Source organism: Sphaerodactylus townsendi, linkage group LG03 (assembly GCF_021028975.2).
Source record: "Sphaerodactylus townsendi isolate TG3544 linkage group LG03, MPM_Stown_v2.3, whole genome shotgun sequence".
NCBI lineage: Eukaryota > Metazoa > Chordata > Lepidosauria > Squamata > Sphaerodactylidae > Sphaerodactylus > Sphaerodactylus townsendi.
This window is the reverse complement of record NC_059427.1, coordinates 163,165,188-163,308,170: the sequence shown is the minus strand read 5'-3', so window position 1 is coordinate 163,308,170 and position 142,983 is coordinate 163,165,188. Positions and strand designations below refer to the sequence as shown.

Sequence of the window (142,983 nt, the reverse complement as noted above, 5' to 3'; positions counted from 1 at the left end):
GGCATGGTGGTAAAATGGTACCTGGGATGTTCAGAAGGGCTCTGAGGGCAGTGTTCCAGGGCTGGAACATCAGTGGAAGCCAACTCCAGTCAGCTCCAACTCCAGGAATGCCCAAGCACACCCGCCCCTGTGCCGGCATCTTCTCGGATGCCATTCAGCTCCTCTGCAGCACTTAATTCCAGGTTTTGCCACTGTGGGACAGCTAGATTCCAACAGGTTTGTTCCCTCTTCCTGTGTGGGTGCCTCTTATACCAATGGAGGAGGGAAATGCCTCGGGGCAGCCCCCCACCACTCCCAAAGGATAGTTCCCCCCCATCTGGATTGGGCTGCCCAAAGAGGAGTTTGGATTTATACCCCATTTTTCTCAACTGTAAGGAGTCTCCAAGCGGCTTACAAACTCCTTTCCCTTTCTCTCCCCACAACCAACACCTTGTGAGATAGGTGGGACTGAGAGAGTTCTGAAAGAACTGCAACTGGCCAAAAGTCACCCAGGAGGCTTCATGTAGAGGAACGGAGAAACAAACCCAGTTCACCAGATTGGAGTCCGCTTCTCATATGGAGGAGTGGGGAATCAAACCCGGTTCTCCAGATTACAGCCCACCTCTCTTATCCACTATACCACATTGGCACTTATGAGGGTGTGACTGTTTAGGACTGCTTCCAGTGGTGGTGAACCTATGGCACTCCAGATGTTCATGGACTACAATTCCCATCAGCCCCTGCCAGCATGGCCAATTGGTGGGAATTGGCCATGCTGGCAGGGGCTGATGGGGATTGTAGTTAAGAACATAAGAACAAGCCTGCTGGATCAGACCAGAGTCCATCTAATCCAGCTCTCTGCTACTCGCAGTGGCCCACCAGGTGCCATTGGGAGCTCACATGCAGGATGTGAAAGCAAGGGCCTTCCCATGCTGAAGTTGCTCCCGGCAAAGCACCTGGTCTGTTACGGGCATTTGCAATCTCAGATCAAAGTAGGGATCAAGAGGGTGGTAGCCATAGACTCCACTTCTCCCTCCATAAATCTATTATCCAAGCCCTTTTTAAAGCTGCTATCCAGGTTAGTGGCCACTCACCACCCTCCTGGTGGCAGCATAATTCCAAACACCAAATCACACGTTGCGTGAAGAAGTGTTTCCTTTTATTAGTCCTAATTCTTCCCCCCCCCACGCATTTTCAATGGATGCCCCCCCTGGTTCTAGTATTGTGAGAAAGAGAGAAAAATTTCTCTCTGTCAACATTTTCTACCCCATGCATAATTGTATAGACTTCAATCATATCCCCCCTCAGACGTCTCCTCTCCAAACTAAAGAGTCCCAAACGCTGCAGCCTCTCCTCATAAGGAAGGTGCTCCAGTCCCTCAATCATCCTCGTTGCCCTTCTCTGCACTTTTTCTATCTCTTCGATATCCTTTTTGAGATGTGGCGACCAAAACTGAACACAGTACTCCAAGTGCGGTCGCACCACTGCTTTATATAAAGGCATGACAATCTTATGTTCTTATATAAGGGCATGACAATCCAGATGTTCATGAAAGATTCATGAACATCTGGAATGCCATAGGTTCACCACCACGGGCATAGGCAGTTCTGGTCCAGAGATGTTGCAGAGAGGACAATTCATTGAGCCAGTGTAAAGGCTCTCCATTGTTTAGGCACTTCAAGGTTAGTTCAGTAAACCATGGTAGAGATAAGGGGAGGTGTGACAATCTGCCACAGACCATGAGGATGTCTGCCTCTCATTGTGCATCACTGAACCTCAGAGCAACCCAGCTGAAGCTCTCTGGCACTCTGCCATCCTGGGGGTGCAGCATTAAATTGCATTTTGAACAATCTCAGGGTTTTCTTTGGTTTACCAAAAAAAAGAGAAAGAAAATATCTCATTCTTCAGATTGCAAAGCAAGGCTGACCAGTGTATGATTGTCAGAATCCCAAAAACTGAAACAAACTCATGTATAAGAACAGTAGTTTATTGAGTATTGAGGATCTTCTCTGGTCATGCCAGAACTGAGGTTTGCCTGCGCAAAACCCAGTAGTTAAAGCAGACTGCATCCCCCATCCTGGGAAAGTGTGCCCAAAAGGAACTGTGAAAGAGATAACAGTAGAGATGACCAGGCACTGACTTTGAGCAGCGCCTGGTACAGTATAACATCATACAGAAGACAGTTGAAAGTCAGTTAGAAATGCAATTAACCTATTCCACCACCCCCAGCATACAGAAAGCAGCAATAGCAAATGCCCCATAATAACAGGCCTCCTGACAATGATCAATACCAGATAGAAGCCATGAGGACTGGTAGCCAAGCAGGGTTTTTAGTGGCCAGTGGCGCGGACTTTCAGTGCTCTGGTCCATGGAATGCCTATGGCTGTGGTGGCAAACCTTTGGCACTCCAGACGTTATGGACTACAATTCCCATCAGCCCCTGCCAGAATGGCCAGTTGGAAGTGACTTGGCCATGCTGGCAGGGGCTGATGGGAATTGTAGTCCATAACATCTGGAGTGCTAAAGGTTCGCCACCACTGGCTATGGAGACTCCCAAATTAATTTAGGCTTCTTGTGTGATTTTCATGGTGGTCAGATTGTCTTATTATACAAAGAACTGATAGAATAGACAAGGCTAAGGCAAGGCTGGTACAAAATGCAGCTGTTAGATTGCTGACAGGAGCCAGTTGTAGGGACCATGTGACCCCTTTACTACAAGTACACTGGCTACCAGGAGGCTTCCAAGGCCGGTTCCAAGAAGAGGATTAGTAGTTTGGATTTATACCCCGTCTTTCTCTCCTGCAAGGTGACCTACAGACTCCTTTCCTTTCCTCTCCCCACAACAGACACCTGGTGAGGTAGGTGGGGCTGAGAGAGTTCAGACAGAACTGTGACTGGCCCAAGATCATATGGAGGAGTGGGGAATGAAACCTGGTTCTGTAGATCAGAGTCCACCGCTCTTAAATACTACACCACACTGGAGGACCACTTATTTCCATATAAACGTGCCTGTTTGCTAAGATCACAGGAGTCAAACTCGCGGCCCTTCAGATGTTATGGACTACAGTTCCCATCATCCCCTGCCAGCATAATGCTGACTGGGAACTGTAGTCCATAACATCTGGAGGGGCGCAAGTTTGACACCTATGGCTAAGATCATCTGGGGAAGGCGATCTCTCCATCCCCTCTGGTAGGGACCTGGCAGAGAACCTTCTTGATGGTAGCACCCAGGCTGTGTAAACCTCTTCTGACCTAAGCCCGGTGTGCTCTTTCTTTGCTCTCTTTCCACCAGCAGGTGAAGCCATTTTTATTTCAAACAACTTTTAACAACTAGATTTTAGCAAGTGGCATTTTAGGTTTTATAGTTGTATTTTAGTGATTTTTAAAAAATGGGTGATTTTATTGTACTGGGTTTATTGTTGTTGTATTTTGTAAGTCAACTTTAATTTGGCAGGACATAAATATTTTAAATAACAACATAAATATTGGTCTTTTTAGTCCAGGGGAAAAAGGTGACTGAAGGATAACATGATAGAGGTTAACAAAATCATGCAGAAAGCTGCTGGATAGATTCATGGAGTTTAGCCATGGTGAATAAAAGGAACCTCCATATCCAAAGGCAGTTAAACCTCTGAGATGCTGTGCTGGGAGGCAATATTAGGGGCTGACCTTGGTGACTTTGTCCAGTTTGTTGCCCCTCAGCTGTGTAAAAAGATGATGAACTAGATGAGCCAGGGCTGTGATCCAGCAAAGCTTTTCTTATGTCCTTAAGGGGATAGAGAGATTTTTAAAATTAGGGGCACCCTATGAAACTGGTTGGCTGTAGATTCAAAATAAACCAAAGCGGTTGCTACAGAGCAGAAGTACTTGTGTGGCAGGCCTCCCACTCGGCTTAGATCTAAAAAGAGTGTTGTCAGACTTCTGGGATACCATTGACAGAACTAGGGGAGGCAGAAGGGGCAGGCGCCATTACCTGGGTCATGTGGGGGTGTATTTTGGGCCCCTGCCCCCTCTATCCCCCCTCCCTGCACCTAGCCCTCCTTCCCCACCTCCAAACTCCCTCTAGTGCAGTGTTTCCCAACCTTTTCGAGGTCAGGGTACCCTTGACCTCACTCTTCATATCTCACGGTTCCCCTGCCGCCACCCTCCACCTTCCCCTCCCATTGCCCTTGCTTGCCACACACTCCACCTTTCCCTCCCAGGGTGAAGGGAAGCACTGGGGGTGGTGGTGGCTGCTGACCTTGTGGCAGGTCCTGCCCCATGGGCCAGCTCCATGTCCTTACTGGCGCCAGTGGGAGACACCACAAAAATGAGGGGGGGTGGTAGTGTTGCCACGGTCCCCCTGGGACATGCTCACGGCACCCCAGGGTACCACGGAACCCTGGTTGAGAATGGCTGCTCTAGTGTGTTGTTGGCCAGCACTGCTTGGAAGAAGGAAAGATTTGTTGGGGAGTTTTTTTGCATGGAGGGGGGCAGGGGGGAGTTTAGTGGTGGGGGGAGTTCGGGGGGGGGAGTTCGGCCGGGGCAAGCCCTGGGCATCATTTTGTGGCAGTACGCCACTGTGGAAAACAGGTCAACCACTGGCCTGTAGTCATAGGCACAGCACAAAACCTCTGGGGTCTAAATCAGGAAGTCTTTTGAATGTCAGGTGGAAGGGAGACAGTCAGAAGAGGAGGGCCTGGAGCCAGAGGGCCTTACTTATGCGCCTCCCTGTGGCATTTGACTGACCACACGGGGAACAAAGTGCTGGTTTAGGTGACCCCTTGGTCTGGTCCAGCGTTGCTGTTAAGAGAGCTTCCCCTCCTGACCCTGTCTTTTTGTTCCCTGAACTTGCCCTGCTGTGACCTGGATGGCCAAGGCTGCTCAGATCTGGGAAGCTAAGCGGGGTCAGTCCTGGTTAATATTGGGATGGGAGACCACCCGGGAAGTCCGGGGTTGCTACGCAGAGGCGGGCAACGACAAACCGCCGTTTGCCTTGAAACCTTTGCCATAAATTGGCTGAGATTTGACAGCACTTTCCACTACATAAGAATAAACCAGCTGGATCAGACCAGAGTCCATCTAGTCCAGCTCTCTGCTACTCACAGTGGCCCACCATACTTGCCTGTCCCCCCGACATAGTCCAGTGTTCTCTGACATGTGCTTCCTATGCAGAATCCTCCTGATCCTTCCTGATCCTCCACCGCCTCTTCCTGTGAGCAGACTTTGTGATCTTTCAACAGTATGGCTTTTGCCAAAGCTCTGCGTCGGAAAAAGCTCACCTGAACCCCTGGGTTGGTTTCAGCATCTGCGCCGTGTCTGCTTTCATATCCCGCTTGGCCACTTGGTGGCACTGTGGATCCATATCTGCATACAGACTGCCAGGCTGTCTCCCTTGATGTGGCCTTCCTTTATCGCTGGCCCCGGCCCCTTCCCATCTGTCCTGCCTAGGGGAGTTGTTAAATATCACAGCAACAGAGCTGGTGCTATTCACATTTACCCTGAACTTTACTGAAGTATTCAGTACCGCTTCATTGTCTGGCTAAGTGGGGCCAAAGCTGTTAGGATTCCCTTTATGCCTGTTGTGACTGGTAGGACAGCTGCCATTTGCGACTGAGAAAGGAAAACATCCCACTTTATCGGAGAGGTCTGGAAGGCGGTGAATGCTGTGTTCGCATTTTTACTACCCCGCAGTGTTCACAGCGTTATCTGTGCACATGTAGCAGCCTCTCTCATACAGTTCTGTTGGGATTTAACTATTCCTAGTGTTGTTGTTTTTCTGGTGGGGCTGAGTGAAGTCTCGCCATTCTTGTTCCTAGGGCCAAAGTGTGGCACCTACAAGCTCAATTGACTTCTGTTCTTCCCAAAGTGGAAATTATTATCCTCGCTCCCTGGCAAAATCACTTTAAAGAAGGGCCCTATTTTTAATCTTGAGGGACACCCACCCTGCCCGCTCAGACAACATGGGTCCTTAAGAGCAGCAGTAGAGTAGGAGGTTAAGAGCTCGTGTATCTAATCTGGAGGAACCGGGTTTGATTCCCAGCTCTGCCGCCTGAGCTGTGGAGGCTTATCTGGGGAATTCAGATTAGCCTGTACACTCCCACACACGCCAGCTGGGTGACCTTGGGCTAGTCACAGCTTCTCGGAGCTCTCTCAGCCCCACCTACCTCACAGGGTGTTTGTTGTGAGGGGGGAAGGGCAAGGAGATTGTCAGCCCCTTTGAGTCTCCTGCAGGAGAGAAAGGGGGGATATAAATCCAAACTCTTCTTCTTCTTCTTAGTCCCTCCCTACCTTATCCCTGTGGCGCTGATACAGTTTGCTTTCTTAACCTCTTCCTCTGCACAAGCTGAGGTGTGAGCGAATGGCCAATCATTTCTCAGGTACATCACTAGAGGCTTTAGTTTACAGCACGAGGGGTAGGTATAAGTGTCTTTTGCTTGTCTCTTGCAGAGTGCAGCTGAAAGATGCCATCATCCAGAAAGTTCTGCTGAAGTTTCAGCTGCTGTTCTCATTGGAGGCAATAGGGTATAACAGTGGTGACGAACCTTTGGCACTCCAGATGTTATGGACTACAATTCCCATCAGCCCCTGCCAGCATGGCCAATATAAGAACCCTTCCTACTCCCCTACACCCCCCCCCCCCCCCCCAAATGCCTTGGCTTGAACAGAGGAAAGCAGCTCAGGGGGCCAGGTATATAGTTCTCTGCTGCCAGTAGCATGTCCCTGTGCCAAATGCCAGGAAAAAAAATGGGAGGAGGGATTTATACCCTGCCTTTCTCTCTTGTAAGGAGTCTCAAAGCTGCCTCCAAACTCCTTTTCCTTCCTCTCCACACAACAGACACCTTGTGAGGCAGGTGGGGCTGAGAGAGTTCTGGGAGAACTGACTGGCCAAGGTCACCCACCAGGCTGCATGCAGAGGAGTGGAGAATCAAACCCGGTTCACCATTTTAGAGTTTACCACTCTTAACCACTACTACACCAAGCTGGCTCTTGGCCTTTTAATTGGCCGTGGCTTCTCTGTGGCACGCTGTCTCACACGGTCTTTGAGCTGTCCGTCGGTAACGATCTTATTCTAGCCCAGGGGTCAGCAACCTTTAACACCCAAAGAGCCATTTGGACCCGTTTTCCACAGAAAAGAAAACACTTGGAGCCGCAAATACTTTTTGACAATTAAAATGAAGATGACACTGTATATATTACCTTTACACTTTGTATAAACAATTATAGTGCATGAAGTGCTACATCACCGTCATCAGCCAACCAGGCACCTGGGACGGGAAAGCCAGAAGTGGGATAGCTGTCTAGGGCTGTGCCTCTCTAGGAATGGGAACTCTTTCCCATTAACCCTTAGGGCAACTCTCCAAAGAAGGCTGAGAGGACCCAAGCCATGCGGAGCCGCAGTACAAGGACGAGAGAGCCGCATGTGGCTCCGGAGCCACAGGTTGCAGACCCCTGTTCTAGCCTCTGGCCGGAGCAGCAAAAGAGAGACACTTGAGTACATTTTGGGGCCGGCCTTTCTCATCTGTTGACATGAAGTAGTGTACTTCAGGCACACGCTTACCTCCAGCGTTAGTCTTTCCGCATTATTAATAAAAATAAGGCCCAGAGCGGGAAAGACTTATGTGTGTAGGAAGGATCGTTTTGTGTTTACACTTCAGCCATGATAAATCCCCAAGGATGGCAGTATGGATATTGCAGTCTGTGATGAAGGGCCTGTTCAAACACAAGCAAAATGCAATGCATTTTCTCCCGCCCAGAATCTGGTGAGATAGCTTCTTGTTTTTCTAATGAGTCATTTACTTTTATTTCAGCACAGGTAACCCAGCTGCAAGACAAAAGCGAAGTGGCTGCCTGTAGGTTTTCTACCTTTACTCCTTCGAGGGCTCAGGCAGTTCAACCGGAGATTTCTCGTTTGGGAAAACCAGCCGGGTCGTCAGTCTTGTTTCGCTTCGCCTCTCCCCTGCCCCGCCTTCTGCTGCAATTGCTCCAACCGGATTTTAGTCCCCTGTTTCTGTTTGCAATTTTTTTCCCCCTTTAAACATCGTCGCTAGTTGACAGGAGTCTGCATTTGGCGCTGCAAATTTCATTACGCTGAAATATCTGAAGATAGAGCTGGGTAGACAGGCGAAGGGGAGGAGATCATTCTGTGTGCAAGTTTTGCAGCTCGGTTTTGGTTACTGGTGTCTCTGTGTTTATTGTGCTACACAGGCACAGTGTGCACAGCGTGTGGGGTTTTGGGTTGCAATTTTTGGGCACTCGGTCTCGAAAAGGTTCGCCATCACTGCTCTAGGGCAGGGGTCTGCAGCCTGCGACTCTCCAGATGTCCATGGACGACAATTCCCACCAGGTGTTTGGAAGCCTCATGGGCTCCCTTTAAACAACATTGAAAAAACAGCATTGTTTTATTTGCCTACATTCGGTGCGGATTGAGGGGGTAGGTTTAAAGGGAGCTCTCCCTTTAAATCCCCCCCAATCCATGCCGAATTTAGGCAAAGAACAATGCGGCTGTCAACGCTGCTTTCCCTCCCCTCCCCTCCCCCTGCTTGCCACTCCCTTCACCTACAGGCCAAAAACGGAAAAAACCCTGAAAAAATGCAAAAAAAAAATCAAATGAACCTCAAGGGTACCCTGAGATATGAAGAGCAAGGTCAAGGGTACCATGAGTTGAAAAGGTTGGGAAACTCTGCTCTAGATTGTTTGGAAACAGCCCGCTCCTCAGTTCCTCCCATGCCAGCATGAACTCTCTGGAGACTGCTATATTCTTTAGTTTGAAGAGGAGACTCTTTAGTTTGGAGAGGAGACGTCTGAGGGGGGATATGATCGAAGTCTATACAATTATGCATGGGGTAGAAAATGTTGACAGAGAGAAATTTTTCTCTCTTTCTCACAATACTAGAACCAGGGGGCATCCATTGAAAATGCTGGGGGGGGAGAAGTAGGACTAATAAAAGGAAACACTTCTTCACGCAATGTGTGATTGGTGTTTGGAATATGCTGCCACAGGAGGTGGGGATGGCCACTAACCTGGATAGCTTTAAAAGGGGCTTGGACAGATTTATGGAGGAGAAGTCGATCTATGGCTACCCATCTTGATCCTCTTTGATCTGAGATTGCAAATGCCATAACAGACCAGGTGCTCGGGAGCAACAGCCGCAGAAGGCCATTGCTTTCACATCCTGCACGTGAGCTCCCAAAGGCACCTGGTGGGCCACTGCGAGTAGCAGAGAGCTGGACTAGATGGACTCTGGTCTCATCCAGCTGGCTTGTTCTTATGTTCTTATGAGACTGCTATATTCCTCCCATGGTGCTGATATAAAGGGGAGAACTGGTTTCCTTTTTTAGAACCTATTCCCTAATCTCAGCGCAGCATTTTGCGGGTCAGCGGGAACATGGGGCGGCACAGACGCTTTTTGCCTCATCTGAACCCGGCAGCCCCTTTCCTTGAGTTCGTTGGCAGAAAGGGAATAAATCGAAGTTCTTCTTCTAGCTCTGAGAGGTGAAGCACGAGTATCTGTTTATTTATGCCCATCTTTTTTTTAAGCCCTCTTATTACTTCAAACCTTCACTTTCAAAGGGAGCAGTGCTCAGAAGAGCCTTAGTTGGCACATCAGAGAGCCACGTGTGGCGCTCCGGAGCTACTGAATTATCACTGTTCCAAACAACTAAAGGCCATCCTGTAGGCAGCACAACACAGCACAACTGGACCGTGTGAAAGAAGAAGTAGCCCTCTGGCTCCTTTGTTTGTAGAGCAAGGCATCTAGACTCTCTTGCCTTTCTAAGGAACGAAGATATTAAATAAGTAGGGAACCAGCAGTAAACTCCTAATGGGGGCAGAGAACTGAAGCAGAGCAGAGCGCCCAGGTTTTCTGTCAGCAAGGGTTTCGAGGAGAATTTGAGCTGTGAGTGGCCCTATCATTGTGCCTGCTGGCCCCCTTCCTTTCCCACCTTTCATCCTTTAAATCTGAGCACAGCTGCGTCTGTGATGCCGCTGGTCTGGCCAGCGTGGTGTAATGGTTAAGAGCAGGTGCACTCTAATCTGGAGGAACCGGCCCGCTCTGCCACTTGAGCTGTGGAGGCTTATCTGGTGAACTAGATTAGCTTGTGCACTCCAAACCACACACCAGCTGGGTGACCTGGAGCTAGTCACAGTTTTTCAGAGCTCTCTCAGCCCCACTCACCTCACAGGGTGTTTGTTGTGAGTGGGGAAGGAAAAGGAGTTTGTAAGCCCCTTTGAGTCTCCTTACAGGAGAGAAAGGGGGGGATATAAATCCAACACTACTACTTCTCCTCCTCCTTCTGGACCCCGTTTCCTAATCTCAGTATGGCACTTTGTGGGTCAGCAGGAACATGGTGTGGTGCAGATTCTTTTTTGCCTTAACTGAATCCTGCAGCCTCTTTCCTTGAGTTTGTTGGCAGATGACTTCTCGAGGCATTGTAGGGGTGCCGTGGTGTGCCTGCTGATACGTGTGTTCCCCCCCCCCCCCCCAAATCCTCACTATGGCCAGAGGCTGCGACCTGGATTAATCAAATCCTGGCCTCTGGTTGTGTGGAGCAGCTGCAGTTTTGCAGGGCATAAGAACTTCAATTCTGGCTTTGGCAGATCTCTGTGTGCTCCCTGTTGGGTTGGGCTCAGAGCCAGCAGATGTGGTCGATGGATGGCAGGGATATTAGACTGTCCAGCACCTCCTCCACCAGTGGCATTGCTGGCTGTGCTGCGCCCAGCTGCAGCTGTGTCCTCTCTTGGCTGTCCTCTTTCCGTGGCAGGGAAGGAAGGGGCTGGATGAGGGCTGGTCTTTGTACCCAGATTTCTCGGCGACTTGTCTCCTCTCCTCCTCTCCCCCACCCTCGGTTGTTCCACCCCCGCATTCAATCCAACGGGGCTTGAGCAGGAGAGGGTCCAGTACATAAAGTCTGGTCTTTCCTTCTCTCTGTATAGCACCCAAATCACCATAGTTGGATGTAGGGGTGAGCCAGCGAACCCAGCAGAGCCTCAAACAGAGCACAGGAATGCCTGCGCCATCTGTTGCCTTCTGGGCGCACACGCTCACCTGTCACAAGACCCCCATGACTCACGGGTCACAAGATGCCCTGGACAAAGGGACAAAAGGTGCATACCCCCAGGTATGGATTAGGCCCAGACAGGAACGTTTCCTCCCGCATGTACGCAGCCCCTATGATTCATGTATTGTGCAACATCCTCCCGCTCTCCCGCCTTCCCCAAACCCTTAATAAAAGGTGCCAGGGACCCCAGTTCGGCAGATTAGCCAGATCCATCGATCACGCTATATTGCCACTGGCTTCTCTCCACCGGATGATATCGCTGCGTCTCGCCTATTCCTTGCGTCGACCGTAACAACTTCATGCGGGTTTCGGCTACAGGAGGGAGAATAGCATGTCCATCTTGGGGACGGATCATTTGAGAAGGCGGAGGGCTAGCAAAATGGCAGCCTGATTGTAGAGCTACCTCAGGCGCCGTCTGATAGGTTGAATCCAGTTGGAAGGTACCATTTCAAATGCAGCTGAATGCTTCCTCCAATTCAGAACTCCCTGCATGTGGGGAAAAGGAAGAAGAGTTGGTTTTTTATACTGTCTCTACCGCAAGGAGCCTCACAGCAGCTTACAAATCCCTATCCCTTCCTCTCCCCACGTCAGATGCCTCATCAGGTAGGCGGGGCTGAGAGAGTTCAGAGGGAACTGGACAAGGCCAAAGTCACCCAGCAGGCTTCATGCGTAGGAGCGGGGAAACAAATCCAGCCCTCCAGGTGACAATCCGACACTCCTGTGGAGAAGTGGAGAATCAGACGGCCACTCTTGACCACTACATCACACTGGTATAGGAAGCACATGATAAAAAAACAGATCTAACCTCATAGGTGGCACGGAATCAATGTGGCTTTAGGCATTCACATGAGCGTACATGAAATTGCCACCTGCTGAATCAGACTCTTGGCCCATCAAAGTCAGTATTGTCTACTAATCAGGGGTCTGCAACCTGCGGCTCTCCAGATGTTCATGGACTACAAATCCCATCAGCCCCTGCCAGCATGGCCAATTGGCAAATGTGTTATACTTGGGTATGAAAGGAGGGAGGGGAAAGGAAGAGAGGAGGGAGGGGGAGACCAGTTAGAGGAAATCTGTTGCTGCTGTCAACCACAGAATGTATATTGCAGGCTGTTTTATATTCTTTGATTCTAGGACATCTCAGAGCTGGAGGCCATGTATTTTTGTCCTTGGAGTTCAATGGTGGGGTGCATTTTGGCGTGGGGGTGTGACAGATCAGACCTTTTGAAGTGCAGACTGTCCGTTAGTGGCTTGCTGTGCAACTAGAGCAGTGGTGGCGAACCTATGGCACGGGTGCCAGAGGTGGCACTCAGAGCCCTCCCTGTGGGCACGCACAAACAGACACACACACACACACACACATTTAGGCTGGCCTGGGCCACTGGGCTCAATTATTAGCATAAAACCTAAGACCTAGTTTTGGGCAGGCAGTGTAGGTAACCCTGTTAAGCGCTGTTAGACCCCACTGAATTTCATGCGAAGAACCAAAGTGCAAAATCCTTTACCTGGGAGTAAGCTCTCAGTTGCTGGTAATGAGGTTTGCATTTCTGAGTAAACCCCTCCTTAGGGTTGTTATTCACCTGTTGGAAGAGTTGGACGGTTGCTTTTAAAAGCAAAGCCAACCGCCTTTGGAGCCAACCTTTTTTCTAAAACTAAAAACCTCAGTATTCAGGTTAAATTGCCGTCGGTTGGCACTTCTATGGCTATGATAAATAAGTGGGTTTGGGGGTTGCAATTTGGGCACTTGGTCTCAAAAAAAGGTTCACCATCACTGAACTAGGAGTGAATATAAACCTCTATTGGGGAGGGGGCTGCCTTTCAGGAGATAGTAGCTTCTACTGCTCTGTTCCACTTAGGGACTTGACGCCTAATTTTCCTGAAGTGAAGGACGATAGCTTGTGAGATAGCACCTGCTAGTGGCCTTCTTTTAGAGGGGGGCGTATGCAAAGCAGTTTATTTCTTTACCCCTATTATGTTATAAAATTATGCATGGGGTAGAAAATGTTGACAGAGAGAAATTTTTCTCTCTTTCTCACAATACTAGAACCAGGGGGCATTCATTGAAAATGCTGGGGGGAAGAATTAGGACTAATAAAAGGAAACACTTCTTCACACAACGTGTGATTGGTGTTTGGAATATGCTGCCACAGGAGGTGGGGATGGCCACTAACCTGGATAGCTTTAAAAGGGGCTTGGACAGATTTATGGAGGAGAAGTCGATCTATGGCTACCAATCTTGATCCTCCTTGATCTCAGATTGCAAATGCCTTAGCAGACCAGGTGCTCAGGAGCAGCAGCAGTAGAAGGCCATTGCTTTCACACCCTGCATGTGAGCTCCCAAAGGCACCTGGTGGGCCACTGCGAGTAGCAGAATGCTGGACTAGATGGACTCTGGTCTGATCCAGCAGGTTAGTTCTTATGTTCTTAGTGACCCCCATCCCAATTGTCTTGTCTTTTATGTTGTGTTGGCAGTCTTCACAGTTTAAAAAAGATCTCTCTCCAATGGACTTCATGCATATCCAGTCCACCTTTATCCTTTAAGCAAGCAGCTCGCCAGCTCCTCCTGATTTCTTGGGACGTGGTGGGTTCTGTTTTTGCATAGTCCTGACTGCTTCACAGTCACACAGGAAAATTCAAAAGTTCTTTCCCTCTTACTGCATATAAAGCCTGCTGGTTTGCAGTTGTATTTGCATATATTTGGCACATTTGTTCTAAAACAGAGTGCCATAACCCCAAAAGAAGTGTGTGTGTGTGTGTGTGTGTGTGTGTGTGTGTGTGTGTGTGTGTGTGTGTGTGTGTGTGTGTGTGTGTGTGTGTGTGTGTGTGTGTGTGTGTGTGTGTGTGTGTGTGTGTGTGTGTGTGTGTGTGTGTGTGTGTGTGTGTGTGTGTGCGTGCATGCTAGATATACAGAACAAGAAGGCATTACAAAGGCAATGAGAGACAGACCACAACAGCTTAACCTTGCATTTATAAAGGTTCTCTGGCCTGAACGTACCCTTTTCACCCAGCCTGTAGCAGTAAATGTGTACATATGACAGGGAGCCAAGGACATTTACTTGCATGATAGGGTATTAAGCACATTGCTTGTGCTTATATGCCAAAGTTGCAATGTGTGAACCAACTGAAGAATTGCACATTTATATTGGTTGACATTTTGGTTTTCAATTTACATTTTTTCCCCCTGTCAGATTGAGCTGTAGCCGTCAAGTTTGGGAGTAATGTGGATATTCGTTGATTAAATTAACATTATAAACTCTTCAGAGTATGACATGTTTAGAGTTTTAGTTTGAGTCATTCCAAAGTTCCGTGCACAATAATGCCCTCTGTATCCAGGGAACCGGGACATACAAAGGATTAGTTTCATCAGTGGGTCAGAACTTGGAAGGGCAAAACCTCATGACACCTTTGGGAAGAGGGCATCATTTCAGTCGTGGGCCAGAGGCCCGTCTTAGACATTGTTGGTCTGAGTAGACAGCGCAGATCTTGTCGGACCAATGGTCTGATTCCATGTAAGGCAGCTTCATGTATCCAGAGTATCAGAAGGTCTATGTGTGTCCTTGCCCCAGAAGCCTGCTCTGAACTTTAAGATCTGGGGATGGTGCCATCTTGAAGGAACTGACCTTTCCTGAAATGAAGTTAGTTGCGAGTTACTAGAGAGCCTTCCAGCTGTTACCCCAGTTCTGGAATCTCTCTTCCTCTCAAAGACAAGAACAGCACGATTCCTGCAGACCTTCTAAACCCTAGGTGGCGAACCTTTGGCACTCCAGATGTTATGGACTACAATTCCCATCAGCCCCTGCCAGCATGGCCAATTGTAGTCCATAACATCTGGAGTGCCAAAGGTTCACCACCACTGTTCTAAGCTAACCTGAAAGACCATTGCAACTTACCTATGAAGGGTCTTTTTCTGCTGAGTCAAGGAGGACATCTTCGGGTGATTCCCGCCTTTTGCCAGGGAGGGCAAGATGTCCTCCTTGACTCAATGGAAAAGACCCTTCACGGGAAAGTACCAACGGTTGTTTTCCAGCAGACGATACAACATGAAGATATATGTCATCCAGAAGGCCTTTGAGGTGAACAGGTTGATTTGTGGGGTGGTGCCCGCTGATGTTGTTGTTGTGCTTCATATTTTGTGTTGATGGTTTTTGGGAAATTATTTTTGTATCATATGTCAGAGGCTTATTTCTGGGACTGCCTTGGGGCCCTTTTCAGGCCAAGAAGTAGCGCACAAGGATTTCAAAATAAATAAGCAGGGGAGCTACAAAGACTTGGAGAGGGGGGAGAGATCCCTTTGCCCCACCCTGTTGGCCTCAGTTCCCCCAATCCTGTTCACATTCTTCTTGGTCATTTTTCCACCTTTTAAAAATTATTATGACCCCTTTACTGTGTCTTCCTTGCCTGTGTCCTGGCCCCACTGTCTCTTTCCTTTCCTTTGTAGCCTCAGTTAATTTCTCCCCCTTCCCATCATCTCTGTTTTTTTTCTTACCCTTTATTTCCTGCCTTCTTCTTTGCAGCAGCAGTGGCGTAGTGGTTAAGAGCAGGTGTACTCTAATCCTGAGGAACCGTGTTTGATTCCCCGCTCTGCCGCTTGAGCTGTGGAGGCTTATCTGGGGAATTCAGATTAACCTGTACACTCCAACACATGCCAGCTGGGTGACCTTGGGCTAGTCACAGTTCTTCTGAGCTCTCTCAGCCCCGCCTACCTCACAGGGTGCTTGTTGTGAGGGGCGGAAGGGAAAGGCGTTTGTAAGCCCCTTTGCAAGAGAGAAAGGGGGGGATATAACTCCAACTCTTCTTCTTCTTTGCAGGCGCAAAACAGTTATTTCCATGCTTGAAGACTGCCCATGAGTGCACATGGCTTTTTGCTTTGGGGCTTTCTAAACCCCTTCCCTCTCTTAAAAAAAGATAAAAAATCCCAGGTGTTATTTTTTCCTGAGGTTTGGAGGAGCCTCTACCTTGGTCCCATTGTGTGGAGTTTTTTTTCATTGGCATAGTGAAGGAATTGAATATGTGCTGGTAAATAAGCCATGGTCAGGGAGACGGGCTCTCGGTCTCCAGTGGGTAAGGGAATGCCTCGCTTCACAGAGCTGGTGGTAGGATCACGGTCTGCTTCCCTTCCCAATAAATGAGCGGTTGAGAAACTCTTGCTGCAGGGGAAAAAAAGAATGGCTCCTCAACCTACCGTGCTGTTGCCATAAATCTCTTGCCAGGTTCACTTTCGCAAATGTTCCTTCCTCCCTGAAGTGACATTAAACCAGGAGCTGGAACAGACTTGTCCCCTTCGCACTGGATGGAAATGTGACAAGACGCCCGAGCATCTTGGGAGCAATTTTGAACCTGGCTCCATAATTAGCGCTCAGCACCGGGTGGGCTGGGAGGAGGCGGGGGCGCCTGCGTCTGCCTGTGCGGGAGGAGCATCGATTGCTGCGTCTTTAGGCAGGAGTTGGTTTTTGTCGCTCCAGGCAATGTTTTACACAGGCTCTGCATGTCAGTGTTGATGCTATGGGAAGAAGGCAGCGGCTGTGGAGCCCTGGGGGTAGCCATCTATTAGGCCCAGGGGAAATTAACTTGTGGTGACTGCCATGTTTCTGATGGCTCAGGAGGGGCCACGAGGGAAAGGGAGGAATAAATTTCTGCTTGAGAAATTTTCCACCAAGGAATAGGTAGTCGGTGAGGTGAGAAAAATGCCGCTGCTAGTGGGGTAGTCTTCAGGGTGGATTACCTGTCTGTATCTCTGGAGGGTGATAACTCGCTGTAAACGGCATCTAATCACTGTTGCGGTCATAGTTTTCCTGTTTCAGCTGTGTGAGAGCCATCGTAGCGGTTAGCAGCAGTAGACTTGAGTTTAGAGAATCAGTTTTGATTCCCCTCTCCTTCATATTGACACGAGTTGACAGCGTAGGCACATCTGAGCATACACAGAGTGCGGCAATAACCACTGGAGCCAGGGAGTTCACTCAAAGAAAGGATGTATTGGCATTGGTACACTATATACAGTTTAGACGGACAGAGCCTTCGGCTTAGGTCCTGTCCCCAGCAAGGAACATGCTTAACTGAGTTTGCTTACTTATATACACTATGATAAATTAATTAGCCTATGGCTAGTACAGTCAAAGGTCACATGACTCTTATACAGGTAGCTGATGCAATCATGCTTAGTCACTCCCTTTGGCTGACTGCTAACAGGTCACTGCTGTTAGTCCTTCAGCAGGCAATTAAGGCAATCAAGGGTTTTGCCGTGCAGCTGTTACACTTTAAGCTCCTGACACATATGACTGACAGGCTCTTATCTGGTGAACTGGATTTGTTTCCCTGCTCCTCCACATGAAGCCTGCTGGGTGATTTGGGGACAGTCACGGTTCTCTCTGAACTCTTGTCAACCCCACCTGCCTCACAAGGTGTCTGTTGTGGGGAGAGGAAGGGAAAGGAGTTTGTAGACCATCTTGGGTCTTTGCAGGAGAGAAGAGCAGGGCATGAATCCAAACGACTACCACCACTCCTCGTCTTCGCCATCATCGTCTTCTTTGTTTCTATCCTACTTTTCTCCCCTGATGGGACCCAGAGTGACTTTGCAATGCTCTTTCCTCCATTTTATCTTCGCAGAAACTCTGTGAGGTAAGTCAGGGTAAGAATGTGTGGCTGGTTCCACGTCAGACTGCTTCCATGGCAAAGTGGGGTGCGAAATGTGGTCTCCCCGATTCTAGTCCATCACTCTAACCCAGTGATGGTGAACCTATGGCACGGGTGCCAGAGGTGGCACTCGGAGCCCTCTCTGTGGGCACACGCACACAGAGTTCATCATGTGGGGAGCGGAAAATCACCCCCACACACACGCACCGCTAGGCTGGCCTGGGCCACTGAACACAATGTGCGTGCACCACAGTGAGCAGGGAGGACTCGGCTGGTGGGCCTGGTGCCTGTGCTCCAAGTGGCTGTTGCCCGAGGGGCGGGGGGGGGGGGCGCAGAAGAGGCAGAGATGCTAGAGAAGCACAGAGCAGTATGTGCAGGACTTGCTGGCGGCTAGAGCAGGCTGGCCCCTGCTTGAGCAGGTGGGGCGGAGGAACTTTGCGATAAATAAGTGGGGTTTGGGTTGCAATTTGGGCACTCGGTCTCAAAAAGGTTTGCCATCACTGCTCTAACCGCTGCATCACCCTGGACCTCTTAGTTTGGCTTCTCCTTAACACAAGATACGAAGGAATGAAATATATTTGGTAGGACATGTGAAGACCAAGCCACTGGCTTACCCCTGCCACCACGGGAATTGTAGTCCATGAACATCTGGAGAGCCACAGGTTGCAGACCCCTGGTATAAAAAGAACATCCTAAAATCTTGAGGCCTGTCTCTTCCTGCCATATTGATGGCTGCTTTTTTACCATTCCCTGATGGACTGAGAAAGAATATCCAGCCATTCTCACCCAAGCTGTATCCCCCCCCCCCACACACACACACCCTTGTGTGAGATCTTACAGGTTAGATTGGATCCACTTGGATTTTGTGCTTTTGAGAAAGCCATCTAAGCACCCAAAAGGATCGTGGGACTTGTGTGGACAAAAACCACTCGGGATTGGGACTGTGGATGTGGTCAAAGGAAAAATAGCTGCACAAGGGAACCCAAAGTCTTTTTTTCCCCCTCTTCAAGTATTTGTTTTTCTTTGCTGGACTGTGTTCTACCTTCTTCGATGGTCAGTCCAGATGGCAGCCCCTTGAAACAGCTGGCCATGTCCTTTTCTGCACAGAAGCTCGAGGAGGGGGGCATTATTACTAGGCAGTGGAAGGAACAGTGGAAGCTTCCTCATCTGGTTGCATTAGCGTTAGTCAGTTGTCTTGGAGGAACCGCTTATCCTGTTCTGGTAGCATCGTATGATGGATGTGCAATACAAAAGGATAAAGACGAAAGCTGTTCTTTTTTATTCCCCCAAAGCCCATGCTGTGCGGGAAAGAACAAAGTGTGTCGGCAACAGGGCTGCCAATAATTTAAAGAATTCCATTTGATTCATCGGCCACATTTTAAAACCAGCCATTGATCAGTTGCGTCGCAGATTTCCCGAACCTCTCTAATGGGTGCCGTCTTGAAATCCTGAAGGGAAGGCTCAATTAAGGCAGAATTTACTAAGCAAACTTGTTTCTGCTCAATATTTTACCGAGAAGGCCTGCCTTGAAGGTTTTCTCCCATTCATTCCCTTTTAAAGTAACATGCCGGCATCAAAGTCGTCTTTGGAGCAAACAGTGTGGTGCCGCTCAGTTCACAACCGAGCTGATTTGAAATTGTTTTTCCGCTTATTAAAACTGCAGCATAATTGGCAGGTTGTTCATTCAGTTCTAAGGAGGGATCTCCTACGCCCGAAGCATCCCTGGCAGAAACTTGCTTGACCTCATGGTAACATTTCTTGATCACCTCTGGCAAATTGCTGTTAGAATGTCTTCGATTCAAACATTCTTAGTAATCTGCTGTCTATTCTATTAGCAGTAAAGCCCGTTGTACAAGCAAATACAACGGGGTGTAGAAAACTGCCGGTAGGTTAATGGCAACCACGAAGGTGCCAACCCCTCTTGCCTTGCCTTCCCCCTGGCCCCACATCGCCAACTCCCTCCTCTTCCTAAGTGCTGCATTGGCCTTCTAGGGATCTGGACGCCATGTTGGGAAGCTGAGTCCCTTTGGCAGGAAAATTCTAAGTGCCGATAGAAAAGTCTGAGGGGGAATAGCAAGGCAACAGGGCTAACCAGAGGGTCGGGCGAGAGAAAAGCGAAGAAAAGTAGGAAAAAGGACTAAGAAAAAGCGGATAGGCACAGAAATAGATGCAAGTAGAACAAGAGCCTGATGAATTGGTATGCACTCTGTGTGAGGCAGGAAACATACTGGGGAAGATGGCAGCCAATCAGGGCACAGGAAGTGACTGGAATTGGTTTCCTGCCTCTCAAAGAGTGGGTGGGAGCAACCCACACAAGATGTCCCCCTGGCCGTTCCATGAGAAAGACCCTTCACGGTAAGTATCCAATGGACCTTTCCAGGGTTTATGGTGGCCACTGAGGGGGGTGACCCCTCCTGCCTTCCTCCTCCCTAGACCCTGTGGCATTGACTTTCTTCACTTTCTCTTCTTGGGCGCCTGCTCCTCTTCCCAGATGCCTGTATCACCACAACCCTCCCATGGGGAGCGGCCAACGCCTGCTCCTTCTCATGCAGCTACAGAAGGTATGGTGACTGTAATTATTCAGCATTGGGGGAGAAGGGCAAGTGCACAAGAGAGTGAGTAACCACCACGTTCCGCTGTTTGGTTTGCGTTGTTTTTTCCCCAGTTTTAAGCCCTGCCCCCAAGCTGTGCGTGCACAGCAATTGGCTGAAAGTGAATCATGCTTGGCAATTGGCTGGAAGTGAGTCGTCGCCATCACGGCTAGCTTTTTTATATAATAGGGTTTATATTGTAAGCAGCCTTGAGTTCTGTGAAGATGGAAAGGTGGCCCGAAAATGTTTTAAACAGAAATGTGGTCCTGCTTTTGGGGGCGGAGCTCACCTTAGTCCTTGGCCTCGACTCTCTTTGGAGAATCTGCTTAGGCAGTAAATTGGTTCCCCAGTTTACTGCCTTTCTCTGACTGCGTATGAAACAGTATACTAGGTTGCTGCAGACAGTCCGATTTCCGAGTAGATCTTAAGTGAAAATGGGTGCACTGGCTCCTATGTCTGGGCCAGTTCTTGTATTTAACAGCAAGAGAAACTGCTGGAGGGGCTGCCCCCCCCCCCCCAGGAGATCCCCTGTTGACATCGAGAGGAGTGAAACAGTGGACAAAAGGAAAAGAGACAGGGAGAGAGACCGCTTTAAAAGCACAGAGAGGTGCGCTTAGAATTGCAGGCAGTGTTTCTGAGGGGGAGCAACTGAGCTCTGTCACACCCAGGGGTACTTTATTAAAAAGAAAAATGCTTTAAGTTCAGTGTTGAGAAAATTCAAACTCCATATGCAAATTTTGAAGAACAGCAGAAGACAAGCTGAGGCTCTCTAGGCAAGGTGAGTGCAGATGGCAACAGCAGTTGTTATCGCCGGGTGCCTTGGCACTCTTCAGAGAAACACATTCTACTGTACATGGCTGATTGGAAGTGATTTCTCTAGCCACGCAAGTCTGTCTAGGGGCATTGGGCCCGTTGTCTTGTGGTACAGCATGGCTAGTGCAGGGGGTGGGGGTGGGGAGAAAACCATTATCTTCAGTGGTCTTGACTCTTCCAGCTTGTGCAGCGGAGTTTATTAACAGCCGTGCTGTGCTATGCCATGGTAGGATTTATTGATCAATTGCTAGCTCTATTTCTGACTTGATTGCAGCGTAGATATGTATATTTGCTATCTCTGCCCAATAAGATGACAACTTGTATGTGTGTTTGTGGGGTGGGGGGTGGGTGGGGGTACAATTCCACATACTCAAACGTGAGAAATATGGCATGCACAGTTGAGTTTTCTTTGGGTTTCCTGCATCTTTTTAAATCCTTCAGTATTGTAGTGAGAATATTTGAGAGGTTAACTACATTGGTCTGCAGTCAAAACAGCTAGATTCAAGTCCAGTAGTACCTGGACCCCTGAGCTCTGCCTCTAAAGCAGGACCACATTCCTAATTATTTATTTGAAACTAGTTATTTAAATTATTTATTTCTAATTATTTAAAATGTTTAGTGGCCGCCTTTCTATCTTACGGAACTCAAGGCTGCTTTCAGCCAATTGCCATGCACACACAACTTGGGGGGCAGGACTTGAAATGGATTCAGAAATCTGTTTATTAACAGGTTTAGGTCAAACAGTGATCAAGCTAGCGCTTGCTGGAACTCAGTTCCGGTACAGCAATGCTTGCTTAATATCTCCCCTAAGTACCTTTGAAATCCCAGCCAGGTGAAATCATGAACAGCTATCCCAAGCGGAGCAGAGGCCACACTACCTGATGAGGCAAGGACAAGCTGCCCTTAAGGGTGAGAAACTGTTTGCACATGAAAGTGAAAGGAAAAAAACAAGTCAAGGGTTCCCACATTGCCTCCTGCCCCCCGGTCTGCTCTAAAGTCTCATGGCAAGAACCAGGGAAGACCTGACATGCCAACAGTTCTTTTCATGTTTTGACAGAGACCTATAGGATTTTCTGCATATGAACTTTCAAGAGTCAAATCTCCCTTTGTCGTCGTAATGCTATGTAGGCTGTCCTTACACCTTGTTTTTACGGCTCTCTGGTGAGTTAGGGGGAAAAAAGCAGCAACATGCTTACCGGATCCCCACAGCAGCCCCAGCTCTGGCTGCCATCTTGGAATTACCGTATATACTCAAGTATAAACCGAGAGGAGCTTTTTCAGCATTAAAAATGTGCTGACAAAGTCGGCTTATACTTGAGTATATATGGTATATACTCCACTTGCTCTATTACCATCAGATCCTCTGAAGATGCCAGCCACAGATGCAGGCGAAACGTCAGGAGAAAATGCTACTACAACACAGCCTTACAGCCTGGAAACCACACAAGACCCTAATAATAGGCTTATTGATTGAGTAGTTCTACTATATTTATAATCATTAAATTCCAGTGATAAAAGTGCACTATAAATGAAAATAAAATGAATGGAGAAGCAAGTTTTATTAATTCTTTGGTGTTCTGCCATGACTTTCTATTTAGTCATTCAAGGCAACTGCTCAACACTTTCCAAGGTTTATAGCCCCATTCCAAGATCCCCCCCAAACCAGCATGGCGCTGGTGCCGGTGATCAGTATCTTAGGCTTTCCTAGGATGGGTGTAGGTTGCTGTCCTTTGGCTCGCAAAAGGCGAAATTGTAGCAAACAGAACGGACCATTGGATACTTACTGGGAAGCTGGACTAGATGGACTCTGGTCTGATCCAGCTGGCTTGTTCTTATGTTCTTAACTGGTATGATATGAACATTGAACGTGAGAAATTCCCAGCAGAAGGTTGACCCGCCAAAGAGATAAGAAGGCTAGCTGGTAAGGTCTTTGGGAGCCCCACCCATGCAATTTCCAAATGGGAACAAACCAATCAAGAAAAGCTTTCCCGCCTGGGGCGGGGGGGGGGGTGTCTATTCTTTCTGGCCGAATTATTTTAGCTCAGCTAGTCTGCTTGCGGGCCTGCTGGCTCCTCTACTCGTCCTGAAGTGTTCGTGTGCCGAACAGCTTGGTGGCCTCACTGGAATACCGTTAGACAGTTCAAAGAGCACCATCTTCCCACACAGTCTCCAGCAAGGGCGGGAGGCAGGTTCGTGCTGTCAGACTAGATCCAAGCACAAAGTAGGGATCGCTGCCGCAGCAGCAGCAACATGCTCAGCAGTGGGTGGGGGAGAGCACGCCTCCTCTGAGCAGCGGGGGGGTGGGTGGGTCAGGTGTCACCGGAGATTTTCCCATAATGGAATAATCAGCCTTTACTGACAGCTTGTCATGCCTGACACCTCCGCCTCGTAGCCTGCCAAGTTGATGCCTGCCTGACACAAAGTTGGGCTCAGGGGGGGAGAAGTGGGTCAGAGGAGGAGCCGTGCCTCAGTGGTACGGCATCTGCCGGGGTCCCGGGTTTAGTCCCTGGCTTCTCCACTTGCAGGCGGTATTGTGACAGTCCACTGCTTTAGACCCTGGGGAACTGCTGTCCATCTGAGCAGACAGAACTGACTTTGGCAGGCCAAAGGTCTGATGCAGTGTAAGCAACTCTCCCTGCAAGCCGCACGGTCACTGTATTGGCGCCACACAGATAGGGCGGCCGCTTGCTGGGGGAGCTTTCTCAGGAGGCTCGGTTCTGCTCAGTAGTAGGGAACTTCTGCACTTTGGTGGGGAGTGATTAAAAGAAGAAGAGTTGGATTTATATCCCCCCCCCCAGGGCTGACAATCTCCTTTCCCTTCCCCTCTCCACCACAAACACCCTGTGAGGCAGGTGGGGCTGAGAGAGCGCCGAACAACTGTGACTATCCCAAGGTCACCCAGCTGGCATGTGTTGGAGTGTACAGGCTAATCTGAATTCCCCAGATAAGCCTCCACAGCTCAAGTGGCAGAGCTTGGAATCAAACCTGGTTGCTCCAGATTAGAGTGCACCTGCTCTTAACCACTATGCCACTGCTGCTCTCTAGAGGGTCTACTGCGTGTGAGGCGGCTTCATGTGTCCCTGTGGGTCTGGGTCTAGCTCTGCACGTTTGCCTCTGAGATCTGAAGTCCTCTTTGGTGAGGAACCCTTCGCAACTGACTCCTGAGAGGGCGCTGTTCTTCCTGGCAGAGGCGTGTAGGGGAAAGGGCTCTGTTGCACAGCACCAGAGAGGCCCCCCCTCCCCCGGTAGTACCTTTCAAAATGCAACCCCATTCGGTTTCTTTCCTGCTGTTTATTGCTTGTGGATACCCTGTGCAAACCTACCATGGTTATTGAAGTTGGCACAGGCGGTTGCTATGGGAGAGGTCTGAGCCCTGCAACCTTTCCGTGTTCCTGTTGCTGCATCCGTGTAGGTTTGGCCAGGAGGGCGAGCCTTTCCCTACTTTCCAGCCTGCTTTTTCTGCAAAGCCGCCTGCTTGATAATAGGGAAGCTTTATTTGCTGCTTCCAATTCCTGTTTGATAATAAAAAGTGTGTGTGGAGCTTCAGTCTTTAATATGTCTCTATCCCACCACGATGAGATGACATTTGTAGCTTCATTTCATAGGATTTTAAATCAGCTCAGCCCCAGAGCCCGGAGTGCGTTTTACGGTATTAAGAATGCTCATAAAATATCTCATAAAACCGTGCGAGACACATGAGGAAAAACTTGGACCCACCAAAATCCTAAGCCTTAGTCTTGCTGAAATGGTTCTGAAATCTGTTTTGGGGTGGGGGTAGGGGGAGATTAGTGTCTAGTAAACATTCCTCTACAGCTTTGTATTAGTGTATATCCTGCCTTTCTTTGAAAATGCTCATCAGGGGTCTACAACCTGCGGCTCTCCAGATGTTCATGGACTACAATTCCCATCAGCCCCTGCCAGCATGGCCAATTGGCCTTGCTGGCAGGGGCTGATGGATCTGGAGAGCCACAGGTTGCAGACCCCTGGCTCAGATAGTCATGGGGCTAAAATCTGGGCAAGTAGTTGAGCCAGTGTTGGCCAGCAGACTTCCCTGGATGAGCCAGGAGGTGTTGGAGCGGAAATTCCCCAGCCCAAGTCTGACATTCTGCTGTCTACTTTAGATGGCTCTGAATCCTCAGAGGAAAGGAATTTTAGCACTGTGTGGTCGCTATTGTCATTCCTGCCTAGACATGTTGGGCACATAGGAATGCCTCCAGAACAGGCAAGAGGGCACCCGACAAAGAGCCGGTGTAATTTGGGGCTCAATAAATCTACCACCCTTATATTGTGATCTGGATGGTGTTTGGAACCCACCTTTAGCCAGCGTGGTATAGTGGTGAAGAGTGGTGGACTCTCACCTGGAGAACTAGGTTTGATTCCCCACTCCTCCCCATGAGTGGTTGAATCTTATCTGGTGAACTGGATTGGTTTCCTTTCTCCTACACATGAAGCCTTCTGGGTGACCTTGGGCGAGTCACGTTTTCCCCCGAACCAGAGGCGTATCTAGGCAAATTGGAGCCCAAGGACAAAACCTGAGTTTGGCACCCCCCCCTCCATGGGCAAGGCACACTGGGTCAGAGGGAGGCGGAGCTCCCCTGTCCCCCTGCTCTGGTGGCTTGCTGGGACTGGGAGGCGGGACCAGTGGGCCACCGTCCAGAGTGGGCGGGGCTGAGACATTTTGGCGCCCCCACATGACTGAAATAGTTGCGCCCGTGGGCAAGAGCCTCCCTTGTCCATAGGCAGATACGCCACTGCCCAGAACTCTCTAAGACCTACTTTCCTCGCAAGGTTTCTGTTGCAGGCAGAGGAAGGAGAGGAGCTTGTAAGCCGCTTTTGAGACTCCTTACAGTTGAGAAAAGCAGAGTATAAATCCAGAACTCTTCTCCTTGCTCTCCTAGGCTAGCATCAGAAGCCAAGGGCTTCTGGGTGGCAGCCTTCAGCTCAGCAGGTCACAAACGGTGAGGTTCTCATGCAACATGGATGTCAGTATGCTTTGTGATACTTATCCTGGTGGAGGCCATTCTCTGATAGGAACTGGGCTTGCACACAGCTGATCCAAAAGGACACTGACCTTTGAAGGCCGGAGATACTCTGGATTGTCTGAGAAGAGCTGCAAAAGCTTCTGCTGGGAGCAGCAGCCGGGGGGGGGGGGGGGGCTGCCTGATAGTTGATTTCTCCCTTCCCACCCCGTTATTGATTCCAGTTGAGGGGCCGGGTGAGCCGTGTCTTCTGCAGCCTCTGCTATTTTTCTCTCTCTGCAGGCACACGCATCCTTCTTTTCTCCTTCCTTACGAAGGCTCTTTAAATATTTAAGCAGCAGCAAAGCTGCTTGAGCTCTTTAATAAATCATAGTGACCTGAAACTGCTGCCTTGCCCGAGGGGGACTCCTGAACAGGGTGGCTCGCTAGACCTCTGGGTCAAAGCAGGGAGACGGGTCGGGAAAGAAGAAGAGGAGTTAGTTTTTAGACCCCACTTTTATTTGCCTTTGAGGAGCCTCAAAAGTGGCTTACAATTGCTTTCCCTTCCCCTCCCCATCACAGATAACTGGTGAGGTAGGTGGTGCTGAGAGAGTTCTGAGAGGACTGTGACTGACCCTCAAGGCCACGCATCGGGCTTCATGTGGAAGAGCGGAGAAACAAACCCAGTTCTCCAGATCAGAAGAGCAGTTTGGATTTATACCCCACTTTTCCCAACTGTCAGGAGTCTCAAAGCGGCTTTACAAACACCTTCCCCTCCCCTCCCCACAACAGACACCTTTGTGAGGAAGGTAGGGGTGAGAGAGTTCTGAGAGGACTGGCCCGAGGTCACCCAGCAGGCTTTATGTGGAAGAGTGGGGAATCAAACCCGGTTCACCAGACCAAAGTCCACCGCTCTTGACCGTATGCCGCCTGACTCTCAGGGAGTGGAGGAAGGGTTGCCAGCCTCCAGGGGGGCCCTGGAGACCTCCTGGAATGACTGTGTGTGTGTGTGGATTTTATGGCATTATACCAGAGATCCCTTTAATCTCCCCCCTCCCCCCTCAATTGCCAGGAGTTTCCCAACCTGGTGTTGGTGCTGCAGAAGAAAGTGCAGAGGAAGGAATTAATGAGTCGAGGGCAGTTGGAAGAAGTGCTCTGGAGCAACGGTGCACCTTTTCCCTCTTGCCCCAGCCACCCTTTCCCAAGTCTCACTCGACAGGTCTGGGTGCCCCATCTTTTCCTCCTCAAAGGGTATTGCTTCATCAGCCTGGCGTCTCGAGTCATCGTATGGTGCCATGCCTGTGGCTCAGGAACCTATTGTGGCCCAAAGGGGCTCTGAGTCTGCACCCCGCTTCCCCCCTCTGTACTCTGCTCACACTTTTTTTCACAATCAAAGGAGCAGAGCTTATAAGTCTAGGGCAGTGGCGAAGGGAGGGGGAACTGCGCCTGGGGCATGACCTGCCCACGCGTGCCCTCCCTGCCCCTGACAGGCCCCGCCACGCCCCCACCTCTGCCCCCCACGTGACTGCAGTGGCGGCACCTAGGGCGAGCCGCCCCAAATGTCCCCACTGCAGCTACGCCTCTGGTCTAGGGGGTTCAGGGCTAGCTTGGCTTCCAGTGCCCCGGCAGAGCACCTGAAAAATATTGTCAATGCCATCTAAGGAGCAGCAGTGGCGTAGGAGGTTAAGAGCTCGTGTATCTAATCTGGAGGAACCAGGTTTGATTCCCAGCTCTGCCGCCTGAGCTGTGGAGGCTTATCTGGGGCATTCAGATTAGCCTGTACACTCCCACACACGCCAGCTGGGTGACCTTGGGCTAGTCACAGCTTCTCGGAGCTCTCTCAGCCCCACCTACCTCACAGGGTGTTTGTTATGAGGGGGAAGGGCAAGGAGAATGTCAGCCCCTTTGAGTCTCCTGCAGGAAAGAAAGGGGGGGGATATAAATCCAAACTCTTCTTCTTCTTCTAAGTCAGTGATGATGGCAAGGAGCCGGACTGGCAGCCCAGCAGTCCCATATTCATTGTGGAGGGAGAGAGGAGAAAGCCTGCACGGGGCTCACAGTCCAGCTACATGTTGCAAGCGCTCCTTAGTGGAAAAGCTGTGGTCTTGTTTTCCCCCTCTCCAAAAGCACGGCTTTACTCCTGCAGGAGAATCCGTGCCTATTTGCATACTTGTGAACAAAGGCACTGACTCCCCCCCCCCCCCCCGCTCCCATCCCCTTCTCTTTCCTTCTCTCCTTTCCCCCCAGTTATAACACCTCCACAGCACTGGGCCCAGTGCGGAGTTCTTTCCTCCTTTCTTCCCCTTTTTGTCAAATCACAGCGCCGGGAGAGGTGGCAAAAACTTGTGCCCATGCCACTCTGCCATCGAATAGGAGAGGGCAAGCGCCCGAGCACCATTTGAAAAAGCTGCCACAACCTGAGGCGCTCGGCACCGTCTGTCTCTCTCGTTCTGCTGTGACACAAGGAAGTTGCCCTGCACCTCTTGCCTTGTTATGGACCTGCTCTGACGATAACGTGCATATATTTTAACTAAACAATCCCAGCTCTGCTAGAAGGGTGAAAGAGGTTTGTGTGTCCGTTGCAAATATAGCTCCCTGGATCTGAAAAGAAGGAGGGGCATATGTACTCAGGAGCATACTGTGACTCAGCTGCAACCAGTTAAGTAGGCGAAGGAATAATGAACCCTGCTGTGTATGGAAAGGGAGGGGGGGACGGTGAAGGTGGCAGTGTGGATAGGCAGCCTCGTGCCCTGCAGCCCTGACGTATCCAAACTGGCATTCTGACCCTGCCTCCATCTCTCTTCCCCCTCCCCCCCAACACTAAGTTCTGGACTGGACTGTGGGTTGTGAAGTCAGAAAGGCTGCAGATTTGTGCACAGGGAGGCAATTAAAGGGATGTTTGCATGGGCACGTGTGCACGTGACCACCCTCGGTTTCTGGAGGATCCACTCCTTGAAAGCCACCGTCTCTCCCCCAAGCTGTCCTTCACAACCCCAGTGTTGGCACTGGGCGCAAGGGGTATCCAAGCAACAGCCTAACGAGATCTCATCTCTACTGTTAACTCCCTGAAATTTCTTTACGCTGCAGCTTTCCCTTTTTTTGTGTTGTGTTGTTTGGTGGCGGCGGCGGTGGAGGGAGGCAGGCAGGGCCGAACCCAAAACTTCAGTGCTTGGATTGTTCTACTGGAGGCGGGGAACATCTGCATGGGTGTTTTCCAGCTGCTGCTCAGGGAAGGCAGGATGAAGAATTTCGTCACTTCCTGGGCGGGGCTGGACACCCCTCTCTCCTCCAGTTTAGTTTCCTGCCTTGCCAGGGACAGCAGCGCTTCTGGTAGCTCCATCAGCTACATCTTCCTTTCTTTTTTCTCCTGATTCCAATCCTACCCTTCGACTTTCCCCATCCAACCACTTTCCCTTTCGCCTCCCAAGCTCCCCCTCCCAGGCCCTATGGCAACTTCCTCCTTCTCTCCGGAGCAATGGGGCTTCGCTCACAGAACGCACCAGGGCCGCCTCTAAAGGGGGCAAGGCCGGCGCAAAGACCAGCCGGGCAGAGGAGAACACTCCCAGGCCCCAAGAGCTGCGCGCTAAAAAGCCGTGGCAACCAAAAGGAGCAGAGAAAACCAGCGACGGCCTTGGCAAGGGTGTGACCCGGAAGAAGACGACTTAGTTGCCATGAAAGCGGAGCCTTTCCGGGAAGTGGGGAAAGAAAGATCACGCCGATATGGTCCCCATGACGGAGGGGCGCAAGCCAGAGTCACCCAGCAAGGGAGGCGTGGCAAGGCCCAGGGCGGCCCCCACGGGGGCTCGCCCAGCGCCACTGGCCCGACTCTCCCCTGGCCTCTGCCCGGCCCCCCCTCCCCTCTGGGGGACAGGTTCACCCAGGGATACTGGTCGGCGGAGGAGGCCAACCTACCCATCAACATCCTAGAGACCAAGGCCATCTTTCTAGCCTTACAAGAGTCCCAGAAGGAGATACAGGGCGTGCACGTCCTGGTACGCACGGACAGCATCACACCCAAAGCCTACTTGAACAACCAGGGGGACTCCAGATTCTCCCAGATGCACAGAGAGGCGCTCCGGATCCTGTCCTGGGCGGAAATGCACCTCCTGTCGCTAGAGGCAGAACACATCAGCAGCCAGCTGAACACCACGGCAGACTAGCTGAGCAGACAGACGATCAAGGAGGTGGAATGGAGACTCAATCCATCCATTTTCCGCATCATCACTCGGGAGTTCGGGGAACCACAGGTGGACCTCTTCACGACGGCCGAAAAACCAACAGGTACTGGAATTCATGTCCAGATTCCGGGATCCCAAAGCAGCAGAGACAGACGCTCTGACGGCGCCGTGGCCCCAAACACTCCTGTACGCCTTCCCACCAATCCCTACCCTACCGAGGACACTATGAAAAATAGCGTCAGAAAGGGCCACAGTGATCCTGGTGGCACCACACTGGCCACGAAGGCCCTGGTTCTCAACCATCCTGGAGATGGCCACAGCCCTGGGCATCAGACTGCCCACTCCACCGGACATGCTATCTCAGGGCCCAGTGCACCATCCAAACCCACAGTGGTACCATTTAACTGCATGGCAGACCCGGAGGAGAAAAGGCTACTCGGAACAGGTGACCGAGGTCCTCCTGGCTTCCCGACGACAATCCGCCACGGCAATCTACAACTGTTCCTGGAAAGCATTTGTTCGATGGTGCAGAAGGAAGAAGGTGAACTACCATGCTCCTACCCTCCCACAGATATTGGCCTTCCTCCAGGAGGGGCTCATCATGGGCCTAAGCAGAGCCACCCTCAAACGCCAAGTGGTAGCATTCGCCACGGTTCTGCCATCAGCCGAGGGCCTCCCAATCTCCAGACACCTGGATGTGGTCGGATTCCTAAAAGGGGCAAAACAGTTACAACCACCTACAGTCCATCGTTTCCCTACTTGGCGTCTCCACACGGTACTCTCGGCCCTTACCAAATCCCCATTCGAACTGGTGCAATCCATCCACCTAAAATGGCTCCGCATGAAAGCCCTGTTCCTGCTGGCCATCACCTCGGCCAGAAGGGTTTCCGAAATACAGGCCCTGTCGGTCAGAGCGGATTCTGCATCTTCCACAAGGACAGGGTAGTCCTCAGACCGGACCCGTCCTTCCTGCCCAAGGTCTGTTCAGACTTCCATGTGATGCAGGAAATCATCCTCCCATCCTTCTGCGCATCACCAACTCACCCTACGGAACGGCTGTGGCACAACCTGGATGCCAGAAGAACCATCAAGGCCTTCATCATCAGGACGTAGTCAATCCACTCTTCCCACAGTCTCTTCATCAACATCTCCCCACCAAACTTGGGCGGACAGATGTCAAAGGCGGCCATCAGCCGCACCCTGAAAGCCAGCATCATCGAGGCATACAAAGCCGCTGGCCAACCACCGCTGCAGGGGATCACGGCCCATTCCACCTGCAGCGCAGCAACCAACGCAGCATTCCGCAAACAAGTGCCGCTGAGAGACATATGCCATGCAGCGACATGGTCTACCCCCTCAACCTTCGTTAGACACTGCAAACTCCAATCTCCAGCAGCCTCCGAGGTTACGTTCGGTAGATGGGTGCTGGAGCACATCATCGGAGACTAATCAACCCACCCATAAGGGACTGCTCTGGGAGGTCCCATGCAGATGTTCCCCACCTCCAGTAGAATGGTCCATTGGATGTTTACCATGAAGGGGCCTTCTTCTGGAGTAAAGGGGAACATCTGGGCCCACCCAGAATACACATCAGTCTCCGATCACCATCCAACACAGGGCCAACACTTCTCCACTTCCTACACTTCTCCAACTTCACCAATTCCACTGCTTTGGCATTCGCTTACTGGAGGAGAGAGGGGTGTCCAGCCCCGCCCAGGAAGTGACGAAATTCTTCATCCTGCCTTCCCTGAGCAGCAGCTGGAAAACACCCATGCAGATGTTCCCCTTTACTCCAGTAGAAGGCCCCTTCACGGTAAGCATCCAATGGACCGTTCTGTTGACATACAGGAGAAATCCACATGCTGCCCGAGCAGTGTGAACATGTGGATCTGCCAGTGCCATGGGGCTTCTGCCCTAACCCAGAAAGTTCCCTGATCGTGGGGCTGGGGCCCCCATTTCTGATCACTCGGCATGAAGGATGTGTTGATCAGATGCAATTAAAGAGGGGGAGCACAAGCTTCTCCTTAATTGAAAATGGTGCAGTCTCTGGTTTTGAAGTGTCTTTCTCAAACTTTCCCTGTTTTACATTCCTCCTCTGCTAAGAACTCAGCCAGCGGCCTCAAGCAAGCTGCTAATTTAACATTTGTGTCCCCCACCTTTCACAATATGGGGTAATATTGACCTATTTTACGAAGTTTCTGTGCAGATTACTGAGCTTTATTTAGATGTTAACTTATTGTTATTATCCGCTCATATTTACTGCTCTCTAGCAGGGAGTCAGAGTGGGCTAGGAAGAGTCTATCGCAGTGGTAAATTCTCTGCTGTCCCCATTCTGACTCTCTTTAAAAAATTAATAATGCCGAGGACTTAATTTTAGCCTGAGCTGACCCCAGGACCTGCTTTCAGTGTCTTGGCTTTGCAATCTGTTGCATGAGCTCCAGCAGGAAAGTTCCAAGTGCTCCAAACAGAAATTGTGTGTGTGTGTGTGTGTGTGTGTTAAGTGCCGTCAAGTTGCTTCCGACATGGCAACCCCATCAATGAATGGCCTTTAAAAGTCCTGTCGTTAACAGTCTTGCTCAGGTCTTGAAAACTGAGGTCTGTGGCTTCCTTGAAGGAAGTCAATCCAGCTAATGTTGGGTCTTTCTCTTTCCCAAGCATTATTGTCTTTTCCAGTGACTCCTGTCTTCTCATCGTGTGACCAAAGTAGGACAGCCTCGGTTCTGTCATTTTAGTTTTAGGTACAGTTGATCTGATCTTGATTTGATCTAGAACCCACCGATTGGTCTTTTTGGTGGTCCACAATATCCATAAAACTCTCCTTGAAACACCACTTTTCAAAGGAATCTACTTTCTTCCTATCAGCTTTTTCAACTTTCACCCCCATACATAGTAAAAGGGAATACTGTATCACAGGGATCTGCAACCTGCGGTTCTCCAAATGTGCATGGACTACAAATTCCATCAGCCCCTGCCAGCATGGCCAATCTGGAGAGCCACAGGTTGCAGACCCCTTCTATAGCATGATTGACTTGCTCTTGGTTGCCAGTGGGACGTCCTTTCTCTTGAAAATCTCTTCTAGCTCCTTCACGGTCACCCGTCCCAGTCACAATCTCCTTCTGTATTCTGGGTTGCAGTCTTTCTTTAGAGCTGATGCTAGAGCCGTGGAATAGAAATTCTTGAACAATTTCAATTTCTTCATTTTCCATTTTGAAGTTGAGTAATTCCCCAGTAGTCATTACTTTTGTCTTTTTGATGTTCATCTGTAGTCCTGATTTGGCATTTTCTGCTTCAGCATTCACCAGTAGCTATTTCAAGTCTTTTGGTATTTTTCTGCCAGTAATGTAGTATCATCAGGCATATCTCAAATTGTTAATGCTCTTCTCATTTTTTTTACTCCACCTTCATCTAAATCTAATCCAGCTTTTCTTATAATATGTTCTGCATATAAATTGAAGAGATAGGGAGATAAAATACGTCCTTGTTTGACCCTTTCGCCAATTGGATAGCATTCTGTTTTTCTGTATTCTGGCCTAACAGTAGCCTCTTGTCCAGAGTACAGGCTGCACATCAAAACAATCCAGTGCTGTGGGATGCCCATTTCCTTTTTACCAGCTGCAGCTTTTCATGATCCACACTGTCAGAAAGCTTTGCTGTCATCAATGAGACACAAGTGGATTTTTTTCTGAAATTTTCTCACATGCTCCAGGAAACCAATGTAAATTTGCAATATGATCGCTAGTGCCCCTTCCCTTTTCTAAATCCTGCTTGAACATTTCTCATTCCATATGTGGAATGAATTCCGTATGGAATTCTCATTCCATGCAATCTTTGTTGTATGATTTTGAGTATCGCTTTACACGCATGGGAAATTAATGCGATGGCTCAATAGTTGCTGCAATTTTTGGCAACACCTTTTTTGGGTGTTGCAAATTTGGAATGCAAATTGGAATGTAAATTTACCATTTCCAGTGTGCCTGTGCTTTAAATTTCTCTTCGGTTTTGTAGGATCTTGTGGAACAAATCTCCTGTTCTTTTATGTTGTTTTCTATTTCTTTACACTGATTATATAATAGTTATACAATAGTTGTCATAGTCTCTATGTATATATTGCTGGAATACTGCTTTTAGGTTTTTGATACTGTTTCTGACATCTTTTAGTTTTGCTTCTATTTTTAGCAATTTTAAGAGTTCCTTCCCTCATGTATCAAGAGTTTTCATTTCTTTTAGTTACAGGAATAATCTTTGCGCATTGTTCCTTGATAATATCTCTGGTTTCAACTCATAGTTCTTCTGGTCCACATAGTTCTTCTGGTCCACATCTGTTATTTACATGGTATTTAGACTATTCAGGAATGTTGCTTGGAATTGCATTGTATTTGGTGCTAGGAATGTTTTGGTGTTTTTCTTCAGCTTTATTCTAATGTTTGGCATTAACAGTTTATGGACTGTACCACAATTTGCTCCTGGTTTTGTTTTAGCTGAGAGAATAGAGCTTTCTCCTTCTTCTATTGCCTGAAACATATGTTTTCAGTGAACAAATGATTGTCATCACAGAATTCTGTTAGCCTCTCTCCTGCTTCATTTCATGTCCCTAGCCCAAATCTGTATTTAATCCCTTGGGTGCTGTGTGGTTTCCGGGCTGTATGACCGTGTTCTAGCAGCATTCTCTCCTGGCCCGTTTAAAAGAGATCACTTGCATCCTCCTTGGCTGGCAATGAAGTCGAGTCCTCTGAAGATGCCAGCCACAGATACTGAAGCGAAACATCAGGAAGATATGCTACTAGAAAACCGACCTTAATCGACTCCAACATAGCTATTCGACGCATTGAAAGCCTTAGCCAGTAATTTAATCCGGCTTTGGTTTCCTACTTTTTGTGATTTCCAGTCCGCATGCTTGGTTTTAGAGTCAGTAGTGATCAGTTTCTTTCTGGGCACTTGCTTCCAATTACTTCCAAAAGCTTTCAATTACTTCCTTTTTAGTTGGGATATAAATGGTTATGTTGATAGACTTTCCATGAAGTCTGATTGATATTATTCAGTCCAATTTTGCATTATAGTCCCTGACTGCCTATGCAACATCTTGCCTCATTATTAGAGGAACTCGATTTCTCCTGTTTTTGTCATTGCCCTACTAAAATACTTTGTAATTTTTTGACTGAAAATGTCCTAATCCAGTTAACTTTAGTTCACTGACTTCCAGGATTGAAATGTTTATACGTTCCATTTCCCGTTTTACGATTTCAAGCATATCTTGATTCATTCTTCTCACATTTCATGTTCCTATTATATGTGTCAAACAGGTTTGGACTTTCCTTTTATTTATTATTAAATTTATTTATCATTTTGCATCCATTCACATCAACAACTGATCATCTTTTCAGTCGCGTCATTTAGTCCAGTCGCGTCATTAAGAATAACGCTACTCATACTGGAATTGGCCCCCTCCCCCTTGTAACTAAAAATTCAATGCTGGTCCCCCCCCTGCCCCCCGGATTTGTAATTTTCCCCTTCTGTCTATGTTCCATTTATCTTGTCTTCACACATGCACTTTGGTTGGAAAAGCATTCATCTGAGCATAAGCAGAGTACTTTTCCCTTTCCATGGAGACGCTGCAGTCACCCTCCACACGCTTCGACTAACAAGCCATGGGGATGAGAGGAGAGCTTCTTAAGGGGGAAAAAAGGCAGGGGCACATCTCTCAATAAAACTGAGCCCTGCCATCCACATCTGGGCAAACTCCCCAACTGTTCTCTTTGCAGAGCCTCTTGAATGGGTCTTTGTGCCGTCTGCGTCTGCAAACTGTCGGCTGCCTCCTGCTTTGCTGCTGGAAAAACAGTTGGAGGCAGAAGCATTGTCTTTTGTTTGTGTTTGTGTGGACAAATGCTAGGTGATCTCCCCTGTTTGGCTGGGAGGGCAAGTTCAGACACAAACAGGGCCTGAGTGTTAGAGAACAATGGCCAAATTCATGCCTGTGGCCCAGGGAGGGCACCCTGCGGGCTGACAAGTTCAGAATCAATCACAACAAACAACTGGAAAGCCAGGAGTCCTGCTTTGGGACGGGTTGGTGAGAGAATGTGCCATGCTCCGGGTGGACAAAGGAAGGTGCTGGATTCCTTTTTTTATCCCCCATCCTCTTTGCAGTCGGCCTCCATTATGTATATTTTAAACAAAATCAATGTAATTGTGCTGCCTCTCCAACAGGTTAGGCATTTTGGAAGAGCTGATTATCTCTCTCCCCATTACACTCTTAATTTTTCCAGACTCAGTCAAGCGGGCCAGGAACTTGTTAGATGCAGTCGGGGTGATTGATTCCCCGGAGCCTCTAGCCTGAAACTACCTCATGGACAAGTTAATTTACCAGTTGGTTCTGGTGGAGTTTTTTTCACCAGGCTGTGTGGCCCATGAAGTCCTGAGTGCGAAGTGAAAGTTGCCTCAACCTTCCTAATGCCGCGGCGTTTTATGCAGTTCCACTCATGTTGTGGTAACCCTGGCAACGTAAAATTATTGTGTCGGTTCACTAAGACCATACGAATATGTGTTTTCCGATGGTCTTGAAGCGAAACCTAATAAGAAAGAGTCATTGACCCCGAAGAATCACTACCCACAGGTTGAGAACCGCTGGTCTGGTGGATCTTGTTCCTAACGTTTTGCCTGCATCTGTGGCTGGCATCTTCAGAGGTGTATCACAGAGGGAAGTCTGTTGCACACTTTGTCCGGAGAGAAGGAAATGTTAGGGGCAGTGGTTCTCAACCTGTGGGTCGCAACCCCTTTGGGGGTCAAACAACCCTTTCACTGGGGTCGCCTAAGACTCCCTGCATCAGTGTTCTCCATCTGTAAAATGGATAAATGTTAGGATTGGGGTCACCACAACACTGAGGAACTTCATGTATGTAATTAAAAGGGAATTGGCGGGCATTAGGAAGGTTGAGAACCACTGTGTTAGGGTATATACTGTCCATGTCCCAGGGTGGGGAACCAATTAGTAAGTGTTTGGGTGGAACTTGTTATGCAAAGATGTGGTTGATAGTATTGCTCAATACAATACCATTAACCACATCTTTGCGCTAACATTCCTGCTTCAAACTGTTACTGATTCCCCCACCCTGGGACATGGACATTTCCTTCTCTCTGGACAAACAGACTTCCCTCTGTGATACACCTCTGAAGATGCCAGCCACAGATGCAGGCGAAACGTTAGGAACAAGATCCACCAGACCACGGCCACCCAGCCCGGAAAACCCACCAGAACCAGTTGAATCCAGCCATGACAGCCTTCGACAATACAATTCAACAGTTGACTTCTCCCTCGCCGTATTGCTTGCCTACTTATTTTTGAAGTGGAACAGGTGCTTGGATTAAAGAGCTTTTCTCATACCTAGCATGTCCTTTTAGCAAAGGTGGTGGAAATAATCCAAGAGACAGACAAATGGGGGAAGCATCTTCCACAGCTAACCTCCGTGGCCTTCCTCTTAATCTTGTGACCTGTTGGGCTGCTCAGAGATTTAACATCTGGCCCTCTTACCTTCTTGGCTTTTATTTCCTTCATTTATACCCCACCTTTTTCTCCCTAAGCAGCTTACATTATTCTCCTCTCCTCCATACAAATGGATATTCCAAGGTAAGGGAAAGTTACTGCTGCCGTCTGAATAATCTGCTCTGTGGGGACAAGAAACAATTAGGGTAGAGGGGGCTCGTATGAACAAGTCTCCTTTATGGCTGGGGAACTGCTCTGTCGGGCATCTGTCATCGCTCAAGATGGACATTTTGTGCTTACTACATACATTGACAACAGGGAGTGATGGTGGTTTCCAAAGACAAGAGGATCTGTAATGCTTCAGCCGATGGAGTTCTCAAGGGGTGCTAAGAGCTTGCGTTGCATTCCAGTTTAAGTTTCAAGCTAGAACTTTGGGAGACCTAGTTTTACATGTCTGCGCAGCCAAAAAGCTCCCTAGATTACCTTGATCCAGTCGCTGTCTCTGTCTAATCTACCTGGTTGCGTTATTGGCTAAAATGGGGAAGGAAGTTACTGCTGAGCTCCAGGGAGGAAGGGAGGAATTTTGAAAAGTAACCAAAAAAATGGAATAAAGCAGTGATGGCGAGCCTATGGCACAGGTGCCAGAGGTGGCACTTGGAGCCCTCTCTGTGGGCACGCACAAACACAGTTCGTCATGTGCGGGTGGAAAATCACCCCACACACACACACATCTGGGCTGGGCTGGCCCAGCCTGAAGGCATGATGTAATCTTGCGATGCACCGCATGATGAGCAAGGGGAGGGACTCATCCGGCTGAAGGCGGGGCCCTGGTGCCCTCAGTAGCTCTGGGTGGCTGCCTGCCCGAGGGGCAGAGAGGAGACAGAAGAGATGCTAGAGAGGCACAGAACCGTCGCGGCGCCAGGAAAGGACTTTGCTGGGAGGCTAGAGCAAGGCTGGCCCCTGCTTTCCGAGAATTAAGGTGGGGAGTGCCCGGAGGAAGAGGGAGCCAACCGAGTTTTTTCTAAAAACTATAACACATCCAGCATTCAGGTTAAGAATTGCTTTCGCGTTGGCACTTTGCTTGATAAAATAGAAGTGGGGTTTGCGGTTTGCAATTTGGGCCCAGATTTCGGTCTCAAAAGGTTCGCGATCACTGGAGATCTAAAAAGCAATGGGTCATTAGTGGAAGTTGAACTTGAATTAGGGTCTGAAGCTTTTGGCACATGGCTGGCGTGTCTCAAAAGAAACGGTCTGGTCTTTCATGACCGTAGGCTGACTGTGCCTTTTCCTTCCAGAATCCAGAGTTCCACGGCTTTGACTCCGATCCTGTCGTCGACCTGTGGAACATGCGAGTGGCTTTCTTTTTCTGCATATCCCTCGCCATTGTAGGTGGCGCCAGCTTTGTACATTATCTGCCTGACCGAGGGTAAGATCTGTTTGTGAGACTCTGCTCTCTGTCATGCCATTTTTTTCAAGCTTTCTGTCTCTCAGGTAGCAACCCTTAGCCTGACTGCTGGGGGCCAATCGGTTTCTCCATATCAATAACTCTGTGCTTCCCCACTTGGGACATCACCCCACACTGATTTCCCCCATTTCTCCTTTCTATCTCAAATTCTGATTCCTGCTCCCTCGTTTCCTGCCTCCCGTCTTCTCACTCCTGTTCCGCACCCTTGTGAAATTATAGTCTGTCATTCTCCCATTTTCAGACCTCTGTTCTCTTTTTTAAAGGGTGACTAAACTTATCCCCCACTTCCAAATAATCTGCTTTTTTGAGAGCAGAAAATGACTTTTCTGTAGAGAAGGGATAGGCCCTTCAAGAATCCCCATTTGCCTTTTGCATCGTCAGAGAAGCACTCTTGAGTCTGAAGTAGTCCCTGTCATGCCCCCACAGAGCCTTTGGTTATTTCCCCTTTAAACTGTAGTTTCCCCACAGTCAGTATGGTTTTGCTTTATTGTTAAGTCTTCTATGGGAGGGTATTTTAGTTAGCCCCTGCCCCTTTAAGACTTTTCCCAGTAGGCAATTTCCTTTTCCTTACCCAACAACCCTCTATTTTAGTCTAGTCAGTCAGTCTCAATGAAGCTGGAGTCCGTTAATATTCCTGACGTCCATATGTCCATGTGGTGGTCTAAAGAGAAGTCCATATATCTATATGGTGGTCTAAAGAGAAGTCCATATGACTATATGGTGGTCCAAAGAGAACAAGCCAAGTTTATCAGCAGTTAGAGCAAAGACCAAGACTTCAGAGCTGTAGGAAGCAAGAGACAGTGAACTATCTGAAAGCAGCCAGAAAAGGACAAAGTCTGCAGCTTCTGACATCCTGAAGACAAGCAAGTACTCTGATAGTTAGACCCAACAGAGTCACTTGGGGGACAGAACAGTCCCCTTGCTACCTCCTGCCCATTCATTCTTGGCCAGGACCATGTTTCTTCTTAAAATTTATCAGGACGCACTTTTTGAGAGGTACTCCTGTGGTTTTGCTGATAAAGCTGAGAGTAAAAGCTTAAAGAGGAGCAACCAGTGGCGTAAGGAGGGGTTAAAGAAGCTCCACATGCATGTATCTAATCTGGAGGAACTGGGTTTGATTCCCAGCTCTGCCGCCTGAGCTGTGGAGGCTTATCTGGGGAATTCAGATTAGCCTGGGCACTCCCACACACGCCAGCTGGGTCACAGCTTCTCGGAGCTCTCTCAGCCCCACCTATCTCACAGGGTGTTTGTTGTGAGGGGGGAAGGGCAAGGAGATTGTAAGCCCCTTTGAGTCTCCTGCAGGAGAGAAAGGGGGGATATAAATCCAAACTCTTCTTCTTATTATTGATTGTGTTGAACTTCAAGAGCAGTGCTCCCTTCTCTCCTGTAGGGGGCAGGTGCATCCGGGACATACGGTGTGTAGAAAAGTTTATTGGATAACAAGGACCATAATAATATTCCACTCCCTTGAATGATATGGACTTGCTCCTGATAAGCTTAGAGTATGGGCGCGGGGGGCAGTGGGGATGTATAGACATGTGTTTTTAACCAAAATGCAAAGTAGAGCTTTAAAGGCTCGCAGAAGATTTACTGTCAGTGCTCGTTAGACTATGCAGCCTTTCTTCAAGGGAGTATCTTGTAAGGAAAAAATGAATATCCCAATTAAAGCTATAATGGGAATGTTGCCACATACCCGCTCTTTAGAAAAAAAGGGGGGGGGGAACACTTTCCAATATTCTTTGAGAGCTTGCTCTTTCTCTCTGTAGCAGCTATGATTGCTTTTGTGTTTTTCCTTGTCTGTATATTGTTACCCTTGTCAGGCATTCAGACTTTTGAAAGTTGTCTTCTTAATGTTTTTTTTAGACTCCAGACGCATCAGGAAGCAGGGTTTTTATCACTGCGTGCAAGGCAGAGCTTTATAACTACCGTTGTGCTTTCCAAAACATGCATCTGGCTAGTCTCCTGTAACAACTTGAGTGGGTATTTTAATTTTCCCTGAAGGAAGGCTAAATACCTCACAATGCATTGGGGGTTTGGAGCACTGGTGTGATTCACCAAGTTCCCCCATGCGCAACCAAACCCCAAAGATTGCTTTGTATCAGCGTACGGATGTTTCCTCCTGCTTCCTACTTGAGTTGATCAAGAAGAAAGGCTTGGCAAAGGGAGTAGGTTAGAGGAAAATAATCAAAGGCCCCTGAGGAAAGGCCCCTGCATCACAGCAGGCAGGCTTTAGGAAGGGATGATCGAGTGTTGATCACTGCCTTGTGCTGTACCAATTAGCTTATTCAGCCATGAAAGGCCCAACTAAAGCTTTACAGACTGCTTTTGTCGATTTGGCCTCAGCGTTTGATTTAGTTAGCCGGGAGAGACTTTGGTGGAAATTGGCAAACACAAATATAAACACTTGCTCTTCCTAATTAGGGAACTACATAAGGATTCATATATCAAAGTCAGAGTGAATACATCAGGCTCTTTTAACAGATGAAATTAGAGGAAGGAAAGGAGTTAAGCAGAGCTGTTTACTTGCCCCTACTCTATTTAACCTGTGTATCAGTGATATAGTCCCTAGACTCGCTGGCCCTGAATTTGTTGCTCCCTCTTTAGGAAAGCAGAAAATCTCAACTCTGCTATACGCAGATGACATAGTTCTGGTCTTACTCACAAGGAATGGTTTAAAGAGACTTTTATATAGCCTGGGCGAGTACTGTAGAGAGGAGGCCCTCACTATAAATTATTCTAAAACCAAGGTAATGATGTTCAAGAAAAGACCAGAAAAATATAGATGGAGCATCTATAATATTCCTGTGGAGCAATGCAGTCATTTTAAATATTTAGGTGTAACATTCAGTCCCTCATTAAATTGGAATGCCCATATAGCAGTAATTAAATCTGCAGCTCAAAAATCTATCGGAGCAATTCTGAGATTCTATCATACAATAAGCAGTCATTTAGTTGATCCAGCTCTAAAAAAATGGAAAACTAGGGTTAGATCTATGCTACCAGCGGCTCTTCTCAGGACAGAACTCGGCTTGCCTTCTATTAAAGCCTGTATTCTCAACTGGCAATGTTGGAATTTTTTAAAAATATCTCCTTAAAGTCTACTTCATTTGGTAATCAAAGTTTGCAGATTCTATTAAAGTATTCTAAGTTACACGATACTTTTAAAAATAATATCTTGCACAGTTTTACTGTCCCAGATGAATTAATGCTCTTGCCAAATACTAATCTCGGCCTATGGGACTGGATCTTTAGAGAGGAAGAAGAGGAAGAAGAAGAGGAAGAGGAAGAAGAAGAGGAAGAAGAAGAGGAAGAAGAAGAGGAGTAGTACTTTGGATTTATATCCCCCCTTTCTCTCCTGCAGGGTTTACAATCTCCTTGCCCTTCCCCCCTCACAACAAACACCCTGTGAGGTAGGTGGGGCTGAGAGAGCTCCGAGAAGCTGTGACTAGCCCAAGGTCACCCAGCTGGCGTGTGTGGGAGTGCACAGGCTAATCTGAATTCCCCAGATAAGCCTCCACAGGTCAGGCAGCAGAGTGGGGAATCAAACCCGGTTCCTCCAGATTAGATACATGAGCTCTTAACCTCCTACGCCATAATTCCATGGATAGAGATACAATTCTGCAGTCCAAGTGTTCTCCATGGTATAGCCTGATTTTAAAAGACCATTACAGAGCCTCTTATCTTGTTGGCATAACCCAATATAATATCAAAAAGGCTCTGACGGCGTTATGCTTTCAGTCAATGCCAACAAAGTATCTAGAAGGCAGATATGCTCAAACACCACTGGAGCAGTGAATCTATATTTGCAGGCGTGGAGTAGAGGATCTACCTCACTATGTGCTGAACTGCCCCCTTGTATGACGAGCCTAGGGCCAAGTTCCTTCTCAGCTTTATATCCATGCCCCAGATATATTCTGATGCAGATAAAATATACCTTCTTCTCTCAGATTTGGATCCTTATATATCCTATAGGGTTGGCCTTTTTGCATTGGCAAAGATTCGATCTAAGACTACTATATGGAAGGAAATAGTATGATCAAAATTTGCACAAGATATACTATATTCTAGCTCAGAGGGTGAATTGAGAGGGATTGTTTTCTTAGTTGGCAAAACTTTTATTGTATATTATGTTAATTTATATGTTTTGATATTGCAATGGCCTATGGCTCTACAATAAAGCCTTGTGGTACACTGCTTGCATAGCCACAAGACCTGTGGAGGTGGTGTGCCGGGGTGGGTGGGTGGGTGGGTTTGATCAGCCAGGTTGTCAAAGCCTCCTCTTTCCTACCCAGAGAGGTGCAGAAACCAAGTTTACTGCATTTGATAGGCATCAAATCCAAGTTTACTGTATTTGATAGGCATCAAAATCCAAGTTTACTGCATTTGATAGGCAGATCTGCCACCCAAGGGAATGGCATGCTCTGCCCTGTGCACCTTCTTTTACCATTCCCAAATGGACAACAAGCATCATCCTGGAGAAAAACTGCTCTGCGGAGGTGCCACAACAGCACAGACCATGAATCCCACTGTTGGGATTTAGTCAGGAGGGCTGCAAAGCTCTTGCAGAATTTGCAGCCTTTCATACCTAGTTGCTTACAATCCTCTGCAGGCTTTTGTGGGCTTAACTGATCAAAAAGGGATTTGCATGCTCCTTCCGGTGGGCATTGTGTTCTTGAGTGACCTAGAATTCCCGTCTGTTAATCCTTACATTTTTGACTCTATAACCATTGGGACTCGGGGGGGAGGCGGGGGGGGGTGTCTGGCGAGGCTTGTCGTTGCCCCAGATGGCACAAGCAAGCTTTTGCATGTGGACTTTGGGCTTTGAACCTCAGCTGCCCAAATATGCGAGCAAGGCTGGTAGGGTCTGTTTGCCTGGCTGTTCTTTTAATGGGAACCATGTTGGGTTTCAGACCCGAATTGAGAGCCTTTCAAGGTGCAAGAAGGCAAATGGGAATACAAGATAAACCAAAGATTTGGGAGGGATGTGTGTGTGTCGAACCATAGACATCTTACCCTGGGCCATGCCACAGACTAGCAGGCGGCGAGGTCACTCCTCCGAAGCTAGACAGCAAAGTGCCTCAAAAAACAACTTCCTAGAAGTGGTTTTCAGTTTTGTTTTGCTTTGCAATGGGACTGTTGCTTGCAATTGCTTTTCCCATGCATAAGTTTTCTTTGCTTCTCTGCAAATCAGGCTTGGAGTGTTGCACGACTAAAGGAGGAGAGTATAAGGTGACCTCATCCATCCTAAAGCCCCCATTGCTGCAGAGGTAGTTTCCTCTGCCCCCTTATGTATTGTCTGATACAATCCTTGACTGTAAATGTCCTTCCGGATTAGGGGCAGTGCCATTAATTCAGTCTTTTATTATTTTCTTTACTCTGCATACCTTCTCCGCCTTTGTTAGAGTGAAGCACAAAGAGTCACTAACTTGGCCCCTCTTCGTATCTGTGGCCCAGGAGTTCAGCCTGGCTACTGGGGAATCAGGATTCCTTCTTTGGTAGCCATAATTTTTAGGATAAGGGTACTTCAGGCAGCCATATTCCAGGAGGAAGGGAGATGTGAGGAAATGCTTTCCTCGTCCTTTAGGGCCACAGATAGAGGAAGAAAAAACAATGAGCCAACATGTTCTAGTGGTTAAGAGTACTGGACTCTAATCTGGAGAACCAGGTTTGATTCCCCATTCTCCCACATAAGTGGTGGACTTATCTGGTGAACTGGATTGGTTTCTCTGCTCCTACACATGAAGCCTCCCGGGTGACCTTCGCCAGTCACAGTTCATTCAGAATTCTTTCAGCCCCACCTACCTCACAAGATGTCTGTGTTGAGGAGAGGAAGAGAAAGGAGTCTGTAAGCCGCTTTGAGACTCCTTATAGTATAAATCCAAACTGTTCTTCTTCATTGACTAAGATAGTGATCTAGGGTTACTCACCCCACAACACCAGACCTCAAGCCCTTTGTAGGCTTCAGTCTGACTTCTGGATTAGAGACAGTTAACCATAGTTTTCTTTGGAAACCAGTAAACTCAAGTAGAAACCAATAAACTCAAGGAGCAGCAGTGGCGTAGGAGGTTAAGAGCTCGTGTATCTAATCTGGAGGAACCGGGTTTGATTCCCAGCTCGGCCACCTGAGCTGTGGAGGCTTATCTGGGGAATTCAGATTAGCCTGTACACTCCCACACACGCCAGCTGGGTGACCTTGGGCTAGTCACAGCTTCTCGGAGCTCTCTCAGCCCCACCTACTTCACAGGGTGTTTGATTGTGAGGGGGGAAGGGCAAGGAGATTGTAAGCCCCTTTGAGTCTCCTGCAGGAAAGAAAGGGGGGGATATAAATCCAAACTCCTCCTCTTCTGCTTCTTCTGCGGCTTCTTCTTCTTCTGCTTCTTCTGCTGCTGCTGCTGCTTCTTCTTCTTCTTCTTCCTTCTTCTTCCTTCTTCTTCCTTCTTCTTCCTTCTTCTTCTTCTTCTTCTTCTTCTTCTTCTTCTTCTTCTTCTTCTTCTTCTTCTTCTTCTTCTTCTTCTTCTTCTTCTTCTTCTTCTTCTTCTTCTTCTTGCTCCCTTTACCTAAACAAGTCAGGGTAGATGATGGACAGCATTAGACTTCCTGTGCCTGCTCCTTCCACCACTACCCCACCCCATGTTTGGTGTGTCGCCCCTCGAGCACTGTCCGCAAATTACCCAGAAACCCTATTCTGGGGGTGTTCCTAGTTTGTACAGCCTCTGCCCCATAGCAGGACAAATTCCATGCTGCTCTCCCAAAACCCAGCTGTTCCAGATGCGATGACAGTGCATGAGCTGTGGAGAGAGGAGTCAGGAATATCACTGCTAATTGGCTGCCTATGCAGAACAAAGCAAAGGGATGCCCCTAGCTATGATCATGCCCATGACCCCAAGTGTCCTGCCCCTACATTACCAAGGCAGCAGATGACCTTGGCGGGAGCAATGGGAGCTCCCAGCTTGTGATGGCTCTTGGCCTCTGAGTTTATTTATATCATGCTGGGGGTTCAGGGCGGCTCACTGTCAGGACCACGGCCGTTCAGAGGCAAGGGTGACTCGGGCTTTAATTGCTCTTTGGATGAATAGTTAAACTTATCAGTGCAGACTGACCTTGTCACTTCGAGGAGTCCACGGGTAATGGGAGGGGCAGCATTCAGTAAGTGTTTTCAAGGACGCTAACATCTCATAGCACTCTCCTGTCCTTCCTGGGGGGAGGTGTCTTCTGCATGGAGCCTGCTGGTTTGTGGCTACCAATCTTGATCCTCCTACCAATCTTTATGGCTACCAATCTTGATCCTCCTACCAATCTTTATGGCTACCAATCTTGATCCTCTTTGATCTGAGATTGCAAATGCCTTAACAGTCCGGGTGCTCGGGAGCAATAGCCGCAGAAGGCCATTGCTTTCACATCCTGCATGTGAGCTCCCAATGGCACCTGGTGGGCCACTGCAAGTAGCAGAGAGCTGGACTAGATGGACTCTGGTCTGATCCAGCTGGCTTGATCTTATGTTCTTTTGTTTAGGATGTATCTTAAGTTTTTCAGCATATCGGATGAGCGCATCCTTTCTGCTTGGTATGGCTGATGCAGATGCGACACTCCCAAGGTCTTAACTTTCAAGGGTTCAAGACTGCACGCTCCTTTTCCATCTGGGTGATTTGGTTAAGAGCAGTGGACTGTAATCTGGAGAACCGGGTTTGATTCCCCACTCCTTCACATGAGCAGCAGACTCTTATCTATGAACTGGATTTGTTTTTCCACTCCTACGCATGAAGCCAGCTGAGTGACCTAGGGCTAGCCACAGTTCTCTCCCAACTCTCTCAGCCCCACCTATTTCACAAGGTGTCTATTTGCAGGGATAGGAGTTTGTGAGCCGCCTTGGGTCTCCTTACAGGGGAGAAAGGCGAGGTATAAATCCAAACTCTTCTTCTTCTTCTTCCTCCCTGGCTGGGGTTGCCAGCCTCCACTTGGGGCCGGGAGATCTCCCGGAATTAGGACTAATCTCCAGATTAGGCATCTGCAGCCTGCAGCTCTCCAGATGTTCATGGACTACAATTCCCATGGGAATTGATGATGGGAATTGTAGTCCATGAAGATCTGGTGAGCCACAGGTTGCAGACCCCTGCTCCAGACAGTGGGGCACGTGCAAGAGGACACCAAGCAGAGTTCTGCCTCTGAGTGGGATCTGTCTGTCAGTGAGAGGCTCAGCCGCTTTCAATAGTGGGGTACCCCAATTCCCCAGATAAGCCTCCACAGTTCAAGCAGCAGAGCGGGGAATCAAACCCAGTTCCTCCCGATTAGAATGCACCTGCTCTTAACCACTACGCCACTGCTGAGGACATTAAACCACTGAGGACATTAAACGTCATTACCACCAATTCTGATATCATGCTAGACTAGGGTTAAGGTGGCTTGGAAAGGAGAGAATATGAAGCGGTCCCATGGTCTTCTCCAGCGTTCTTCACTGCGGCCATGGAATCAGGAGTGCTATGAACACACCAGCCCGTAGTCGACCCCCTAACAATAAAATTTGAAGAGAAATTGGATCTGTTAAGATCCAGCTTTTCAAACAGGAATTTTGCTTTGAGCATACAGTTGCAAACCACGCGCTTCTTTTGACAATTCTGGTTTATACGGAAAGAAGGCAAGGGGGGATAGGAACGGATGGCGCTGTGTATGTGTTTATGCATATATGTGCATGGCACAAGCAGAAGAATATCACCCAGCCCCCATGACACTCTGTTCAGCCTTTACCAGGCGGGTGTCCTTCTCTTCACACATTTTCCTCTGTGACCCGAGGGCTATGAAAATGCATTCTCTCTCTCTCTCTGTCTCTCTCTCGTTCTGCCTTTCCTGCTCGTTCTTTTTAAAGGAAGACGGGTTTTTTTCTCCAGACTCCAAATGGGGATGAATAATGAACTCTCCGTTTCGTGGTAGATCTGAGAGTACAGGCAGCCTTGCTTACGGGGTGGGGGCAGGTAGAAAAAGTGTACAGAGACATCTCGACAGTCTGGCCAAAATACCCGGCTGTGTCAAAACAGGGGCAGGCCACCGGCCTTCTCCCTACCCCCCCCCCCTTTTGTCCTATGTTTACAGACAGAGCATTTCTCTGCACAAAGCATCTAGCACCCCACGCGCGCGCACACACACACACACACACACACACTCCATGAGCCCAAAGGGCAGCATTGTTTTGTGAAGCTTATGGAAGGACTCGTTTTTAGAACAAGTCGACTCATTGGGGAAAAGCGGGGGGGGGGGGGGGGAAGACCATGAGTTGTGGAAATTCATTGCAGTTTAGAGCTGCCGAGGGTTATTTTTGGGGTGCGCCAGCTGGTGCTAGGTGTATGTGGCGTGTATATATAGCCGATAGGATATAGATAGACCGAGGCCCATTGCTGAGAACCGTGCTGTTTTGGCTGGCAGGGAGGAGGCAGGTTACAGCTTGGCTTTTCCACTGCTGACGCACACAGAGCCTTCTGATCGGGAGCGGCTTGCGCAGCTCCTGTTCCCGTCCGTTCGGAGCCTGCGATGGATCCCGCGGAGGTGCGTCGCTAATGAAGGAGACTTTGCCGCCTCCTTTTTTTGGGCCAGGAAAAAAAAACCCAGGAGCCCTCGCCTGGCCAGGTGTGAGCGTCTCATCTTGCAGACCTTGGTTCTCACCTGGAGCAAAGGCCATAGATAGAAAAAGTGCAGAGAAGGGCAACGAGGATGATTGAGGGACTGGAGCACCTTCCTTATGAGGAGAGGCTGCAGCGTTTGGGACTCTTTAGTTTGGAAAGGGGACGTCTGAGGGGGGATATGATTGAAGTCTATAAAATTATGCATGGGGTAGAAAATGTTGACAGAGAGAAATTGTTCTCTCTTTCTCACAATACTAGAACCAGGGGGCATACATTGAAAATGCTGGGGGGAAGAATAAGGACTAATAAAAGGAAACACTTCTTCACGCATTGTGTGATTGGTGTTTGGAATATGATGCCACATATCCTCTTTGATCTGAGATTGCAAATGCCTTAACAGTCCAGGTGCTCGGGAGCAACAGCCGCAGAAGGCCATTGCTTTCACATCCTGCATGTGAGCTCCCAAAGGTACCTGGTGGGCCACTGCGAGTAGCAGAGAGCTGGACTAGATGGACTCTGGTCTGATCCAGCTGGCTTGTTCTTATGTTCCCACTCTTTAACCTTTCCTCCTGTATGTTACATGGGAGCAGAGACTTGTGAATGAGTTGAGAGGCAGACTGTGTTTATGAGGAGGTGAGAGCTGTGGATGATCACGAGAGCTTCCAGCCATCCGTGGACCGGGACGTATTCCAGTCATTCATACTTCACAAGGGCAGAAAGCTTGAGTCTGGGTGCTGAATTCTGTGCTTGAGAATCTCTTATCTTTTTGTATTGTCGAAGGCTTTCACGGCTGGATTCAACGGGTTGGTGTGGGTTTTCCGGGCTGTGGTCTGGTAGATCTTGGTGTATCACAGAGAGAAGTCTGTTACACACTGTGTCCACTACACCAAGCTGGAAAAGGAGCAGGAGTGTCACCTCTGCACCAGCCTTACCAAGCAGAAAGAATGCGCTCACCCAATAACCTGAAAAGCTTAAGATACATTCTGTGTGTGTTGCTGGACACAGTGTGTAACAGACCTCTCTCTGTGGTACACCTCTGAAGATGCCAGCCACAGATGCAGGCGAAACGTTAGGAACAAGATCCACCAGACCATGACCACCCAGCCCGGAAAACCTACAACAACCTCTTGGCTTTTTCTTTTTAGAAAATCCAAGTTTCTAGACCAGTGGTTCTCAACCTTCCTAATGCCGCGACCCTTTAATACAGTTCCTCATGTTGTGGTGACCCCCAACCCTAACATTTATCCATTTTACAGATGGACAACACTGATGCAGAGAGTCTTAGACGACCCCTGTGAAAAGGTCATTCGACCCCCAAAGGGGTTGTGACCCACAGGTTGAGACCCGCTGTTCTAGACCAGTGGTGGCAAACCTTTGGCACTCCAGATGTTATGGACTACAATTCCCATCAGCCCCTGCCAGCATGGTCAATTGGCCATGCTGGAAGGCGCTGATGGGAATTATAGTCCATAACATCTGGAGTGCCAAAGGTTCGCCACCACGGTTCTATACCATAAGACCATGATAAAAATAGACTTTGAGGCGGGTTTGCTCAAGATGGAGAAAACAGGCTTGAAGGTGTCTCTGCTCTCAGAAATCTTGGACACCTGAGTGGGAGACCGTAGGCTTCTCAGCAGGCAGAGGAATGGGATTTGGGTGTCCTGCATAGCTCCTTCGACTTCTGTCCTTCAGTGGATTCCAAGAGCGGGATGTGTTACATAGAGTAAGTGATCACAGGTTGCCGAATTGATCTTTTCTCTCTGCACGGTTTGGGCGACCTTGATGCAGAACTCAGATGCATATAGATCATAGGTGTCAAACTTGTGGCCCTCCAGATGTTATGGACTACAGCATTATGCTGGCAGGGGATGATGGGAAGTGTAGTCCATAACATCTGGAGGGCCACAAGTTTGACACCTGTGATATAGATCTTCCATGAGCTCAAGCACGTGGCAACAGAATGGTGGTACTGATCCTGCACAGTTGAATTGACTCTGACGGGCGGGGAGTGGCTCAGAGATAGAGCATCTGTTGGCTTTGCAAGCCAAAAGTGCCGGGTTCAAACCCTGGTATCTCCACTTAAAAAGATGTGGCAGTGGATAGTGGGAAAGATTGAGTCTGAGCCTGAGTCCCTAGACAGCTGCTGCCAGCCAGAGTAGGGAGTAGCAACCTTAATGGAGCAAAGGTCTGACTCAACATAAAGCAGCTTTTGCCTGTTCTTGTCTGCCTTTTTCTCATTTTGGTTGAACCAGGGGTCTGCAACCCACGGCTCTGGAGCCACATGTGGCTCTTTCAGCCTTATACTGCGGCTCCGCATGGCCTGGAGGTCGGAGGGTAACGTGGGCATGTCCCTCTAGCCCTTCCGTGCAGAGCCGCCTCTCCGGCTCGGTAGGTCTTTGGGGCCGTGGAAAACAGGTCCAAGTGGCTCTTTGGGTGGTAAAGGTTGCCGACCCCTGACCTACATCGTGTACAATTTCAGCCATCTCTTCATTTTTCTTACTGTCTCCTGCTACCCAGTTTCCTGTTCTTGAACCTACCACACACCATGTGTCCTTTCTTCCATGGGACTCCCCTCCTTTTAAAAGAGCCTTTCTTGAACCCCGCTTCCTCCCGATCCCTGACTGTCCCTGCTCCCTTTTTCCCAGTCCCTAACTCACTCCCAGTCTCTGTGCGTAGCGTCCATGTCACTTTCTGCCTTCATCTAAGCGGCCAGCATGCAGGTATCGAGGCAGACTGTATTCCATGTCCGCTTTTGTCTCCTTTCAACCATATGGAATGACTGCACTCTCTGGGGGTTGTTGCCCACCACAAAACTGCCCAATGAGCAGAGCTGGGAGAGGCAGGGCTGGGAGTTCCTTGGCACACGCCCCGACTTTCCCACTCCATCTTTGTCACCAGCACGCGAAGTGGTGGTGTGAATTAGTGGCATCTGTAGGGAAAGAACAGTGGGAGGCCCGGCTGTTGTTTCCTCTGAGTGTCTGTTTTGTTTCATTTTTTTCTTCCTTAGCTTTTCCCAACTGAGAGCGTGAGTTGGTTGTGGGGGAAACACAGCATGTGGGGGGGGGGGGCAAAGCACCCTGTTCTTGCTAGCTGTTTCTTCCCGGTGAACACCCTCCCGCCCATTGCCACTTTGGTGGTGCAGGGCAGCATTTCTGTTGTGCGATCATGTCAACCCAGCCCAAGTCGCTGCAAGTCACAGCCTAGAAATCTGCAGCCGGATTCTGTCACTGTTGTCGGTTCCAGGGAGCCAAGGAAAGGGCACATGCTGTGTCAAATCTGGCTTTTTGAAGCACAGTCTCTCCGTTCATTGCTGGTGGAGTTGGTCGGCAGGCATGCTGAGCACTCTGCCTTTAAGAACATAAGAACAAGCCAGCTGGATCAGACCAGAGTCCATCTAGTCCAGCTCTCTGCTACTCGCAGTGGCCCACCAGGTGCCATTGGGAGCTCACATGCAGGATGTGAAAGCAATGGCCTTCTGCGGCTGTTGCTCCCGAGCACCTGGACTGTTAAGGCATTTGCAATCTGAGATCAAGGAGGATCATGATTGGTAGCCATAGATTGACTTCTCCTCCATAAATCTGTCCAAGCCCCTTTTAAAGCTATCCAGGTTAGTGGCCATCACCACCTCCTGTGGCAGCATATTCCAAACACCAATCACGCGTTGCATGAAAAACTGTTTCCTTTTCTTAGTCCTAATTCTTCCCCCCAGCATTTTCAATGGATGCCCCCTGGTTCTAGTATTGTGAGAAAGAGAGAAAAATTTATCTCTTTATCAGAGCACAAGATAGTAGAAAAATTTCTCCCTTTATCAGAGCACAAGATAGGAGTAGAACAGAAAGACCGATAAAACACACACAGAGACATGAATCTGTGTTATGCTGAACCAGCCCCTGGGTCCAGCAAGGTCAGAATTGCCGACTCAAACGGAGGTCTTCTCACAACCGCCTCCAGTCTGGTCATTTTGACTGATGATGTCGGCGATCGAATCGGGGACCTTCCGTATGCCATGCGGATGCTCTGCGACTGAGGCACAGCTTTGGCAGACAGAGAGCAGCTGATAGAGATGCAGAAGAATCTTTGGTCCCTCAGGATGGACAGGGACAGTGGCGTACTGCCCACCAGACGATGTGGGGTCACGTGTCCCCAGGCAGTCACGTGGGGGTGGGAAATTACCCCTGTCCTGCGCCCTGGGCGGGGTCCCCGTCGGGGCCCCTGTTGCCAACCCACCTTCCCCTGCCCAGATGCTGGAACTTCCGGCCTCACTCCCGTTCTCCGGGGAGTGGACTAAGTGGGACAGCCGCTTTAGCCACAGATGGCCCCGGCTGCCCACAGCTGACCCAGTGCCTGCAGAAAGCTAGGGAGGGAGAGTAGGGAAGCCCCCCTGCTAGCCTCTGGACGGCTGCCTTCTCCTCCCCTCTCAGTTCCTGCCTCCTCTGGCCGTCCACAGTCTACCCTCCACTCCAAGACCTTCGCCCCTTCCGTCCTCCCCTCTCCTCCACTTAGACTTCCCCACTGTCATCTTCCTCCCTGCCTCTCCACGCCCTTTCCTCCTCCTTCCGCCACACACACACGCTCTCCCTCCTTCTCGACCTCCTCCCCCGCCTTCCCATGCTTCTGCCCTTTTATCTCCTCCCCAGCCTTCTGCGGGGCTAAAAACCCCGCCCCCACGCTCCCTTCCACCTCCCGTACTCGGCCCCACAGGACTCAGCTGGTCTTGTTTGTCCGGCCCGGCCCCTCTGCTGTCACCGCGGCGACGGGACCTTTCGACACTTCGTTCCTCTGACGAAGGAACGGCGCGTCTCTCCCCGCAGCCGGGGCTTCCGCCCGTTACCCCGGCCGGGAAGAGAGCGGGGCACTGCTCCAGCCTCCCGTCAACACAGCGACGAGACTCCCCTCGTGCCGTGGGGCGCTCTAGTCTCTCGGTGACGCGGCAACGGGCCTCCCCTCTCATCGTGGTGTCCCGAGTCACAGGGGAAGCGCCAGCTGGCCGTGGGGTAGGGAGCAAGTCCGGGGAGGGAGTGGGGGCTACCCCTGCTCTCGGACAGCCCCCCACACGGCCACACCCCTCTGTGTGGTGGGAGAGGCGGTAGCAGCTGCAAGGCTGCTCGGGCTGTGAGGGGAAAAGGCCGTGAGGGGAAAAGGCTTCCCTGTGGCGGAGTCTCCTTCCGGCCAGTCAACTGGAGAGCCCCCGATCCACGGGACCCCTGCACACACTCCCATCGCCTTGGCCGGGCCCGAATGCGGGACGATGGGGTGGGCCAGGCGCAGCCGCCCCCTCCCCCCCCCCGGCTCTTTTGTGCCTCCCGCTTTGGCCCGGAGCAGTCCAGTCACAGAACCTGGGGTGCAGCCTAGTAAGAGGCCTGTGGCAGCCATCGGTTGAGCGAAAGAGGCTGCAGGCCTCAACCCTCCCTTCCTGAGAGAAAGGCAGGGCATACATTTTCTTCTTTCTTTGAGAGCCAGTGTGGTATAGTGGTAAGAGCAGTGGACTCTAATCTGGAGAACCAGGTTTGATTCCCCACTCCCCCATATAAGCAGTTGACTCTTATCTGGTGAACCAAATTTTTTTCCTCCATTCCAGCTGGGTGGCTTTGGGCTAGTCACAGTCCTCTCAGAATTCTCACAGCCACGCCTTCCTTACATCTGTTGTGCGGAGAAGGGAAATGAGTTTGTAGGCATCCTTGAATCTCCTTACAGGAGAAAAAGGGGGTATAAATCCAAACTCTTCTTATTTCTTTGAGAAGTAGTGTGGTAGAATGGTTAAGAGCGGTGCACTCTAATCTGGAGAACTGGGTTCCACATGAGCAGCAGACTCTTCTCCCTTGCACCGGGTTTGTTTCCCCACTCCTCCATTCCAGCTGGGTGATCTTGGGCTAGTCATAGTCCTCTTGGAACTCGCCCAGCTCCACCTACCTCACCAGGTGTCTGTTGTGGGGAGAGGAGAGCCCATTTGAGTCTCTTTACAGGAGAGAAAGGCAGGGCATAAATCCAAACTCTACTTCGTTTTTGGCTACTTCCTGAACCCTTATTTGGAATCAGATCCTCGGTCCATCAAAGTCAGCCTTGTCTACCCAGACGGGCAGACGGCTCTCCAGAGATGCCAAGGATCGAACCTGGGTCCTTCCGCATGCTAAGCAGCTGCTCTATCGCCAAACCACTACTGGAAGCTATAAAATACCTAGATGGCCAAAAACAGTGGTTCTCAAGGAGAGAACAGGGAGCAGCAGTGGCGTAGGAGGTTAAGAGCTCATGTATCTAATCTGGAGAAACCGGGTTTGATTCCCAGCTCTGCCGCCTGAGCTGTGGAGGCTTATCTGGGGAATTCAGATTAGCCTGTGCACTCCCACACATGCCAGCTGGGTGACCTTGGGCTAGTCACAGCTTCTCGGAGCTCTCTCAGCCCCACCTACCTCACAGGGTGTTTGTTGTGAGGGGGGAAGGGCAAGGAGATTGCAAGCCCCTTTGAGTCTCCTGCAGGAGAGAAAGGGGGGATATAAATCCAAACTCTTCTTAACCTGTGGGTCGAACAACCCTTCCACAGTGGTCGCCTAAGACTCTCTGCATCAGTGTTCCCCATCTGTACAATGGATAAATGTTAGGGTTGGGGGTCACCACAACATGAGGAACTGTATTAAAGGGTCACGGCGTTAGGAAGGCTGAGATCCGCTGGCCAAAAAGAAACCTCTTGTGGTTGCAGTTCTGTGGGACACCATCTTTGCGTTCGCTCTGGCCGTTCTTGAGCATCGCTCTCAGGGTGCCTCTCAGAAGGCCACGGGACCAAACAACGCGATTGCTTCATGTCCTCATTTTCTTCGGGAAGCATCGGTGAACTGGTTTCCTGAAGGCGCTGGGGCAGAGAGAGGAGCCTGGCTTGCCGCCACGCTTCCCGCTGCGCGGGAGTGGCCCTTTGGGGAAAGGCTGGGCTCAGTCTCTCCTCCTGCGGGGCATCAGAGCACTAGACATAACTCTTCTCTAATTGATGGGGGTTCTCATTAAGGAGGTCTTTGGGGAGCCGCTAATGAACTCTGCTGGAGCAGCGGGAGCCGCTGATTGCCGGAGTTACGGAAACGAGGGAAGGGGCCGGGCCCTCGGGGAGTTGGACTGGCAGCGTTTTAGTCGCCGAGGACGGGACAGGATGAATGCTTGTTGGAGCAAGTACAGTTGGGGGGAGGGGGGGGAGGATGAATGCGCACTGGAACAAGGTTACCTGCTGTTTGAATGCCCTGGTTATTTAATAGGTGACGGTGAAATTGCCTGGCACATCTTTGAGAAAGGCCAGTGAGGAACAGCAGGCTAAGAGTGGCACCGTAAGAACATAAGAACATAAGAACAAGTCAGCTGGATCAGACCAGAGTCCATCTAGTCCAGCTCTCTGCTACTCGCAGTGGCCCACCAGGTGCCTTTGGGAGCTCACATGCAGGATGTGAAAGCAAGGGCCTTCTGCAGCTGTTGCTCCCGATCACCTGGTCTGTTAAGGCATTTGCAATCTCAGATCAAAGAGGATCAAGATTGGTAGCCATAAATCGACTTCTCCTCCATAAATCTGTCCAAGCCCCTTTTAAAGCTATCCAGGTTAGTGGCCATCACCACCTCCTGTGGCAGCATATTCCAAACACCAATCACACAATGCGTGAAGAAGTGTTTCCTTTTATTAGTCCTAATTCTTCCCCCCAGCATTTTCAATGGATGCCCCCTGGTTCTAGTATTATGAGAAAAGAGAGAAAAATTTCTCTCTGTCAACATTTTCTACCCCATGCATAATTGTATAGACTTCAATCATATCCCCCCTCAGACGTCTCCTCTCCAAACTAAAGAGTTCCAAACGCTGCAGCCTCTCCTCATAAGGAAGGTGCTCCAGTCTCTCAATCATCCTCGTTGCCCTTCTCCACTTTTTCTATCTCTTCAATATCCTTTTTGAGATGTGGCGACCAGAACTGAACACCTGGGAGATCCAGGTTTGAGTCCCCACTTTTACAAAGCCGCTCAGCCGGTCTCTCTTTGTCACCATTATCTCTTCCCCGCCGGGAGCGGAGTAGCTAATCCCACTCCCAAGTCAAGGAGAGTTAAAAACCTGTTGGAATCCTGTTAAAAACTAATTAAAACAACATTTAAAATGAAAAACTCACGTTACAGTGTCTGTTATCCTCAAATCAAACTCCTTTTTTTAAAAAAATTAGTAGTTTTGGCCAATTTAAACCTAAAAAGGCAGTGAAAACCAGCTGGGCTCTGCCCTTTAAACAGTAAAACTTTAAAAATGTATTGTCGAAGGCTTTCACGGCCGGAATTACTTGGGTGCTGTGTGGTTTCCGGGCTGTATGGCCATGTTCTAGCAGAACACTGCTAGAACACGGCCATACAGCCCGGAAACCACACAGCACCCGAAACTTTAAAACATTTTAAATAATAAAAGAAGGGGTAGCTAAAAGGGTATGCTAAACATTTTTTAAAAAAAACTAAGTGGAGTAGAAAAAGAGTCTGAAATTTATCTTAAAATGTGGAGGTGCTCAACAGATAACGACTGCTCCGCTCGGTTGTCGGAACCGGACGCCGAATCCCCACTAGTGCCAGGGAGCTCATTGGGAGGCATTGGGCCAATCACACACGCTCAACCTAACCTACCTCACAGGGTTGCTGTGAAAATAAAATGGTGGACAGGAGAGTTTGGATTTATACCCTGCCTTTCGCCAGATTAGAGTCCACCACTCTGAACCACTACACAGTACCACCTAAGAAAGAAGAAAAAGAGTTTGGATTTATACCCTGCCTTTCTCTTCTGTAAAGAGACTCAAGGCAGTTTACAAATTCTTTTCCCTTCCTCTCTCAACAGACGCCTTGTGAGGCAGGTGGGGCTGAGAGAGTCACAGAAGCGTGACCAGCCCAAAGTTCCCCAGTACGTTTCATGTGTAGGAGCAGGGAAACAAATCCGATCCCCCAGATTAGAGTACATTGCTCAGGCGGAAGAGTGGGGAATCAAACCTCCAGATTAGAGTCCACCCGCTCTTAACCACTACGCAGCTCTTTCTTTGGGTCCCCACTGGAGAGAAAGGAGAGGTACAAAGGAAGTTAACAACATCTTTATCTCTGCAGTGTCCCCATGAGGGCAGGTGACTTTTCCTGTTTTATAAATGCGGGAACTGAGGCAGAGGGTGAGCCGACCTGGCCAAGGATTCCTTGTGATCTGTAGCCATGGTTGGGATACCTAGTAAAAAGGGGCGATTGGCCATACTGATCCCCACAAAACCCCCACTGATCCCCACAACATGGAGCTGATCCACTTGGCGCATAGTTGAGGGCAGGACTCCCTTCCACTTTCCCCTCCCCCATAAGTCTTCTTCCCTGGGTAATATGACTTGGACCACATATTAGTTAAGGGGTTGAAGATCTGTTTGCATTATTCCATCCATGGCTGCTTTTGGCACCTTCAGATTTTAAATTGCACCTTACCCGTAATTTCAGATAATTAATTTGAAGATAATTAATTATGGGTAAATTACGGAGCAGCAGTGGCGTAGTGGTTAAGAGCAGGTGCATTCTAATCTGGAGGATCCGGGTTTGATTCCCCACTCTGCCAACTGAGCTGTGGAGGCTGGGAATTCAGATTAGCCTGTGCACTCCCACACACGCCAGCTGGGTGACCTTGGGCTAGTTCTTCTGAGCGCTCTCAGCCTCACCTACCTCACAGGGAGTTTGTTGTGAGGGGGAAAGGATTTCGTAAGCCCTTTTGAGTCTCCTACAGGAGAGAAAGGGGGAATATAAATCCAAACTTCTCTTCTTCTTATCATCTGGAATTTGGAATGTGTATATTTGTTGTGTGGAAAGCTACTCTGAGCTCAGTACAGTAGGGGAGAGTAGGATAAAAATCAAGTAAATAAAGCAATAAAACCTATGTGATACCTTTTTATTCGGGCCTATTCGATCAACACAAATCATTATGCAAGCTTCCAGGCTTACCAGAACTCTTCCTCTGGCGTGACGTTACAAAATGTAAAGGGGGAGGGGGAGCAGGGTTTTTTTCTCCAAGTGACGGGTCCGTAAGATGCTCTGGAAAAAAACCTGCTGTTCCCTCCACCGTCTTTTTAAATTTTGTCTCATCTGCTCCAAAGAAGAGTTCTGATGATGTTGAAATCTTGCGTGTTTTGTGTTAACTTGGGTTTGTCCTAATCGAAGGTAGTGCATGGATTTCATTCTTTTGAGATAAAGACAAACCCTTGGTGGTATTAGATCTTGGGTCAGTGGACCTCATCCTCTTTTTCTTTTCTTTTTTAAGTTCGCCCCCACCACCTGTTTCTCTGACTGTGGGGCAGCATTGCCCGTCTCTAATCGGTATCTTCTAAGGTTCCTAATTCCTCAAGGCGCATCATCTCAGGATCGCTTCACCATTCGAGGATCAAGTTACCTGCATGGTTTTTTCCTAAGGTGCACTAGACTGCAAAGAGTATTCTTTTTGGAGTGTTGTGGGGTATCCGGGCTGTTGGAGTGTTGTGGGGTATCCTGACATTTTGCCTGCATCTGTTGGAGTGTTGTGGGGTATCCTGACATTTTGCCTGCATCTGTGGCTGGCATCTTCAGAGGATCTGATGGTTTAGTAAAGCAAAGCAAGTGGAGTATATATACCTGTGGAATGTCCAGGGTGATAGAAAGAACCATTTGCACTGGTTAACAAGTGTAAAGGGTGCACTTGTTCACCAGTGCAAATGGTTCTTTCTATCACCCTGGGCATTCCACAGGTATATATGCTCCACTTTGCTTTACTAAACCATCAGATCCTCTGAAGATGCAGGCAAAACGTCAGGAGAAAATGCTACTGGAACACGGCCATACAGCCCAGAAACCCCACAACACTCCAGAGATTCCGGCCGTGAAAGCCTTCAACAGTGTTCTTTTTAGTTGATCTCTGCTTTGTAAGTGTCTCATAACTTGTTCTCTCAGCCTCCGGAAGACTCGGGCTATTTGTAACAACCCCCGCCCCCTTTTCCGTCCATCACTGCCAGTGTGTATCCCTTGTGGTGATGGGGAGGGGGGTGTCACCTCCTTGGCTTTTCTTCTAAGCCTGGGTCTCTCCCCCCCCCCCCCCATTGCTGCAATCCCATTTATCAACCAGATGAAAGCTTGCTGTTAGCCTGTTTATATTCCACTGAATGAGCTGGCGAGGTGGATCACATCCTCTTTGGTGGAGGCAAGTGTGGGAACGGCAAAGGAGAAGGGTGTGAAAAATTACACTTCCCCTGGGGACTGGTGTCTGTCTTGCTCATGAGTGTAGCAATACAGTAGAAAGCGATGTGTGGAGAACTCTTTGATTTGCTCAAGTAGCTGGTAGGATTCTGTCGTGGGAGGGAGGCGTATCCGCTAAGGAATGGCCCAGTACTGGAAAGGGAGGAAAGAGGGAAAGGGTGACAAAAAACCCCGAATTGATAGTTCTTATCCTACCTTCTGCTTCGAAACAGCGATCTCTCTTGGAGCATTGCAAAATAGTTTTTTCCCCATCTTCCAAAAGCCAAAGGTCTACCCTGCCGTCTCTCTGTCTCCGTGGGGCTGCATTAGGCGCAAGAACTAGGGCAGAGAAAGTGGTGAAGGTGTGCATGACATTGCTTTCATGCCTGAAGGATTCAAACACATGCTCCAGGGGCAGTACCTGAGATTCAGCATCTTTGGAGGGAGAAAGAACCAGTGTCTTGTCCTCGGAGTGGCAGGAAAAAATCGCTGTCTCCTTGCAGTTGTTTTGTGTCAAACTCGCGGCCCTCCAGATGTTCGTGAACTACAATTCCCATCAGTCCCTCCCAACATGAGCATTGGCTATACTGGCAAGGGCTGATGGGAATTGTAGTTCATGAACATCTGGAGGGCCGCAAGTTTGACACCTGTGATCTACAGCATTAGATAGTGATGACACCTTATCTGTGCTGTAGAGATATACAGCATTTTCAAGCTTTGTTTTGTTTGAATTATATTTATTATACTTAGCTTTTATTGTTTCTATCGCTGCTTTTAAAGGTTTTTAGCTTTCTTATGGTTGTACTATGTTTATATGTTGTGCACCGCCCAGAGCCCCTGGGGATAGGGCGGTATAAAAGTCTAAAGAATAAACAAACAAACAAACAAATAAATAAATGTAAACATTTTGGCAACCATTAATATGCTGTTCTCCGTCTAATGACAAGCGCATTAAAAGCGAGAGACTTCTTGAAGTCAGAAACGTGACGCTACGTTGTTTGGGCTGCGCGACAATGCGGAAGTCAAATATTTAAAATCCCATCCCCCCAGCAGATTAGCCGTCCTTCTTCCATCTTGCACAATGTTCAGAGCCTTTTGTGAGCTTTCTGCTCTGCCAGGGACTCCTTCCAACAGTTCCTCTTCTCATAACTAAACAGTAGGCTGAAGAGGGCCTAATTATTCTATTTCCGTGTGCAAATTCTCCAGCTGCTGAGTTTAGGTTTCGTCAAGCAGAGTTTTCATCCCTGCTTCCCAGTCCACAATGCTGTGCGCAAGCAATCTCTCACCAGGAATGCCGGGGCCCAGCTAGCTTGAAAATCTAACTCCCTAGTGTGGCGTGGATGTTTATTTATTAACTTCATTCATACCTTCTTTTCTCCCTGGTGGTGAAAACAGCAGCAGCTGCTACAGAGCCAGCCAAGCCAAGCCCTGCTGGCAGACACCTAGCAGTTACCTTGCAGGCTAGTTCTTTCCAGATGGCCACACCTCGACCTCGTGTGTGTCCTTTTCCCCCAAAGTCCGACCCGCTACAATTGGGCTGTCACACCGCCAGGGCTTAGATCAGTGGGTTTCAAACGACAGCGTGGACCACCAGTGCTCCCGGCTTCCTCAGGGGAGGGCGCAACACAGCTGGAGGGAGACACAGAGTTCCTGGGAGAGAGAAGAGCCAGAGGCAAAGCCGGGGGCCGCTTTCCTCCCAGGCGCATGAGCTGAGCATTGCAGCCGCCAAAGCTGCCGTGCTAACGCTGTGAGACGGCTGCCTAATATGACTCACGTTCACCCATTTCTGTATTTTATTAATGAGTTTAATTCATTGGTATGTGGCGCTCTTGATTTTTTTTTACCAACAATTTGAACCCTTCTCCCCCCCTTTTTTGCAGTAATCTTTGACTATATGATATATAACATTGACGGTGAACCTTTTTGAGATCGAGGGCCCAAATTGCAACTCAAACCCCACTTATTTATCACAAAGTGCCAGCGCAGCAATTTAACCTGAATGCTGATGTTTAAGTTTAGAAAAAACCGGTTGGCTCCCTCTTCCTCCACCCCACCCGTTCGAGCAGGGGCCAGCCTGCTGTAGCCTCCAGCAAGTCCCACACGCACCATTCTGTGCCTCTCTAGCATCTCTGCCTCCTCTGCCCCCCCCCCCTTGTGCAGCAGCCACCCAGATCACAGGCACCAGGCCCGCCAGCTGAGTCCTCCCTGCTCACTGTGGTGCGTGCAAGTCGTGCTCAGTGGCCCAGGCCTAGATGTGTGTGTGTGTGGGGGGGGTGATTGTCCACCCCCATATGATGAACTCTGTGTACGCGTGCCCACAGAGAGGGCTCCGAATGCCACCTCTGGCACCCGTGCCATAGGTTCGCCATCACTGATATATAACAATAAAGTGTGATTGATCGAACAACACATGCCACAGAGCAGCAGGTAGCCCACGGATTTTCGTCTTCCCCTTCTTGCCTGTTTCCTCAGCTGGCTGGTTTTAAGAGGGGACCTCTTCTAAAGGCAGGGGGAGCAGAAGGGACCCAATTTAGCACTATGCACCCCTGCAAGAGCACTCGTGGGATGGTGCGTGAGGATATTGTATGTTTCCTTGCCCGAGAGAGGAAATTTATAGAAGGGACCTCCCGTTCAAAGTCTGAGAAATGCTGGCTTACTCATACCAGCAGAAGAGGGGAGCACGGCCTTCTCGTTCCCAGGCCTTCTCGTTCAAAGAGCCCCCTTTCCCCTCCCCCATGTTAAAACTCACCTCACTTCATGCTGCCCCTTTGAAGAGATGGAAATACCAGCAGGGAAGGGGGGGGGTGCGGCGGGGTTTTTGCAATCTAGGCCAGGCCCTGTGGATGCTCTCTGAACCACCAAACCAGCCGGCTGCCTGACTCTTTAGAATTTTTAAGCTAGATTTATGGATATATAAAACCATGGCTCAAATCAGCCACTTTTGCATTTCTGGCTCCCTCCTTTGCCCGAAGCATTTGCGGAGCCTCCAGCCCAAGCTCGCATCTGTTCTAGCTGTGGCTGGATGTCGATTAGACTGGACCGGACTGGACCCTGGTCGCTTAGAGAACGAACTCGAAACCTCTTCCCGTGAAGCTGTTCCACTGTCGCTATGGGAATCCCCGACGAGAGCCCCCACCCCCACCCCCAAACTGGAAGCAGAATGGAGCCGGGCGAAAAAGCCGTGGCTGCGTGTCTCGCTGCTGCTGGCGATGGGCTGGTGACTCCTTAACGAAGCACTAATTAAGGCAAGCAACTTGGCACTTCATCTCAGCGCTCTGTAATTAATGCGGGAGCTCTGATTGGGTTCGCGCTCCGACTCCCTCTGCCGAGGGTACGTCAAGCCAGTGGCAGGAAGCAGCTGGGGTGTTTTCTTTGCCAGCGCCGCTGTGATGTGAAGCTAGGGGGTGCTGCGTTGGGCAGAGCGGTGTAGGAAGGAAATGGGTTTCTGCATGATAGAGGTTTGTTCTGTGCAGGTAGGGATGCCAACCTCCAAGTGGAATCTGAAGATCCCTGGAGTTACAGACTACAGAGATCATTTCCCCTGGAAGTAATAGGTGCTTTAGAGGGTAGATTTACGGTAGAAATGGGTAAATTTAGAGGGTAAATTTAGAGCAGTAGTGGCGTAGGAGGTTAAGACCTCGTGTATCTAATCTGGAGGAACCGGGTTTGATTCCCAGCTCTGCCGCCTGAACTGTGGAGGCTTATCTGGGGAATTCAGATTAGCCTGTACACTCCCACACACGCCAGCTGGGTGACCTTGGCCTAGTCACAGCTTCTCGGAGCTCTCTCAGCCCCACCTACCTCACAGGGTGTTTGTTGTGGGGGGGGGGGAGGGAAAGGAGATTGTCAGCCCCTTTGAGTCTCCGTACAAGAGAGAAAGCGGGGATATAAATCCAAACTCTTCTTCTTCTTCTAGATTTTATGGCAGGCCACCCCACTGAGGTCCCTGTCTTCCCCAGGCGCCACCTACAAATCTCCAGGAGTTTCTCAACTGGCAACCCTATCCTCTGTGCCACATTTTCTCTCCAGTAGTGATTCCAGGGTGCCTGTTCTGGTTTCAGGTTAGGAAGATCTCAATTCTGTGTGAAGCTCAGTGCCCGGCACAGAATCTGGATTCTGTGTTTTAGAGTTTCTGTCGTAGCAGTTTAGATCTTTGTGCCCCACGTTTCTTCCCAGTAGGGACCCAGAACGGCTAACGCCGTTGTTTTCCTTTCCTCTGCTTTATCCTCACAACGGCCCTGTGCAGTAGGCTAGCTAAGAGTGAGATTGGGGCTGGCTCAAGATCAGGCTTCAGTGGCAGTCAGGATTGTCAATGTGCCTTTCTTTGATCCAATTCCACCTCTTTACCACTACCCCCCACAGGCTAAGAAGAAGAAGAAGAGTTTGGATTTATATCCCCCCCTTCTCTCCTGCAGGAGACTCAAAGGGGCTTACAATCTCCTCTCCCTTCCCCCCTCACAACAAACACCCTGTGAGGTGGGTGAGGCTGAGAGAGCTCCAAAGAACTGTGACTAGCCCAAGGTCACCCAGCTGGCGTGTGTGGGAGTGCACAGGCTAATCTGAATTCCTCAGAAGGAAAGCAAATCCCTGTTTCATCTTGCATTTCTGTCACCCTCCATATTGGTGACAGAATGCTGGACTCCAGAATGCTGGAGTGCGGGGATGTCCAGTTCTGGCCCTCCAGATGTTCTTGGACTATGATTCCCATCCGTCCCTACCAGCTGGACAGTAGTCTGTGAACATCTGGAGGGCCAGAATGGACACCCCTGGTGTAGTAGATAAGAACATTAGAACTAGCCTGCTGGATCAGACCAGAGTCCATCTAGTCCAGCACTCTGCTGCTCGCAGTGGCCCACCAGGTGCCTTTGGGAGCTCACGTGCAGGATGTGAAAGCAAGGGCCTTCTGATACAAGTGGAAGATTAGAACCCAGGGCAGCCAGGTTCAAATCCTCATTTCTACCGTAAATTCTTGCTGGGCGACCTTGGACCCATCACAGCCTCTCAGCCTGGCCTCCCTCAAAAGGCTGTTGTGAGAACATGGAGATGTTCTATCACTGCTCTGAGTCCCAACTGGCTAGAACAGGGGTCTGCAACCTGTGGCTCTCCAGATGTTCATGGACTACAATTCCCATCAGCCCCTGCCAGCATGGCCAATTGGTTGCAGATTGCAGACCCCTGGGCTTGAAAAATTAGGATGTAAATAGAGAAATGCAAATGCACACCTGTTATTTTTGCCACTGCACCTTTCCTTAGCAAAAGATCTGGCAGGATGCAGTGGCTATGATATCAGGCTAGGATCTGGAAAACCCAGGCTCAAATCCCTGCTCTGCCGATGAGAATGGCTGGGTCACCTTGGGCCAGTCACACCCTGTCAACCTTGACCCGGGCAAGCATTTGGATGAGAGACCTCCAAGGAATATCAGCGGTGATGCGGAGGAAGGCAATGGCAAACCACATCCCAGCGTCACTTGCCTTGAAGACCCTACGGGTCGCCATTCATTAGCTGTGACTTGACAGCACTTTACACACACACGCGCCCTTTTCCTTTCTCAAGGAAATCTGGAGTCTGCAAGACGTAGACCTCTCCCCGAGAAGAAATATCTGGTTCAAGCTCAATCGTTCGTCTTGGAGCCAGTGACTGAAAAAGAGCACATTTGGAAAGGTTGCTTTCCTTGGGGAGAAATCTGAGTTTTCCGTTTGGCACTCTGGCCTAGATTTCCAGTAGCTTGCGTCAAAAAAAGTAATAATAATTGCCGGGCTCTGGCCTGCCTCCTCGCTCATCTCGCCTTTCTTCAGCCTGCTCCGTGCCTGTCCTTTCTGACTACTTTGTGGCACGAGCCAGGGCCTGTTTGCGCCGATGTCCTTGTTCTCTGTATTTTTAGGGCAGCAGTGCTGACGTTTTCCAACTGCTCATTCTGTTTTCTTGTCTCTCTCTTCTTCCTCTACAGGCTGCAGGAATGGGCTCGGCGGGAAGCCGAACAAAAGATAAAGGAGCGAGAGGCACGCGGGCTGCCCCTCATAGACGCCGACTACTATGACCGCAGCAAGATTGTGCTACCCCCAGAGGATGAGAACTGAGCTGCTTGTGTTTGTACACTGAGAATAAACCTTCCACATTGTCTGCCCCTTGCTGCCCCCTTCTTTCTGTTCGGGCCTTAGGAGAAACCGGAAAAGAGAAACTGCCTGGAAGGAACGTAATTCTACATTTGGGGAGAGGGGGATCTGCGCTACCCCCAACCCGGGCCATCGCATTTCCCACATTCTTGCTTCCACAGTAGCTGCTCATGCCCCAGTTGCTGTGTTTAGATTATAATTGCGCTCGCACAGTGTCGAAAGGGGAGCATGGCAATCCACGCCAGGACACATTTAGCCGCCGCCCGCAGCCAGGAGAGAACTTGCAGGCTCTCAATTGAGGAACAATTCCTTTTCCTCTTGCACCCGTAGCGTTGAACTGGATTAAAGGCTTCAGGGGCGGGGCTTGCGGGCTTTTGCTCCTGGGGAGGGTCTGGGAGGCGTAGGCTTCTCGAACGTTTGTCACATTTGTCAGTGCCCTCAAGTCACCTCCGACTTCCAGCACCCTCAGCAAGGGGCTTTTGAGGCGAGCGATTCAGCAGAGGTGGTTTTTCATGGCCTTCCTCTGCAGAGCCTTCCTGGGTGGTCTTCTGTCCAAGTGCAGAGCCAGGATCTGAAAAGAATTGGGCTATATATATATATCCAACCTTCTGTCCTGCAATATTCTGTGCTCCTTGGATATTGCAGTCATTGGCAAAACCATGCCAGGCTGGCCCAAACCAGGCCCTGAGCAGATGGCATTGCCCAGTGCTGTGCGGTGGAGCACTATTTTTAGCTCTGCGTTGTTGCTTATCCTGTGTCCCCTTCATGGAGCATCTAATTGGTGCCTGCATAGCCTGGTACTGTTGCATGGTACTGTCGCATCTAGGAGCTAAGTTCTTTGGGTCCAGGGCTTAGTCCTTACAAGGGGTCTACTATATAGGCATGAATGTGCCACGTGTGGGGGAAAGTACAGTGAGCACCCCCTCCCTTTCTCTTGAAGCAGCAGTGGCATAGGAGGTTAAGAGCTCGTGTATCTAATCTGGAGGAACCGGGTTTGATTCCCAGCTCTGCCGCCTGAGCTGTGGAGGCTTAGCTGGGGAATTCAGATTAGCCTGTACACTCCCACACACGCCAGCTGGGTGACCTTGGCCTAGTCACAGCTTCTCGGAGCTCTCTCAGCCCCACCTACCTCACAGGGTGTTTGTTGTGAGGGGGGAAGGGCAAGGAGATTGTAAGCCCCTTTGAGTCTCCTGCAGGAGAGAAAGGGGGGATATAAATCCAAACTCTTCTTCTTCTTCTTGAACATCCATGCATTTGAAAGCAGTGATTGTTATCCATGAACCCTCAGGGGGCTGAAAGTGACAAACAATAAGCCAGAAGTGGCTATTGCTGGTTTTCCAGGCTGTGTGGCCGTGGTCTGGTAGTTTTTTTGTTCCTAATGTTTTGCCTGCGTCTATGCTGTCATTTATTTGTTTGTTTCGTAGACCGCCTCATCCCCGAAGGGCTCTAGGCGGTTTACAACACATAATATCTAACAACAATTAAAACATAATTACAACCCTTAAAATCAATAGCAGCATACAGAAATTCTAAAACAGGGGCAGCTCAAATCCCATATGGGTGGCGCCCAGGCCCAAGGCCAGGAGGGGCGGCAATGCCAAGAGATGGAACCAATATAAGGCAATATAAAGATGACAACATATAGCAGGGGCCTCACCAGAGGCATATAATGGTAAGATGCATATCATAACGTGCCCACCAGAGGCGTATCATGGTAAGATGTGTTTCTCTCCATCTTATCATAGCATGCCTCTGAAGATGCCAGCCATAGATGCGAGCAAAACGTTAGGAGCAAAAACTACCAGGCCACGGCTGTGCAGCTCAAAAAAACCCACAACAGCCTTTTGATTCTGGCCATGAAAGCCTTCGGTGAGACAACAAACCAGAAGAAGTGTTTCCAAACAGGGCTCTTGGATTTTTAACAGCCTTGTGAAATCCACCAAATGAAGTTTTTTCCTGCCACTTGTATTTTGTGCGGGAGAACAAGAGCTTTACTTCATCAATTTCTATCATGCAGCTTTCGAAAAGCACAATGGCCGTGTGTGTTTCGGGCCGGATGGGGGCGGGGGAACAACTTTAGTAAAAGAAACAGAGCAGACAATCGAGAAGGGCCCGTTCACAACAAATATTAAAAAAAACTCAGCCCAAGATCCTTTGTTGTAATGGTGAAAAGTGATGTACTCTAATCTGGAGAGCCGGATTTGATCCCCACCCCACCCCACCCCCACTCCTCCACATGAGTGGCAGACTCTTCTCTAGCGAACTGCGTTTGTTCCCCCGCTTCTACACATGAAGCTTGCTGGGCGAGGAAGGGAAGGAATTTGTCAGCTGTTCTGAGATCCCTTAAAGTTGAGAAAAGCCTAAAGTTGAGACAAACATCTTTTAAATACAGGAAGCGGCAAGCTGAATGCACGGGGGTGGGTGCAGACTCTTCGCTGCCAGTGGGACTGTGCCAGGCAGGTCCACCTATAAGTACCCAAATGTTGGAATCAAACCAACAGTAGAAGGGCTGCCAACTTTCACGTGGACTTCCCAGAAGCAGCTGGCTAGGCCCTCTTGGAAGTGGGATATTTCTTTAGAACAGGGGTCTGCAACCTGCAGCTCTCCAGATGTTCATGGACTACAATTCCCATCAGCCAATTGGCCATGCTGGCAGGGGCTGATGGGAATTGTAGTCCATGAACATCTGGAGAGCCACAGGTTGCAGACCCCTGGCTAGATCCTCTAGGAAGTGGGATATTGCTTTAGAACAGGGGTCTGCGACCTGCGGCTCTCCAGATGTTCATGGACTACAATTCCCATCAGCCAATTGGCCATGCTGGCAGGGGCTGATGGGAATTGTAGTCCATGAACATCTGGAGAGCCTCAGGTTGCAGACCCCTGGCTAGATCCTCTTGGAAGTGGGATATTGCTTTAGAACAGGGGTCTGCGACCTGCGGCTCTCCAGATGTTCATGGACTACAATTCCCACCAGCCAATTGGCCATGCTAGCAGGGGCTGACGGGAATTGTAGTCCATGAACATCTGGAGAGTCACAGGTTGCAGACCCCTGCTTTAGAAGAACATACGGATGGATCTGGTAGGGAACACAGGAAGTTGCCTTATTCTTTGGTCCACCAAGGTTAATATTCTAACAGCTCTCCATAGTCCCTCGCTGATGTCTCTCCTATCACCTGGAAGCTCCTTCATTAAACTAGAGATGCAGGTGATTGAACCCGGGACCTTCTGCATGGCAAGTAGATGGCTCTTCGCACATGCTGGAAGCACGTGATGGTGCCTGGCTAGAAGAAACAGCGGCTACTCTAAGTTGCGGACTCTGGGTTCCTGTGTGATTCCAGCCCTGAGCCGCTCTTCCCAGCAGTTGTGTTTTCCATGTTTATGCTTCGAGGGAGGACTCTCTGATGGCATACTGCCTCGCTTCTTAGTTTGCAACACAGACACAGCTGTCCCTCCCTCCCTAGCTGAAGGCTGCACGCAGGCGATATTCGTGGAGAAATCGGCGGCCTTGAGAAGCTGTGCGCTTTGCCTGCCGTGGCTTCCGCATGGCGGGCGGCACAGGGAGAGATGTTGCGCAGTCTCTGCTCCATGTGCCTCGGGGCTCCAAGCACAGGTGCAAAGTATGGCCAGAGACTGAAATTCACCTGCAGCATTTGTACGACTGCTACTGTCCTTATACCTGGATGAGTCCCTAGGTCGGCAGGCATTACACAGGAGCAAGAGCAGCTGAGTGTTTGATTGCTGCTGGAAGGCGCAGCAGTCCGATCCCTTCTGTCCCCCCAAGAGATGCTTGAAAAGAGATAGTTTAGAATAACGGCTGCTGTCATCTTGGGTCAAAAGGAAGGGGCTGCAGTGTGTTCTTGTCAACAGCAGCCCCCTTCCGCCACCTTGATTTGAGGGAAGGGAAGACTGCATAACTTTCAGTTTTTTCCCCTCAAGCTGGTTGCTGAATGCCCACTAAGCAGTCCCAAGGGCCATGCAAAAAATTCTTCAAGGCTGAACCTTGCAGTCGGGTGCCAGCGACCCTGGGTTTGAAGGTCAAGGCGATGAAGGGGAGTGACCATGGGGCCAGGCAAGAACAGATCCTGAGTTGCTGTATCCAAATCTCCCACCGGTTTGAGAATGCAAACTGGCTGATGTGGCTAGGAGATGCAAACTGGACCTTTTTCAGGTCTCCGGGGGCTCCTGGGCAGGCAGCAGCACCAACGAGAGGTTGACATAGTGAGTGTGGGCCAGAGAGCCTTAAGAACATAAGAACAAGCCAGCTGGATCAGACCAGAGTCCATCTAGCCCAGCTCTCTGCTACTCGCAGTGGCCCACCAGGTGCCATTGGGAGCTCACATGCAGGAGGTGAAAGCAATGGCCTTCTGTGGCTGTTGCTCCCGAGCTCCTGGTCTGCTAAGGCATTTGCAATCTGAGATCAAGGAGGATCAAGATTGGTAGCCATAGATCGACTTCTCCATAAATCTGTCCAAGCCCCTTTTAAAGCTATCCAGGTTAGTGGCCATCACCACCTCCTGTGGCAGCATATTCCAAACACCAATCACACGTTGTGTGAAGAAGTGTTTCCTTTTATTAGTCCTAATTCTTCCCCCCAGCATTTTCAATGAATGCCCCCCTGGTTCTAGTATTGTGAGCCTTCTGCTCCCTGTGTGAATCCCCACGCCAGATTATTTTTGCCTGGCTCCCTCCTAGCTCTCAGGGGTGCAATTGAGGAGCATCTTATCCCTAAAACCAATCAGAGGTCTCTGTCTAAACATTTCGGCCCCCTTCCCCAGGTCTCTGCTGGCTGCAGCACCCCAATCCAGCATCTATCTGACTCTGCCACTTTCGGGAACGAGGATCAGAGGCCAAAGAAGAAGAAGAAGAAGAGGAAGAGGAGGAGGAGGAGGAGTAGTAGTTTGGATTTATATCCCCCCTTTCTCTCCTGCAGGAGACTCAAAGGGGCTGACAATCTCCTTGCCCTTCCCCCCTCACAACAAACACCCTATGAGGTGGGTGGGGCTGAGAGAGCTCCGAGAAGCTGTGACTAACCCAAGGTCACCCAGCTGGCGTGTGTGGGAGTGTACAGGCTAATCTGAATTCCCCAGATAAGCCTCCACAACTCAAGCGGCAGAGCTGGGAATCAAACCCGGTTCCTCCAGATTAGATACACGAGCTCTTAACCTCCTACGCCACTGCTGCTCCATATATGGCTTCATGTAGCCCTGGCTGAATTCTCTTCCCTGCCATGCTTTTAACACCTCACTCCTGAGCACTCCCGAAGATGCTCTTTCACTCCCATCCTTCAGGTGTTCCAGAGTTTTCTGTGTTCTCCCAGCTCTGGAAACGCTGACAAGAAGGTGTTATTCCTGCTGGAGCAAGGGATGGGGAAAGAGAGCCGGAGACTCAAAGAGCAAATGTGGCTCACCCTCATGCGCACACCACCCAGGCAGGCGGGCAGAGTGGTCACGGGCAGAGCACTCTGGGACCCTCTTTCCTTTCCTGGCCCAAGCCTTGCGTCCCGGCTCTTTCCCCCATCCTCCGAACTCCCCTCCTCTCCCAGCCTTGGCGCCGATCTGCCTTCGCCTTCCTTCGCAGTTCTGCCGCTGCCGTCGTCTCTCCCTGGGAATAGCAGCTCCTAAATCGGGCACAGCTGTTCCCATTCAGCAAACGGTGCTAATCTCCATTCACAGCCTTTCCAGAGCTGCAAAATGCATCCTTGGCTGCTGTTCTCTTCCCTGTTCCACCCCAGAGGTGGCTGCGTCCAGGATGCGCATTCAGAGGTGTGAAAAAGACACAGACGGATGGGCTTCACGGAAAAGAAGAGGGTGGGGGACTTGTACAAGTTTTTGCATTCCCTATTATGCATCCCTCGATGGGAGGCAGTGCCGGATTTACCTGTAGGCTTGGCCAGCCGAAGCTTGGGGCCTCCAGCCAAGGTGTATAATATTTTTGACACTGTCATAGGCCTGTCTTAACACGTGCTGTCGTAACGCACCAGAGTCTCTGAACAACCCTTCAGCGGTTTTCCTTGTGCTCCATTTAAGAATAATACCGTCTTAAGCCACTAACTCAACACTAGCATCTATTTCTGTGTTGGTCTTTTGTGGATTCAGTCTTCCTCTATTCGTGAGGGTGGGGAATTGGGATGGGCCTCACTAGTGCCTTTGGAGAAGCTGGCTGCTGATGGCGCCCCCTCCCTCCCTCTTTTAACATCTGCGGCCCTTATTACATCTATAGGAGCAGCACTGGCGTAGTGGTTAAGAGCAGGTGCATTCTAATCTGAAGGAACCGAGTTTGATTCCCTGCTCTGCCGCTTGAGCTGTGGAGGCTTATCTGGGGAATTCAGTTTAGCCTATACACTCCAACACACGCCAGCTGGGTGACCTTGGGCTAGTCACAGTTCTTCGGAGCTCTCTCAGCCCCACCTACCTTACAGGATGTTTGTTGTGAGGGGGGAAGGGAAAGGAGTTTGTAAGCTCCTGTGAGTCTCCTGCAGGAGAGAAAGGGGAGATATAAATCCAAACTCTTCTTCTTTCCATCTCCCTCTCAAGAGGGGCTTTTTAGATCATCTGGACGCTATTTTATTTCATATTTTGCACGCTGTGTTTTAAATGGCCTTCATTGTTTTAATGTGTGGAGCCCATATTTATATTGTATTTATATTTAAATTATGAGAGTGCTGTAGTTATGTTATACTATGTTGTTTTTGTTGCACACCGCTCAGAGCCCATCGGGGATGGGCGGTATAAAAGTTTAAACAACAACAACAGCAACAACAACAGCAGCAGCAGCAGCAACAACAACAACAACAACAACAACAACAACAACAGAATAGCGTTGGGCCTCTCCATCTAAATCCAAGCACTGATGAGAGGGGGCACATTCTGGAGACGGCAGGAAAGCTGTCTGTTGTTGTTGGACAGCAAAAAGTTGCCACACATCCGGCAAAGTTTGAAGCCTTCCTCTCACCCCAGCAGTCTTCCCCTAACTTTGTGGAGTATCCACTTAAAGCTGAGGTGTAGTCCTCGGGCAGGAGGAGTTGCCTTTAGTCTGCGGTCAGCCTCATGCTGCTGGCTTACAGCAGGCGCAGAAGAGGGGCAGAGCTGCGGCCAAGAGGTATAGTCCATGCTTGACCTACAGAAGGCCCCGGGTTCAAACTCGGGCATCTCCAGTTTTTTAAAAGAGGATCTGGCAGGAGGTGATGTGAAAAATCTGTGCCTGAGAGTCTGTCAGTCTGAGGAGAGCCATGACTTTGATGCCCCAAGAATCCGATGCCCTAGAAGGCATGTTCAAGATGGGAGCACGGAACCCTCCCAGACGTCCGTCTGGAGAGAAGCTCTTTCCCTTCCTGTTCTGCTTCAAGGGAGTGACGGTTAGGGAAGGATCAATACTGGGTTGGGGAAAGGGGCAAGAGAGAAAGCTGAACGGTGTGGAGTTGCCTGCAGGAGAAGACTGGGCCAGTGTGGATAAACAGGGAGGCTTGCCTCGTGATGGGCTTGAACTGTGTTGGAGGAGGCGGCAGCAGGAGCATCCGTGGCACTGTCAAAAATGTCTTGCGTGTGTGGGAAATGTAGTATGAATCCAGCCCCTTCGGCCCCTGCCCCCCCCCCAAATATCTGGAAGTGACAATCGCTCAACAAAAAGACAGCTGGATTTGAGTCCAGTATCACCTTAGAGCCCTATAAGTTTGGGGTGTGGGGTGAGCTTTCAAAAGTCAAAGCTCCTTTCTAGCCCAATCTGAAGATAGGAGGGGTATTGCAAAGATGGGGGTCGGGATGCGGAGGTACACGGCCAAAGAGACCCATAACAATCGGGCTTGGTTCACTGTATAAAAGAGTCCCTAATCCCAGGCAGGGCGGCTGGCTGACGTGGGCTGGGACTGTTCCCATGCCTTTTTCAGGATTCAAGCGGTGAAGCTACTCCAGGTATGGGTGCCCATTATTCACCTGTTTCAGTTGCAGGAAATGGGTTCCCCACCCCTAGCAACCCTGTTGCCTATTAATTGTGTTCAGTGTAAGTGAAATCCTGCTATTCTGCTATCCCCCCCCCCCCGTATTTATATTCTACCTTTCTCCCCAATGGGGAGCCAAAGTGGCTTACATGGTTATCCTCTCTTCCATTTTATCCTCACAGCAACCCTGTGAGGTAGGTTAGAGTAGGTGACTGGCCCCAGGTCACCAGCAAGTTCCCATGACAGACTGGGGATTCAAACCAGGGATGTCCAACACTTTAACCATCATACTGTGTTGGCTCTTGTTAAGAGTGTGTCTGGAACAGCCAGGCCCAGACTCAAAATTCTAGCAGCATAATATAAAAATATGCCTGACTTTAGGATTTGAACAACAAATGATAGGTCAGCTCTGAATCCTGTTACAGCTCAGGCAGAATCAATGTGATGTCTTGTCAAACGTCCTCTGAGAGCTAGCATGGCGTAGTTGTTAGGAGCGGTGGATTCTGTTCCGGAGAATCCGATTTGGTTCCCTGCTCCTCCACATGAAGCCTGCTAGGTGATCTTGGGCTAGTCACAGGTTTTTTAGAACTCTCTCAGCCCCACCTACCTCACAGGGTGCCTGTTGTGGGAGGGGGAAGCGATTTTAAGCTTCTTTGAGACTCCTTACAGTTGAGAAAAGAGGGGTATAAAAGTCAACTCTTCTTCTCAGCCTGACCTACCTCCCAGGGGTGTTGTGAAGAGAAAAGGGAAATGATGGCTGATGTGATTGGTCCCCACTTGGGATACAAAATAAGACTGTCAACTGGCTAGGGAAAAAACGCCCTGTCCCCTTGAGGGAGATTTAATGAGCGGAAATGGGCCATTCCCGTTTCCCGGGAAAGAACTTACCCAGGGATGATTGCCTGAAGATCAGATTGATATGAAAAGGACAGCAAGAGGCCCTGTTTAAACGTGTGTATTTATTTTTTGATGTACAGGCTGCCCTTCTTGCGGGCTCAGCAAGCTTAACAGTAGTACATCATGCTAAAATGGTTTTAATTCCTGACATGATAACCCACGATAGTAAAAGCAGATTGACTAAGGAGCAAAGGAACCCCGGGTAAGCCAAGCCAAGGGCCAAGGAGCAGAGAGGCCGGCTCTGTTGAATAAGCTGTCAAGGCCTGGCAGAATAGCTCTTGACTACAGGCCCTATGGAACTGAGACACGCCCCGCAGGGCCCTGGTCTCATTTGACGGAGCATTCCGTCTTGGCCGGGACCAGAGCTGAAAACTTTTTTTCCCCCCATTTTCATTTCATTTAGCCTTTATTTGGCATAAACAGTATAAAATCACATCAAAATCGCATCAAAATACAAGCTTGCAACATATAACAAATGAAGTTGCAACATACAAGCTTGCAACATATAACAAATATAACATACTGTTGCTTATGGGATATTTCCAGCAGAACGTTCGCAGCCATTTTACAGAACGTAGCATCAGAATTATTTAATAAGAACAATAGTCTGCTTAGTTCATCCAGCTCGCTAGGTATCATAGAAAGCAACCTAGAGTATTTGACTCTAATACTTGCCGATTTAGGACAACGGAATAATTGGTGAGTTAATGTTTCTAATTGATTTGCATCACATGAACACACCCTTTTGCACATTTCTAGATTGTTATATCTACCTCGTAGTTTGGCAGAAGGGAAAACATTGAAGCGAGCGAGCGAAAAAACTCTTCTCTGATCTGGATTGGTCAGATGATACAGATAGGAGGCAGAGCTGAAAACGCTTTGGCCCTGTTCGAGGACAGCCAGACATGTTTCAAACCAAGGACCACCAGCAATGTACACGTATATTTGGCACCCCCAACGATAGCTGCATACCTGGTGATATCCCAGGTTATATCTCTCTGCCGCTCCATCAGGGACCCTCATGCTTGGCTCGTGCTCCTCTTTCTCCCACTGCCACCTTCTAGGAATGAGCTTCCCCAACTCATCCTTCCTGTCTCACTTGCGGCCTACATAATACAAGAGCCTTGCCAGCCCACACACATACCACTTCCACCTTGCAAGAGGGACCCAGTGGTGTATCTCACACCCACTGAGAAGCACGCTGTACAAATAGATTTGCAGATGACACATTTCGCAGAGACGGAGCCTCGTGCGGAGCCACAGCCGAGCCACCTTGCCCGCTGCGACCTGCAGCGCTTGGGCAGAAAGGTCTGCACACCCCTCAGGAAACGAGCGGCAGATGCCAAGCCCCTTTCTCCGAGGAGACACCTGACGAGACAGACTGAAACGTCTACTCAGCCCAACTGGTGCAGGTGGGGAGACATGTGAGGGTCAGGTGATTGCAGAAGCTGAGCGGGCATCGGCTAGGCATGCCCCCGGAGGGTGTGCATCCCCGTTCCACGAGAACCCAGCATCGTGGTGTTCTCACAGGCCGTCAGCGATGTAAAGGGGGGGGGGTGGCTTATGGAAAGAATGGGATGCCAGAGAGGTGGCTCTTATGCATCCCTGAGTACACAAATAGGGAACCACAAGAATCCCATCTGCTGTTACATGGAAAACTGCTGCTCTGTGCTTCCTGACTCCAGCTCTTGCCCCTGGTCCGTCCATTCCTGCATCCTGGCTCCCAGCATCTCCTCCTCTCTCAGCTGATGCCCGAACCATCTATTTTGACAGCAAACTTCCTCTCTCTGGCGGTCTTCCATTCTGCCTTTATTTTATCCCTGCGGGGGATTGAACAGAGAGGAGCTGTCTCTTGTCTTCCCAGCACCAGGATTCTGTGAAAGCATCCGTCAGGTGTCATCTTGCCGCGAGGTGCCACGCACATAGCAAAGAGGGAACCGAGGTACACCCAAGCCGATAAGTGTGGGGAGGGTGGGTGGGTGTGAAGCTGACCCTACAACCCTTAGCTCGTCGGATCTGCAAGGGGGGAAGGGGGGGATGCCGATGCGAAAGTCAGAAAGCAACCCCTGAGCATCTATGGAGTCTCCTCGAAATGGACAGCTTGCAGAAACAGGAGAGCGCCAGAGGTGGGATCCAACCGGTTCTCACCACTTTCTCGAGAAGTGGTTACTCATTTTTTTCTGAGCGCCGAGAAGGGGTTACTAAAGCAACCCCCCTGCCCAATAGGGACTGGAGGCGCACATGTGCGGCGGAGCCACTGTTTGAATCCCACCACCATCGGAACCTGTTACTAAAAATTTTGGAACCCACCACTGGAGGGCGCCTGTGCTCAGGCACAGAACTTGGCCACAATCCTGGCAGTCCCTGCTGCTCCAAAGGGAGCCGAGCCTCCTTCCCGTGCTCCAGACTCCCAGCCCTGCCTTCGAGGCCCCACCACACGCACCTGACTTCCAGGCAGGCGCGCCCCAAGGCGCCCAGCACGCCTTCGCTCGCCACGGCGGCCACAAATTGTCTCCCCCACCCCCCGCCAGCTCTGCAAAGACGCCTTGAGGCACACGCAGGCACGCGCGACTCCACACCGACCCCCGGCTGTGCAAATGCCACGCGGAAGCCTGCGGAAAGTGCGCCGCGCTGGCGGAGATGCTCGTGCGTTGAGCGATGCTCACTCTGGGTGCTTTGCAAAATATATATCTCTATATCTATGCATGCCCCCCTTCTTCCGGGTTTGATGCCTGCCCGCTTCTTCTTTCTCCCCCCCCCCCCCCCCCGCCGCATCACATGCCGCCCGCCCTGGTCTCTCCATGTGTTTCTGGGTCTCTCCACCCTCCGTGCGCCCCACCCCATCCCCAGCCAAGCGCTCCCTCCCGCCCCTCTCGTTCGGGACTCGGGCTCTCTGCCAGCGCGGGCAGCGCTCAGACGCTCTGCCAGGTAGCGCGGAGGCAGGCGGTCGCCCTGCCATGGCCCAGCCGTCCCGAGCTGTCGACCCCCTGCCCGGGCACCAACTGTAACGTGGAGCCTCAGCCGGCCAGCCCCAGACGGGGGAGGGACGACCCCAGCTGCACCCCAGGTAGGATGCCGCTGTGGGGTGTTTTGGGGGGGGGGGGAGCGAGGGGTCGGAGGGATGGAGCAGTTTGTCTTCAGGGGAGGGATGTAGAACCAGCTGGGGAGGGGGGATGGATGGACCCAGGAGGATGACCGGATAACGGGATGCAGGAATGGATGGACCACGGGGCTGGGATGCTCAGCTGGAAAGGGGAAGGGCACTCTCCTCAGGTGGACCGCCGCTCAAACGATTCCGCATTCTGGGGGACTGGAAAGTTTGGGGAGGATCTGGGGGGGGGGGGCAGAAGTCGGACCATGGGGGGAAAGCAGAGCTGTTCTGTCTGAATTGGGGAGGGGAGGATGGCATGGGGAGAAGAGCCTGAACAGGTGTGCTTTGGGTTTACCAGAGGGACGATAGGAGCCACGAGCTGGAGAACGGCACACACATTCACTTTTGCATGTGCATACAATCAGGGGAAAACAGGTTTTTAATACCTCCCCCCCCCCATGTGGAATGCAGTACTTTTTTAAAAAAGGGTGTTGTGCAACCTAACTCCTCTATTGGGAGGGTCAGGGGAAATGTGAGACACACACACACACATGCACACAAAGGGAGAGATCAACTACAATACAGCTAGACTTGTAGTGTGAGTGAGAGTATCGTGTGTGTGTGTGTGTGTGTGTGTGTGTGTGTGTGTGTGTGTGTGTGTGTGTGTAATATCCATCCAGAAAAAGCCAGAATCTCTGTGTTGTGAAATGTCTGTGCCGATGAATGTGCACGAGTGCGTTCAATGTGAGCTAATTCTTGCATCTTGCTGTGCATCTTGTGGTCTGTGGGTCTGTGTCCCACTGCGTGTCTTTGGACAGGTGGATATGAATCCACGAGCCCGTGCCTGGGGTGGTGTTCATGTGTTTACCTATGTGCTTGCGCACACCCTGTTTGTGAGCATGGGTCTATGCCAGCACGCAGGTTTAGGTAATGCTCCGTGTCTTGTTCATGCCTGTTAGCAACTCACAGGGCTGCCCCACTGCCTATGCACAAACTCTCTGTGTGTAGAAATGTATGCTTGTCTGCATGGTACAGTATGTGTGCCTCTATGTATGGATTGTGTGTCCACAAATATACTGACGGATAAGTATTCTCTCCCAAGGCCCTTTCCTCGCCCCAACATCGCACAATTCTTGTTTATTGCAAATCATTAAATCGCAAATAACCATAGCTTACTGCGGAGCTATAATCCTAAAAAGTGTAACTGTGGGATCAGCTGGACTCCAGGATGGTATCCAGGTAATCCACTCGATTTCTGAGAACAGCTAGTGGATTCCTGTGGATTTACACTTCAGAAAACCTGGGAGCTGCTCTAATGGTGGTATTGGGGAGCCAGGTTGAATCTTTTCCCATGTAACACCCTTTCCCCTTTATCCAGTTCTATTCTTATCCAACTGACTTCCCCAAGAACTGATTACCATTTCTGCTCCATGGGATTTGTGCAGTGTGAGTTGATTTATTAGATGGAATCGCATCTACGTTATTTGGGAGATTGAACAGCCTGATGCATTCTGTACCATGGAACGCAACTTCCTCAGTTGCTGAATTTGGAGGCGACGTACAATCCTACACAGAGTTCCTCCCGCTGAAGGCTATGGGCGCAGAGCAACTCTGCTTAGGAATGCTCTGTGAAGTCCACACCACAATGAAATGAGCACCGAGAGACGAGAGGGTGGGGAATCTCCGTTGTTCATCAAGTGGCTGGAAGGGTGGCAAGGACAACCACAGTTCCATTCTAAGAGCTCTGGAAAGCGGGCACTCCGGGCGACTCCAAACCATCCCCATTTACGTGGGCCTCTGTTTGTATTAAGTGCCGCACGAGCGTGTGTCGTTGTCGGCTCGTGGATCAAAATGAACCCAGCTCTGAAAGAGGATGAGATCACTGGATTGTTTTCTGAGGCGGCTGAGCAGGATCCCAGCCCGATGCTTCAGATCGACCAGTGAAACATTCAGGATTTGCCAAAATCTGCTTCTTCCAGGCAGTGCTGCTTTTTAAAACTACCCCACCCCTACTTCACAAGGCGTCCGTTGTGGGGAGAGGAAGGGAATGGAGTTTGTAAGCTGCTTTGAGTCTCCTTGCAGGAGAGAAAGCGGGGGGTGGGGGGAGAATAAATTCAGACTCTTCTTCCCTCGTAGACTCTGGCAATACCTTTCTGATCTGCCCTGCAAAGGTTATTTCTTTAGGGATTCCTTCATTAAGAACATAAGAACATAAGAACTAGCCTGCTGGATCAGACCAGAGTCCATCTAGTCCAGCACTCTGCTACTCGCAGTGGCCCACCAGGTGCCTTTGGGAGCTCACATGCAGGAGGTGAAAGCAATGGCCTTCTGCTGCTGCTGCTCCCAAGAACCTGGTCTGCTAAGGCATTTGCAATCTGAGATCAAGGAGGATCAAGATTAGTAGCCATAGATCGACTTCTCCTCCATAAATCTGTCCAAACCCCTTTTAAAGCTATCCAGGTTAGTGGCCATCACCACCTCCTGTGGCACCATATTCCAAACACCAATCACACATTGCGTGAAGAAGTGTTTCCTTTTATTAGTCCTAATTCTTCCCCCCAGCATTTTCAATGAATGCCCCCTGGTTCTAGTATTGTGAGAAAGAGAGAAAAATTTCTCTCTGTCAACATTTTCTACCCCATGCATAATTTTATAGACTTCAATCATATCCCCCCTCAGCCTTCTCCTCTCCAAACTAAAGAGTCCCAAACGCTGCAGCCTCTCCTCATAAGGAAGATGGTCCAATCCTTCAATCAATCTCGTTGCCCTTCTCTGCACTTTTTCTATCTCTTCGATATCCTTTTTGAGATGTGGTGACCAGAACTGAACCCAGTACTCCAAGTGCGGTCGCACCACAGCTTTATATAAGGGCATGACAATCTTTGCAGTTTTATTCTCAATTCCTTTCCTAATGATCCCCAGCATAGAGTTTGCCTTTTTCACAGCTGCCATGCATTGAGTTGACATTCCCATGGAACTACCAACTAAGATGCCCAAATCTTCATTCTTCATATATCCATCACTGTCAACATGGTAAATGGAGGAATATCTGTGCCGGTCACTTATCTTAAATCTAGAATTGTAGGATGCAAATTGACTCCTTGTGGGAACTCGGGTGAAATTAAGGCCACCTTCACCTGCCCCTGCATTCCCCCTCCCCAGCCTTTCCATATATACCTCTCTCCGTGTGTAAAGTGTTGTCACTTGTTGACGCATGGCAACCCAGTAGGGTTTTTAAGGACAGAGATGTTCAGAGGTGGTTTGCCATTACCTGCCTCTGTGGAACAACCTAGTGCCGTGGTGGCGAACCTTTGGCACTCCAGATGTTATGGACTACAATTCCCATCAGCCCCTGCCAGCATGGCCAATTGGCCATTCTGGCAGGGGCTGATGGGTATTGTAGTCTATAACATCTGGAGTGCCAGAGGTTCGCCACCACGGAGATAGGATAATGTGTCCTCTCAATGGGGTGCAATTAACATTTGATTTATCCATGTTTTGTGGACTCTGAGCTCATTCATACTGGAAGACAGCCTGAAGTATCTGTTCACTCTAAGTCAGTGATGGTGAACCTATGGCACGGGTGCCAGAGGTGGCACTCAGAGCCCTCTCTGTGGGCACGCACAAAAAGAGTTCATCATGTGGGGGGAAAATCCCCCCCCACACACACACATCTAGGCTGGCCTGGGCCTCTGGGCTCAATTATTAGCATTAAACCTAAGACCTAGTTTTGGGGAAGCAGTGTAGGTGACCCTGTTAAGCGCTGTTAAACCCCACTGATTTTCATGCAAAGAACGAAAGTGTGATTCTTTACCTGGGAGTAAGCTCGGTTGCTGGCAATGGGGTTTGCTTCTGAGTAAACCCTCCTAGGGTCATGATTCACCCGTTCGAAGAGTTGCACGGTTGCTTCAAAGCAAAGCCATCAACTACCACCAAGCTTACTCCCGAGTAACACGCGCCTCCGAGCCAACCATTTTTTCTTAACTAAAACCTCAGTATTTGGGTTAAATTGCCGTGTTGGCACTTTGCGATAAATAAGTGGTTTTTGGGTTGCAGTTTAGGCACTCAGTCTCAAAAAGATTTGCCATCACTGCTCTAGGTGAAAAATACTTCAGTTCCCCTTCACCATCGTATGGGGTGTGTGTGTGTGTTGCTTCCTCCTCAAAAGGGGCAACAGAGTCTGAACTGGCTGAATATTTAATGGTGCCCCTCTATCTTAAGAATGTTCCCAAAGGCAAGCTGTTTTTCCCTGCCCAGGACAAGTCATGGATGCTGTTGTGCCATTGGCTTGTAAGAAGAGAGGACTCAGGCCCCTTCCACACATGCAAAATAATGCATTTTCAATCCACTTAGAAGCTGGATTTTACTGTGTGGAATAGCAAGATCCACTTTCAAACAATTGTGAAAGTGGATTGAATGTGCATTATTCGGCATGTGCGGAAGGGGCCGAAGAATTGCAATGTGTGGGGAGAAGCATTGCATCAATAGTCTAGCGTGGGGCTTGTTCTTCCCTATACATGGTTCCCTATTCTTCTGTGATCCCCGGAATTCTGCCCATCCTGCAGGTACCTGTACTTCCCCACAGGATGGATTGTGAACCTGTATATTCTGAACTGCTGTGACCTGGATGGCTAAGGCTTAGCTTCTGAGATCTGATAAGGGCTCATTCCGCACACGCAAAATAATGCGTTTTCAAAACACTTTCACAACTGTTTGCAAGTGGATTTTGCTATACCGCACAGCTTCAAAGAGCACTGAAAGCAGTTTGAAAGTGCGTTATTCTGCAGGTGCGGAATGAGCTCTTTATCAGATCTCAGAAGCTAAGCAGGACAAGTCCCAGATAGCTCTTGGATGGGAGACCAGCAAGCAAGACCAGGGTTGTTACGCAGAGCCAGGCAGAGGCCTGTCTCTCACCTTGCAAACGTCACCTTTACATTGGCAGCAACTTGACAATGCTTTTCTGCCTCCTGCTCTACACGTCTTGTGGACTCTGCTTTCTTTCCCCGATGTGACAAAGCAGCTCAGCTCTCGAGGAGCTTGAGATTAAACATCACTTGCCTCGTGGCAACTTTATAAACACTTGCAGCGGGGAGGATGCCGGAAGGTTAAACAAGCCTCAGTTGCGTCTAGCAAAATGAACACGTCAAACCGAGTCAGGCGGCGAGTCCTACTATCGCTTTCCTGGAGTGGCAGCCGCTGTCCTAGATGTCAAGCAGAGATGGGTGTTTTTCAACACTTACTACTCGAGAGCTTTCTAACTGGAAATGCCAGGGATTGGAACTAGGACCTTTATATGTAACACATCAGATAGAGAGGGTGTGAAAGCATCTTCCTTATAGGGAAAGGCTTAAGAACGTGGGGCTTTTTAGGACAGGAAATCAGAGCAGTCAGTAAAAATTAGGAACAGTATGGAGTGAGTCAATTATTTTGGTTCTTTTTCCCATTCCTCTTCCTTCCTTCCTTCCTTCCTTCCTTCCTTCCTTCCTTCCTTCCTTCCTTCCTTCCTTCCTTCCTTCCTTCCTTCCTTCCTTCCTTCCTTCCTTCCTTCCTTCCTTCCTTCCTTCCTTCCTTCCTTCCTTCCTTCCTTCCTTCCTTCCAGTGGCATAGGAGGTTAGGAGCTCATGTATCTAATCTGGAGGAACCAGGTTTGATTCCCAGCTCTGCTGCCTGAGCTGTGGAGGCTTATCTGGGGAATTCAGATTAGCCTGTACACTCCCACACACGCAAGCTGGGTGACCTTGGGCTAGTCACAGCTTCTCGGAGCTCTCTCAGTCCCACCTACCTCACAGGGTGTTTGTTGTGAGGGGGGAGGGCAAGGAGATTGTAAGCCCCTTTGAGTCTCCTACAGGAGAGAAAGGGGGGATATAAATCCAAACTCCTCCTCCTCCTCCTCCTCCTCCTCCTCCTCCCCCTCCTCTTCTTCTTCTTCTTCTTCTTCTTCTTCTTCTTCTTCTTCTTCTTCTTCTTCTTCTTCTTCTTCTTCTTCTTCTTCTTCTTCTTCTTCTTCTAAGTTCTCTGCTGGTTTCCTCATAATCTTCAGCCTGTCCATTTTTCTGTCCGCTTACATCACGCTGCACATGATTCAAAGTGTGTAAGCTTCAGTATTTCTGAGACAAAACACGCTGGAAGCACCAACAGCCAGTTAATGTGGTCATGTTTATCTCTCCCGTGTGTGAGCGTGCTGTTCCAAATCTAACGCTCTGAGGCCATGGCTCAGTGGCACGAGCATCCCTTTGCAAGGAGGAAGTCCCTGCTTCAATTCCTACCTCCACTCCAAAAGATCAGGATGTAGGTGAGGTGGGACACCCCCACCTGGGGTCCTCAAAAGCTGCTGCGGGTCAAAGCAGGCCATATTGACCTTGATAGACCCAGGGTCGAACGTTGCAGAAGGCAGCTTGGTGCATTCGACCAGTCCTAAGATCAGCCAATGAAATTCATCAACAATAGGTTCAGGAGCAACCAAAAGGAAGTTCTCCTTCTTGCACTGTGCAATTAACTTGCGGAACTCCTTGCTGCGAGCTATTGTGATGATGCCCTCTAGGTTGGATGATTTGACATTGGCAAGAAAAATGGAGGATAGAACTCTCATGAGCTATTAGCCACGAGAGCCGAGAATGGATTCTCCCTGGTCAGAGTCATTATACCTTTGATGGCCAGATGCTGCAAAATGGCTGGGGATAATCTGTCAGCTCGCCTGCACGGTTGTAAGTTTCTTAGGAGTCTCTAGAGCTGGCTGATCTTAAGAACATAAGAACATAAGAACAAGCCAGCTGGATCAGACCAGAGTCCATCTAGTCCAGCTCTCTGCTACTCGCAGTGGCCCACCAGGTGCCATTGGGAGCTCACAGGAGGTGAAAGCAATGGCCTTCTGCTGCTGTTGCTCGGACTGTTAAGGCATTTGCAATCTCAGATCAAAGAGGATCAAGATTGGTAGCCATAGATCGACTTCTCCTCCATAAATCTGTCCAAGCCCCTTTTAAAGTTATCCAGGTTAGTGGCCATCACCACCTCCTGTGGCAGCATATTCCAAACACCAATCACACGTTGCGTGAAGAAGTGTTTCCTTTTATTAGTCCTAATTCTTCCCCCCAGAATTTTCAATGTATGCTCCCTGGTTCTAGTCTTGTGAGAAAGAGAGAAAAATTTCTCTCTGTCAATATTTTCTACCCCATGCATAATTTTATAGACTTTAATCATATCCCCCCTCAGCCGTCTCCTCTCCAAACTAAAGAGTCCCAAACGCTGCAGCCTCTCCTCATAAGGAAGGTGCTCTAGTCCCTCAATCATCCTCGTTGCCCTTCTCTGCACTTTTTCTATCTCTTCGATATCCTTTTTGAGATGTGGCGACCAGAACTGAACACAGTACTCCAAGTGCGCGTAACGCACTCCACGGGCTTTATATAAGGGCATGACGAAATCTTTGCAGTTTTATTCTCAATTCCTTTCCTAATTATCCCCAGCATAGAGTTTGCCTTTTTCACAGCTGCCATGCATTGAGTTGACATTCCCATGGAACTATCAAGTAAGACGCCCAAATCCCTTTCCTGGTCTGTGACTGATAGCAATGACCCCTCGTAAGCGTGGTATGTGAAGTTTTGGATTTTTTGCCCCTATGTGCATCACTTTGCATTTTAAGCTACATTGAACTGCATTTTGCCATTTCCCAGCCCCACTCACCCTAATTCTCCTATCCAAGGTCCACTTGGAGCTCTTCGCAATCCTTTGCGGTTCTCACCACCCTACATAATTTGGTATCATCTGCAAACTTGGCCACCACGCTACCCACCCCTACTTCCAGGTCATTTATGAATAGGTTAAAGAGCACTGGTCCCAAAACGGATCCTTGGGGGACACCACATCTTCGCAGGCTGGTGTGGATCTTGGATCTGATCCAGGGAGGCAGTTTTTGTGCCATGACTAATCGGCATTGGTAACCAACCCAACTGCCTGGTAGGGGCAAGCCAGAGATTGTGGCTTCCAGTCCTCAGTCACCCCTCAATTTCACCCCCTAGATTAGGGATGTTAAAGGGATAAGCCCTTGAAAGGGCTTATCAGGCCCGTGAGGCAACCCCCACCCCTGCCAGCTCTTTCAGGCCTGATAAACCCTTTTAAGACAAGACAGCCACCTGTACCCCCCTGTACCAATCCGGGCTGCGGAGCTGAGGGCTCACCAATTGAGGCAACCACACTCTCTCTCACTCACTCACTCACTCACTCACTCACTCACTCACTCACTCACTCACTCACTCACTCACTCACTCACTCACTCACTCACGCACACACACATACATCCAGGGCCCAGCCCAGCCTAGTCACATTGATGTTACATCTGTCCCTCGTAACAAATGAGTTTGACACCCCTGTTCGAGATCTTCCACTATCCCTCAGTCCACCTCTTCTCCTTCCTATCCCATTGCCAGATCTTGTCTATTTCCTCTCCACCTTCTAGGCCAGGGGTCCCCAACCTTTTCGAGCCTGCAGACACATTTGGAATTCGGACCCAGCCTGCTGGGCGCAGCAACAAAATGGCGGCCACAAAATGCCTGCGGACACAAAATGGGACCCGCCGCAAAATGGTTCCACAGGTTAACTTCTGTCACAGTGTAGATCCTTGGGCTGTGGTGGCAGCGCAAGCAACATTTCCAAAAAAAAAATCTGCACAGCTAATCAGATTTCCAATAGTCAGTCAGAAGCCCTGAGTGGCTCCATCCAATTTCTAAAACACTAGGTATTTATTTCTATGCAGCCTGCTTTCCCCCTCCAAAGTGACTTACCGTGTTGTTCTCCATTCCTCCATTTTATCCACACAACACCCCTGTGAGGCAGTGGCGTAGCGCCAAGGGACGGGGGTGCACACCGCACTGGGCGCGCGCCGTTGCAGGGGCGTTGCGGGGCAGGGTGTGGCAGGGGTGCCGGGTGCACGCGCGCCCTGGGGACAGTCCCCCCTCGCTCTGGCACTGCTGTGAGGTAGTTAGCTGAGGGAAAGTGACTGGCCCAAAGACACCTAGCAAGCTTCCACAGCAGAGTGGGGATTTGGACTCGATTCCCCACAGATCTTTGTCCCGCATCCTAACCGCTCTAGCACAAACGGGGTTCATTGGATGCCTGTCTTTTTCATTCCTGGTCTGTGAATAAAGGAAAACATGTCTAGGAGACAAAAGGGAAGGCTATACAGAGGATCAGGCCGTGGGTCTCTGTTGTTAGTGATTTCTGTTCAGTTGTCTAGGAGGTTGGCTAAATATGACAGCAGACAAAAAATTTAGTACGCACACCATGAATTGATTTAAGAACATACTGCATCACTCTTTGATTCTATTCATGTGGAGTCTCAAAGGGCCTCACAGGGAAGAGCTTTAATGTGATGATAGAAGTTAGAGAACCTGTCATAGATGGGTGGGGGAAAAGTCACTTCAATTGGGCTCCACTCTTGCCTGTGGATCCCATTACATTGATTCAAAAAAGCATAATATTCAATTCCCCTCCCTTTAAAAGAAGAAGATTTTTGGATTTATATCCTGCCTTTTCTTTCCTGTAAGGAGACTCAAGGCAGCTTACAAACTCCTTTTCCCTTCTTCTGCACGTAACAGACAACTTGTGAGGTAGGTGGAGCCGAGAGAGTTCTGAAAGAACTGTGACTAGCCCAAGGTCACCCAGCAGGCTTCATGTGTAGGAGTAGGGAAACAAATCCAGTTCACCAGATAAGAGTCTGCTGCTCATGTGGAGGAATGGGGAATCAAACTCAGTTCTCCAGATTAGAATCCACCTGCTCTTAACCCCTATGCCATGCTGGCTCTCCATTCCCTGTCAAGAGGAATGAGTCTTTTTAAAATTATTGTCATTTTCATTAATAACAAATAGGAACCATCTATATGAAATAGTATGAAAACAGAATGGAAATAATATAAACTGTGGACAGATCTAAACTTAATTTCAGTTCTGGAAACTTAGAAGCCAACAATTATGAAAATAATATTCTGTAAAGGCATAAAATATTAAACAGGAAGATAGTAATGATATAAAAATTAATATATAGTTACTATTGTTCTCCATTATTATTTTCAAGCTATTTTCTTCTTTAATATAATTTTCCATTCCATTTTAATCATGTAAGCTACTTTGAGACTCCTGGCGGTTGAGAAAAGCGGGGTGTGTGAATCCAAATGCTACTTCTCTTCTTCTAAAAGATTTACCTATCAAGAGGCGTATGTGGAATCTGCGAAAGCTGAGATATTCAGTGCTCAGAGGTCTAATGTACCTTTCCATGATCCAAAGTCCACCTTGATTATCCCTACGATGGAATCCATATCTGTGCCGCTGAGAGATGTCAGAGAACCCTCGAACCTCAAGGGGTGTGACTATTAATGACTGGACATCATAAACAGAAAGGTTCGTTAAGGGTAGGAATGCCACCAGAGGTGGCATCCAGCAGGTTCTCACAGGTTCCTGAGAGTAGATTACTAATTATTTGTGTGTGCCAAGAGGGGGTTACTAATTGGTGATTTTGCCACGTGATTTTTGCCTTAGTTACGCCCCTCTTCTCAGCAGTAGCGCGCAGAACTGGAAGCAGAGGTGCACTGGTGTGTGTGGCAGTCTGCGCCTGCGTGCATTCGTTTCCCGCCCAAGGACCGGTGCAGCGACTGCGTCCTTGCTACAGCCCTACCCAGGAATGCCCCGCCCAGGAATGCCCGGTCACGCCCCCGTCGTGCCCCGCCCCGCCCCATTGGCGTTACACCACAGTTTGAATCCCACCACCATGGGAACCTGTTATTAAAATTTTTGGATCCCACCACTCAATGCCACCCTCCAGGTGGGGCCTAGGGATCTTCCAGTAGTACAGCTCATCTCTAGATTACGCAGAGCAGTTCTCTTGGATGAAATGGTTGCTTTGTACTTCTTGGAAGACCCTGCCTCCATGGGATCCATTCCCAAATATCCTAGAGTTTTCCAACCTGCGTCTGGCTACCCTACCCTCCTCTCTGGCCCACAAAGTTCCCAGAGCCAGTGTGGTATAGTGCTTAGCAGCAGGTAAAGTATAATCTGGAGAACTGGGTTTAATTCCCCACGCCTCCACCTGAGCAGCAGATTCTAATGGGATGAAACAGGTTTGTTTCCCCACTCTTCCACACGAAACCTGCTGGGTGAACTTGGGCTAGTCACAGTTCTCTCAGAACTCTCTCAGTCCCATCTTCCTCACAAGGTGTCTGTTGTGGGAAGAGGAAGGGAAAGGAGTTTGTAAACCCCTTTGACTCTGCTCACTGGAAAGAAAGGGGGTATAAACAGTGGTGGGATCCAAAAATTTTAGTAACAGGTCCCCATGGTAGTGGGATTCAAACCGTGGAGTAGCGCCAATGGGCTGGGCGAGGCACGATGGGGGCGTGGCTGGGCATTCCAGGGGCGGGGCATTAATAATTTCTCTGTTACTGTAAAGAAGTCTTACTGTTAAAAAAAGTTCCTAATTTCCAGCTGGTATCTTTCTGTCCATAATTTAAACTCATTATAGCAAGTCCTATCGTCTACTGCCAACAAAAACAACTACTTCTCCTCTAATTGACTGCCTGTCAAATACTTAATACTTTCAAATACTTAATTTTGTTTCTAGAAATAAAAAGAAGGCTACTTTCGCTAAACAAGGAACTTTACCATATTTCTAAAACATATATTTAAAACAGCCCAACAGGGAGAATTATCCTGTTTTCTACCTTCGCTAACCAGCCACATAGGAAACAACAGGACTTTATGATTTTTGGACCTAATGGAATTTCTAACGGAAAGCAGGCCCAATTAGTAACCCCCTCTCGGCACACACAAATAATTAGTAACCCACTCTCGGGAGCTGGTGAGAACCTGCTGGATCCCACCTCTGGGTATAAATCCAAACTGTCCAAAATCCAAACCAAACCATATTTGTACCAAAACTATTCATCCCTACCCTGTTTGTCTTCATGGGGATCCATTACGTCTCTCCAGGTGCCTGTGCAAAGATGAAAGGAGTTGGTTTGCCAGCTGCCCCCCACCCCACCCAATATGTCGGTTGCCAACAAAGCAAGGGAAAGACTTTCCCCCCATTCCTTCCAGCCAGATTTCTTTTTTAAAGCTATGCACCCTACATTGGTGATTGTCAGATGCTTTAAAAAGACTCCCACTTCTAAACTACTCTGCTTTTGAGGACCTGCTTGCACAGTGACGTCCTGTTTCTTAACCATTCCTGAGGTTGCTAAAAGGACTGAGAAAAATGTCCTGTCCCTTGAATGGAAGCTTAATGGGATATTGTGTGCGTGTGTGTATGTGTTTTGCCGTCAAGTCATAGCTGAGTTCTGGCTAGAGTTTTCAAGGCAAGAGATGTTGCGAGGTGGTTTTGTCTCGCCTGCCTCCTTGTCAGGACCCTGATATTCCTTGAAGGTCTCCAGTCCAAATATTTGCCAGGATTGAGGCTGAGTGGGTATGGCTGGCCCAAAGTCTCCCAGCAAGCTTCCACAGCGGAATGGAGATGTGAACTTGTGCGGCATCTTAACCACTACACCACCTTGGCTCTGACGGCTGTGTAGCTACAGCCACGTAAAGTTTCAACTGCCTGTTTCTACACATGAAGCTTTTATTCATTCATTCGTCCTATTCAGAAGCTTATAGGAAATTAAAAGGTCAACTATTGGATAGAGAGTTCTCTACCCTAATCACCGCAGCCAAGAAAACGTGTTCCCCCCTGTATTTTTCTCTCCCATTTGAATGGGGCCACTTGGCACATTACCTGTATTGTTTAATAAACCCCGTTCAAAGGAGAGCCATAATGCTCGCCAGGTTTAATGTTATGCCTTCTGCCTTGTTGCATGGCAGATTTAATAAGCAAGAAAAGGCTAAAAGATTGTGCCCATGTAACGATGGCTCAGTTGAATCTCTGGCCCACCAATTACTACACTGTGTCAGATTCAAGGAAATCAGATCCAAGTATGTGAATCTTACTCCTTTACATTTACCCCATCTCTCTGATTGAATTAGATTACACTACTTGTTGGACAACCCTGATCCTTCTCTCTGTATGATAGTGGCAGACTTTCTCTTGGAAATTACCAAATGCCAGTAGATTTCCTTTGACCTAACATTTACTTCCTGTATTGTATATGCTTTTTAATCCGTTTTTTATTATTGTTGTACTGTTGTCTATGCCAATAAAGGCTTGCTTCTTACCATTCATTCATTCATTCATTCATTCATTCATTCATTCATTCATTCATTCATTCATTCATTCATTCATTCATTCATTCATTCATTCATTCATTCATTCCCTTTATTAGACATAGGACGAAGCTTCTATTAAACGCCAGGCTCACTGGTCACCCCACCTCCTCCCCCAAATAAAAATGCAGCAATTTCACATTAGTTAATACTGAACAACGTTGTATTCTTTGTTGTATGTTTAGCGTTGATAAATGTATGGTAATATCTGGTCAGCCACTGTGTGAAGAAAATTGATCCAGGATGGATCAAACCCTATGGATTTCACCTTATGAAGGTTCAAATGGCAATGTGGTGGCAAGGAATATATGTGATTGCTTCCGTTCGTAGGACATCGATTGTTCTTCCCCGTCCCAAATTCAGTCTGTTTTCAAACATTTCCCAAGCTATTGCTGGATGAACCTTTGATTCTCGGACTCATTCTGCCTCGAGAAGGAAATTGCATTAGCTCAGATGGCCTCATGCTTGAAAATGCTTGTGCTTTTTAAAATGCAGACTTCCATAAATTTTCTATCCAATACTAGCCAGCAGGCCCGAACCTTTTCCCAAAGGATCTCGATTAGGCAAAGTTATAAGCATGGTATCTAGGAACTTAAGCATTTCCTTCAGCTCCGTGGCATACGATCACATATATACAGGACAGCACTCCATAAGGTTTATTGGATTGTTTTTAACAAATGGGGGAAAGGTCAGTAAGAGAAGAAGATTGCTGCTTTAATGCACAATTTATTTTAACATATATTTGATTGAGATTTGTTATCTTTTAAATTATTGTTGTAAGATGGGATATAAATCTTGAAACTAAATAACTAGGACAGTCATGGCGAACCTTTTCGAGACCGAGTGCCCAAACTGCAACCCAAAACCCACTTATTTATCGCAAAGTGCCAACATGGCAATTTAACCTGAATACTGAGGTTTAAGTATAGAAAAAATGGTTGGCTCCAAGGTGCGCGTTACTCGGGAGTAAGTTTGGTGGTAGTTGGTGGCTTTGCTTTGAAGCAACTGTGCAAAGCTTCGAACAGGTGAATCACGACCCTAGGAGGGTTTACTCAGAAGCAAACCACACTTCCAGCAACCGAGCTGACTCCCAGGTAAAGGATCACGCTTTCGTTCTTCCCATGAAAATCAGTAGGGTTTAACAGTGCTTAACAGGGTTACTACACTGCTTCCCCAAAACTACACTGCTTCCCTGAGCCTTCTGGGGAGTGCGGTCTAAAAATATAATAAATACATAAAATAAATAAACTAGGTCTTAGGTTTAATGCTAATAATCTCCCTGAAATAATTACACTATTATCACATGACAAATCTGTGCACGTGTGCCCACAGAAAGGGCTCTGAGTACCCCCTTTGGCACCCGTGCCATAGGTTCGCCACCACTGAACTAGGAGAATTAGGATATAAAGCAAAAAATCCTTTGCTTCTGACTGCCCCTGGTTGTCAGGGTTTACTTGTGTCTTAAGGACCAAACCACATGTGATATATGGGATCGACTATTTGGTTCTACGATATTTACCTGAGCTGGAAAAGATGGTGAAGGACCAAGACTGATCTAAGCTGCAGTTCTGAAGAAACATGGGTAGCCTGGACTAGCCTGGTCTTGGCAGATTTCAGAAGCTAAGTATATTTGGATGAGAGACCTCCAAGGAATAGCAGGTTCACGACCCGGAGGCAGGCAATGACAAACCACCTCTGAGGCCCTTTCTGCACGGGCCAATAACAACCCCCTAGGGACGGCAAAAACACCGTCCCTAGGGAGCTGTTCGCATGGGGGGCACAGCTGCATCGCAGCCGCGCCGCCCTCGCTCCCCCCCAGCGGCACGAAGCTGCTGTTTCCCAACCTCGCTCCCTGAGCGAGGTTTTTGGGAAACAGCGGCTTCCAACGGTTGGAAGGCGCCACCCCCCCTTTTCCAAACGCCTTACCTTGTCCTCTGGCCTCGACCGTCCGGAATGCTCGCTTTGAGCCAGGGGACACCCCGCCCTGCGACTTCCTGGAAAGCTGTCGTGCAGGGGCGGAGGGTATCTCGGCGCCTGTCGGCGATGCAAACCGGAGGAAAATTCTGACCAAAGCGTTTGAAGGACAGCGCAACCTGTAGCTTGAGAGAGGGCTGCACCATCTTCCCCACTGCAACCGGGACCGTTCGTGTGGAAACCCCCAGTGTGGCCGTGCGGGAATGGCCTGAATGTCTCTTGCCTTAAAAACCCCACCAAGGGTCAGCTGGGACTTGATGGCAAAAAAATTACGCTCTGGGACGTGGAAATAATGTCTTGGGTCTAATTTGGAGGGCCGTTTCTCTCTATGTGGTCTCATATACCAGTTGCGACCTCTGACTACCCACTTCTGGTTGATCTTGCATTTCAGGTGGCCTAGGCTGCATCAATTGGAGACTATTACTTTTCCAGAACATGTCAGTTTTAAAGCTGTACTGGAAGGCGGTTCTGTTTGCTTGGGCTTTTAAGGGACTTTGATCGGCAAGCATTTTCTTGGAGAGAGGGTATTCACAGGGTTTTCTTGGACTGTGAATGGTTTTGATTGGGTAGCATAAGGAGAACCGGGTTCAATTCCCCACTCCTCCGCCTAAAGCCTGCGGGCTGACCTTGGGCCAGTTGCTGTTCTCTCAGAACTCTCTCAGCCCATGAGGAGGCAGGCAATAGCAAACCACCTCTGAACTTGCATGCCTTGAAAGCCCTATGACAGTGATGGTGAACCTTTTTGAGACCGAGTGCCCAAATTGCAACCCAAAACCCGGTTATTTGCTCATAAAAGTGCACCAACACAGCGAATTTAACCTGAATACTGAGGTTTTAGTTTAGAAAAAACGGGTTATTCCAAAGGCCTGTGTTACTCTGGAGTAAGCTTGGTGGTAGTCGGCGGCTTTGCTGGAAACGCTTTGTGCAACTTACTGTCGAACAGGTGAATCCGCGACCATAGGAGGGTTTACTCAGAAGCAAACCCCGCTGCCAGCAACCAAACTTACTCCCAGGTAAAAAAGATTGTGCTTTTGTTCAGCACAGTAACGAAAAATCAGTGGGGTTTTATGGCGCTTTCAGAGGTTACCTACACTGCTTCCCCAAAACTAGGTCTTAGGTTTAATGCTAATAATCGAGTCCAGCGGTCCTGGCCAGCCTAGATGTATGCGTGTGTTGGGGGGGGGGCGGTTTCCCCTTTACATTACAAAACTCTGTTTTGCGTGTTAGCACAGAGAGGGCTCTGAGTGCCACCTCTGGCACCCGTGCCATAGGTTCGCCACCACTGCCCTATGAGGTCACCATTGGTCGGCTATGACTAGCCAGCACTCCCCCCCCCACCTCAAGTCACCCTGAGCCATGCAGGACAAAAGAAGTGTAAATGGGAGAGGCTGGGAAAACCAGCCAGCGTGGTGTAGCAATTAGGAGCGGCGACATCTAATCTGAAGAACCAGGTTTGTTTTTCCCACTCCTCCACATAAAGCCTGCTGGTTGACCCTGGGCTATTCTCATTTCTGTCCGAACTCTCTCAGCCCCGCCTATCCCACAAGGTGTCTTTCGTGGGGAGGGAAAGGGAAGGCGATTGTAAGCTGCTTTGAAGGTAGAAAAAAGCAGGGTATTCTTCTGTGGCTCAGTAGTACAGCAGAACGTCCCATGCTCAATTCCCAAGATCTTCCATTTGAAAAGGTATTGGTGGTATGAAAGACCTTTGCTTGAGGCCTGGAGAGCCTCAAACTGACTGTCTGACTAGGTCAGGGGTCAGCAACCTTTAGCACCCTAAGAGCCATTTGGCCCCACCTCCCCAAGCCCCGCCCCCAGCCAGTGGTGGGATCCAAAAATTTTTAGTAACAGGTTCCCACATGGTGGTGGGGTTGAAAACTGTGGCATAAGCCACTTGGGGCTGGGCGGGGAACATAATGAGAGTAACGGTGCGGTATTCCACCAGGCGAGGGGCATTCCTGGGCAGGGCTGTGGAAAGGGCGCAGCCGCTGCGCCGGTCCTCTCGGCGGGAAGCGAATGCACACAGGCATGAAGGCTGCCACGCACGCCGGTGCACCTCCTGCTGAACTGCTTCAGAGGTCTGCCAGCTACTGCTGAGAGGAGGGGCGTAACTAAAGGCGTAAAAATCGCGTGAAGCAAAGAGTACCAATTAGTAACCCCCTGCGGCACACACAAATAATTGAAAGTAGCCTACTCACCGAGGGAACCTGTAAAGGAACCTGCTGGATCCCCACCTTTGCCCCCAGGGCCCCACCCCCCAACCCTGCCTTTAGCCAAGCTGGAGGGATGAACTTAGCGTGCTTGGCATATGATAACCAAGTTACACTTGGAATCTCACTGGCGCACCTTCTGCTTCGCCCCCTCCTTCCTTCCTTCCTTTTCCTTCCTTCCTTCCTTCCTTCCTTCCTTCCTTCCTTCCTTCCTTCCTTCCTTCCTTCCTTCCTTCCTTCCTTCCTTCCTTCCTTCCTTTTTCTTCCTTCCTTCCTCCCTCCCTCCCTCCCCTTCCCTCCCACTCCTCCCTCACCCAGGCGTCGCTTATCTCCTTCCCAGGCGCCAGACAGGGAAGGAGGGGAAAGGATGCCAGAGGAAGGAAGGAGGGGGCAGGGAAGGAGGTGCGCTCACCGCGTCCCAAGTGCAACTTGCCGTCATTGGCGTCGCCGCTACAGAGCCACAGTTCGAGGACGAGAGAGCCGCATGCAGCTCCAGAGCCACGGGTTGCCGTCCCCTGGACTAGATAATGATGAACCAAGGGCCTGATTCAGCATAAGGCAAAATCATATGCTCTTCTGTTCAAATGAACAAATAACACGCATCATAAGAACGCTCGCTCGGTATATTCTCAGACATGGGACAACTTTTAGTATCAATGTATTGTTTAAGGCTTTCACGGCCGGAATCACTGGGGTGCTGTGTGGTTTCCGGGCTGTATGGCCGTGTTCTAGCGGCATTCTCTCCTATTCTCCCACACAGGAGAGAATGCTGCTAGAACACAGCCATACAGCCCGGAAACCACACAGCACCCCAACTTTTAGTATCCTTTTTTGGTCCGGCATGTTTGCAGTTCAATCTCCAGGTCAGGTCAGGGTTGTTGGCCTCTCAGTTAGTATGTTTGATGTTTTTTTTTAAAAAAATTAAAATTTGATTTGAATAACATACACATCCATAAAAAAACGGTAAAGAATTTTTCATGCGAATATAGAGCAATACATTGGCCTCATGACTTATTTAGCGACAGTAGTTCACATAAAGAAATTAGAGCAGATGAATAAACAATAGCAATTATTATCGAAGGCTTTCACGGCCGGAATCACTGGTGTTCTGATGTTCTTACCCTTCTATGTCTGTGAAAGGGTGTGTATCTGCTTACAATTACGCTGTAAATATCTTGCATCACTTCTAGAGAAATACATTCTGAAGTATGTTAGGTTTTTTTAAGGCAACAATACATGCCCGGAAACCACACAGCACTTACAACAAACCACTTATAACAAACAATAGCACTTATAACAAAAATACAAAGGAGACAATTAAGAAAAACAGTAAAGCTTGTATGAACTCACTACATTCACTCTGTCATTCAATTGAACTATTCCCACCAACCAGAATGAAAGGGAGACAAGAGATTACTTTAGGATTAAAAAATTAGACCTAACACCCTTATAAGCCTGCCATCCCCTTCCCCCTCCCTTTTCCCTGACTTCCCCTACAGAACTGTCCACCCTCCTGCATCATCATACAGACATATTACTATATTTTTTGAGGTTTTTGTTTTTAATTTTTTATTGGCATCATTTTAAGATATTCCATTTTCTATTAATAGCACTTCATTCGACCGGCACCGACATTTTTATTTCCCCCTTTTCCCTCTCCCCCCCTATACATTTTCTTCATGGTTTTATCAAACAAAACAGCAGTAAGTTCATTTCTTTGTCATCTCATCTACCACATATCTCCTCATTGAAGCTCCAGCTTCTTTCATCCAGATCCGCATATCTTGTCCAGCATCTTCAAAATTTAAGCCCTGTTTATCTTGCCACGGTTCTTTTTGTTATTATATTGAAAATGTCCGAGGCTGCTATTCACTTGTTTCCCAGATATCATTTCCAACCATTTATGGATTTGTCCATTTTTTGCTGCTTCTTTCCAGCCTAAAGCTATTGTTGCATGTGCTGCTTTGATCATTATTTTATTACTATAGCTATAGTTTGTATATCTGTTTTATGGACGTGCGAACTCTATGTTCCCATTTAATGGGTACCTCTATTAAGCATATTAAACGGCAGAGGCCTTGAAAGCGCAGCTTGAGTATGTTTGTGCAGCTGAGCATGTTTGTGTATGGCTGTGCTCACATGCAAATGAATTCTCCGTGCTGCAAGGGCAGCTGCGCCTGTCGAATCTCAGCGTTGGCATATATGCACAAAGCAAGCATTTTGCGTGCGGACGAGGGACCTTACGCATACATATTAAGCTGGGTATGCAGTAATGTGATTATGCTCTTTTGGGAGCTACCTCTGTATCTTGGCATTTTGCGCTGATTCGCTGTTGCTTGGATGATACCTTTCAAACCATACGCTGTGCCAATAGGGAGTGCGTGTCTCCTGTAGTGTACAGTTACATAGCAGTGTGCCATGTGCATATCTCTTCCCTTGCGTGTGTCGGTCTCTGTTTCTGTATGTTTGTGTGTGTCCGACATTGTCTCTTTTGCCGGGTGTGGCCGGGCCTGTCATCCATCCCTGCCCGTTAAATTACCTGACACTAATGTTGCTTATGTGTTGTTGCATTGCCATGGTAACGCCTGGCTTCTTTGGGAGGCGGGGGGAATTGTTGCAGCGCCAATAACAGGGTGGTAGGAATTTCCCACGGGCTTTTCTGCCAGCAACAGGTTTTGAGCATCCTGGACTCTGCAAAGAAAATTGCAGACTCCTATGCTTCAAGGACAGGCATAATGCAATAATCAGAGAGCTCAGTTATGGGGAAGCTGTATCCTAAAGGAGAGAGTGTATTTGGACAATTTTCTGTACATCTAAAGACTCAGCCCAAGTCCCAGTAGCCTATACAGGCTTTGGGTATCCAGAGAGAATTGCCACATCAAAAAGCCCTCTGATCTCCTTGCTGTATGTCTCTCTCTCCCTACCTCTTCCTTCCCCACCCCAATTTCCCCTCCCCCCTCCTGCCAATCTGCCCTGGTAGGATTGCCTTCATGATTTTTTTAAAGTGCATCAATAAAATTTTCACTTGCCCACCTGCTTCTACTCTTCATCAAGTGACAAAGTTGCCAACCCTTGACACTCTCCGGCGCACAAACATACACACTCCCTCAATCCCAAACCACAACACTGTGTTTCTGCACATACAGTCCCCACACATACAGATGGGATTCGCAAGTTGGTTGGTTGTACGTTGGCACCCCCTAGTGGAGCAAGAGAAGCCCAACACACAGGCCAAACACCCCCCACCCACCCACCACCCACCCCCGTACAGAAAGGAGAGCTTGTGTAATAATCTACGTGGCAGCAGAGCAATGGAGACAGAGAAGCAGATTTCTGCTTCAGGGTCCCAAATTTGAAGGAGTGTGTGAAAAACATCTGGCACATGTGATGTTGTGTAATGTCTCTCTAGAAAGTGGCAGAAGAGATACTAGGCCTGATTCTTGCAGAAGAGAGGGAGGACCACAACGTCATAAGGATCCAGAATCGTATTTGTAGCAAAGCTTTTTAAAAAGAAGAAGAGTGTGGATTTGTATCCTGTCTTTCTCTCCTGTAAGGAGACCCGAAGGGGCTTACAAACTCCTTTCCCTTCCTCTCCCCACAACAGACACCTTGTCAGGCAGGTGGAGCTGAGAGAGTTCAGAGAGAACTGTGACTAGCCCAAGGTCACCCAGCAGGCTTCTTGTGGAGGAGCGAGGAAACAAATCCAGATCACCAGATAAGAGTCTGCTGCTCAAGTGAAGGAGTGGGGAATCAAACCCATTTCTCCAGATCAGCGTTTACCTGCTCTTAACCAGTATACTATGCTGGTTCTATTAATTGCTCCAGATTTCCACCATGTGTTTCAGGAGTTTGTCTGCAACGCAATGTAAAAAGCATGTTCAATCTCTTGTGCACCCACCAAGAAATATATTCCAAGCTTGTATTGTTGCTGAAAACTCCCTTTAAAAACCTAACATACTTCAGAATGTATTTCTCCAGAAGCGATGCAAGATATTTACAGTGTAATTGTAAGCAGATACATACCCTTTCACTGACATAGAAGGTTAAGAACATCAGAAGAGCCCTGCTGGATCAGAACATTGGTCCATCTAGTCCAGTGGTGGTGAACCTTTGGCGATCATCAGATGTTATGGGCTGTTCCCATCAGCCCCTGCCAGCATGGTCAATTGACCATGCTGGCAGGGGCTGATGGGAATTGTAGTCCATAACATCTGGAGTGCCAAAGGTTCACCACCATGGATCTAGTCCCACATCCTGTTTCACACAGTGGCCAACAAATTCTGAAAGGCCAACACCAGGGCATAGAGGCCGAGCCTTTCCCCAATGTTGCCTTCTGGCACCAGTATTCAGAGGATGACTGCTTCTGGATGTGTAACTTCCCACTAGTCACCACTGATAGTAGCCATGGAAATATCTCAGTTTAGGATTGTGTAAGACTGGGGAGGGATCATTGTTCAGTGTCAGAGCAGAAGGTGCTAGGTTCAATTCCTAGTATCTTCAGTTAAAAGTACCAAGCTGAAAGTAATGTGAAAGTCCTCTGGAGAGCCATGGCCAGTCTGAATAGACACAGGTGACACTTGATAGACTCAGGCCCTTTCCACACAACACAAATAAAAAGTTTTCAGGCACAAAATGAAACGCTTCCTCCATGAAGTTCCACATGTCTTTTAACTCAAGACATTTTATTTCCAGCCTCAAAACATTTTGTTTGCATGCTGTTCCCTAGCAAGCCATTTTGTGAAAACATCTTGAAAATGTTTTCACTTGCTGTGTGATCTCTTGAAAATGTTTCCCACACCTCTCTTCAGTCCCCAGACTCCCTCTTTGGCGCCATTTTCTGAGCTTGCATTAGCCAGTGACATAGGTATAGATTTTTAATGGGGAGGTTCAGGGGCGGGGCCATGACCCCACCCACCCCTAGGGCTGAGGCCATGCCTCCCCAAGTCCCGCCCCACCTCAGTGCTTATAAAAGCAGCTCTCCAAGGGCAGGGATGGCAGACTGGCTGGGCTCCCAGCCGGCAGCCGGCAGTTCCTTCTGCCCTCCCCTCTGGGCAGAGGCATAGCTAGGGAAAATGGAGCCTGGCGCAAAATTTGAATTTTGTGCCCCGCCCCCCATGGGTGGCCGCTGTGATGCTGGAATCCACCCCCAAACAGCATCACTTGCAATGATTTTTATACTAGGGAGCCCAGATTCTCCTTTTAATCCACCTTAAAGGGAGAATCTGGAAAGCAACTGCCATTCTGAGTAGACAATAGTGGCTTTGAAGGATCCGATTTAGTATATGGCAGCTTCACGCATGTTCGTCTGTGCAGTGCTGGATGTCATAGAAAGGTCATCCAAATGGCTTTTCTCTGCCTTCCCAGCTGCCCCTGTGCAGTTAAAAAACAGTGAAGCAAGTGACAATGGGTTGCCTATCAAGATACCCTAAATCTGCCATCCGTGGTTGCGGCCACACTCTGCCTCAGGGCAACCCGCCCAAATGGCTGGCATAACCTGTCCCCTCCCCTCCTGGCAGTGGCGTAGGAAGTTAAGAGCTTGTGTTTCTAATCTGGAGGAACTGGGTTTGATTCCCAGCTCTGCCGCCTGAGCTGTGGAGGCTTATCTGGGGAATTCAGATTAGCCTGTACACTCCCACACACGCCAGCTGGGTGACCTTGGGCTAGTCACAGCTTCTCGGAGCTCTCTCAGCCCCACCTGCCTCACAGGGTGTTTGTTGTGAGGGGGGAAGGGCAAGGAGATTGTCAGCCCCTTTGAGTCTCCTACAGGAGAGAAAGGGGGGGATATAAATCCAAACTCCTCCTCTTCTTCTTCCTCTTCTTCTTCCTCTTCTTCCTCTTCTTCTTCTTCTTCCTCTTCTTCCTCTTCCTCCTCCTCCTCCTCCTCCTCCTCCTCCTCCTCTTCTTCTTCTTCTTCTTCTTCTTCTTCTTCTTCTTCTTCTTCTTCTTCTTCTTCTTCACTGTTTGGACAGCCTTTTCCATCTGCCCAGGAGTTCTGCTTCTCATACATCTATTAAAGGCTCTGCCAGAAAGTGTCAAAAGCTGTAGAAACAGACTGGGTCTCAGCAGTTTGAAGAAGTACCCTGTTTCCCCCCAAAATAAGACATCCCTGGAAAATAAGACATGGTAGAGGTTTTGCTGAAGTGCTAAATATAAAGCATCCCCCGAAAGTAAGACGTAGCAAAGTTTTCATTTGGAAGCATGCCTGTCGAACAGAACACCAGAGCAGGCAGCTGTGGAGCGGAAAAATAAGACATCCCCTGAAAACAAGACATAGCTCAACTTTGGGAGCAAAAATTAATATAAGACACTGTCTTATTTTCAGGGAAACACGGTAGCAGTTTGGATTTATACCCCCACCGCTTTCTCTCCTGTATGGAGACTCAAGGCGGCTAACAAGCTCCTTTCCCTTCCTCTCCCCACAACAGACACCTTGTGAGGTAGGTAGGGCTGGGAGAGTTCTGAGAGAACTGTGACTGGCCCAAGTTCACCCAGCAGGCTTCATGCAGAGGAGCAGGGAACAAATCCAGTTGTCTGCTCCTCAGGTAGAGGAGAGGAGAATCAAACCTGGCTCTCCAGATTACAGGCCACTGCTCTTAACCACTATATCATGCTGGTTCTCGACCTGGAGGTTGGTAAGTAAAAACTTGAAGAAGAAGAAGAAGAAGGAGGAGGAGGAGGAGGAGGAGGAGGAGGAGGAGTTTGGATTTATACCTTGCCTTTCTCTCCTGTAAGGAGATTCAAGGTGGTCTACAAACTCCTTCCCCTTCTTCTCCTCACAACGCCTTGTGAGGCAAGTGGGTCTGAGAGTGTTCTGAGAGAACTGTGAGTAGCCCAAGGTCACCCAGCAGGCTTTGTGTGTTGGAGCAAGGAAACAAATCCAGTTCACCGGATAAGAGTTCGCTGTTCATGTGGAGGAGTGGGGAATCAAATCCGGTTCTCCAGATTAGAGTCCACCTACTGTTAACCACTATACCACACTGTGTTTGGTGCCGTCTATCGCCACTGGATGTTTTGACCAGTGTCAAAAACATTGAAAGGAACCAAAAGCTCCACCATGAGTCCATTTCAACCTAAAAAAAAATATTGACGTGTTTACATACTGTGGCTTTTTGTTCATTATTAATGTACAAAATTTATATTCCACCTTTCTGCCCTTTCAAGGGCCATCAAGAGGCAGCCAACACTTGAAAGCAGACATGATAAACACACATTTTATGCCTATTAAAATCAACCCCCCTCAAACAAACAAATGGAAACCAGAGCTAAAGACATAACAACAGGGATTTAAAATGTTGGTGAGGAAGGAGGGATCACGGAGGAAATGGCAAATGAAAAAAAAGGCTTAAATTGTTCGTGGAAGACAGTGACAGAAAGGGATCTCCCTAAAATGAAAGTTCCCCAGCTTTGGTGCCATGACTAAGAAGGTCCTGGATTGGCACCCGTCTTGCCTCCAAAGATGGGGGCACCCAAACCAGGGGCTCTGAAGATGATCAGAATGGGGTGCTGTGTGGTTTCCAGGCTGTATGGCCGTGCTCAGAGGTGGGATCCTACAGGTTCTCACCAGTTCCCAAGAGTAGGTTACTAATTATTTGTGTGTGCCGAGAGGGGGTTACTAATTGGGCCCGCTTTTCCATTAGAAATTCCATTAGGTCCAAAAATCATAAAGTCCTGTTGTTTCCTATGTGGCTGGTTAGCGAAGGTAGAAAACAGGATAATTCGCCCTGTTGGGCTGCTTTAAAAACATGTTTTAGAAATATGGTAAAGTTGCTTGTTTAGCGAAAGTAGCCTTCTTTTTATTTCTAGAAACAAAATTAAGTATTTGAAAGTATTAAGTATTTGACAGGCAGTCAATTAGAGGAGTAGTTGTTTCTGTTGGCAGTAGACGATAGGACTTGCTATAATGAGTTTAAATTATGGACAGAAAGATACCAGCTGGAAATTAGAAACTTTTTTTACAGTAAGAGTTTTTTACATTAACAGATAAATTATTAATGCCCCGCCCCCGGAATGCCCGGCCACACCCCGCCGTGCCCCGCCCAGCCCCATTGGCGCTACGCCACTGTTTGAATCCCACCACCATGGGAACCTGTTACTTAAATTTTTGGTTCCCACCACTGGACGTGTTCTAGCAGCATTCTTTCCTGACATTTCACCTGCATCTGTGGCTGGCATCTTCAGAGGATCAGGCTGGCATCTTCAGAGGATTCAGATCCTCTGAAGATGCCAGCCACAGATGCAGGCAAAATGTCAGGAGAGAATGCTGCTTGAACACGGCCATACAGCCCGGAAACCACACAGCACCCCAGTGATTCCCGCCGTGAAAGCCTTCGACAATACAATGATCATAATGGTTGGGTGGGTGCCTGTAAACAGCTGGGGAAATCTCCAGGAATTCCTACTTCACAATAGGACCAAAGTTATTACCATGCAAGACTTTATGAAAAATAGGAGGGGTGTCTCTGCCTTGTTTGTTTTTATGTCTATATTTTTTATTTCTCCTCCTCCTTTGCCAAATCAGGGTCTCAAAGCCCTCACATCCCACAAGAAAATAAAAACATCCAAACAGGGGGGAAAAAATCCAAAACACAAGGATAAAGCAGTAATAATGAGCATCACGAAAACTAGAATTTCCAAGTTGGATCCAATCCTCTGGTTAAAAGAAGGGAGAGACTGAAAGAAAATGGTGGCTGGATCCAATTCGGTATATAAATGAATCGCAGCAGCCTTATCTTTGAAAGATTGGTGGGAGGGAAACATCTTCAGCCCCTTCTTAACAGGGAAGAGATAGTGGTAATGGGGACAAATCAAATGTCAAACTGTATTTAAAAAAATCACGCCGCTTGGATCTCCACTTTGAAACATCAATGGCAGCTGCTCATCAAAGCTTTCCCCAGTCCAATCCAGCACACACCGTCCACGGTACAGCCTAGCACCTTTTCTGAGGAGAGGAAGGAAAGATGAGATCAGCTTTTTGCTTTGAGGAAAGAGATGCTCTTGGTAGAGTTGCCAATCCACAGGTGTGGCCTGGAGAATCTCCCAAATTCCACTTGATCAGATTACAGACACCCATTCCTCTGGGGAAAATAGCAGCTATGAAGGGGTGAATACAGAGGTGGGATCCAGCAGGTTCTCACAGGTTCCCGAGAGTAGGTTACTAATTATTTGCGTGTGCCGAGAGGGGGTTACTAATTGGTGATTTTGCCACGTGATTTTTGCCTTAGTTACGCCCCTCCTCTCAGCAGTAGTGCGCAGAACTTGAAGCAGTCTAGCAGGAGGTGCACCGGCGTGCGTGGCAGCCTGCGCCTGCATGCATTCATTTCCTGCCCAAGGACCGGCGCAGCGACTGCGTCCTTGCCACAGCCCCGCCCAGGAATTCCCGCCCCCAGAATGCCCGGCCACGCCCTCGTTGTGCCCTGCCCAGCCCCATTGGCGCTACGCCACAGTTTGAATCCCACCACCATGGGAACCTGTTACTAAAATTTTTGGATCCCACCACTGGGTGAATATTGCATTATCCCCTCACTGAGCTCCTTCTCCTCCTCAGATTCTTCATCTCTCAGGCTCCGCCTCCAAATCTCCAGGAATTCCCTGAAGCTGGAGTTGGCAACAAGGTTTTGATTTCTGCACCTGTTTCAAATATTCTGTCTCTCGGCCGTTTCACCAGACTGCATTCTGCCTTCTTCTCTGCCCAACCACACCTGTTGTTTCCTCCTCCCTGCCAGCAGTCGACAATTTCTCTTTTCCATAGGCTTCCCTCTCCACCAATTCTTTTTTGTTCGGTTTTTTTCTACTCGGGCCTCTGACTCTCCCACCTTTCCTTCCAATCCTGCCCCTTTCTTCGGGCCATCTTGCCTTTGGGTTCCCTGTTCCCTATCACCTGCACCATTCCTCTTCCCAGCCTTCATCTCCTCTACCTGCCAACCTAATAGCACACAGTTTTTTCTTCCGAGCCTTATGTAATTTTTCACAGCTGAACCTTCCCAATTAAATACAGCAGTGTTTGCAAACAGTTGCCTTGTCAATTGTTTCTCCCTGCCCAGTCAGAATGTTTTGGAACGTTCCGTAGCAGCCGATAGCTGAGAACTAATTCCACTTATTCAAACTGATTGATTCACTTGTATTTCTTAGGCCCCTTCTGCACATGCAGAATAATCCACTTTCAATCCACCCTGCAGCTGGACCTTACTGTGCGGAATAGCACAATCCACTTGCAAACAATTGTGAAAGTGGATTGAAAATGCATTATTCTGCTTGTGCAGTAGGGGCCTTAGAGGGAAAAGAACACTGTACCATTACCTGTTTTCAACTTTGTTGCTCACATTAAAAAAAAAACATGGTCCAGGTATCTAGTATTCATTTATTTAATACATTTTAATTCTATCCTTCCTCCAAGTTGCTCCGAGTAAGAGGTGGGATCCAGCAGGTTCTCACAGGTTCCCAAGAGTAGGTTACTAATTATTTGTGTGTGCCAAGAGGGGGTTACTAATTGGTGATTTTGCCACGTGATTTTTGCCTTAGTTACGCCCCTCCTCTCAGCAGTAGCGCGCAGAACTTGAAGCAGTCTAGCAGGAGGTGCACCGGTGTGCGTGGCTGCCTCCACCTGCATGCATTCGTTTCCCACCTAAGGACCAGTGCAGCAGCTGCGTCCTTGCCACAGCCCCGCCCAGGAATTCTCATGCCCCGCCCAGCCCCATTGGCGCTACGCCGCAGTTTGAATCCCACCACCATGGGAACCTGTTACTAAAATTTTTGGATCCCACCACTGCTCAGAGTCCTACATTGGTCTCCTTTCTTCCAGGTTACCCACACAACAACCTTGCATGGAAATTAGCGACTGGCATACCGGGGATTTAAATCTGGGTCCTCATTCAGCATTTGTAGCCACCACGCTAAGTAGCAACAGGCATCAAAAACAAAACAAACAAACCAAAAAATCCCACCTTGTCTTCTTTATTTGTGGCAGCAATGCTGGGCAGATCTGGATGCAAATCTAAGTCATACAAAGTATCTCTACGACAAGGATTACAGACGTTTTTGTACCTGCAAATGTCACCCTATCTCACTTCTTCCATGAGGTTTCACCAGGTAGTTGTAAAAAATAGATTCATTGAAAAGAAACGGGCAGCGGGTCAAGAAAGCAAGCCTGAGGCACAGCTGGTCAGTGTGTTGGGAGCACACACACAAAAAGGCAAGGTCTAAAAAGGCTGAGAAGTTTTACTCTGGGGTAAAATGCAACTGCTGAAGTGGCACTAGGAGCCAAAATGGTATATGGATCTGTTCCTGAGATGACTCACCCAGTGCTAGGGACACAAATGCAGACTTTGATTTCTATGTTACTTTGAGAAAGGAGGGGGAAAGAGCAAGATGAGAAGAAAAGAGTTTAGATTTATATCCTGCGTTTCTCTCCTGTAAGGAGACTTAGAGGGACTCACAAATGCCTGTCTCTTCCTCTCCCCACAACAGACACCTTGTGAGGCAGGTGGGGCTATGAGAGTTCACAAAGACTGGTGACTGGCCCAAAGTCTACCAGCAGACACCGGTTGAATCCCCACTTGAAAATTGCACGCAGATCAAAACCTGTTCGTTGTGAAACCGTGTCCTCTTCATCGGAGTCTCTCCCTCCCCACTGCAGCAAGCACACAGCAGACACAGCCGGTTACAGAACTCTTAGCAATCCCCGCTCCCAGGCGATCTTGCTTCGCTGGTCTCCCCTGATTGGCTGGCGTGCCTCCCCCCCCCCGCAGAAATGTACCTTGTAGGAGCATGATCAAAACAACGTGTAAAAATTTAACGTTTATTTTTACGAACAGTTAATCTTTACCTGCCGTTAATGATTCCAAGTTACACGTTTGACTGTTTAACGTCTTTCTGCGTTCCCTTCTGCTGGCCAATCGCAAAAGCAAAAATGAAACCAAGGACAAGGAAAGGCTGCATGCGCATCGCATCAGCGCCAGCAGCGCTGATTGGTTGCCTGAATTCTGCGTCATGCTCCGTGGCAGGAAACGAGTCAGGGTTTCAACCCTTGTCCCTCCCCTCGGATCAGCTCTGAACCGTGTCAATGGGGGTCGAATCCCCACTTGAAATTTGCACGCAGATCCAAACCTGTTCGTTGTGAACCCGTGTCCTCTTCATCAGAGTTTCTCCCTCCCCACCGCAGCGAGCACACAGCAGACACACCCGGTTGCAGAACTCTTAGCAATCCCCACTACCAGGCTAGCTCGCTTCGCTGGTCTCCCCTGCCTTGATGGGCGTGCCTTGATGGGCGGGACCTTTTCCCACTGCGGAAATGTACATTGTAGGGGTGTGATTAAAAAAAACCAGCGTGTAAAAGTTTAACGTTTAACTGTTTAACTGTGCAAACAGTTAATCATTACCTGTGTAAACCATGAACGATTCAAAGTTACGCGTTTGACTGTTTAATGTTTGCATCCCCTTCTGCTGGCTGATCGCAAAAGCGGAAATGAAACCAAGGAAAGGCTGCACACGCATCACAGTGCTGATTGGTTGCCCAAGTTCTGTGTCACACTCCAGGGCAGGAAACGAGTCAGGGTTTCAACCCTCATCTCTCCCCTCGGATCAGCTCTGAACCATGTTAATGGGGTCTATGCCACTTGCAGCCAGGTCCTGCCGGAACGCGGATTAACGGGGAGAACGAGCACCAGAAACGGAATCTGCCACACAAGCTATGGGGAGGTCGTCCCTGAAACCTAGTTAGTTTGCGTACTGAAACCTGGGTAAGAAGGTAGAAACAAATCTGGTTCACCAGATAAGAGTCTGCAGCTGTATTAATAGTACAGACCTCTGTATTAATTATTGAACCTCTGTATTAATGGAGGATCTCCAAGTCGCACCTGGAGGCTGGTATCCTGAACCTTATAGCATGATATCCCACCGTCCTTCTCCTCTGCAAAGCCTGCCCTTTATAGGCTCCATCCACAAAACTCCAGGAATTTCTCATCCCAGAGATGGGAGCTCTACAAAATACAGCAATGGGGTGAATACAGCACTGGGAAGGCGAGAAAGAAAACTATGGTGTGGGGTGGGGGTCGACACCGCTGTTTTGTGCCTGCGGACTGGTATCATCCCTTTGTTCCTGCTCAGTGTTACTTGTCGTAAGAGGGAACCCGGGATGCTCAGCTATCTCTTTTGTCCTAGGGGAGGCGTGGGCCTTAGTGGGTCAGAGTAGAATCTGTTGGGGAAGGTTTTGTCCCTCCCTGGCCCCGAAAGGAGATTGCTCACTCTTCCGCTCAAGCTCCTCTCAGCCTCTGAAGTGTGAAGGCCACGTTAATGAGGCATGAAGGGAATTTTGACAGGAGAGAGGGTCATGAATTCAATGAATTCCCTGCGCAACGGACCTAGCCTCTGCCTTCTGATGAGTGTCAGTTCTGCTTAGGACCCAGTCTGAAGGCTTGGTACAGAGCATCCTATGCTTTGCTAAGGCGTTTTCCCCACGACCAATATATCCTGGGATAAGGAGGTGAAACATCCCTGTTCAGCCATGACTTTCCCATGACTTCCAGGTCTGACTCGGGCCCGGCCCGCGAGATTTCCCTTATCCTGCGCCTTTAAAAAACCGATAAAATTGGCGTTTCTTTTTTTTTTAAACCGCGCAGATCCCGCTTCCATGCAAACACTGTGGGAGACAGGCCGGTTTATTTTTCCCGCCTAGCCGCCTGCAGCCAATCAGAACATCAGAAAAATGGGACAGTTCGCACATGCACGGCAACGTCGGCAAGGAAAATGAAACTGAACTGGGGGCTATGCAAGTTCTTCCTCCTGGCCTGAATGCACTGATGGACTTCCGTGCGGAGGGAGAAACCGAGGTAGAAACAACCTGGGATGTATGATCCTGATTTCCCCCTGCAATATATTGGCTGTGGGGAAGACGCCTAAGAGACAGGGTGGGAACAGGTGTTCTGGTTGTGAGAATGTGAGGGGGACAAACCTAAAATCTGTGCTGGGTGCCACAGTGGTCGTTTCCCCACTTACCTGCTGCTGCGCGCTACTCTCCCCAAGTAGCGCGGGGTCCCCTGGCACTCCCCACTACAGGGGCGGCGACAACACAGTTGCCCCAATGCTGCCGCTGTCGTGCCCCCTCAGCGTGCGTCATTCCTGGCGCTCCTCAAAACGGCGCCTTTTGATGACCCCGCACAAAGGGGTCGTGGGGAAGCCCGGGAGCGTGCCAGAAATGACGCGCGCTGGGAGTAGCGCGCAGCAAAGGGTGGTTGAGGTAAGTGGGGAAACGACCACAGTCAGAAAAGAAGAGAAATATGGGATTGTTCATGAGAAGAAAGTGTGTTAAAAGCAGAGTTGCTGACTCCAGGTGGGAAAATTCCTAGATATCTGGCAGTGAAGTCTGGGAAGGGGGATTCGAGAAACGAAGGGACCTCACTGGGATCTAATACCATGGAGGCCATCCACCAAAGTAGCCATTTTCTTCAGGGGAACTGATCTCTGTAGTCTGAAGATCACTTGTAATTCTGGGAGAGCCAATGTGGCGTAGCAGTTAAGAGCGGCGGACTCTAATCAGAGCTGGGTTTGATTCCCCACTCCCTCCTCATGAGCAGTGGACTCTAATCTGGTGAACCTGATTTGTTTCCCCGCTCCTACACATTGGGGCGTAACGAGGCAAACTGTAGCCCTGGGCAAAACCTGAGCTGGATGCCCCCCCCCCCATGGGCGGCCACTCCACCATGACCAAAACATTTTTTGCACCATGACATTGATGCCAGCAGGGGGTGCATTTTTAGACATATCAGCACCAAAATTTCAGCGTATCATCAGGAGACAGCCCTTATGCTACCTCCCACGTTTGGTGAGGTTTGGTTCAAGGAGTCCAAAGTTATGGACTCCCAAAGGGGATGCCCCATGCAGGCTGGGGGGGGGGGCACATTTCTGAAGGCACTCTCAAAACTTTCCTGGTCTCATCAGGAGACTGCCCTAATGATACCCCCCAGGTTTGGTGCAGTTTGGTTCAGGGAGGCCAAAGTTATGGACCCTCAAAACTGTAGCCCCCATCTCCTATTAGCTCCCATTGGAAACAATGGGGAATGGGGGCATCCCCTTTGGGAGTCCATAACTTTGGACTCCCTGAACCAAACCTCACCAAACTTGGGAGGTAGCATAAGGGCAGTCTTCTGATGATACGCTGAAATTTTGGTGTCGCTAGCCCAAAACTGCGCCCCCTGCAGGCCAAAAATGGAAAACCACTAAAAATACCCAAAAATGAACCCTGCATTTTGATGCCCCCCCCCCCCAAGGTGGTGCCCTGGGTTATGCCCCTGCCTACACATGAAACCAGGGGGATGGCTTTGGGCTAGTCACAGTTCTCTCAGAACTCTCTCAGGCCCACCTGCCTCACAAGGTGTCTGTTGTGGGGAGAGGAAGGGAAAGGAGTTTGTAAGCGGCTTTGGAACTTCATAAGGTTGAGAAAAGTGGGGTATAAATCCACTTCTCTCCTGGGAGAGCTTCAAGCACCAACTGGGGGTTATCAACCTGAAATGGTTGCATTAAACACACATCTTAAAATTCTGCTCACAGGGAACCCTCGACAAAGTCTGCTAAGCACAGCAATTTGTGCAACGTTGCCTGCTTTGCATTGGATGTCCATTACTACCCACTGTGTGGAGTCCATTATTTGGGGTTCCGTGCATAAACATGCCCAGCCTTGAAGCTAATCTAAACTAACATGAAATATTACAAAGCCCGCAAGCTTAGATCTTGTAATATTTTAAGACGTTTCATGCAGAATTTATACATCCCACCCTGATCTGTAACCGCAGAAACGGGAAGAAAAGGAGCTCTGTAAGCTAGGAATCATTTCAGCCCGCTTTGCTCATTCCCAGGATGCCGTTTGGCTGCATCGGACTACGAGATGAAAAGAACTACAACAGTCTTTCCGACATCACCGACAAGTATGAGATTGGGCAGCTGCTGCGGGCGTAAGTAGGCACGCTCTTACAACGACGACCCCATTTCCTGGGGCGGCCCCTAGGAATCAATGCATATGCAGACAGCCAAGGAGACAAGCCTCTCGGAAGCTACATGGTTAGAGTTATGGGTCTTCCCTTCTTCTCCTGTGGTTTGCAACACCAGGCAACAATTGTCTCTACCACACAAAAAACACACTTCCTGCATTCCTGTCGTACTACACTTCCTCCTCTCTTGTGGCAAAATGGTACAGTCCTGCCGCCTCTTGCATGGCTGTACCACCAGAGTGATCGTACCACCATCCTTCCCTAAACAGCAGGGGACAGAGTTCACCTCACCCATGACTGTGTTCACTTTCTGTCTGGGCATCTCCACCCCTTTCCACTGCCTGCCACTGCTCTGTCCCCCGTTGTGGTTTTTAGCACCTAGTACACAGCACGTTGCAGCTATTGTGTTGGTTGTTCTCATTTCAGCCCATGGCTGGTCAGCCATTTTGCCACGAGTGAGAGAGGAAGGAAAGAGCATTGTTTTTGCATTGCAGACAGGCTGGGAATGAGGCACTCCTGGCTGTTGCAAGAGATGACAGAAGGTTGGTGTATATCTCTTTCCAGACCACACAAGTGACCAATGTCTTAGTGGCCCATTGGATAGGGCAACCCAAGTGACATCCTTCACACAACAAAATTGCTGCTCAAGTTTTTCCCAAGAAGCCTTGCTTTCTTTGGCCACAAACCCAGGCATGGAGGAGGATGCTGTTAATGGCTATTTGCTATGACAGCTTAATGAAACCTCCATGTTTAAAGGCAGTATGTCTCTGGGGACAAATAATAAGCAAATCTGTGGTCTTCCCAAAAATGTCTGACTGGCCACTGTAGACAGTAGTGTACTGACCTAGATGGGCTTTTAGCCAGATCAGCAATGGATAATTTGTTTTTGTTTTTATTAATGGTTATTTGCTATGACAGCTTAATGGAACCTCCATGTTTAAAGGCAGTATACCTCTGGGGACAAATAATAAGCAATTCTGTGGTCTTCCCAAAAATATCTGGCTGGTCACTGTAAGCAGTAGTGTACTGGGCTAGATAGACTTTTAGCCAGATTCAGCAATGGATAATTTGTTTTATTTTTTTAAAAAATCTTCTGCTATTCCACAGGAAGGAATTCTGTGAGATCTGTGTGGCCCGTGAACGCCAGACAGAAAGACTGTACATCTGCAAGAAGTTCCTTAAGAAAGATGGGCGCAAAGTGCGAAGGGCGGCTAAGAACGAAATCCTCATCTTGAAGATGTAGGTGCCCTGCTGGAGGTGTGCGTGCGAACGCATGCCAGCTGGCCCACATTCACGCCCACGGGTACTCCTTCAGCCCCAATCAATGCAAAAACTTGGCGTGCGTTTCCCTGTTCTGCCGAGGAACCAGGCAGCGCTGCCGTAAATAATGGCCCTCTCTGCAGCTTGTTTTGAGCAGCTGCCAAGCTGATAAGATGCTTAATGAGCTAATGGTCACTGAGCCACAGTTAAGCTCCTGGGCAAATGTTCCGCAACAGAAGTAAGAGGAGGGGCAGGAGAGCTCGAGAGAGATAATGATTTTGAAATGTTGGAGGAAAATGGAAGATATTCAGGGAAGCAAATCTGGCCAGGAAATAAAATTGTTCCTGCTCTCCACACATCCCCCCCCCCTCCCAGAAGTTTCTCATGTCTTTACCAATTTGGGTGATAGGCGAAAATCCCACTGGTAAAGCTTTTACAAAGTGGTACACTGTAGGAGCAGCAGTGGCGTAGGAGGTTAAGAGCTCGTGTATCTAATCTGGAGGAACCGGGTTTGATTCCCAGCTCTGCCGCCTGAGCTGTGGAGGCTTCTCTGGGGAATTCAGATTAGCCTGTACACTCCCACACACGCCAGCTGGGTGACCTTGGGCTAGTCACAGCTTCTCGGAGCTCTGTCAGCCCCACCTACCTCACAGCGTGTTTGTTGTGAGGGGAGAAGGGCAAGGAAATTGTAAGCCCCTTTGAGTTTCCTACAGGAGAGAAAGGGGGGATATAAATCCAAAACTCTCTCTTAAACTCTCTTACTCTGGGCTCGCAGTACTTGGAGTTTTGAAATGGAGCACAGCCTGGTAGGGTGGGCTTTAGGAAAGGAAGGGTCCTCAGTAGGTTTCAGTGCCATACAATACCCTTTCCAAAGCAGCTATTTTATGCAGCAGAAGCGGCATATACATTTAAAATAAGTAAATAATTTATGTAGTCCATTGTAATTCCAGGGGATATCCAGCCCTCACCAGGAGCTTGGCAACCCAATGGTCCTTGTTAGCTTTTTGCAATGTAGCTAGAAAGATATTGCTCATCTTAAAATGGCTAAAGGCAAAGCATGTAATGCAATGCAATGAGGGCCAATTCAAAGGTTGCCAGGTTCCCTCTGGCCACCAGAGAGGAATGGAGGGGTAGGGTTGCTCGATCTAGGTTGGGAAACTCCTGGAATTTAGGCATGGAGCCTGGGGAAAACGGGGACCTCAGTGGGATACAATGGCATACAGTCCACCTTCCAAAGCATCTATTTTCACCAAGGGAAGTGATCTCTGGTTGATTCCGCACTTGGGTTATCGATCTAAGTTCGAGCTGCGTTCAACCTAAGTGCTCCGCACAACCACTGGGATCGAAGTGGTTTTGTACCAGCTTCGCCCCATGTAACGGTCAAATTTCCGACTCCAGTTGGGAACTACTACTTTTTCAGGGAACCACGCTCAAACTCAGCTCGATTCCAGTAAATTGCGGAATTTCTGGTGCCAGGAGTCCCCCATTCAGCCAATCACAGCAGAGTGTTTCAAGCATGCGTACAGCTGGCCAATCAAAAAACGCCACCTTCGTCCCTCCATTCCTGTGGCAGTTTTTTTTATAACATGTGTGGGGATAGACGGAACATGGCTGTAGAACAGTAGCCAATCGGAACAGAGCGGCGAAGAGGCACAGGATGATTCCGCCTTCTGAGCTGGGATCAAGCTGGTTGCAGTGGGGAACAACAATGGCTTCGACCTAGGTTAGTACCCTTCTCAGGGAACTGGGTCAAACCTATTTTACTCGTGTGCGGAATTGCCCTCTGTGTTCTGGCGTTGTTATTCCAGTGGATCTCCAGGCCTCTCTTGGAGGTTGTCATCCTACTGGTAGTAAACAGTATCCCTGATCTGGATAGCCCAACCTTATCGGATCTCAGAATCTAAGCAGGGTTAGTTGGGAGACCAACAAGGAATACCAGGAGACTATGACAAACTGTCTCACGCCTTGAAAACCCTACAGGGTTCCCATGAGTCAGTTGCAGATTGATGGCCCAAGGGGGAAAAAAAGATAACAGTAATTTTGGATCGACAGTCCCAATCAATCGGTCAGCTGCAATCAATTGCTGGCGTGTACTCAGTAGAGAAGCGCATCCGTAACTGGCTGGCCATTAGCCTGCAAACAGACGAGTCCATTTTTTTTTGCTTTTGTCCTAGATGCCAGTATGTTTAAGATAAATAGTACAATTTTGTTGAATAGAGCTGCACTTTTTTAGCACACGTCTGCAGCAATATTTCCACTTAGTGCACAACTGGGTGAGCTGCATGCTCTGGACTCTGAAATCAATCCCAGCTCCCTGTTTCACTTGGTGCCGAAGGAGAAATTGCAGAGTCGACAAGTGACCTTTTTCTCTAGCTGAATCCCCACAGGTGAAACAGGCCGACGGGGACAGCCGGAGCACCGTGTGGTAAACTGGCCGTGGTGCCTGAAAAGAACTGCTTTCACAGCCACTTCCGTTAACTGCTCCGCCTGCATCCTGGGTCTCAAACAGAGAATCAGCCAATAGGATTGCCTACTCTGCATTTGGAAATACCTGGAGATCTAGGGGGTGGAGCCCCTGGAGATCTAGGGGTGGGTGGGGCTTGGGAAGGTGAGCAACTTTAGTGGGGTATAATGCTGAAAGTCCTTCGAAAGCAGGCCTTTTAGCCAGGGGAACTGTCACGAGGGGGCTTTACCCACTCACCTTCTGCTGCGCGCTACTCCGGGAAAGTAGCGCGGGGTCCAGTGGTGCTCCCCACTTGCAAGGGCGGCAACCACGCAGCCGCCCTGACGCTGCCGCTCTTGCACCACCTCAGCGCGCGTCATTCCTGGCACTGAAGAAACCCCGAGAGCGCGCCAGGAATGACGCGCGCTGAGGGGGCGCGAGAGCGGCGCGCAACAGAAGGTGAGTGGGGAAAGCCCCCTGGAGATATATTATACTCCCGGGAAATCTCTAGCTTCTTTCTGGAGGCTGACAACCTTATTGACTAGCTCTAGCCGCCAGAGCAAATATGAAATGTTTACTACTAATCCTAGTTCCATTAAAGCTCCCATTTACATTGTCAGCCATCAGGTGAAACCTTGGGATTACAACTGGTCTCCAGAGTTCAGACTGCAGCGTTCAGTTTCCTTGGAGGAAACCGCAACTTCTATGGCCGATCACAGAGTCTCAGGGAAACAGAAGTCCTAGAATGATGCCACGGTCTGGCTGAGCTTTATCTCCTTCACAAGCAATAGCTCCCAAATCTCCAAGAATTTCCCCAAGCCAAAATCGGGACTCTAGGGCAGTGGTACGCAACCTTCCTAATGCCACGACCCTTTAATACAGTTCCTCATGTTGTGGTGACCCCCCAACCATAAAATTATTTGTGTCTTGGTTCCTAAGACCATCGGAAATATGTGTTTTCCGATGGTCTTAGGCGACCCCTGTGAAAGGGTCTTTCGACCCCCAAAGGGGTTGTGACCCACAGGTTGAGAACCGCTGTTCTAGAGGCTAGAGCTGCCCTTTGCTGAAGTGATAAAAGAATCCATACCTCCTGAAGACGAAAGGCTAACAGGATAACAACAGCAAGGGTATCAATGGTCATCATTTATCTAAAGTTGTAGGATTTTCTAAATAAACTTGGTTCTTGTTCACTTTTTAAAACATCTTGTGCCTGTCAGTTTTCCCGCTGTGATTTATTTATTTATTTATTTATTTATTTATTTATTTATTTATTTATTTATTTATTTATTTATTTATTTATTTATACTTTAGGTTTTTATACCGCCCTATCCCCGAAGGGCTCCGGGCGGTGTACAACATGTGACAAAATACAATCATAAAACCATCATAAATTAGTTAAAACCTATAAAAGCAGCGGAAGACTAACTATAAAACTGATAATTATAAATATAAGTGGCGCCCGACTGCCTATTATTAAATCCTTTCTCAAAGGGAGGAACGGCGAGTCCCATCCAATAATATAAGGCCCAGATGTAAGAGCCAAGGAAAAGGGGGGGGCACCATCAGCGGCCGGTCCCTCCAAAGGCCCGGCAGAACAGCTCCATCTTACAGGCCTTGCGGAATTCACCAAGATCCCGCAGGGCCCAGACAGCTGGTGGGAGAGCGTTCCACCAGGCCGGGGCCAGAGCCGTAAAGGCCTTGGCCCCTTGTGTAGGCCAGCCGCATCATCGAGGGGCCAGGGACCACCAGTAAATTGGCCTCCACTGAACGAAGAGGCCGTGTAGGGACATATGGCTCCAGATTGGGGTGGATTTTTACCCAGCCCAAGGTCCTACTTCCAGTTACATTTCTTCTGGAAACTCTGGTGCAGTGGGTTAGGCAGGAGGCTAAAATGTAACGGGAGGGGGGAAATCCTGTGTGGCACGGTGGTTAGCCCGCAGGATCTCCATCACTCCGGTTTTCTGTAAATAAATCACCAGGCACTAACCTTATGATGCCGAAATTTACCCAGCCTGTATTTTTTGAGGAATAATAATTTGCCTTGGAAGGAAGCCCACGTTTCTATGAGTCAGCCTGCAATCAGGAGCAGAGAAGATAAAAAATAATTGGGCGACCCTCGTTTTAAATTGCAACCGGGACCGGTTAGCCATCAAGGCCACACACCTCATTTCCCTCAAACCCCCCCCCCCTCAGCCCTACATCATAAGAGCCGTTTTTAGCTTCTTTAAACACTGAAAGGCCAGGTGTGAATTATTGATAGGACCTAAGATTTCTGCTGACTTTGGTCTTTGTCCGAGGCAGACAAAAGAACCAGACCAGCAGGGAACGGGCAACACAAAAAGGTCTTGGAAAATGGTATGTCTGGTTTTGAGAACTGCACAGGTGGATCAGAAAAAAAGGGGGATTTATGTCTGCCAGGGGGAGGGTGGAGGGTTCTGGCTGTGTGTGTGCGTAGGGGGGGGGATGGAACACTAATAAATGCCTGTGCTCTGCCTCCAGGGTGAGTCACCCCAACATCTTGCAGCTGATTGACACGTTTGAGACGCGGAAGGAATTCTACATCATCCAAGAACTGTAAGTTTTCCATCGAGGGGCAGAGAAACAATCTCAAGCTCCAAGAAACAAGAGTACAGGGCCTCCCAATCTTTTGAACCCTTCTGGCACCTTTGGAATTTTAAGGTTGCCAACTCTGGGTTGGGAAATACCTGGAGATTTCAGGAAGTGGGGCCTAGGAAGGGGAGGGACCTCGTCAGGATATAATGCCAGACAGTCCATCTGTCGAAGCTGCCTCTTTTTCCAGGGAACCTGATCTCCAGTGGAACTGGTCAATTGTAATACCAGGACAGCTCCAGGGCCACCTGGAGGTTGGTCACCCTGCTCCGGAGAACGCTAGCCCCAAATGCCTGCTATAGAACATGGAGATCAACTCAATACCAGAGGCGTATCTAGGCAAACTGGAGCCCGGGGATAAAACCTGAGTTTGGCGCCCACTCATGGGCAAGGCACGCTGGGTTGGAGGAAGGCGGAGCTCCCTTGTCCTCCTGCTCTGGTGGCTTGCTGGGACTGGGAGGCGGGACCAGTGGGCCACCATCCAGAGTGGGTGGGGCTGAGACATTTTGGCACCCCCCCACATGACTGAAATAGTTGTGCCCGTGGGCAAGGGCCCTCCCTTGTCCACAGGCAGATACGCCACTGCTCAATACCATTTTTTGCAAAAGAAGAGCAGTGAAAGAAACAAAAGAAAGCGGGGGCAGAGGGAGAAGAAGGGAGCATTAGAAAGGCGAGTAAAAAGAAGGAAATTCTGAAGGGGGAATGGAACCACAAGGAAGGAGGCATATTAGTTCTTCCAATCCTCTAGCAGCTGCCTCTGGTAGGGGAAAGGTAAAGTTGTGCAAGCGTCAAACCCCGGACCTATGATCCAAATCAGATTCTGTGACTTGAAGGTTAAGTAGCCTTTATTGGTAGATGCATGGGTAAGAGCAGAAAAGCTGGTTCTACCAGAACCTCCAAACAACCACAGTATAGCAAACTTCGTTCCTCCTCCCCCCCCTCCCTAGCCCATAATACCATCCCACACTACAGAAGGCACGAAGAGCAGGAATGTAAAATGAACCCAAGGTCAGAAGATGGAGGCAAAGTTTTTAGCTGTGAGAGCCTCTTCTCGGGAAAACAAAAGTATTTTGGGCAACTCTGTGGAGCTCCCCTCCCCCCTGACGCTTCTCCACTGGTTGCCAGGCTCCAACCTGACAGCAAGCACTGAGTCACTGCTGTGCAAGCATTGAGTCATTACTGAGTCATAGGGTAAGGTCACATCGCAACGTTTACTAGGCAGACGCTGTCCCTTTCTGCACTGCACAAATAAAATGTCTTGAGGGCGTTAAAAGACGCGGTTGGAGGAAGACCTCCGCACAGCTTTCCCCCCCCCCCCAAGACGTTTTTGAAGTCGTTACGGACGACGCAATGAAGAGACGAGACGCAGCGATATCAGGATCCAGTGGAGAGAAGCCAGTGGCGATCTAGCGTGATCCGTGGATCTGGTTAATCCGCCGAGCTGGGGTCCCTGGCACCCTTTTATTAGGGGTTTGGGAAGGCGGGAGAGCAGGAGAAGGTTGCACAATACATGACTCATTGGGGCTGCGTACGTGCGGGAGGAAACGTTCCTGTTTGGCCTAATCCATACCAGGGGGTATGTGATCCTTTGTTTGGGGTATCTTGTGACCCGTGAGTCATGGGGGTCTTGTGATGGGTGTGCCTGTGCACCCAGAAGGGAACAGATGGCGCAGGCATTCCTGTGCACTTTCTGATACTCTGCTGGGTTCGCTGGCTCACCCCTACAGTTTTATTTCTACTCAACCCAGGCTTTTTAGAAAACGCTAAATTAGCAATCTTTTTTTCCCAAGACAGGGTCAAGATGCCTCTTGCTTGCTGTGTGGAGAACAGGAAACGTCTTCCCCCCACCCCCACATGATTTCAAAGCTCGTCTACTTTCATTTTTGCTGCCGCTTGTGCCTGCCATTTTCTCCCCATTGTGATTCCTCGTCCCGCTCTCCGTTTGCTGAAGGTTTGCTGCAGAGGTTTCCTCTGCCTGCAGCTCATCTGCCCATGTACAGAGTACATGAATGAAGTTAGTTTGGACTGGCGACCCCGCGTCCGTGTTGTTTTTCCTTTTGCGTTGTTTTGTTTCGAAGGAGGTGTCTTTGAAGCTATGGCGGCACGATATGTTTGAGTCAACGTAGCATCAAAGACACCGCCCTCCAAGAAAATAGAAAAACGACACGGGTGCAGGATCACCAATCTAAACTAACTTTGTGTACTTCACACAGTGAAATCGTGGGCGGATGAGCTGCAAGCAGAGGAACTTCAGATCCTCCAAGCGGAGGAACTTCAGATCCATCTTCAGATCCTCTGAAGATGCCAGCCACAGATGCAGGCGAAACGTCAGGAGAGAATGCTGCTAGAACATGGCCATACAGCCCGGAAACCACACAGCACCCAAGGAGGAACTTCCATCGCAAACCTTCAGCAAACGGAGAGCGGGATGAAGAATCACAATCGGGAGAAAATGGCAGATGCGAGTGAGAGCTAGACTCTTTAGTTTGGGACTCTTTAGTTTGGAGAGGAGACGTCTGAGGGGGGATATGATTGAAGTCTATAAAATTATGCATGGGGTAGAAAATATTGACAGAGAGAAATTTTTCTCTCTTTCTCACAATACTAGAACCAGGGAGCATCCATTGAAAATGCTGGGGGGAAGAATTAGGACTAATAAAAGGAAACACTTCTTCACGCAATGTGTGATTGGTGTTTGGAATATGCTGCCACAGGAGGTGGTGATGGCCACTAACCTGGATAGGTTTAAAAGGGGCTTGGATAGATTTATGGAGGAGAAGTCGATTTATGGCTACCAATCTTGATCCTCTGTGATCTGAGATTGCAAATGCCTTAGCAGACCAAGTGCTCAGGAGCAGCAGCAGCAGCAGAAGGCCATTGCTTTCACATCCTGCATGTGAGCTCCCCAAGGCACCTGGTGGGCCACTGCGAGTAGCAGAGTGCTGGACTAGATGGACTCTGGTCGATCCAGCAGGCTAGTTCTTATGTTCTAGACTGCTTTCCCTGGCAACGCTTTTTTTTCTCCGCACTATGCAGACAAAAGGGGGGAAATGGTTATCTTTTAAAGTCTGTATTCGTGTGGCGTGTAAAGGACCTCTGTTTATAGGATGGTTTCCCATTGCCTTCCCCAGTCATCTACATCTGGCATGGCAGCCACGGAAAACCATTTCATTTGATTGATGGCAGCCAATAACAAGCCACTACACAAAAGCCCTGTCAATTTTCTGAAAAGCTTGGTGGGTGCCAGGGGAGGTACTGGTGGGTGAAACCTGCAGCAGCAGAAAGACGGTGAATTGTGTGAGAGGGTTAGACAGGGCACACATTCAGAGGCGTAGCTAGGGAAAATGGAGCCCGGTGCAAAATCTGAGTTTTGCTGCCCCCCATATTTGTTTGTGTTTTTTTTTATTTTTTAGTGTTTTTTTCAGTTTTAGGCCTGCAGGGGGCACAGTTTTAGGCTAGCAGCATCATCAAAATTTCAGGGTATCTTTAGGAGACTCTCCTGATGATACCACCCTGGTTTGGTGAATCTCCTATTAGCTCTCATTGGATGAGGGCACCCCCTTTGGGAGTCCATAACTTTGGACCCCCTGAACCAAACCTCACCTAACGTGGGTGGTATCATCAGGAGAGTCCCCCAAAAACTCCCTGAAATTTTGGTGCTGCTAGTCTAAACACCCTGCCCCCTGAAGGCCAAAAACTGAAAAAGACTAAAAAATACAAAAAACAAACCTGAAATTTTTGCTGCCCCCCCCCCCCCCCACCACCAGGTGCGCACCGGTGCAACACGCACCCCCCCCCCGGTCCCCTTGTAGCTCCACCTCTGCACACATGAAGCTTACACTGATTTCGACCTTTATTTTCTCAAGGTTTGGCAAGGAGAAATAAAAGGGCCATGTCAGTTCTCTCAAGGCTTATCACTGTCTCCTCTGACTGAAAGCAGTCAGAGTCTCAAGACTTTCCCATCACCTATTGCCTAGGTATGCCAGGTCCTCCTGGCAACCAGTGGGAGTTTAATGGGCATGAGGCTGGGGTAGCGATCCATGTGCCCAGAGTGATTATGTCATTTTTGGGTGAACTTGGAAGTGCTGGCATTGTGCCAGGACACTCCAGCCGTCTGCTCCAAAACCTGTATGGTTTCCATAGAGCAGTGGTGGCGAACCTATGGCACGGGTGCCAGAGGTGGCACTCAGAGCCCTCTCTGTGGGCACGCGTGCACAGAGTTCGTCATGTGGGGGGGGGCGAAAATCACACACACACACATCTAGGCTGGCCTGGGCCACTGGGCATGACATGTAGGTAACCCTGTTAAGTTCTGTTAAACCCCACTGATTTTCATGGGAAGAACTAAAGCACAATCCTTTACCTGGGAGTAAGCTCGGTTGCTGGCAATGGGGCTTTCCTCTAAACCCTCCTAGGGTCATGATTCACCCATTCAAAGCATTGCACAATTGCTTCAAAGCAAAGTTGCCGACTACCACCAAGCTTACTTCCTAGTAATGCATGCCTTGGAGCCAATCGTTTTTCCTAAACTAAAACCTCACTATTCAGGTTAAATTGCCTTGTTGGCACTTTGTGATAAATAAGTGGGTTCTGGGTTGCAATTTGGGCACTCGGTCTCGAAAAGGTTCGCCATCACTGCCATAGAGGGCTTTGGGACGGGGAGTGTTAGAGCATCCCTAGCACAATGCTGGCGCTGCCAGGTAAACCTGAAAGTGATGTCATCATGCCAGGCGTGCAAATTGCAAATCTTCTTCAGCTGGCCTGCTTCCGCCCACCAACCAGCTGAAGCTTGGTGAGCACCGAGCAGTCAGTCAATCGGTGGGCAAGATGGGTACTACTACCGGATCTGTTGTCTAAACCTGGGATTTTCTGCATGCAAAGCAAATTACCACTGAGCCAGAACCTCTTCTCAGACATTTTACTTATTTGCTTTACTGAAATCTCCTTTAAGTAAGGGAGCAGCAGTGGCGTAGTAGTAAAGAGCGGGTGTGCTCTAATCTGGAGGAACCGGGTTTGATTCCCCGCTCTGCCGCTTGAGCTGTGGAGGCTTATCTGGGGAATTCAGATTAGCCTGTGCACTCCCACACATGCCAGCTGGGTGACCTTGGGCTAGTCACAGCTCTTCCGAGCTCTCTCAGCCCCACCTGCCTCACAGGGTGTTTGTTGTGAGGGGGGAAGGGAAAGGAGTTTGTAAGCCCCTTTGAATCTCCTATAGGAGAGAAAGGGGGAATATAAATCCAACTCTTCTTCTTATTTATTTACTTCCATTATTTACACCTTTCTCCCTAATGGGGACTCAATACCACTTACGCTACCTCCTAACCTCCATTTCATCCTTATAAGAATTATGTGAGGTAGGCAGATCTTGGATTTAACTAGAACAGGGGTCTGCAACCTGCGGCTCTCCAGATGTTCATGGACTACAATTCCCATCAGCCCTTAAATCTCCTTTAAGTAAAGGAGCAGCAGTGGCGTAGTGGTAAGGAGCGGGTGTGCTCTAATCTGGAGGAACCGGGTTTGATTCTCAATTGGCCATGCTGGCAGGGGCTGATGGGAATAGTAGTTCATGAACATCTGGAGAGCCGCAGGTTGCAGACCCCTGAACTAGAAGATTCGTATCTGTAGAATCAGAGGTGTAGCTACTTGAAACAGCACCCAGGGGGAGCCCTGGGAACCATGCCTTCCCCCAAAGTTGCATCCCATGTGGAGATTGGGAGTACAGTGAGCCCCACTGGCTGGCATTCAACTATGCCCCAGTACTGAGCTCCAAGGGAAGTTCCAGACCATGGCACAGTTTCAAGGAGGGGGGGCATGGCCCTAAAATGCCCATCCAGGAAGTGGTGGCCAGGGCTACAGCCCCCCTGTGTCCCCTAGCTATGCCACTGTGTAACACGAAGAACCTTAAGAGAGTATAGAGAAGGACAAGGATACAGACTTGCACGATAATTGGAATGAAGTAAAGTACAAGGAGCTTAAAAACAGTCAGCATTGCATAGTGGTTAGAGCACTAGAATAAGATCTGGGAGACCCAGATTTGAAGGTATGATTCGCCATGCAAGCTCACAGTGTGACCTTGAGCCACACTCTTGGTGTAACCTACCTCACACGGTTGTTGTGAGGATGAAATTAGGAGAGAAGAGTAATGTTGTCAGTTGCTTTGGGGGGCCCATTGGAAAAGAAGGACATGTATCTAAACGAAATTAAATAAAATGAAGAGGAAAGAATGCACTAATGAAAAAAGGAAGTCAGAAAGTGTACCAGGGTTGGATCCAGTGGCATAGCACCAAGGGGGTGGGCAGAGGTGGGATCCATCAGGTGCTCACAGGTTCCCGAGAGTAGGTTACTAATTATTTGTGTGTGCCGAGAGGGGGCTACTAATTGGTGATTTTGCCACGTGATTTTTGCCTTAGTTATGCCCCTCCTCTCAGCAGCAGCGCGCAGAACTTGAAGCAGTCTAGCAGGAGGTGCACCTGCGTGCGTGGCAGCCTGCGCCTCAAGGCGCAGGATTTCCACCTTTCGCCCAAGGACCGGGCGCAGTGCCGGCGTGCGTCCCTGCCACAGTTTCCTCGCCCAGGAATGCCCTCAGCCCCCAGAATGCCCGGCCACGCCCCTCAAGTCAGTGGCTCTCCATTAGGCGCTTCACGCCACGAGGTTTGAATCCCACCACCATGGGAACCTGTTACTAAAATTTTTGGATCCCACCACTGGGGGTGGGGTGCGCGATGCACCGGGCGCACGCTGGTGCGGGGGGCATGGTGTGGCATGGCATGGCATGGCTTAGCAAGGGTGTGGCAGGGGCGCGGGGCGCACGTGTGCCCTGGGCACAGTTCCCCCTCGCTCTGGCCCTGGTTGGATCCCAACCTTCTTCACTATCCTCCAGCATGGACACTACAAAGAACCTTTTCTCCATTTGTTCCTCATCTGAAGCCCGTTCTGTGTGTTCCTCACAGTGCCACTGGAGGAGACGTGTTTGACTGGATCCTAGACCAGGGCTACTACACAGAAAAGGATGCTAGCAACGTCATCCGGCAAGTGCTGGAAGCCTTGGCCTATTTACATAACCTGCACATTGTTCACCGCAACCTTAAGGTAAGGAGAGAACAAGGGAGTCAGGGGTCTGCAACCTGCGGCTCTCCAGATGTTCATGGACTACAATTCCCATCAGCCCCTGCCAGCATGGCCGATTGGCGGATGGGAATTGTAGTCCATGAACATCTGGAGAGCCGCAGGTTGCAGACCCCTGTTCTAAAGCAATATCCCACTTCCTAGAGGATCTAGCCAGGGGTCTGCAACCTGTGGCTCTCCAGATGTTCATGGACTACAATTCCCATCAGCCCCTGCCAGCATGGCCAATTGGCAGATGGGAATTGTAGTCTATGAACATCTGGAGAGCCGCAGGTTGCAGACTCCTAAGAGAATCCCTGAAGAAAAGGGCATCTGATTAGGGGAACTTTGACTCTTTAAAAGTCATACCCCCCAAATGCCTTGAACTTTAAGAATTGAATCTAGCATTTACCCTATAGGCAGGATCGTGAGGGACTCATGCATCTCAATCCTATAGTAAGTGCCGCTGAAGTCAACAGGACTTGTGTCCTAGAAACAATGCCGGATTTTCCTGTAGCAGTGGTTCTCAACCTTCTTAATGCTGTGACCCTTTAATACAGTTCCTCATGTTGTGGTGACCCCCCCAACCCTAACATTTATCCATTTTACAGATGGAGACCACTGATGCAGAGAGTCTTAGGCGACCCCTGTGAGAACCACTGACCTATAGGCTTGGCAAGCTGAAGCCTAGGGTCTCAAAATCTAGGGGGCCTCCAGCCAAGGTGTATAATATTTTTACACTGTCATGGCCTTTCTCACAAGTGGTGTCTAACGCACAGTAGCCTCTGAACAGCCCTTCAGTGATTTGCCTTGCACTCCATTTCGAAATAATACTGTCTTAAGCTGATAACTCGACACTAGCATTGATTTCTGTACTGATTTTATTCTTCCAGTACTTCACTGAAGTAGACCCCATTTTGTGGCCCCCGTCTTCCTCTAGTCGTGTGGGGAGTTGGGAGGGGCCTCAAATGTGGAATAACCTAAGGCCAGTGGTGGGATTCAGCAGGTTCACACCACTTCGGCAGAACCAGTTGTTAAAATGGTGCTTGTAAACAACCAGTGGTTAAATTATTTGAATCCCACCACCGGAACCGGTTGTTAAATTATTTGAATCCAACCACTGCCTAGGGCCTCTCTACATCTAAATCTGGCACTGCCTAGAAAGCATAAATACGAACATAGCCGGACAGTGCAATCCTATGCAAAGTTCCTCCAATCTAAGCCCCTTTAAATCAATAGGTCTACTCAGCCTAAAAGTTTGCTGAGAGTAAATTTAAGAACTTTAAAAGATGTTTTTGCCAAATCTCTAAAATTCCAAGGGGAAATAACAGCTTTTAACTTTGAGGTATGAAAGAACATGGAAGGGAAGGCAGCATGATATAGCCCAGGGGTAGGGAACCTGCGGCTCTCCAGATGTTCAGGAACTACAATTCCCATCAGCCTCTGTCAGCATGGCCAATTGGCCATGCTGGTAGGGGCTGATGGGAATTGTAGTTCCTGAACATCTGGAGAGCCGCAGGTTCCCTACCCCTGATATAGCCTGATCTTCTCTGATCTTGGAAACTAAGCAGGGTCATTATTTGGGGGACCACCAAGGAAGGCTCTGAGAAGGAAGGCGAAGGCAAACCACCTCTGTTCTCACTTGCCTTGAAAGCCCTTTGCTGGGGTTGCCATAAGTCAGCTGCAAGTTGACGACACCTTACCCGCTCATATGGAAAAACACAGAAGACTGAGAAATGCAGTTCTGATTAAATGTGTTATATCAATAGGATTATATGACGACTGAGGCTGAGATTAAGCTTGGGAGAGCCACTCTTATCTCACCTCGGTCTTGGGTTCTTTTCCCTCCTAATGACTCCAGACCAGCTGATTGTTCAAGGATTTATTGTAAAAGTTCAAAACAAAGAAATAAAACATAAATGCAGTAAGAGATTGCTCAACTGGTCACATTCCTTTTGGTTCCTTGTCCCCATTCCGGGAACCCATGGCCCAGAGGTGCTTCTCTGACCACGTCTCAAGATGGAATTCAAAAACCTTTGTTTTCCCCTTCTCAAGAAAACTCTGTTCAGGCCACGAGGTAACTTAGGCCTTTGAAGTTTCATCCTAGCACCTCTGCATAGTTTCCTGTCCTCCCTCCAGGAGATCAAAAGGCAAAGATGCTTTTCACAGTCATAAGTGACTTACCTTTACTGTAGCAATAGCATCATTCCATGACAGATTATATGGCTGGAAAGTTTAAGAATTTATGCACCTATAGAAATACAATGTTGGTGATGTGAAAGAGAGCTAAGGGGTAGCTGTGTGAGTCTGTTGTGCCAAAACAAAAAGGACAAAATCTAATGGCACCTTAAAGACTAACAACATTCACTTCCATATGAGCTTTTGTGAGTCACCTGCACTTTGTCAGATACCACTGTGACGTCTAACGAAGCGGACTGTGACTCACGAACGCTCATATGGAAATAAATGTTCTTAATTTTCAGGATATGAAAGAGAAAGCACAGCTTTATTGACATTCGGTGGCAAAGTACAGTATTACAGCTACCTAATGCAAAATTATTAACTCAGAGTTTTCTCCCCTACCTCACCCCCCGGGCCATGTCTTTGCTACCTTCAGTTGGAGAATCTCATGTACTACAACCAGAACAACCGTTCCAAGGTGGTGTTGCGGGATTTTTATCTCTCACGCTTTGAGAATGGGGCCATCACAGAGCCCTGTGGGACTCCCGAATACTTAGGTACGTACACTCTTTTGTTTTTCCAGAGTTTCCCTATCCCTGTACCAACTTCATGCAACGTCCATAGAAACTAGCCACTTTGTAGAGCTTCTATATGTAGAGCTTCTATATTTTGATTTTTTATATTTTCTATATTTTGAAACCGGAACTAAGCTGCCTTTTCTATCTTGGTAGAGCCCTGATTCCATCCTGGGCCCTGCCTCTCCTCCCTTCTCCTTTGGCCTTTAGACCAGGCGCCTGTGTGTGTATTTTTACACAACCTTTGTTGTTTAATTTGTATTTATTGTTTTAATTGCTGCTGAATTTTAATGAGTTAGATTTTATGTTATATTGATTTACTGTTTTGGAAATAGTCATGTTGTGAGCTGCCTCGAGCCCTTCGGGGATGAGGCAGCCTATAAATTTTAATAATAATAATAATAATAATAATAATAATAATAATAATAATAATAATAATAATAATAATAATAATAATAATAATAATAATAATAATAATAATAATAATAATAATAATAATATTTTGTTCCTGATATCTCAGGGGGTTGTGAAGGTTCTGTAGAACCTGTTGTTAAAATTTTCTTTTTCACTTTTTTAAGACTTACAATATTTTTATTAAGTATTAATATTTGTAATACTTAAAATAAAAAGTGATATTAAAAACATTTTAATACTTTTAAACAGTCATTATTTGAATCCCATCACCATCGGAACCTGTTGTTAAAATATTTGAATCCCACCACTGATACAGTTCCCAATCTGGGAGGCATGCACCAAAACATTTGCAGATACGTGAGAAAAAGTATATATTGAAGGAAAGAGGTACATTGATGTCAACAGCCTAAGACAAAATGCAAGTCAAAAGTTGTGAAATTTAATTCAATAATATGACAAGGGGCAATGCGTGCTTCCTTCTTTATTTAACTTGGAGAAAGGCCTGTGTTATTTGTTATTTGTTGTTATTTGGGCAAACATGCCTCTGCAGCACGCATGTGCCTCTTCACAGTCTCTCCCTCTCCTCTGTGTTGTGAACATTTGAGCGCACACTGCCTTTGTGCAGTGTTCGGTGAGGTAGTCGTTCCGTGTTTTCTCTGCGAAATGCAGTTTTTGTCATTGTTTTAAGTTAAGTTTAAAATTAAATTTGTCAATTCTGATTCTAATATGGGGATACAATTTAGGGAAATGGGCTGCCAAGTGGTACTTGATTGAAAGAAAGGTTGTGAACTACTGCCTTTAAGAATCGGCTGGCATCTTTTCTTCTGACATGAAGCTATGACTGGGAAAGTACCTATTGAATTTCTGCTTCTCCCATGAGCAGAGTCTCTGTCATGGGAAATAAAAATATGGTTCTACCTCCTATCTCTGTGGATTGTGTTTTACCTACAATTTTTCTCTAACTTTCCTTTGACCCCTGTGTCTTTCTCCACACAGCGCCAGAGGTGGTGGCCCGGCAACGTTATGGACGTCCTGTGGACTGCTGGGCTGTAGGGGTTATTATGTTCATTCTGTAAGTTCCACCATGGTCTGACTGTATGTGGCTGTGTAGGGGAGAGGGAAATAGATAGATTGAGATGATCAGAGGTGGGATCCAGCAGGTTGTCACAGGTTCCCGAGAGTAGGTTAGTAATTATTTGCGTGTGCCGAGAGGGGGTTACTAATTGGTGATTTTGCCACGTGATTTTTGCCTTAGTTACGCCCCTCCTCTCAGCAGCAGCGCGCAGAACTTGAAGCAGTCTAGCAGGAGGTGCACCAGCATGTGTGGCAGCCTGCGCCTGCGTGCATTCGTTTCCCGCCCAAGGACCTGCGCAGCGGCTGCATCCTTGCCGCAGCCCCGCCCCCGGAATGCCTGGCCACGCCCCCATCGTGCCCCGCCCAGCCCCATTGGCGCTACGCCACAGTTTGAATCCCACCACCATGGGAACCTGTTACTAAAATTTTTGGATCCCACCACTGGAGATGATGCCCGAAAATACCACAACAACTGCCAAGTGTTTTTAGAAAAGTGAGTGAGGCCAGAAGGGATTCCTGTCCAACAAGGCAACTGGACATCTGCGTATATTAAAACAACAACAGTGTTGGCTTTAAACTTACACCTATTTCCCGTTTTCTATATATACCCTACTCTCTGTTACGATCCTCACAGAGTTCCCAGAGTTCCCATTACCTGGAAGACTGGGTCAGCTCCCTGAACAAGCACATGGTCCCAAAATGGCTTCTCTTTCCAGAGCCCAAGCAGGTGCTTCCTTCAGTTCCCCAGCCCCACCCCTCTCTCAGGGTCAGTCTAGGTCACAGGTGTCAAACTCGTGGCCCTCCAGATGTTATGACCTACAGTTCCCATCATCCCCTGCCAGCATCATGCTGGCAGGGGGTGACGGGAACTGTAGTCCATAACATCTGGAGGGCCGCAAGTTTGACATCTATGGTCTAGGTTTATCTTTCCCCCCTAGGTAAGGTCCTGATGTCCCTCTAGCATTATGAGTCCTCCAAATCTATGATACCTGCTCGGAGAAGGGGAGGAAAAAAGGAGGGGGGAAGAAGGAAGGAGTCATTTCCTCACATCCTGTATTCCACCTCACTTGCTGCCTTACAGAGTTGGGCCACAGTTTACAGAAAGACCATGCATGCGAACTGCTTCTTTCGTAAGTCCTGTTTAAATAGGAAGTACGTATGATTATATTCTCCGAGCTTATGCACCAGATCATAGCGCCTTAACTGTGGATCAGTTCTTCTGGAATACAGTGTTACTCTGTAGCCTCAGGAGCAGCAGTGGCGTAGTGGCTAAGAGCAGGTGCACTCTTATCTGGAGGAACTGGGTTTGATTCCCAGCTCTGCCGCTTGAGCTATGGAGGCTTATCTGGGGAATTCAGATTAGCCTATGCACTCCCACACACGCCAGCTGGGTGACCTTGGGCTAGTCACAGTTCTTCTGAGCTCTCTCAGCCCCACCTACCTCACAGGGAGTTTGTTGTGAGGGGGGAAGGGCAAGGAGATTGTAAGCCCCTTTGAGTCTCCTACAGGAGAGAAAGGGGGAATATAAATCCAAACTCCTCCTCCTCCTCCTCCTCCTCCTCCTCCTCTTCTTCTTCTTCTTCTTCTTCTTCTTCTTCTTCTTCTTCATGCCACATTAGAAAGAAACTGGGTTTGCAAGAGGAAACGGCCTACTTTGCACTGTGTGTAATGTGAAAATTAGGGGTTCTGGATGCACCGCCTTGCTGGACTGGGAGTGCATTTGGGGGAGGTTATGGTCAAATGTGTTCTGCTCAGAACAGCCTTGTGCTGTCCCCCCGATGACTGTTCCAACTTTACCACCCAAACAGACTATCTGGGAACCCCCCCTTTTACGACGACACAGACGACGAAAACAGCGACAGCCACAACCGCCGTATATTCCGCAAAATTCTGGCCGGGGAATATGACTTTGATTCCCCATACTGGGATGACATCTCTCTTGCTGGTAAGTGAAAACACTCGGCACAACCTCCAGTACACCTTGAGTCAACAGTCTCACCCCTAGGTAGGAGCCTCCTCCGCTGTAGAGCTAGAGTCAGATCAGCCTCTGCTGCTACGAAGCTAAAACATGGTCAACGCACACCACTGAATGAGGCGATAGAATAATTCTTCAAGGCTACACGTGGAATATGCCCTTACGAATTATTCCACATGGGAGAGAATAAAACCTGCTCTCTAGAAATGAACAGATCGAAGAAATAGTCTGACATGGGCTGCTTCACATAAGGAGCACATAAGTGGGTCCACATGGGATGATTTCCCAGTTTTCCCTCTTCATTTCATTCACCACACTCCCGCCTCTCTGCCTCCAGCTCTCTAAAGGAGCAGCAGTGGCGTAGTGGTTAAGAGCAGGTGCATTCTAATCTGGAGGAACCAGGTTTGATTCCCCGCTCTGCCGCTTCAGCTGTGGAGGCTTATCTGGGGAATTCTGATTAGCCTGTGCACTCCCACACACGCCAGCTGGGTGACCTGGGGCTAGTCACACCTTCTTGGAGCTCTCTCAGCCCCACCCACCTCACAGGGTGTTTGTTGTGAGGGGGGAAGGGCAAGAAGATTTTAAGTCTCCTACAGGAGAGAAAGGGGGGATATAAATCCAAACTCCTCTTCTTCTTTTTCTTCTAAAGGGCTGTCATTTTTTATTAAAAAAATCAATACTACCCTTCATTTATGGGCAAAAATTCCTCAAAGTGGAAACAAAAGGTAAGGAAGGAGAAAGGATACCAGATTGGGACAGAAGTCTACAAATCCCTAACCACATATTGGTTAACCCCCTCTTGACTCCAGTGTTTGTGAAAAGACTAGAACAGTGATGGTGAACCTTTTTGAGACCCAAGTGCCCAAATTGCAACCTAAAACCCACTTATTTATCTCAAAGTGCCAACACGGCAATTTAACCTGAATACTGAGGTTTTCGTTTAGAAAAAACGGTTGGCTCCGAGGCGTGCATTACTCAGGAGTAAGCTTGGTGGTAGTCGGTGGCGACGGTGGCTTTGCTTTGAAGCAATCGTGCAACTCTTCCAATGGGTGAATCATGACCCTAGGAGGGTTTACTCAGAAGCAAGCCCCATTGCCAGCAGCTGAGCTTACTCCCAGGTAAAGGATCGCGCTTTAGTTCTTCCCATGAAAATCAGTGGGGTTTAACAGCGTTTAGCAGGGTTACCTGCACTGTTACCCCAAAACTAGGTCTTAGGTTTAATGCTTCTAATCAAGCCCAGCGGCCCAGGCCAGCCTAGATGTGTGTGTGGGGGGGGGGCACTCTGTTTGTGCGTGCCCACATAGAGGGCTCTGAGTGCCACCTCTGGCACCGTGCCATAGGTTCACCACCACTGGACTAGAATGAAGAAAGTCTAGGAAACATTGGAGCAAAGGAAGGGAAGTGGCAGAAGGTGGTGGAGAGGCACTGTGGCTCAGTGGCAGAGCATCTGCCCCTTTTGCAGAAGGCCCCAGGTTCAAGCCCTGGCATCTCCATTTAAAAGGATAAGGGACAGGGGATGTGAAAGAATTCAGTGTGAGATCCTGGAGAATTTCTGCTGGTCTGAATAAACCACACTGACTTTGATGGACGAGTGTTCTGATTCAATATCAGGCAGTTTCAACTGTTCATATCACACAGGAAAGAGAACAGGAGGAGTAGGAAGATGTACACATTTCATGAAAACCCTGCTGCCACTTGAAAGCCACAGCAGAGCAAATGCTCTATGGCAGGGGTCTGCAACCTGTGGCTCTCCAGATGTTCATGGACTACAATCCCCATCAGTCCCTGCCAGCATGGCCAATTGGGGAGGATGGGAATTGTAGTCCATGAACATCTGGAGAGCCGCAGGTTGCAGACCCCTGCTCTACGGGGAAGGAGAGCTTCACCTGTTCCCTGCTGTGCTGATTTTTTACGTCAACAGAGTGGGATTTTCCTACTTTTAACGTAGTGGAGATTTTTCAGAACTGGTCCCCCATTTGCAGTCTGAAGTGCTACGCCAATTTGACCACCTCATTCCCACTTCATTCTACTGCAGGGGTTCCCAATGTGCACCATGGCACCTACCAGCCCCACCAGCCATGAGCACCATAGCATCACCCACCAGCCCCTAGTCTGGCACTTGCATTTTTAGAAAATGGGCAGGACCAGATGGGGCTTTTTTGCCAAGGAAGGCTTTTGATTGGCCACTGGAAATCTGGCAGTGCAGGTTTTTAAAAACATCGCTTTGCCAGCAGCTGCCGAAACAGCACAAGGACCTTCACTGTGTGCCTAAAGGTAAGCTGCGGCAGCCATTTTTGTGGCTGGCTTCACCTCCTACAATTGCCATTTTGGGGCAGCCAAGCTGTGCCAGAATTCCAAAGGTGCCCACAGGCTCAAGGAGGTTGAGCATCCCTGTTCTGTTGTGCATATATCCCAGTCTAAAGTTTGAGTGGGAAAGGGGTCATTCATTTCCCCCTAAACATTTCTGCCATCTTTCTTCCTGGCAGCCAAAAAACTGGTGTCTCGGCTCATGGAAGTTGACCAGGACCAGCGAATCACAGCCCAGGAGGCATTGGGGCACATTTGGTGAGTAGGGGGGTTCTAAGATGAGACAAATGTACCACTTGCAGGGCCCCCTGTGACATAATATCAGATATGCATAAAACAAATACCAATAATCGCATTGGGAAACTGGACCCTACTTGGCAGCATCCATTCTCAGCTTGTCTCCCCACTTCCTGTCAATATCAGATGCCCGTTCCTCTTTCTGCAGCCAATGTGGTATTAATATAGCAATTATCCAGCTATGGTCCAGGGGCCCTCAGAGTCCGCCAGGTTATTCCATGAATTCTTTGGGCTCCCTGCCCATCTCCCTGCCCATCCGGCTAATGTGGAAACTATCAGCAGAGTTTAAAGCGAAGTCACTCTGGTAAGATGAGAAGTCTATCGTCTTCTTGCACTCACTGCAACCTTCTATCACACTTGGAAAAGAATACTCTCCACGCAAGATGCTCTTTCCATAGGAAGGTTTTACTTTTGCAGTTGCAAGGTTACACAAGTCTATTCTATACAAGACTATAAGACTATACAGAACTCTTCAGCTATAACAAAGTTGAACACACACAGAACTTAACTCAGACTTTATCTCTATCTCAACTTAGCATAGCATATACAATGCATACATCCAACTGGATACTTTTCCACCGCCCTGGCAACAGCCTCTCATTGGTCTAGAGTTACAGTTGAACCAACCAATCATGTTAAAGGTTAACTGCTCCTTCGCCCCTAGACTGACTGTCTCCGGGCCTCTGGGGTTGGCAAACTTCTGCTAACTTAGAAGATGACCTTTTTGTGAACTTTTACTCTCTTTTTTTATATATCATGGCAGAAACTTGTTAATATATTCCTGTCTAGGTTCATGTCATTCTCACTCCTCCCAAGCACAGGCTCAAACCCCAATTCTGTTTTTCCTCTCTCCTGGCAGGATATCTGGCAACATTGCCTCTGAAAAGAACCTCAAGGAAGGAGTCTGTGCACAGATTGAAAAGAACTTCGCCAAGGCCAAGTGGAGGGTGAGTCCTGTGGGGGCGGGAGGAGACGCATCACTGCAGAGAAACTGGTGAGAAGAATATTATGCCCCAGGACAGCAGTTTTCAAAGGAGCACTTTCCCCATTGAAAAAAACCCTGTGTGTCTGCCACAGAGACATTGGCCCTTTCCGCACGGGCCATATACGGCACCCTGGGGACGGCAAAAACGCCGTTCCCAGGGAGCCGTTCGCACAGGGGGCGCAGCTGCTTCGTAAACCTCGAATGGCAGAAGCTCGAAGGCGCCCTCCCCCCCTTTTGCCCTCCACCTACCGTGTCTGTGGCCGTCCAGCATGTCGCCGAGGCCTGGGGACACGCCCCCCTGCCCTGCGACGCCGGAGCACTCGTACAGGGCGGGGGGGCGTGTCCCCAGGCCTCGCCGAAGTGCCGGACGGCCACAGACACAGCAGGTCGGCCAGGCAATGGCGCTCCGTGGCGCCGTCTTCCCGGCTGTTTCTGGGACCGTGCGGAAACGGCCATTGTTTCATAGGACTATGTGGATCAAGGCATATTTTAAGGCTGCTTGCTAATTGCACGTGGAAGGGTGACATAGGCAGCTATACTTCACTGATGCTCCGTATGATACTTCATTAAAAAACAAACAAACCCACACCCCTGTGTGCAGCAAGTGAAAACTAATAAGGTACTTCTCAGGGAAACTCATGTGCCAATAATGAATTTCTCAGTGAAGGAACTCAAATCTGTTTTTGTGGAACTTCAAGGTTGTGTGCTGTTCTAGCACCCATTCCCAGCAGAACTGTAGGAAGAGGAAACTGCGCCTGGGGATGTGCGTGCCCTGCGCCCCTGCCATGTTCCAGAACACCCTCAGAATGTCCCCACCCTCGCCAGGGGCAAGACTTACCCGTTGCCTCCCGGGCGCTATGCCACTGATTCCCAGCATTTACAAATCCTGCCAAGAGTCAGCGTGGTGTAGTGGTTAAGAGCGGTGGACTCTAATCAGGCGCACTGGGTTTGTTTCCCCACTCCTACACATGAAGCCTGCTGGTGACCTTGCACCAGTCACAGTTCTCTCTGAACTCTCTCAGCCCCACCTACCTCACAAGGGGTCTGTTGTGGGGAGAGGAAGGGAAGGCAGCTTTAAGACTCCTTATGACTGAGAAAAGCGGGGTGTAATTCCAAACTCTTCTTAAATTGGGGTATTGTGTGGTTTCCGGGCTATCTGGTCGTGTTCTAGTAGCATTTTCTCCTGATGTTTTGCCTGCATCTGTGGCTGGCATCTTCAGAGGATCTGATGGTAGTGAAGCAAGTGGAGTATATATACCTGTGGAATGTCCAGGGTGGGACATCTTCATGGTTACCCACATGCTAAAATGGATTGATCCCACTCAACACATGCAAATCAAGCTTGCCAAATGCACCCTTTGTACTTTTTAAACAGGCAAATGGTTCTTTCTCCCACCCTGGATATTCCACAGGTACTCCAGTTACTTTACTACCAACAGATCCTCTGAAGATGCCAGCCACAGATTCAGGCAAAATGTCAGGAGAAAATGCTACTAGATAGAACATGGCCGTACAGCCCGGAAACCACACAGCATCCCAGTGATTCCGGCCAGGAAAGCCTTCGACAATACATTGAACATCTTCTTAAATTCCTAGTTGGGTAGCAGAGGCAAACCCACCAGCTGCCATTACTAAGAACTATGAACTAATTGGTTCATCAAGTGCTATTGCACAACAGCTGCAACCAGTGGCGTATCTGCCTCGGGCGCCACTCTTCTGGTCACATGGGGGGGCGCAAAATCGGCCCCCCATGTGACCAGGAAGTCCTGCTGTCTCATTGTTTTCACATGCCTCGACCCCATCTGAGGCATGCAAAAAACGACGAGCACCCTCAACCCCACCCTGGACTCCCCCCTCTCTTCAGAAGAGACTGCAGGGTGCCAGCTAGGAACCCAGCCAGCAGGGGGAGTCTGGGGGGGAGGTGGGCACCCTAGACCTTGCCCATGTCCATCGTGACATGGGCAGGGTTGAGGGCAGTGGGGGTGGAGCCTGGGGGCATCAGGGGTGGAGCTAGGGTGGGGGGGCAGAGCCTGGGGGCATCCTAGAGACAATTTGTCTCTGGGCGTCATTTGCCCCTGGTACGCTTCTGGCTGCAACTCAACAGCTAACATTGTGATAACTCGTACAATGCCCTCCAAAACATTCCAAGTGGCCAGTTGTCTTCTCCTGGTGACAAGAGTACAGTCGGGGACTTTGCAGGCTGGCAAGGAGATGGCTCGTTGTATCTGGCTTTGTTCCTGCTGCGTTACAGATACTGGAGTCCAGCACTCACAAGGAAAAACCTGAGCTTCTTGGGGATAGTTCTCTCCCGTTCTTGCAAGCGCTCTAAAAACCCATCAGCTGAATGGCCAATTTTAAAGGGAAATGCCCCAATTATTTTTAATGAGATGTCTAAAAGGTCCTTTACATCAAAGCGGTAACAGAAAAAGATATCTGCCTGGGACAATATATTCTGTATGTGGGAACAGGCAAGGCCAAGTTTTGCATTCCTCCCCTTGGTATTCCCCTCCATCATCTATTTTGTATATTGCTTCCAGCAAGTCAGCGTCTCTTAGATGAGTTCAAGTCAGCTTCTCTTAGATGAGTTCACTTAATTATACATGTTCATTCCCCTCTTCCCCAGACAACTTATACAAGGCAGCTGTGAAAAAGGCAAACTCTATGCTGGGGATAATTAGGAAAGGAATTGAGAATAAAACTGCAAAGATTGTCATGCCCTTATATAAAGCAGTGGTGCGACCGCACTTGGAGTACTGGGTTCAGTTCTGGTCGCCACATCTCCAAAAGGATATCGAAGAGATAGAAAAAGTGCAGAGAAGGGCAACGAGGATGATTGAGGGACTGGAGCACCTTCCTTATGAGGAGAGGCTGCAGAGTTTGGGACTCTTTAGTTTGGAGAGGAGATGGCTGAGGGGGGATATGATTGAAGTCTATAAAATTATGCATGGGGTGGAAAATGTTGAGAGAGAGAAATTTTTCTCTCTTTCTCACAATACTAGGCAACCTAGGGGGGCATTCATTGAAAAATGCTGGGGAAGAATTAGAGACTCAATAAAAGGAAACACTTCTTCACGCATATGTCGTGATTTGGTGTTTGGAATATGCTGCCACAGGAGGTGGTGATGGCCACTAACCTGGATAGCTTTAAAAGGGGCTTGGACAGATTTATGGAGGAGAAGTCAATTTATGGCTACCAATCTTGATCCTCTTTGATCTGAGATTGCAAATGCCTTAACAGTCCAGGTGCTTGGGAGCAACAGCTGCAGAAGGCCATTGCTTTCACATCCTGCATGTGAGCTCCCAAAGGCACCTGGTGGGCCAGTGCGAGTAGCAGAGAGCTGGACTAGATGGACTCTGGTCTGATTCAGCTGGCTTGTTCTTATGTTCTTAAGGAAGAGAGTGCCATAGAGGCAGCAAAACCACCAGATAAACTTAACTCTTCATGGTCCTATCGCAAGTGCAGAGGAAATGCCTTAAACTGTAACTTCTGAGCCTTTCTCTCTTTGGCCAACTTCCTACTGAATGGAGGGGTTCACCTGACCCTGAATGGTTGTGGGGTGTACAGGTTGCACTTTGAGCCCACTGTGAAGCACCGGGGTTTGCACAGGAAAAAGTGCATGTATATATTTAAACGTGAATGTGTTCACCATACACATATATTTCCACCTCACCAGCTTGCCACTGTTTAAGAAAAAATGAATATGTTAAGAACACAAATTCTTATCGATAGCTAAGAGCCATGAGGGGTATCTACTTTCTCTAGTATCAGAGAGAGTATGGCTCCTTATATCAGTTGCTGGGGAACCCAGGTGAGAGAAGAAGAAGAGTTTGGATTTATATCCCCCCTTTCTCTCCTGCAGGAGACTCAAAGGGGCTGACAATCTCCTTGCCCTTCCCCCCCTCACAACAAACACCCTGTGAGGTAGGTGGGGCTGAGAGAGCTCCGAGAAGCTGTGACTTGCCCAAGGTCACCCAGCTGGCGTGTGTGGGAGTGCACAGGCTAATCTGAATTCCCCAGATAAGCCTCCACAGCTCAGGCGGCAGAGCGGGGAATCAAACCCGGTTCCTCCAGGTTAGATACACAAGCTCTTAACCTCCTACGCCAGTGATGGTGAACCTTTTCGAGACCAAGTGCCCAAACTGCAACCAAAAACCCACTTATTTATCACAAAGTGCCAACACGGCAATTTAACCTGAATACTGAGGTTTTAGTTTAGAAAAAACGGTTGGCTCCAAGGCACGCATTACTTGGGAGTAAGCTTGGTGATAGTCAGTGGCTTTGCTTTGAAGCAATCATGCAATGCTTGAATGGGTGAATCACGACCCTAGGAGGGTTTAGAAGCAAGCCCCATTGCCAGCAACTGAGCTTACTCCCAGGTAAAGGATTGTGCTTTACTTCTTTCCATGAAAATCAGTGGGGTTTAACAGCACTTTACAGGGTTGCCTACATGTTGTGCCCAACGGCTCAGGCCAGCCTAGATGTGTGTGGGGGGGGGAGATTTTCAGGGGCCCCCCCACATGATGAACTATGTGCACGCGTGCCCACAGAGAGGGCTCTGAGTGCCACCTCTGGCACCCGTGCCATAGGTTCGCCACCACTGTCCTACGCCACTGCTGCTCCGTTGCTGTTGCAGTCATCCTGGTTGTGGGTTTCCTAAAGGAAGCTGCTGCAAGCAGCATGTTAGACTAGATGGGCCTTTGGCCTGATCCAGGGCGGCTCTACTTACACTCTTATGTTAACACACTTGTGGGACAGTGTTGGGGGTGGGCAACCCAGGGAAACACATGTTCTGCAGGCACAGACGATCCTGGAATGTGCAGGCAACATTTTGGCCATTTTCCCCCTGAGCTTTGGAAATCTTTAAATCACTTGCGTCAAGCTATGAGCATTAAAACTAATTATTTAACACGTTACATCTTGCCATAAATGCCAGGGCTTCTTCCTGATAAAGCTAAACCTATACAGTGTACTCTGCTTGCAGGAGCCATCTGAAAATGGAACATATTCAATTTTAAAAAGTTTGATAATCGAATACGCTTCACTGAAAAGATTGTTTGATGAAGAGGCACATATCCCATAAAGGAATGCTTTTTCATCACACAAAAGAATGTTTCTTTGAAACGGCTGCACGTAACAGAATATGTGATTAATGAAAACCGAGTCTGGTTACTTTAGCTCGACTGCAACTCCCCTGTATATGATCTTGAGGACTTTCTGGGCCAGAGGTTTTACCTACTAGCCAGAGAGCAGAGACCTGCAGCTCATTTCAAAAACGTATTGGTTTAAAAATAGCCCATCTTCTTTCCCCCCTTACAGGCAACTTGCAAACATTAGGTTGCCTCTTGGCTTATAGCAGTGCAAACTGCAAATGTCCCTCCCCTCTCTTTGCATGCCACCCCTTCCCCTCTCTACCCTCCCCCTCCCTCCGCTAGGGTGGGTGGGCCATGTCCAGATGCCAGGCCCTCTCCCCTTCCCTCCCTATCCTTGCATGCCACCCCTCCCTCCCTCCCCTCCCTTGCATGCCACTCCTCCCACCCCTTCTCTTGCATGCCACCTCTCCTCCCTCCCCTCCCTCACTTCCCTTCCCTTGAATGCCACCTCTCCTCCCTCCCTCCCTCCCCTTGAATGCCACCTCTCCTCCCTCCCTCCCCTCCCTCACTTCCTTTCCTTGAATGCCACCTCTCCTCCCTCCCTCCCCTCCCTCACTTCCCTTCCTTGAATGCCACCTCTCCTCCCTCCCTCCCTCCCCTCCCTCACTTCCCTTCCTTGAATGCCACCTCTCCTCCCTCCCTCCCCTCCCTTGAATGCCACCCCTCCCCCTCCCCTCCGCCTCCCTCTGCTAGGGTGGGTGGGCCATGTCCAGATGCCAGGCCCCCTCCCCTCCCCTGCATGTCACCCCTCACTGCCTCCCCTCCCCTTGCATGCAACCTAATGTAGCCCTTTCAATTGGCCCAAGTGCCCAGAAACAAGGGAGATGGCTCCGTGGCACAAGATCATAGAGCAGCTTGAAGGCATGGGCCCCAGTTCTTGATGGTTGTCCATCTCTTTGCAGAAAGCCATCCGGGTGACCACTTTCATGCAACGTCTCCGGGCTGCAGATGTTGGCAGCAGGCTCCCTGTCACTCCTCCGCCCACCATCGGCGTTGCCCACGAGGTGACCATTGAGGCTCCTCGACCTGCAGAACATCTGGAGGCCCCGTGCCCGCTAGAAGATCTCAAGAACAAGACAGAAGGAGCTACAGAGAAGAGGGAATAACCGCTCCAGCTTTCCCCACCCTGTGTTCCAGGGCACTCTTTGCTAAACCCACACACACAAACCTCCCTCCTGGAGCAGGAGGGGGCTCCGTAGCACAGCACCACTGAGACAAAGAAATTGGGGGCAGGGATGTCCCCGAGCAGTGTTATCTCTTCCCCCAAACCCTGTTTTTTGGTCTGGTGTTGAAGCGCTTTGGTTAGGATGGCCCAGCAACCAGCAGGAAGGCCTGATCGACCACACAGTGATAATGTATCGTATACGGGACTTAACAACTGGAGACGTGGCGGGGCTGGTGGCGGTGAATGGCTTCCCAAAGAAGGCCTCTGGCTCCTTCACCAGAACGCGGGACCCCTTCCTAGCCTTTTCTTAGTAGCCAGAGCAAGCTGCACACCTTGCCAAAAAGTAGCCCTCCCCCAAAGTAGACAAAACACGCCTCCCTGAGTGACAGCTAGTCAGGCCAAGTAGGGACATACCTGGAGATTTAGAGGCGGAGCCTAAGGTGGGCAGAGCTTGGGAAGGGAACCCAGCAAGCAGGTACCGTAGAGTCCACTCTTCACACCTGCCCTTCTCTCCAGGGGGACGGATCTCTGTGACCAGGAGATCGGTTGTAATTCCCGTCTCCACTGGGAGGTTGGCAACCCTAGGGATCATTAGTGGTGCCGACTGAACTGAGAAATTCCTGGAGGTTTTGGAGCTTAAGGAGGGGAAGAACCGTAGCCAGGTAGAATGCCAGAATCCACTCTCGTCAGCAGCCATTTTCTCCAGAAGGATGGATCTCTGTGACTTGAAGCTCAGTTCTAACTCCAGGTGGACTCCAGCGTCGTCCTGCAGGCTGGCCACCCTAGCCAACAACCTCCTCTCCAGCTCACCTGACCGATAGCCCTGGCCACCTCCGTCTCTCCTTCTCTTTCAGGCTCGAGCTATGGGACGAGCCTGAAAGAGAGAGCGGGGAGATGCTTCAACTCCTCTCGGTGTTGCCAGCAGGCGTTCTTAGACCCACGCAAACCTTTAGGGGAGAAGGGAAGGGAAGGAAGCAGTTCCGAGGCAGCGAAGCAAGAGTCAGACCCTTTCCGAGGAAACGGGATCCACTTAGAACTTTTCCCTCTCCCCACCCGCATTTTATTTCGTTCCAACGGCAGGGGCCATTTGGCAAGCGCGTCCTGGATTTCACCGCCTTGCCGGTTTGGTTCTCAACCCCAGCTGGACTGCGGCGGGAGGGACGGGCCAAGAGGGATGCATGTCCAAGCCAGCTGCATGTTTTATTGAAGATGCTATTTTAATACAGAAATATCCCGGCTGCCCCTTTCCCTGGTGCTGTCTGCCCTTTTCCCCGGGGCAGCTCTGGGAAATAAAATAAACAGTCTTTCTCTGGGGACTGCCGATCTTGGTGTATGTGTGTCGGTGGTGTTCTTATTCTGATACTTTGCACAGGGGCTGTGAAAGAAAGGCTGCAGCGTTTGGGACTTTAGTTTGGAGAGGAGACGGCTGAGGGGGGATATGATTGAAGTCTATAGAATGGTCTGATCCAGCTGGCTTGTTCTTATGTTCTTAAAGAAGATATGGGGGAGAAACCATATTTGAATGTCTTCCCACCACCACATCTCCCAGTGGGGTATAGTGGTGGGATTGTCAGGCTAGAATCCAGGAGACCCAGAATTGAATCCCACCGTTTGTAAGGGTCTATTACTCCAGTCAATAATTGAGACTCAAGAAGGTTTCAAGCAGTGGCATACCTAGGCAAACTGGAGCCCTGGGCAAAACCTGAGTTTGATGCCCCGCCCCCATGGGTGACCACCCAACCCCCACCACAACCAAACAATGATATTTTTCCCCACCAGGTCATTTCTAAATCACCCTCACATGAGACAATAAAAGAAAGAAAACAAGCATTGGCAGGAAGGGGGTGGATTTAAAAGGAGAATCTGGGGAAATTTAGGGGGTGCTTGCTGTCAGGGGTGCAATTATTAAGCTAGCAGCACCAAAATTTCAGAGTATCTTCGTGAGACCCTACTGATGATACCACCCAGGTTTGGTGAAGTTTGGTTTAGGGGGTCCAAAGTTATGGACCCTCAAAGGTGTCGCCCCCATCTCCTATTAGCTCCCTTTGGAAACAATGGGGGATGAGGGCACT

At 49.0% G+C, this 142,983-nt stretch overlaps 2 protein-coding genes and 1 non-coding gene across 4 annotated transcripts in view; all 3 read left to right on the top strand.

Annotated features, from left to right (window-relative positions):
• NDUFB11 (NADH:ubiquinone oxidoreductase subunit B11) overlaps positions 1-66,072 on the top strand; it is a 70,923-nt gene extending 4,851 nt beyond the window's left edge. The window contains exons 2-3 of the mRNA XM_048491636.1: positions 38,959-39,089; positions 65,896-66,072. Coding sequence (XP_048347593.1) covers positions 38,959-39,089; positions 65,896-66,025 — 261 coding nt within the window. The 3' untranslated portion in view covers positions 66,026-66,072. The remainder of the gene's footprint in view (positions 1-38,958; positions 39,090-65,895) is intronic.
• A 10,213-nt stretch (positions 66,073-76,285) lies between these two features.
• On the top strand, positions 76,286-142,232 carry LOC125429727 (caM kinase-like vesicle-associated protein). Of its 2 annotated transcripts, none has more exons than XM_048491099.1 (11): positions 76,286-76,303; positions 111,239-111,334; positions 112,478-112,609; positions 117,573-117,647; positions 124,634-124,772; positions 127,405-127,525; positions 128,954-129,029; positions 130,840-130,976; positions 133,493-133,571; positions 134,470-134,557; positions 140,649-142,232. In XM_048491099.1, the coding sequence occupies exons 2-11, from the start codon at positions 111,240-111,242 to the stop codon at positions 140,850-140,852; spliced, it is 1,146 nt and encodes a 381-aa protein (XP_048347056.1). In that variant the 5' UTR covers positions 76,286-76,303; position 111,239; the 3' UTR covers positions 140,853-142,232. The 2 variants fall into 2 exon arrangements, with proteins under 2 accessions (XP_048347056.1, XP_048347055.1); XM_048491098.1 differs by lacking the exon at positions 76,286-76,303 and adding an exon at positions 77,776-77,958.
• On the top strand, positions 132,423-132,499 carry TRNAK-CUU. The gene has a single exon. It is a non-coding gene; the product is annotated as a tRNA-Lys (tRNA).
• Positions 142,233-142,983: the final 751 nt, after the last annotated feature.

Coding starts and splice junctions, on each gene's coding strand:
- LOC125429727 (XM_048491099.1), top strand. CDS start 111,240: ATGCCGTTTGGCTGCATCGGACTACGAGATGAAAAGAACTACAACAGT. Junction 117,648..124,633: donor TTCTACATCATCCAAGAACT/GTAAGTTTTCCA, acceptor TGTTCCTCACAG/TGCCACTGGAGGAGACGTGT. Junction 127,526..128,953: donor TGGGACTCCCGAATACTTAG/GTACGTACACTC, acceptor TTCTCCACACAG/CGCCAGAGGTGGTGGCCCGG.